Source organism: Prunus dulcis, chromosome 1, assembly GCF_902201215.1.
Source record: "Prunus dulcis chromosome 1, ALMONDv2, whole genome shotgun sequence".
Classification (NCBI taxonomy): Eukaryota; Viridiplantae; Streptophyta; class Magnoliopsida; order Rosales; family Rosaceae; genus Prunus; species Prunus dulcis.
In genome coordinates this window covers 38,006,864-38,125,819 of record NC_047650.1, presented here as the reverse complement: position 1 = coordinate 38,125,819, position 118,956 = coordinate 38,006,864, and the positions used below count along the sequence as shown (strand labels likewise).

At 37.0% G+C, this 118,956-nt stretch overlaps 18 protein-coding genes, 2 long non-coding RNA genes and 1 other non-coding gene across 26 annotated transcripts; 13 read left to right on the top strand and 8 right to left on the bottom strand.

Annotated features, from left to right (window-relative positions):
* The first annotated feature begins 1,148 nt into the window (after positions 1-1,148).
* On the top strand, positions 1,149-2,104 carry LOC117615234 (homeobox protein 10). Its single transcript, XM_034344281.1, has one exon. The coding sequence runs from the start codon at positions 1,300-1,302 to the stop codon at positions 1,957-1,959; it is 660 nt and encodes a 219-aa protein (XP_034200172.1). The 5' UTR covers positions 1,149-1,299; the 3' UTR covers positions 1,960-2,104.
* Positions 2,105-3,515: 1,411 nt separating this feature from the next.
* LOC117635891 (histone acetyltransferase of the MYST family 2-like) lies at positions 3,516-8,404 on the bottom strand. Of its 2 annotated transcripts, XM_034370269.1 has the most exons (9): positions 8,027-8,404; positions 7,221-7,309; positions 6,905-6,964; positions 6,347-6,556; positions 6,103-6,171; positions 5,669-5,830; positions 5,418-5,511; positions 4,416-4,558; positions 3,516-3,956 (listed from the first exon to the last, which is right to left on the bottom strand). In XM_034370269.1, the coding sequence occupies exons 1-9, from the start codon at positions 8,331-8,333 to the stop codon at positions 3,753-3,755; spliced, it is 1,338 nt and encodes a 445-aa protein (XP_034226160.1). In that variant the 5' UTR covers positions 8,334-8,404; the 3' UTR covers positions 3,516-3,752. The 2 variants fall into 2 exon arrangements, with proteins under 2 accessions (XP_034226160.1, XP_034226169.1); XM_034370278.1 differs by lacking the exon at positions 6,103-6,171 and having other exon boundaries at positions 8,027-8,385.
* Positions 8,405-10,360: 1,956 nt separating this feature from the next.
* Positions 10,361-21,097, bottom strand: LOC117622458. Of its 2 annotated transcripts, none has more exons than XM_034353128.1 (19): positions 19,301-21,097; positions 18,167-18,252; positions 17,624-18,013; positions 17,455-17,538; positions 16,966-17,343; positions 16,368-16,428; positions 15,662-15,803; positions 15,454-15,554; positions 15,135-15,383; positions 14,746-14,993; positions 14,429-14,659; positions 14,121-14,339; positions 13,977-14,030; positions 13,765-13,830; positions 13,480-13,620; positions 13,337-13,390; positions 12,473-12,532; positions 11,378-11,782; positions 10,361-11,270 (listed from the first exon to the last, which is right to left on the bottom strand). In XM_034353128.1, the coding sequence occupies exons 1-19, from the start codon at positions 20,733-20,735 to the stop codon at positions 11,103-11,105; spliced, it is 4,572 nt and encodes a 1,523-aa protein (XP_034209019.1). In that variant the 5' UTR covers positions 20,736-21,097; the 3' UTR covers positions 10,361-11,102. The 2 variants fall into 2 exon arrangements, with proteins under 2 accessions (XP_034209019.1, XP_034209027.1); XM_034353136.1 differs by having other exon boundaries at positions 15,463-15,554; positions 19,301-21,096.
* Positions 21,098-22,471: 1,374 nt separating this feature from the next.
* Positions 22,472-24,471, top strand: LOC117616689 (transmembrane protein 50 homolog). Its single transcript, XM_034346078.1, has 4 exons — positions 22,472-22,814; positions 22,909-22,996; positions 23,377-23,529; positions 24,067-24,471. The coding sequence occupies exons 1-4, from the start codon at positions 22,682-22,684 to the stop codon at positions 24,098-24,100; spliced, it is 408 nt and encodes a 135-aa protein (XP_034201969.1). The 5' UTR covers positions 22,472-22,681; the 3' UTR covers positions 24,101-24,471.
* A 1,130-nt stretch (positions 24,472-25,601) lies between these two features.
* LOC117634515 lies at positions 25,602-31,342 on the bottom strand. Of its 2 annotated transcripts, none has more exons than XM_034368669.1 (5): positions 29,882-31,342; positions 28,973-29,721; positions 28,793-28,882; positions 26,555-27,319; positions 25,602-26,180 (listed from the first exon to the last, which is right to left on the bottom strand). In XM_034368669.1, the coding sequence occupies exons 1-5, from the start codon at positions 29,988-29,990 to the stop codon at positions 26,043-26,045; spliced, it is 1,851 nt and encodes a 616-aa protein (XP_034224560.1). In that variant the 5' UTR covers positions 29,991-31,342; the 3' UTR covers positions 25,602-26,042. The 2 variants fall into 2 exon arrangements, with proteins under 2 accessions (XP_034224560.1, XP_034224551.1); XM_034368660.1 differs by having other exon boundaries at positions 28,964-29,721; positions 29,882-31,341.
* Positions 31,343-34,858: 3,516 nt separating this feature from the next.
* Positions 34,859-40,943, top strand: LOC117636164 (mitogen-activated protein kinase kinase kinase 1-like). Its single transcript, XM_034370654.1, has 9 exons — positions 34,859-35,989; positions 36,981-37,065; positions 37,235-37,297; positions 38,004-38,161; positions 38,359-38,431; positions 38,534-38,593; positions 39,830-39,940; positions 40,069-40,318; positions 40,441-40,943. The coding sequence occupies exons 1-8, from the start codon at positions 35,040-35,042 to the stop codon at positions 40,279-40,281; spliced, it is 1,713 nt and encodes a 570-aa protein (XP_034226545.1). The 5' UTR covers positions 34,859-35,039; the 3' UTR covers positions 40,282-40,318; positions 40,441-40,943.
* Positions 40,944-42,087: 1,144 nt separating this feature from the next.
* On the top strand, positions 42,088-45,898 carry LOC117615869. 2 transcript variants are annotated; one of them, XM_034345035.1, is made up of 2 exons: positions 42,088-42,331; positions 44,450-45,898. In XM_034345035.1, exon 2 carries the CDS (start codon positions 44,463-44,465, stop codon positions 45,432-45,434), a length of 972 nt encoding a protein of 323 aa, XP_034200926.1. In that variant the 5' UTR covers positions 42,088-42,331; positions 44,450-44,462; the 3' UTR covers positions 45,435-45,898. The 2 variants fall into 2 exon arrangements, with proteins under 2 accessions (XP_034200926.1, XP_034200925.1); XM_034345034.1 differs by having other exon boundaries at positions 42,088-42,399.
* Positions 45,899-47,018: 1,120 nt separating this feature from the next.
* On the bottom strand, positions 47,019-47,894 carry LOC117619514. The gene is made up of 3 exons (XM_034349492.1): positions 47,577-47,894; positions 47,220-47,381; positions 47,019-47,102 (listed from the first exon to the last, which is right to left on the bottom strand). The coding sequence occupies exons 1-3, from the start codon at positions 47,892-47,894 to the stop codon at positions 47,019-47,021; spliced, it is 564 nt and encodes a 187-aa protein (XP_034205383.1).
* Positions 47,895-53,514: 5,620 nt separating this feature from the next.
* On the top strand, positions 53,515-57,991 carry LOC117637123 (nitrate reductase [NADH]). Its single transcript, XM_034371927.1, has 4 exons — positions 53,515-54,642; positions 54,776-54,916; positions 55,370-55,602; positions 56,376-57,991. The coding sequence occupies exons 1-4, from the start codon at positions 53,649-53,651 to the stop codon at positions 57,726-57,728; spliced, it is 2,721 nt and encodes a 906-aa protein (XP_034227818.1). The 5' UTR covers positions 53,515-53,648; the 3' UTR covers positions 57,729-57,991.
* A 2,517-nt stretch (positions 57,992-60,508) lies between these two features.
* LOC117615496 (probable calcium-binding protein CML29) lies at positions 60,509-61,143 on the top strand. The gene has a single exon (XM_034344589.1). It carries the CDS (start codon positions 60,570-60,572, stop codon positions 61,041-61,043), a length of 474 nt encoding a protein of 157 aa, XP_034200480.1. The 5' UTR covers positions 60,509-60,569; the 3' UTR covers positions 61,044-61,143.
* A 1,659-nt stretch (positions 61,144-62,802) lies between these two features.
* Positions 62,803-65,627, top strand: LOC117613190 (UDP-glycosyltransferase 74E2-like). The gene is made up of 2 exons (XM_034341831.1): positions 62,803-63,785; positions 64,824-65,627. The coding sequence occupies exons 1-2, from the start codon at positions 63,141-63,143 to the stop codon at positions 65,544-65,546; spliced, it is 1,368 nt and encodes a 455-aa protein (XP_034197722.1). The 5' UTR covers positions 62,803-63,140; the 3' UTR covers positions 65,547-65,627.
* A 7,597-nt stretch (positions 65,628-73,224) lies between these two features.
* On the top strand, positions 73,225-76,052 carry LOC117615735 (UDP-glycosyltransferase 74E2-like). The gene is made up of 2 exons (XM_034344875.1): positions 73,225-74,451; positions 75,215-76,052. Exons 1-2 carry the CDS (start codon positions 73,831-73,833, stop codon positions 75,935-75,937), a joined length of 1,344 nt encoding a protein of 447 aa, XP_034200766.1. The 5' UTR covers positions 73,225-73,830; the 3' UTR covers positions 75,938-76,052.
* Positions 76,053-77,394: 1,342 nt separating this feature from the next.
* LOC117616470 (small ribosomal subunit protein S13, mitochondrial-like) lies at positions 77,395-78,892 on the top strand. The gene is made up of 3 exons (XM_034345797.1): positions 77,395-77,632; positions 78,173-78,400; positions 78,507-78,892. Exons 1-3 carry the CDS (start codon positions 77,564-77,566, stop codon positions 78,675-78,677), a joined length of 468 nt encoding a protein of 155 aa, XP_034201688.1. The 5' UTR covers positions 77,395-77,563; the 3' UTR covers positions 78,678-78,892.
* A 445-nt stretch (positions 78,893-79,337) lies between these two features.
* On the top strand, positions 79,338-80,416 carry LOC117616468 (30S ribosomal protein S13, chloroplastic-like). The gene is made up of 3 exons (XM_034345796.1): positions 79,338-79,650; positions 79,728-79,952; positions 80,043-80,416. The coding sequence occupies exons 1-3, from the start codon at positions 79,537-79,539 to the stop codon at positions 80,205-80,207; spliced, it is 504 nt and encodes a 167-aa protein (XP_034201687.1). The 5' UTR covers positions 79,338-79,536; the 3' UTR covers positions 80,208-80,416.
* Positions 80,417-82,477: 2,061 nt separating this feature from the next.
* Positions 82,478-84,121, bottom strand: LOC117619504 (protein MEI2-like 6). The gene is made up of 4 exons (XM_034349481.1): positions 83,625-84,121; positions 83,027-83,140; positions 82,749-82,908; positions 82,478-82,636 (listed from the first exon to the last, which is right to left on the bottom strand). Exons 1-4 carry the CDS (start codon positions 84,119-84,121, stop codon positions 82,478-82,480), a joined length of 930 nt encoding a protein of 309 aa, XP_034205372.1.
* Positions 84,122-92,708: 8,587 nt separating this feature from the next.
* On the top strand, positions 92,709-95,715 carry LOC117614345 (glutamic acid-rich protein-like). 2 transcript variants are annotated; one of them, XM_034343129.1, is made up of 9 exons: positions 92,709-92,887; positions 93,099-93,189; positions 93,409-93,466; positions 94,172-94,291; positions 94,421-94,474; positions 94,584-94,627; positions 94,805-94,912; positions 95,177-95,231; positions 95,332-95,715. In XM_034343129.1, exons 2-9 carry the CDS (start codon positions 93,103-93,105, stop codon positions 95,346-95,348), a joined length of 543 nt encoding a protein of 180 aa, XP_034199020.1. In that variant the 5' UTR covers positions 92,709-92,887; positions 93,099-93,102; the 3' UTR covers positions 95,349-95,715. The 2 variants fall into 2 exon arrangements, with proteins under 2 accessions (XP_034199020.1, XP_034199019.1); XM_034343128.1 differs by having other exon boundaries at positions 92,714-92,887; positions 93,409-93,562.
* A 487-nt stretch (positions 95,716-96,202) lies between these two features.
* Positions 96,203-98,562, top strand: LOC117615260 (profilin-like). Its single transcript, XM_034344313.1, has 3 exons — positions 96,203-96,459; positions 96,936-97,073; positions 98,075-98,562. The coding sequence occupies exons 1-3, from the start codon at positions 96,337-96,339 to the stop codon at positions 98,207-98,209; spliced, it is 396 nt and encodes a 131-aa protein (XP_034200204.1). The 5' UTR covers positions 96,203-96,336; the 3' UTR covers positions 98,210-98,562.
* Positions 98,563-99,396: 834 nt separating this feature from the next.
* On the bottom strand, positions 99,397-100,621 carry LOC117628443. The gene is made up of 5 exons (XR_004585952.1): positions 100,374-100,621; positions 100,057-100,264; positions 99,756-99,949; positions 99,539-99,672; positions 99,397-99,435 (listed from the first exon to the last, which is right to left on the bottom strand). It is a non-coding gene; the product is annotated as an uncharacterized LOC117628443 (long non-coding RNA).
* A 474-nt stretch (positions 100,622-101,095) lies between these two features.
* On the top strand, positions 101,096-101,242 carry LOC117616917. The gene has a single exon (XR_004584259.1). It is a non-coding gene; the product is annotated as a small nucleolar RNA snoR135 (small nucleolar RNA).
* A 4,049-nt stretch (positions 101,243-105,291) lies between these two features.
* On the bottom strand, positions 105,292-105,860 carry LOC117628451. Its single transcript, XR_004585954.1, has 3 exons — positions 105,731-105,860; positions 105,605-105,650; positions 105,292-105,498 (listed from the first exon to the last, which is right to left on the bottom strand). It is a non-coding gene; the product is annotated as an uncharacterized LOC117628451 (long non-coding RNA).
* A 4,433-nt stretch (positions 105,861-110,293) lies between these two features.
* Positions 110,294-114,906, bottom strand: LOC117619495 (phosphatidylinositol 4-phosphate 5-kinase 1). The gene is made up of 8 exons (XM_034349469.1): positions 113,329-114,906; positions 113,054-113,218; positions 112,678-112,858; positions 112,554-112,610; positions 112,253-112,446; positions 112,034-112,167; positions 111,847-111,940; positions 110,294-111,393 (listed from the first exon to the last, which is right to left on the bottom strand). Exons 1-8 carry the CDS (start codon positions 114,504-114,506, stop codon positions 111,084-111,086), a joined length of 2,313 nt encoding a protein of 770 aa, XP_034205360.1. The 5' UTR covers positions 114,507-114,906; the 3' UTR covers positions 110,294-111,083.
* Positions 114,907-118,956: the final 4,050 nt, after the last annotated feature.

Genomic DNA, 118,956 nt, shown 5'->3' with positions numbered 1-118,956 from the left:
AAGAGAAACTAGACCCAGCTTAGTAGGGGGCTTTGGAAGATTACTGTAAAGTGAAAGTCATATACTTTTTAAATGTTTTTTCTTGAAGATAAATACATTTTTTTAATTTAATTTTTTTAGGAAAATACGAAAATCATATAATTGTTGCCACTAAAGGAATGCATGCATTATAATTTATACAAAAAGAGGCTGCGGATTAATTACTTGTGGGCTTTCCTTCTGGGTAAACGTGGTTCCACCTAATAATATGTGTTCAACATTTATTTATGTTGATTTGTTTGACCTTTGACTGCTTCAAGCATGTCCCAATCGATCAAGTATTTCTGCAGCAAAACTAAAGCAGAAGCATTTACAAGAAGAAGCTCAAAAGCAGAAACAGATACAATTATGAACTTATATACAATGATGTGGGAAGAGAGGGGCAGAAAATTTGGAATTGACATAAATAAGTTCAAATTTCAAAAGGTTGTTCTCTTTCAGTTAAACAAGACTGGATGCAGAACTAATCCAACACTAGAACCACAATTGAGTTAATTAGATTCTTGAGTACTTGTTTTTGAGCAAATAGTTTATTGGGTTATTATCTGTTTTGGATTTTTGTCATGTTATACTAGAGTTTTGATACATTTTGTTTGTGTCGTTAGACGGTGAATTTAACCGATTAGATCGAAAGGAGACAAGAGGGAGGTCAGCCTATGATTTACCATGAATAGCGTGTAGACTTGGCATGAACTGGTTGGATTGGATGGAAGATTTATCCTTTTTCATCTTTTAAGCCGGACCCTTAATAATAATAATTAAAGAAAAGGAGCTTTCCTTTCACACCTTCACTTATTAAGCATACTAATACTACTACATATATTACCCCAAAGAAAGGCAACATAATGGTCCTGACATACTTCTGTCTTGGTCTCTCCTTCCCACAAGTCATTGTTAAAGAATGAGTAAACCCTAAAATTGAATCAAATCAAATTATATTAAATTAAAAGGATGGTCTTGTTATATTAAAATACACATCACTTTGTTCATGTTTGACAAACTCAACACCCTCTCTCTCTCTCTCTCTCTCTCTCCTTGCTTTGGAATACCATAAAGACCATGGCAACCTCATAATAAATAACATTGCTCTCTTCTCATTAACCCCCCAACCCTTCTCTCTCTCTCTCTCTCTCTCTCTCTCTCTCTCTGTTCTATGTGCCGAAAACACCAAGAATTTGACTGCACAAAACACAAGCAAATCTTATCTCATTCTCTGTTTCAGAAACTAAAAAAAGTTGAAAGAAGGAGAAGAGAGATCAAATGGGAAATGAATACAATCGCTTCCACCACCATCATCATCAACATCACAATCTGCAAATGCATCACAGAAGCACATTCTTACCCATGTTGTGTTCAAGGCCATCCATCAAAGATGTAAGCCTCCCCAACTGCTCTGCTTCCTTCAAAGAAGACCCTTTGTCCCCAAGAATCAGCTGCATGGGCCAAGTCAAGAGAGGCAACAAAGTTAATGGCTTTCCAACCTCTCACAGGCTCACCATCATCAATTCCAAGCATAACAACAGCCCCAACAACCACCACCACCACAACAACAACAATTTCAAGTATTCAAAGCTCAAAAAACTCTTCTCTAGCAAAAGCCTCACTCCTACCACTACAACAACTATCACCACAACCACCAAAACAAACACCAGATGTAGAATACAACAAGTGGTTGTGAATGCTTCAAGTGGGCCCAGGATCAATGGTCAAGATCATCATCATCTTTGTGTTCCAGATATTAACATAGTGGATTTGGATCCTCCTCTGCCTGTGATCAAGAGGGTGCACAAGAAGCCTGAGGCCCAAGAGGAAGAGGTGGGCAGCCTTTGGAAGAGGAGATCCGGTGGGGCTGCATTGGAAGGTTTGCAGCTTAAACTAACCCACCATCCAAGACATCAAAATCAACCCACTACTGTCTGATGATGGGTAAAAGAAAAGAAAACCAAAAGGGGAGTGAAGAAAGTAGCTGTACATGTTTTGCTTTTGGATCCCAATTTTGGATATTGTTTGATTCACGTTCACTTTGCCAAATGACATAATTGAGACTGGTAGCTTATTGTTGTTATGTGTTTTTGGGATTGTAGTTCATAGATTTTAATGTTTAGTTATTTGAATTAGTGACAAATCCCACCAGGTGCTCTTCTTAATTGGGAAGATCTCATGGGTTTTTCTGTGTCTTTTTTTTCTCTTTTCTTTTTTGCATTCAATTTGCAAATTATATTTTCATTAGCTTTCTGTGAGCTTTAGATTTGCCAATAAATTGGCTTGTTTTTAGAGTTGGAGGCAAGTGGAGAGAAGCTAAATCCCACAAGCATATGATAGGGGAAGTGAATTGGTACATTTCATAGGATGAGTGAGGAGTTGCAGTTTTCGACTACTTCATCAGTGACCAACTAGTTATTGATCTAACCAGTACTTCTTTTATTAATGTTAGAAAAAAAAAATATTTGAAGTCCAAATTATTTCTCCAGTCCATTTTTACTGCTATCAAAATTAGGCAGATGCATAATGTTGTTAGATTATGGATTAGTCAAGATGTAGTTAACCACTAAGATTTAAGATTATACATCAAGTTTTTAGCTTATATAGTCACCGCAAAATATTTTTTAAAATAAAAAGCTAGGATTGGGGTGCTGCTGCCACGTTGCCATGGGTTGCAGTGCCCCCAAGTAATGTGCGTTTGCATAGTTGGCAATGCCATTAGGTTGGGGCTGCTACACCGACAAGCAATGGTCTCCAGATGGAACAATCGCGCGTCTCACAGAATTGACTCTCATATCATATCCTCATCACAAGTTTCTTTTATTTTATACATCATCTTTCTCATACCTTAAAAATTAAAATGCACTTAAAACTACATGGCCAATGGTTAGATAGATGGCCATGTCCATGAGATGAGAAGAAGTTACATGTATAGGAGATGCCGTCATGGTAGTATCCCCAATCTATCACAAATTACCATATCGGAAAATTAAATCACATGGTAATGGGTGATTAGCAACGCCACGTGGTATTCATGGTATGGGTAAATTTTTCTCTCATGAGACAATGAAGAAGAGATAAGAAGAAGGAAGGGAGTAGTCCAAGAAGTCATTTTTTAAATACAAGCGAAATCAAGAAAGGGGGAAATCGAACCTAGCACATTTGGTTGCATTTTGCCATCTTAGTGTCCAGGTGGCACTGCTATAAGTTCCCCCACATGAGGTCGCAATCTCTTAATATATCAAGAAGATTATTTCTCGTTGGTCATAAAATTTAGGCTATCTACGCATCTAACTTAACCTAAACCTAGGCTCCACCCTCCATGTTGAAATTGTTGAGTGAATGCGGGGGCAACCAGCAAAATAGCTTCTTTCAGTCACGACAAAGTCTTGGTAGTTGGTAACCCACCGACAAGACTCAAAAATTACAATTGTTCTTTGCACGTGCAGGAAAGTTAACCACGCAGAAGCTTCGGGAAAAAAAATATTACAATATATAAGAGAAAAAAATATCAGCTCAGGCTGCATCCATTACTATACTAGTGCATTTTGTCAATACAAATTGTTACAAGTGACAATTGGAGAATGTCAAGTTCATCATCTCACATAACATTACCCTATGCGAGTTGCACACGAGCCTAGTGTTCAATTTCGATTCCTGGTTCGATGCCTAGGTCTACATTTATACAAGAAGCAGCAAGTTACAGCATTGAGTGAACTGGACTACTATCATCACCCTTGATCTTTATATGGCGTCCAGATCAATTTGCTAACATCAACATCCAGGCCCCCGCGACCGGCTGCTTTTAGGTGACGATCCAGGACCTTGGGGTCTGCACAAATTACATGCTGCCCTTTCCTGTACTGAATTAATTCTAGACTCTGAAGGGTGGTCAATATATCCTCTGCCTTGATGGCTGTCATGTCACTTAGCTCCTGCAAGACCAAACATCATCAAGCATGATCATATACATCACCTGAATATCCTCTAAGAAACTCAGCAAAAATTATATGGCATTCAGATACTGATCTGATATATATTTTCTCCTTTTACTTTCCAGCCATATGATGATGTTATACTTTTTTTGAGCGGATGGAATAGAACAATAATTTTCAAGAATCAATGCACATGCATGGAGGTGAACACAGGAGCAGCACTATTAGGTATCTAATAGTTGAAAGAACGCTTTACAACGAGGGAGAGGAGTAAATAGAAATGCACACCCCCACTAAAGGGTGATTGTCCTACGACAAATCCAGTATGCAATTCTAATTATTTGAACAACTTCGATAGCATGTGCAAAAACACTTGAAACACGATCAGCAAAAAGTTGAAGCAGCAATTATGTCACGGGTGAGCCACATTGATTTAACTAAAAATTTAGAAAAGCTCACCTTGATTGAAATATTTCCCTTGTGCTTTTTCAAGATGTCTAGAAGCACCCGAGTCCAGTATCCTCTGTAGCTTAGCAATCCTAGGTCAGAGAGGGGTCTTTCAGGCGTTCCAACTTTACCTTCTTTCTTTGAAAGTTCATAAGCTGCTCCATATTTGAAAAGGCATTAGTAACTGCTTCTGGAAAGAGATATAATTAAGGCAAAATGATGCAACCAAAGAATAAAAGGTGACATCAGTCCAACAATTAACTTTGATTAATGACGGAGGGAAAAACTTAGTTTCATAAGCCCTACTGCACAGCAGAGTCAGCACCAGTCCATCAGATTATGCCATTATACTTAGAGCAGTGCAGTTACTGCATGAGCATGTGTCCCCCTATTGGCTCAATTCTATATGACACTAGAAAATTCTTAGGAAGTGAAAAGACAGCTGACCACGTCATGTGGGAATAAGGGCTTATGCCTTAGCATGACCAAAGTGCTCCATGTCATATAGATGAAGAGTTTCAAGATTAAAAATAGGGAACATTTGGATAGCAGGTATTCATAGAGTCCAACATTATAACTAGATCCCTTTGAATTTCTTTGCACAACAAGGCTTAAATGGAAAAGAAACTGCACACATACTAGATAAGAAGGAATTTTAAGATTAGTTCTTCTAGTCAGCCAATTTCCTATTGCCTCAACTGCTGTGTAATCAGAGAGCTTTAAATAATAATAAGCAATGTGTTAAATGAATTTGGCTTAATAGTCTCCCACAATCCGCTAGTGCAACTTATTGGAGGACTATAGAAGGATATTCTAGAAATCTTACTGGACATGTACCCATTAATAAATTTGTGTTTAGAATGGCCCCCCACAAATTACAAATATTGAAAGGACTACCAATATAAAGTTAGAACTCAATCATAGAGAGAGAGAGAGAGAGAGAGAGAGAGAGAGAGAGAGAGAGAGATTTGAAATAAGCCGAAATACAATAAGAAACTAAGTGCCAGGGCTTACAGAAGGCAATCAAAAATTTGCCATAGCCTTTTCTTTGATATGGAGGAAGGGTGAGGATACATGCCAAATTATAGGATTCCTCCGAATGCTTTTCCTGCATTATGAGAAATCACATAATTAGTTATGCTGAAATTTCGCATTAACAAAGAGGTGACCAGGGGAAAATAATCTAACAAAAAACTGGAAATACAGAGAACTCTACAGTCACTTCAATATCTGCAAAGAAATTACCATGGAAGCAAATAAATTACCTTGGAAAAATATCCAACCATGTGGCATCCTCGATCATCGCATTCACATAAAATGTAAAACAGAAAGAGGTCAACATCATAATACAGGGTCTTGTGATCAAGAAACAATTTGGCCAAATAACAAAGATTCTGCCCATAAACCTTGTTCTTTTTGCCATCAACCTGATTCAATACATTTAAGCCAAGAAAATTCACATCAGCCACAAACTTAAGATCTGAAAATACACGGCAAATAGACCCCCAAAACTTGTCAACAACAAAAAAAACACAGCATTTAGAATGTGACGGTGCTTTCAATTTTCAGCGCAGAGTAAATTACAGATTGCAACTTTTGAAACAACATAATACCTTTCCAGATTAACTGAAGGAAACTAACATAAGGGTTTCTTTCAAAACCCATCAATGAGACGTTATGCAGAAACAATGCAACTAACCTCAAACATAGAAAGTGTACCACTTCGGTATATCTCATCACCAGGGGGATGCTTGAGATCACATTTCCTCTACATATGCAGACAGAAAAATATATAAATAAATATGATAATAACAGCATCAGTCAACTACAGTTTTTGAACTTAATCATTAAAGAAATAAACTGCAGGTCCATTACTACATAAACTATCCACAAACAAGCTACTGTAAGCAAGGAAAAATAATAATATTCGAGGCACAGCTCACCATATGCCTTTGAAGTTGTTCTTTGCGCTTCATGAAATTGAGGCAAAACTCACAAAAGTACAGCTTCAAAGAGTCATTATATTCTGGTGGAAATGGGGAGAAGTACCATGTCTCAATTTCGTATCTTCCAAGTTCTATTGTCGCTATATTTTTCACTTTTGTAAATTCTTCATGTTCACGCAAGCTGGCAGCATCAAGTTCCTCATGGCCCTATAAAATTTCAAGAACATCTTCATATCAAAAAGTTTACAAAATCTGAAACACGCAATTCGAGAAGCTCAATAATGCCCTTCCTAGCATAAAATCCATTGTCAGCACATAGTAATGTAAATTACTTTTACACAACCTTCAAAGTAGGTTGTTGTAGTGTATTTTGTGTACGTGTGTTTGTGTGTGTGTGTGTGTGAGAGAGAGAGAGAGAGAGAGAGAGAGAGAGAGAGAAGAGAGACAGACAGACAGAAAGACAGATAGACAGAAGTTGATGACGAGTCAATTTCCCAAACAACAGGAATATTGATCAACAATAATAAGAATGAATCGATTCTAATTAGTGCATACCTCTACATGTGTCTCATCAATCTTCCGTTTCTGATGGCGAGTCATTTTCAAGCTTGTAACCTAAGAACCCACATATGTGAAAAGTTATCAAATGGATATTTTGAAAATAAAAAGGTATAGGAAAAGCAACTGACAAGGGAAAGTAAAGGTTATCTTCATAAACAGCAGGATTTTCTTGGTACAACCCAAACATTATAACAAGTTACACTTTAAGAAAGTTCATCTTTGGCATGCTAAACAAACCGCAATGACACCTATGAACAAGAATCAAGAGGGACATTTGAAGAAGGGTTGATAACAAAGAGGGCAGAGTTACCTTATCCTCCACTTTCTCATCAACTACAGCCTCTACTGAATCAAGATCAAGTTGGTCAAGTTTCACCCACTCATCAAGCCTCCTATTGACTGACAAATTGAACAAACATAAATAGATCAGAATAAGTAAGAATTCATTGGAACTGTAACAGATTTATTTAATTACATCCCACCAGTATAAGATCTTAGCCTATTCTATTAATTATATGATATCAAAAGATAACACTTTTTACGATAATCAAACAAATGAACACCACAGATAATCAAATGAAATGATGTTTATGTGCATACCAGTGAGAGCACGGTTTTATTCATGATTCATCATATCTCATAAAATCCATTCCACAAATAAAATAATCATTCATTCAATCCCAAAACGGGCCTAACACCTCTAGGCTCCAGGAAATACCTTTTCTTTTCCCCATCATATAAAATCTGTATTCATATTACTCCTCAAAAACCTTACGAAACATCTTATATGCTGTCACTGTAACTCACTCTACATTGTAATGTAACGGTTCGTTAAATTCTCTGCTAGACTACTACCCCAATGAGATTTTAAGAGATTACCCCCACAACAGGAGGCAATTTACTAATTTCACCAACACTTCAACTCTACGAAACCTGGGTCCCCAATTAGACTATTGGCCCAGCTGAAAAATCACCAAATTGGCAAATTGAACACATCTGTCCACATACACAGCTGACCAGAAAAACTGGAACCCTAAAAAAACATAGAACAAACTAAAAACTCTAACCCTAACCCTAAATTGCAAAATTGAGCAAGAAATGAGAATTGGATCTTACACTCAGTGTAGTGGACGTAGTACTCGTAGTCGTTGGGCCCACCGCAGTGCGTTCTGCGGCGTTCGATGACCTTGACGGGGTGGTACTTGGAGTCCCTCCAACGACACATGACGCGCGTGCCAACCTCCAGAGGAAGGATCGACGACTTTCGCTTCTTCGATACGTCAGACTCCAGCGTCCTTTCGTTGGACGAAGCATGGTAGCCATCGACGGACTGCGGCTTTCTATCACCGTCGCATGCGGCAGTGGCGGGGTTGGGGTTAGCAGAGCCGTTCTCTGCACTCGGCGGTGTTCCTATCGAACCCATTATCGGTTGACCAGAGGGAGGGCCTTTGAAAATGTGGTACCAGATTATTACAGCGGGGATTAAGCGAGAAGATCTATGGCCCGAGTCCATGGGTTGGGCCATATATCATGGGCAATGATGAAATAAGAACCGTTTACTTAGGCCCGTTTAGGAGTGCTTTATGTAAGGGCTAAAAGCGCTTCTAACATCATTTTGCAAAAAAGCTTAGAAGTGTCTATCTACCATAGAAGCGCTTTCTGAAGAAGCACCTATCATGTGCTTCTTCAGGAAACACTCACAAGTGCTTATTCAGGAAACACTCACAAGTGCTTTTTCAGGAAGCACTTCGATTTCTTATGAAATTTTCAACCTCTTCATAATACAAGCACTTCTAAGAGCTTATAAGCGTTTTCTAGAGAAGCAATTACAAACGAGCCATTCCTGTTAGGGGTGGGCATCGGGACCGAAAAATCGGAACATCGAACCGAACAGGTAAAAAAAACGGTTGACCAAAAAAGTCAACAAACCAGACTGAAATTGGACCGAACCGATTTCGATTTTACACCGCACCACACGAAACCGGACCGATCATATATATATATATTACAAATTTTTAAAATCTAATGCCATATTTTAAATTTTATAATCACTATTTTTCTAAGTTCAACTTCAAAAAATTTATAAATATATGAATTGGATTATTTGTTAATTTTTAAGCCAAAAAAATAAGTTATTTATTATAATTTTTTTTTAATAATTAAAAAATTAATAATTCGATTCAAAATCAGAACTAATCAAAATTGGACCTAAACTAGCCAGTTTTTGAAATTTTTTTTGCCTAAATCGGATCGAATCGAACCAATTAAATAGTACAAATTCCGATTCCGATTTAAGGTAAAAACTAGACCGAATCAGACCGCACCCACCCCTACTTACTGTTTTACCCAAAAACAGACTCTGTCTCAGTTTACTCCTTGAAACTAAAAGTTTCTTACTTAACCCCAGTATCTCTAAAAATTGTTGAAATTTTCTCAAATTTTCTCACTTTATCACTTCAGTACATTTCCGTCCACAAGTGCTCACGCGACATGGGAATTTTAGTAATTTTAACTATTTAAAAACTATAAAATCCAAATTAAATATTGAAAAATACATGTCTTAATTTTTTTAGGGTTAACAGAACCCCACTCTTCCCTATCTTCCCCTCCCGTCAGCTCACTAGCTCTCACCTCCATCCCCTTCTTCCCTTTTCAGTCACCCCATCCCAAAAGCACCCAGCCCCGCCACCCCACTCCCTTTCCCCATCATCGTTGCCCCACTTACCACTTTCCACTTATCTTTCCTTTAATATCATTAAAAACAAACTCACTTGAATCTGGTGGATTGAGGCCATTAAACAAAATTACGGTCGAGGGTTGCGTCTAATGATGACGATGCAGTTGGCCTGAGTAGATTGCTTGGCGAGAGTTGATGAGGGTAGTGGTTTGGGTGGCTAGGTAAGTTGGGTGTGTTGAGTAATTCCATGGAGGGTGGGTCTTTGGTGGGCGCTGGGTCGAGCAGAGGAGAAATGTATAAAGAAAATAGGAGAGAGATGAGAGAAGGGGGCGGGGTGCGATGGGGTTGGGTCGGGGTCGGGGTCGGGGTCGGGAGAGGAGAGAGGCAGAGGGAGTGAGTGAGAGAGGCAAATAAAGATGATAGAGGAGCTAAAATTACTAAATTGCCCATATCACATCAGAACATTTAACATTCATAGAACCAATTTTACCTCTCTTCATAATCTTATTCCTATAGAAGATATTTTTATTTTAAATGTACATTACTTGCCTCTTTTTTGGAAGGAAACATTGATTAGACACATGCAAAAACATAAAAAGAATATGCATGTCAAACTGTAATCGGCACTAAAGTAAAGGCTCATACTTCATGAAAGGGAAGGAGGCAAATATTTTTCCTTTCCAAATTCTACAGATTGCTTTCACTTGTGTTACCCAAGCAAACGACACGAGTAGCTCCTTGTGAGAAGGGAAGACGAGCAAAAAAATGAAAAGGAAAGGAAAAAACTGAGATACATTACTGAACTTAAAATCAGGGATCAGAATACATCCACAAAACATAGCGACTCTTTATTCTTACCAAATGATACAGTACAACATTTCAAACCAAGCAATACGCACCAGCATTGCCCACAAACCCAGCAAATTCAAGTGATAACCATCAACCCAAAAACTTGCGTCAGGCTGAGAAAACTTCAGAGGCATCAAGAACGACGTTGTGGATCGTGGATTGTTCGAATATTAAACAATGGATTAATCTGATGCATTTGAGGGTTGGTATTTGAGGATTGGTATTGTAAGGATATATACAATAACTTTACAGGGCAAGGGCAGTGGGTGATACGCTTTAATTTCTTGTACGCGGTTTACAAGCAGGAGATTCTCTTTACTCTCAGAACCAAAAGGCAGGCATCAAGATATAAAATCCATATGCCTTCTTCTAATACACGTAAAAGGAATAAACCCTCACCCACTGTACAGTCGAACTCTCACAAGAATATACAACAATGACACCAAAACTTCACATCCCTACCCAAAATGTGGCTTCCTTACTATGAATACATCGGCGTGAACCTAGCCTCCATCTTTCACTCGGCCATTTCCCTTTGAAACTGATAAACGTGGCGGTTTCCAGGGGCGGCGGTGATGTCTGGGATGGTGGGCAGAGAATACTCGCATTGTGGTCCTTTTGTGTTCCGAAAGGACAGATCAAACACAAACCAAAAGGTGCGCCACACTACCCATCTCCTTCTGGGGGTTCACCAGAACAAGCATCCTGGTTGATCTGCTTCTCATTTGGGATGCAATCCGCAGGGACATATGCATATCCTTTGGGTAATAGCATATTTTTCATCGACGCTTGATCTGAAGTCATTACCAGTTCTTTCTCAAATGTCTCAGCATGCTGTGAGTTGAAGATTTACAGTTGGCATAAATCTCTCAACCATGGTTGTAATTACCATATATACAAGTATAATAAAGAAGACTAGTCAAGGATGCAATGTAAAATACCTTTCTAGATTTTGACCTCCATCCCCCGTCTTCCGAAATATTACAATTTGCAGCAGTAGGTCTACAAGGAATCTGTTTCTCAGAAAATTGTGCCCTCTCTGTGAGCTTTGGAGTAAAATGATCTTGGGATGTGGAGCTGTCATCATCTGTCCTTTGATCATTGTCGATAGTTATCAGAACTCTGGTCCGTCGCTTTTCGGAAATTGTACTATCCACAGTCACATCATCTGATTTTTGAAATGCCTCACTGCATGATTTGTAACCATCTGTATGTCCTTTAAGAGATGTTGTAGCTGATTCAGAACTAACATCAGGTAGCAAGAAAGGACTATGAACCAGCACAGATCGAGCAACATGATCTCTCCTCACAGCAAGAAGATCATGTGAACAAATGAGAAGTTCCCGCTGCATTTAAAATTAAAACAAAAAACTTACTTAGCATGAATTCCTTCAACAGATAAGTACACCATCACAGAATTACATGAAGATTATGCAACAGAAGACCATCGACATCCAAAACCACAGATTTTTTTTACTCTATATCCATCAGAGTAAGACATAAGGTGACACGTAAACTTATAACCACATACACATCAGCAAAGAATCTGTTGGAGGAAAAGCATGACCACAGACAAAAGGGGAGACCGGATAGATTATATGAAAATACAACTTGGTCCAACATGCATGTATCAATGAGAGGCAACATGAAGCCCTTTCAGAAGAGGCGTTGAACCAACGCTATAAACAGTTCGGGTAGAAATTATGTGCACAAAGGGGAAACACGCAAAAATCATGAACCGAGAGTGGAAAAGGTTGCAAACCCCATTCAGAACACCCGCTAAGCAGAATCATAAACCCCACCCCACATAGAAGAGAAGCAGCACACTTCTATGAGACAACACCATTCCAATTGAGAAACACTCGTACAACAATTTCCTTTATAAAAAGTGAAGTAGGTCCTGAGTTCTTAGCCATGGGCCATAGATTTTAAAGATGCACCATATAACAAATTCATGAGGTAAGCAGGTAATCCTAGCCCATATGCAGCAAAGAGCTAGAAAGGCCAACAAAGCAGCAACCATGAAAATGCCTCACCTTTACTTTTTCTCGTTTGATGATTCTTTCGCAAAGAAGGCGTACCCTCTCTAGTTCAACCTGCACAGGACCATTCATGTAACAACTCAATCACGCAATTCAGTTCTATAAACAATCAAAATATCACGTGTCAAAGACACCATCATGGACAACAGAAAATAGATCACTCAGTACATGATATGAGAATAAGAAGAAAATTGTGTTGATGCCACTGAGGTAAAAATTGCGAACATTGACCACACGCCTAAAGACCATAATTATACATCAAAACTCCTTTCTATTTTAGAAGCATGAAATTGAAAACTCCACATTTTCAATACGTGAACTGTCTGCCTTACTAACAGTTCCAATTCCTAACTATTCATATCTTGAATCATCTTTAGCATTCAGGTATTTGCATCAAGTCAAGCCCCAAAGAAACTTCATATCAAAATCCAGATCAGTAACTTGGAGATCGAAGGGCACTGTAAACCTAATGGCAGGGTAGTTGACTAATTAAAAGATACAAGTTCAATCTCTGATATAAGAATATACCAAGAGTAAACTAACACCTAAGAACTTCTTGTGTCCCTGCTAAGTGAATGTGGAGATACTCCATGTGGATCTCCAAACCAGCTCATCATGAGAATAACTCAGGCCAAAAGGCTGCTGCATTTTTTGAGTAGAAGGAAGTATTTTTGCTTAAGCATAATAGCAAGAAATAAAGACCTTGAACCCACGTTTTCACGTAAGTGCACACAAGCAAAGCTCAATCTATACACTGGTATATGCTTTGCGCTTCAATCTTCTGTTTGATATTTTCATGTAGTTGTGGACATAGAAAAGTATATGAGCAGCAGTAATTACTGTAAGAATAGCTCTTACCCTAATTTTCCTGAGGTTCTCCAAGTCCTCAGTTCCATGTTTTTGTGTTTCAGCCTGTATAAGTTCAACATCCAAAAAAATAAACATAACATATCATAAACCATCAAAAGGATGGAGACTTTTAAGTAAATAAAAATATAGACCTTCGCCCTCTGCTCAACGCTGTGCTTTTCACAATACCCCTTGTGTTGAATCTTTCCGCCCAAAGTTTTCACGTGCATGTAAAAACCAGAACTTCTAGCACATGAAGGGTGAAATGTTGCCTGACAGTTACCATAGTTGCACTGCAAAAAAAAAAAAAAAATTAATAATAATACAGATGCCTAACTGTCAGTGATCCTAATTGTAAGATAATAAAAAGGTGAATATAAAAAACCCTTGCCAGTCAAAGCATAAGATCGCAACCTAAAAAGATGTTAAACTCTTACCTTTATGCAAACACCACATTTGCGTCGGCAGATATAACAAAAATCAATCCCCTTAGAAATCGTCTCCTGGCACCATAACAGATTAACATTAAGCGTTAGCTTGCTGGAATATTAAGTTCAATGCTCATGGCAAAGAAAAGATCTTCAGTGAAAACAAAAGTAATCTAAATTGTTCAAAATTGTGATTGCCACAGCATTTGATATACACATACCATTCCCTCAACGGGAGATACTTGTCCCCTTTTGAATGTTGATTCAAAGATCCACTACCAGATGAAACAGCAAATAACATCAATTTCTTCACTCAAAAAAACCTAATTGACATTGTTCATGTGCACAAGAAGAGAAAATTTTACCTCAGCACAGAAGGCATGCACCCACTGGCCATCAGAAGATTTTCTAAAAGCCCCAGTTTTGCCACCACATAAACCACATTCTGCAGCAAAATGATCTTTCTCCCAAAAATTGACAGGAGCTCCAGAGCTTCTAGATGATGATAGTTCTTCACATAATTCACAGTACCACGGACCTGTAGATTCTCTAACACTACGATAGCAATCCAAGTGAATGGCAACCTGTAAAAAAAAAGGGCTTGGTTATAAGTTATAACCCAAGCAAAGTAGCAAGTTTCATGAAATTAAACCCAAAAGAAAGAGAAGATAACCTTGCAACTGGAACAGACTAAGATCGGGTTTAACAATGTCTCAGAACGTCTGCAGATGTCACAAGATCTAGGATGTTCTTTAGAAAAATCTGCAACAGAATGAACAAAACCAGTGTGTTTTTCCACAGAAATCCTAGGGACAGCCACCCTCGGAAATGTCTCTTTCGCCCGATGCATCAGCTGTGAGGAAAAGCCAGACCTCCCACTAGAAGTATTCAACTTCATCACATTCTGCAGAGAAAAAAATGACCACATACATAAATAAATGACACAATAAAGGGCCAAAGTCTTAATGACAAAATTAAAAAATCATTAACCTCCTGATGGGAAGATTCATCAATGACATCTTTCCTAAATGATGAAATCCTAGAAGAGGCTGCAGCAGCAGCAGTTGCAGCTGCAAGCACAGCCTGTGCTTCTTTATGCCGTCTCTCCTTCCTACCCTGCTTCTTTGCCTCTCTAAGCTCACAAAGATACTGATTAACAAGCACAGCATCCCATTTTTGCTTCCGTACAGCATCAAGTTCCCATGGAAGAGTCTTAACAACATTATACATTAAAATATCTGCAAGAGAATGCATATACAATAGATGTTAATAAGTTATATCAATATCAAACATCAATATACAAACTTTTGAAGGCCCCTACCAGAGGCAGGGAACACTGAAAATAAAAGTAACAGAGGATAGAAGAGCAACACATATACCAGTAAAATGCTTTCTCGCAACTACATTGCTGAGCAACCTATTCTGGTAATAAATGAGTTCTCCTTCCACTTCATCTTCTGGAGACGGTTCTTGAGCTCCCATTTTTCGAGCCTTAACCAACTCTTCTAAATTTACCTCATCAGATTTACAAATATTATCACAGCATTTTGGATGCTTATATTGGTGATTACAGCAAACACTGGCATGGGAAGATGCCTCCAGACGAGAAATTTCTCCCTCGCTTGAACCTGCCAAATAAATTACCTGTCAAAACTCACCCATTGCAACAACAGGGAAACAAATCAAAAAAATCATTACCATCATTACCACATATTGGATTTTCTCCATTCTGCATCTCAAACAATTTCTTTTCAATATACGGATGGACATAACAACTAGGAACTTCTGGCTCAGATTTACTGCAAACGTGCATTTGCAAGATTCAGAGGAGTTCTCATGAAATCACAAAACAAAAACAAAAAAACGATTTGACAATTTCCCCCAAAAAAAAAAAAAAAAAACTTACTTGACTTCAGGATCAACTGATTTTGCAACTGAAAACGACTGATCTTCATTTACGATCACTGAGGTACTCTGCAAAGGAATAGTAGCCAGCTGTTCTTGACCCTTTTGCACAACGCTGCAATTTAAGGGTTTAGCTGAATTACCTGTCCATCAAACCATTTTTGCATGTCACAAGAGACGCCAAGAACTACTTCAATGATGCAAAGGTATCTATGTATGCAACAGTGCAACACAGAATGAACCCAGATACAACAAAAAATTTCTACAAAAGCAGAGCAAATAGAACATAGAACAAAAATTAATGGAAGAAAAACAACTAGCAATAGCAACACAATTCATATCTAATTTCCTGTACAGGAATGCAACTGGTATTTCCTGTACTCAAATCCCAAATAATTCAGCAGTGGAATAACTCTCTTTAGCTATAAGCTGCAACTACAACGATTGTAGGCCTCACCACTTCCCGAGTCCTATTCAAATTCACTCCAAGACTCCACCTATTTACTGAACCTATAAATTTTAAGTTGGAGGTCACTATTATGAAAGAGATTCGCTATATGAACCTAACCTGGAATCTCCACAGAACCAGGAATTTAAAGTCTGACCTAGTCAATCAACATGCATATGGACAACAAAAATCTTCAATTTTTCATTTACTTGATAAGATAATATGAAGGCATCTAACCAGCAGAAACAGAGAAGAGTACCTTCTGATTTAGGTGTAATTGTCGGCAAAGAATGCTGAAACCCAACAGCCTCCGTCAAATTCTGCAAAAACATGAAAATTATTAGAAACAAAGGTCTGAATAACTGAGGCATAACACAGGAGAGAGGAATGAAAGGGCAGAGGAGGGGGGTAGGGAGGGTGGGTGGAAAGAAAGCAAGAAAGAGAGCGCAAGCAGTGTTCATTCAGAGCCACACTCAAGTGTAATCCTTATTACTGCAGCAGGACTATCATAACATTTATAACGTTCAATCCCCATGTAACCTTAAGCATGCTCACACAACAAACATCCCCAGACCATTTCGAAAATAAACTGCACCATGTGTTATAACGGAGAAAGCCCTTCCTCATGGAAGCCTTGAAGGCTGGGCCATTTCCTAACTCATTACAAAATTCTTGAACATTGTAGATGACAAACTAAAACCAAACTGAAGTTGGTGAAACACTTAACCACATCACACCCAATATTTACATATAATGCCCTTCCATCATCCAACCGAACAAGGAATCGGATTACACTAGTAGTCACAAGCAATAGTCAGAAGGCTTGCATAACCAACTTCTCTCAAATAATTAATTACCTTCTCAACGGGATCAGGGATGGAGACTTTACTTGAATTTTCTTGTTCATCAGTAATCATTTGATCTACCTTAATCTTGTTCAACGTGCCATTGTCACAAAAGATCCCCTCAGATGAGCTTATTACTTTGTTGTCCTTCAAAATCCTAAAACTACTTTTGGTTCTTCTCCGTGGGGGTACTGACTTAACAGCTACATCTGTCATATCAGACTCTGATAAAGATGCAGCATCAGAACCATCAGAACCCCCAAATTCAGCCATGGATGAAATTGCTGATCTTAATTTCATTTTCCCATTTTTCTGCCTTAAGTCCAAGTTAGAATGGTCTTTAAGCCATTTAACTATTCTGCATTGCACATCAGGGAACATGCTATCATCCTGCAGGAAAAGGCCACAAAAGAAAATTTTGAGGAAAAAAACATATATCTGCTTAAACTATTTTGGAAACTAATAAAGAAAATAAAAAATTAAATATCTAGTTTGCATTACAGCAAGTGATGCAGCTAAAGAATCAGATGAAAGGCCAATGTCTGATGCCACATCCTTCACATTAACTTTTCCACAATCAATCAGCTGCAGGAGAAAAAATGTAAGAATTAAAACAAGCTGGTGAATTCCAAATGTGTTGAGAAGGGAGTGAACCTCAAGTATACGTTACCTTCTTTAAAATCAGAGAAAAATTATGGGAGCTGGATGCATTAACATCCTCACTGCTCCTCTCAAATGACCCTGCATCAATAATTGGCTGTGCATCACTACAATCCGACTGAAGTCTAGCATTTAATCTTGAACTAGGAAACGCTATCTCCTGTGATTCACAATCACCCGATTTCTCAGAAATAATATCTGGAGCCCCAGTAGCGACTGCAATTTTATCACCATTTCTACGGCCAACCCTTAACTTGTTTAATTTTCTCTCTGACAATGCCACAGGTAAATGGTTGGAGACATTTGCATTCCCGTCAGTAGAGACAGGGGGATCTACTAATTGAATGTTTCTGTTATCAGGTACTTCTGAGTGCTTTGGACAGAAGGCCCTCAATTCAACCTACATGTTTATCAAAAGTTAGATCTTCAGTCAGAAAGCCTGATCACAGTCATAAGATGTCACCTAAGACAAAGAAAACATAGCAATACTAGACACCAGTCACAACAACAATTATAAGATTACGATTCTCAAACACATGCATAGAACTCTTACATTATCACACCCATATTTTCCCCAAATTTCCATTCTTTGTTTTGCCTCCCTCGCACATAATGGATGGAATGAAGTTCTGCAGGTTCCTGAACAACAAGCCAAAAAAAAAAAACATTATCAGAGCGAAAGTAATCCAAAAGTCAATTCAACAATATTTTAATAGTTGAACAGCTAACTGGTTAAAAATAAATGTACAATTTTTTAAGAACTAAACCTTGATCCACCACAATACAAGAAAATATTAAGATTTTTAAGCCCACAAATGATCACTAACCCAAAACCAGAGACAGGACATCTAGCTCGCATAAAAGTAGCATGGCAAAGACCACCCATGTAAGTATCATGCCAAAAAAGTGCATCAATAGAAAGAAACAAAATGTTCCTCAGACACTTCCAGAAAATGAAATTGCCAATTGAAGTTAAGTTCAGTCAAGAGAGAGTTTTACCCAGCAAGTGGGGCGAGGAGAGAGACTACATCTTATAAACAATATGATTCTCCTATGAAGTAACAAAGAAATATTATTGCTAACATTTTCCTTAACACAGATCCAAAAAGGGAAGGGAGCAAAAAATTACTTTGCAACGAAACTTAGAGCAGGCTCACTTATTCAATTCTTTCACTGAACGGAAACTTGTAATTCGAGGACAAGAAAATAGTAATAATATTTTGGTAGAACTGCACATAAATACAAAGTACATCTAAAATCCATACTAATATATAACCGCAAATTTTAGCAATTGGTGCAACATCCTATATTTTCATGATGTTTATTTTTTGCAGAATATTTTAAATAAAACTAACTATAATTCAAATATATTATAAAGTAACAAAAGATAAAATCATTTCCCACTTTACACGCAAAGTTACGAAATCAGTTTGAACATAGATTACTAGCTCCCCACTTCCTGTGGGTTTATCGTATGTGGGGGGCAAACCTTACAGCAGAAAGTACATGTGGGGTGTTAACAGAACAATGCAACACCATATTTGTATCTTCTAAATTTCAGGTCAACTCTCAAGTAAGTCTAATAGATGGAGAACTAAGCACATATACCAAAACGGGAGCATTCCATTGGCATGCCAGCCAAAACAGATATGATAATTGTATAAGACAGTAAAGCAACAAAGAATACCATGACTGCATCGAACACATGCGCCCCACTTCACCTTGCATACATTACATATTAACTTTCTGCGGGTTTCATTCACTCCTCCAACATTTAGTATGGGCTCCATCTTCACTAAGTCCTCTATATAAACTTCAGGCATCCACTGACAACAAAACAAGTGAGCAAACTCCACAGATCCACCATTTTCAATACTCTTAAGAACTGGCTTTAAAGCCCCACCCTGCTTTGGACAAAGCGCACAAGGCTTTACTGAATTACTAGTATCAGTCTTCTGCTTACACCATGAGCATACCCATGATGCATCTACATCCTCTACCACTCCATAGCACTTCCGATGAACTCCAACCTTACAAGAACGACAAACAATCAATCGGTTTGATTCTTTACCTGCATCGCCCATGCAGCAGAAATGGCATAAAGATGAATTCCCATCACAAGGGGAACCAATTAAGACTTTCTCCAACCCTGCATCAACACCCAGAACCTTCCGTTTCTTTGAAGGGCGCTCCGATGTTAAAGCAATCTTATTCCTATATCCTAAAAGCCACTCAAGACCATAAGGAGAATCTGAAACAGAACAACCCTTATCCCCCTCAGGCAACCCAGAAGCACCCACACTATCAATTTCCATGGAATGCTCATCCTTCACCCTCTTGACCTCATCTTCAACAACTCCATTTTCATTTCCACCATTCTCATTCACGTTTCTAACTGCAACAGAAATGGCATTCCCATCATTTGCACTTTCAGCCTTGACGACAACCTCATTAGCATTCCCAACATTTGCATTGTCCTCCTTGACAACAGCATCATTAGCATTCCCACCATTTATACTCTCATCCTTGACAACAACACTATTTGAATTACCGGCATTTGCATTCTCCTCACTTACAAAAACCCCATTTGCTTTGACGTTTTCATTTGCATTCACCCTCGGACCATTTCCCAAAACCGGAATCAAAAAACACTTGCGAGCAGCTAAATTACTAAGCTCAGACACCTGACACAAGGTGTCAATATCAGGCAATTTCAAGGGTCTAAAGTAGTCCTCAGTCTCCGCCCATATGTTGGAACCCCGCGACCTCTCGTTCTGCCGAGAACTCTTCTTTTCAGCACTGGCATGCGACTTCTTGTGCCGTTTCCGATTATCAGACTGCCTCGACAAGAAGCTAGCCAAGCTCCTAGGCAAGGTGGTGGGCACACTCGAAGCTGAACCATCCTCGGTAACATCATACGGAGAGCGCTCACACAAAGCCTTCTTGGCCTGCGAGTAAAAATCAATTCTCAAAGAGCTAGACTTCTCGGGAATTTCCGGTTGGGTCGCCGGAATTTTAGGCGGAACCCTAGAAATTGGGCATGGCCTCTCCTCCGTGCCGCAACCTCCGTCCGCACCCCTACCCATCATCTTCTTCTCCTCGTGACATCGGCCTCCGGTCATCACCGACAACCCCGCAACCCACAACCAACCATATATCCCATCACCGAAATCCTAGCCCTAACCCTAAATCTAAAATTATAAATAAAATTATAAATTTCAATCCTAATCGAACCCTGGTGGACGAAGCCCTGACATGCAGCTAACAGAAAACCGAAACCCTAATTCGAAAACTCGTATTAGAGTGAGCGACGAAGAGAGAGAGAGAGAGAGAGAGAGGGGGTGGGTAAGGTAAGTCGCGGCTGGGCTAGGGCTAGGGTTTACGGTTATATTCTGGTTTGTATTCTTTTGGATCCGTTTTTTTGAGTGGGTTTCCTTCTATTTTTGTTTTTTTTCTTCGCAAATGGGAGAGAGAGACAGCGAGAGAGAGAGAGAGAGAGAGAGAGAGATTCGCGTTTTTTGCAGGCAGTGAGTGAGGACGGTACGTTTTAGGAGATATTTTTTATACGTGGGGGCTTTCTAGCATAGAGTGACGCAACACATTTGAACTCGTGCAGCTCCAAAGCTTTACGCGTGGCATTCATTTATAGGATCGAGTGATGGGAATCGTTCACCGAGTCAATTGTCTAATTTGGCAATTGCTTTTCACTCCCTTTTTTCTCAGTGCTTAAGCACTTTCTGTACTTGTGATTATTCAACTTTATGATATTAAAATTAATTAATTGGAAATTTCGTTCAAATAATGCAATATTTTATTTACACAATTTCATTCACTTATCTCTTTTATCAAGAAAATGGCAATGGTTTGGAGCATACGAGACTCACAAATATTAAAAATTACGTTTATATACTGATATGGTATTGTCTCCACTTAGAGAAGAATGACCTAATGATTTATCCGAAAATATAGGAGAAATTAAAATTAAAAATAATTTTGACTATCATTCTTTTTCAAGAAAATTTAAATAGTCATTAATACAACCATTAAACGAAAAACATACAACAAGCTTTAATATAAACTAATCTAAAACGTTTTAAAGCCTTTACTATATAAGAACTCGAAAATTAAGTTATGATGAAAGGCAAATGTGAACAAATACAATATCTCTAATTAATCTAAAACGTTTTCAAATCCTTACTATATAAGAACTTGAAAATGAACATCAAGTTTTGATAAAAGACAAATGCAAACAAACGCAATATCTCAACTCTTCAACACGTTCTAAAACAAATAAAAGATAATAACAAAAGTAATAATTGCACACACAATAAGAACTTAATTAAAATCACAAAATTACGAGTCAAAATTTGATTGTTAGTGAGTTGAATTTGTTTGAGCACATTTACAATGTGGATTAACTAAATAACGCTACAATAGACTTTATCGATCACGATGTAATTATTAGTATCAATGAGTTTTAGTCCAAGTCACATGAATAAAAGAGATGAAAATTTATGAATTTATATTATCTTTATTTAATTAATAATTTCAATTCTTAATGTTTGAATTAACCAAAGTTATTTTTTAATATTTTAAATGTTTCACAATTCTCTGCAAGTTATGATGACGAGGAGTAATTTCCATTATTCTATATACTTCGCATGTTTTTTTAAAATTTGGTGGCACATGCACGTGCGTGACACTTATGTTTGGTAGAACATGTGCGCGGCCATTCGAGGAATTTAGTGTTTTGCCGAATTTTAGATTTTAATTTATCCAAATTTATTTATACAGTGTAATGAAGTAAAAAAGAATTAATTCCACTAAATACAAGGATTAAAAGCATAATTATTAACATTTCCCCAAGAAAGCAAAAAAGAAAAACAAAAGACAAAACGGAAGCTTCAAGCATCGACTAGAAACAGAGTGGAGAGCAATTCACAGTTGACGAAAAGCAAAAAAGAAAGCAGCCATCGGGTTTTTCGAACAGTCCGGTAGACGACACCCGATCCGGTTTGTCTTCGCGAACCAATAACCACCGAAGCAAGTTCAAGCGGCGTCGTTTCATATGGATGTGTCGGAGCTTTGGGCGATCTTCGGGCCAGGCGTAGCCGGCGCCGTGTTCGGAGCCGGTTGGTGGTTCTGGGTCGACGCCGTCGTTTGCAGCTCCGTCAAGGTCTCCTTCGTCCACTACCTCCCTGGTCCGACCCGACCCGACCCAATTTGATCAATCTTTTTGCATGTTTTCGGTTTCTAGGGTTTTTTATTTGTGTGTGTGATTGGTGGTTTTTGCAGGCATATTTGCATCTTTGGCGGCGTTGATGTTCAATTGCGTTAAAAAGGAAGACATTGATTACTCTCCGTACGAAGAGGGCGAGTGGAGGTGAGCAATTGTAGTTTTGCTCTTTTTGCACAGCTTAAAATTGAACATGGGTCCTTCTTATTTAGTTTCAATGCGACTGTTTTCTGCGATTTTGATTTGTGTATGCAATTCGCTTAATTTAGTTTGCTTAGATGATTTGACCATTGTAAATCAAGCAATAAGATAATGATATGATTAGTTAGATGATTTAATATTTGGCCATTGAATGTAAAGCTGTAAACACATTGTTATGCATATCTGTGAGCTTGATATTGAGCTCAGGATTGTAAGGTCTGTCTCATTTGATCATTTGAAGCTATGGATTATGAGAATTTGATGTTCTTTCTGTTTGATTGTTCCTGAAATTGGTTATAAACTAATCCTTCTCTGAATTGCAACAGGTTGAAGCTTTGGCTGTTCATTGCCTATGTTGTAGCCTTTGTATCTCTAGCGGCATCGGTGGGTTTGCTAATACAGGATTCACTTGTGACAACTGGTCCTCCAGTGTGGACAGGAGTTGCTGGTGTCTTGCAATCAGTTTTTGTGTTGATCAGGTAAAGTTGCTTTTATGGAGCCCCGCCCCCACCCCTTATGTATTTGAGATCTATAAATGGGGCCGCTCTTTGTTGATAAGCATGCTGTTTGTACATTTACTCTATTTGTGTGTATGTGTCTCATGGATATATTTCTAAGTCATTTCTCATTGAATTCCTTTGCTTTCATGCATCTCAATAGCTTTGCTTTCACCTGTTGAATTGTTGGGCTTTCTGGTTTGCTTTATTATAATAAAATAATTTTTCCACTAATATATGTGAGTCTCAAAATATAAGTGATGTGATTTGTTTCTGTCTTGAACATGTAAAATAATGATATTTTCTGGCACCCTACTCTTGGCTGTCAAGGGAGCACCCATATTGATGAACGACATCACTGTAATGGAATGCACATACATGCATGAACATGAATGTGCATAAGTACATGCAGGCAGTACAATGCTTTCAATGCTTTAAAATGTATTTTTATGTAACCCATACCGCGCTGCATATCATACCGTTACCAAGCCAGTTTAATTCATTTTCTGTTTCCTGCAGTGGGCTAATTTATTGGACCGCTCACCCGGAGTAAGTAGGGATGTATGAGCGGTACCTTTTCCTTTGGAACCTGGATTTCACAACTGAGGGAATTGGCTGTGTATGTGTATCATTTAACTTCTTCAAACAGTTGGACCAAGGAGACAGAAAGATGAATGGTAGATAGGGTTCGAATTCCATTTCCATAGTTAATATGGAAGGTATTTTTCACCGTTGTAAATGTTTATATTGTCCCACCAGTCTTGTTTAAATTGCTAAAACTAAGGCAATGCCTTTTTGCCTTGTCAAAATCTGAGTTTGTTTGCCTGTCTTTCTTACGTTATTTCACAACCCCGCATGATGTGAGGGCTTATGATAATACATTGATTATATCAAATTACTTGGTCATGATGATCCATTCAGTTATGTCTTCTCTGCAATCATGGGCCATGCGTTGGAATCAATTCATAAATTTTGTGCTTAATATTTTGAATCGAACTATAGATACAGGGAGCACAACCGTGCATCGGTGCATGCAAGAACATACTTCCATGTTGCAATTTGTACAAAACTGGGCGAGTCAAGAAAAGAACGGATGTCAGATTCCGTTTTGACGGGAATGTGGGCAACAAGAGTCAGGTAAGCAATCGGGTGGTTGTCATCTTGATAGGAAAGAGGAGACATGAGAGAGAGGTGAGAAAGAGAGGAGGAAGACCTAATAGATCTACACTTAAAAACCGTTTTTGATTTGCCTTCATAATATTCTATGTATTTTCTGCTCTCCTTCTCCCCACTTTTTGAATTAAAAAGCAAAAGGAAAATGATGTAGTACCTAACGCTATTTTTTATGATATAATAAGCCTAAAGTGTTGCGTTTCCCGCCAGACCTTGTAGGCCAAAAAAAAAAAAATCAGTCCTATGATTGCATCTTGTTTGTGGTCACTGTTTTTTTTAAAAGCATAAGTGCATCTTAGATAAGGAGTTCCAAACGTGCCCTTAAATTAATTTTGAACTGCTTTTGTATAAAACACTTGTGCTAATAGTATTTTTGTTGAACATAAAACAGAACTCAAGTCATATGGAACAAGTGGAGTTTTAAGGTTCAAGCTTGCTACGAAAACTTTGTTAGAAGCGATGTAATTCTCCCAAAAAGCACTGAAAGTACCTTCTACCTAATTCACCTGTGTAAACACACCCAAATTCTTCTATTTTGAATACCCAATTTCCAAACATTCTTGTTTGTGGTTTTACCAATTGTAGGCTTTGTTTTTTCCCCTCATCCTTCTCTTTTTTGGCAGGCGTTTAGTTTGATTTGTTTTAGTTTTTAAAGTGGATTTGCGTTGGCAAGTGCAAAACTTGTTGATTATATATCTAACCTTGCTCGAGTTTATTTGCTCACTTTTGTAATTACGACCTCAGATTGGAAAATAAAATCTTGAATACATTTCTTCTATTTCCATTATTCATACGTAATTAGGCCATCAAATAATAACATGAACTGATCTAACAAAAATATTAATGAATGACTATGCAAAAACATTCATACCAAGATGAACTAAAACTAAAAATAAACCTTTTTGATTTCTTCTTTTCCGTAAAATTGACCAAAAACATCATAAGCTTTTTTCTTGTAGAATGAAAACCTCCTGAAGAAAAAAAAATAAGAAAAAAAGAGGAAGAAAAAGGACCAAAATACACCAAAATATCAATTTCTCATTCTTCTTCCACTGCAGACAAAATAGCCCCTACTCTACCCCTCCCCCATAAAATTTTAAACCTAAACAAAAACCATTTTAGGCAGACAGGATCGGGGGCACCTGTAACTTATTGCACTATTTGCAGAATGCAGAGTTGTAACCGAAACTCAGTCTCTTCTTTCATACCAAACTCATCAGCTTCTTTTTTTTTTTTTTTCCAAAACAAAAGAGAAAAGAGACTAACCATCTGCCATCAAAAAAATTGAAAATTCTTGGATCTATGTGTGAGGAAAAAGAAAATCAAGCTTCAGACCCAGAGTCAGATGAGCTCAAGTCAGAGCGAGCCCCGCCCAAATTAGTTGCCCGAGATTCAGACAGCGTAGAAAGCTTTGGCTGCATGCCTCGGCAAAGTTTCAGAGATGGCCTTGATTTCAGGACCTGCATACAAAAGAGCACACACAAAGAGTTAATAAAAATGCATTAGCAAATTGTTAAACAGAATATGTTCAACTGCAGAAACCTATTTGGCACATAGCAAATAGTGACATTAATAACCAACTCCAAAAGCACCAACTTATATAGATCTATACTAAGAGTTCAAAACAAGACTAAATAGTAAAAAACATTATATTTTTCTTTTATCAAGGAATTTAATACAGAAATAATAACCAACTACAAAGCATTGCACCTATTTTGTTCCTTGGACACAATTATTTAAATTTAGTTCAGCCCAATTCTATTAGCTTGAGTGGTCCCATTCATGGAGGAAGCTAGATCAAAACCCTTAGTGGAGCGAAGAAAGAGTTCTGTACCTGGTCATAAAATGCACTTATCTCTTCTTCTGTAAGACCGCCATCATCACAAGGGTTATCATCCCATCCAAGAGATCGAAGGAAACGAGCCTCTTCCTCATCAGGATAAACTGCCACACTAGGGCCAGTATCAGAAAACCTCTGAACCTCTTCAGAGCTATCACCATTCACAGTCACCTCACCACCATTTTCAATAGCGTGAGGGCTCGCAGGATCACTGAATACTTCCCCAGTTAGTTCACCTGATTTCTCCATAGTGGGAGATGAAATGATAGGGCCTGAATCTGGGAGAGTAATTGAACTGTTCATTGAGGTTTTCTTCTTCAAGAGATTGAAAAAATCATTCCGGCTCTGGACTTGAGACAGAGAAGGTCTCTTTTCCAATGTGGATCCAGATTTCAGATCCAAGGCAGCTACCTTGCGCTCCACAGGCGAAAGCTTTGGGTTGTTGGGGCTCCTTAGAGGAGCAGATGCAACTGCAGGAGCAACAACAAGTGGGCTATTTGCTACTCTGCTGGCATTATTTGTAGGGCTAGTAACATCCTTCGGGGAAGAGGAGACACCATTTTCCCATACTGGTTTAAGGACCAGGAACTTCCCATGAGATGTCTTTGGAGGATCAGACTTGACAGGACCACCACGAAGAGATTGATTGGCGTGGTGCAATTGAGAGGGTTGCTGCTGTTGTCCACCCTTGGCAGGTACATTCATTTCACCAGTCCTGGCTGCTGTTTTGGGCTTTGATTTGTCAGAAGAATTCAGAACCTGAAAAGATGTTAGAAAATTGTTACCAGAACTCAAAAACGTAAATGCTTTTGGCAAATAAGCAAATCAGAAGTGTTTGATTGTGTATTTCTTTGTCTGTGTATGTATGAATATACATTTCTTGAAAAATGAACGGCATACAAGTCATTTTTCAATCTTGACCATTTATGTATGTACTACTCACCAAACTTGACCAATGAGATTAACTTAAAAAGCAGCATGAAAGAGTCATAACCCAATTACAGTGTAAACAACAAAACTTCAAACAACAATTGCAGAACACTTTTCACTAGTTTCAAACCAATGATGTGAACAATGAGGAAACACGATGTATGCTTCTAACAAAGACAGAAACACAACAATCCTCTTCATTGCATAACTGGCGCAGAAGGGTGTAGGTTTTCCTTATAAAGAAAATTGTTAATCTCCATACGACAGTCCAGAGGGAACACCCAAGTAAATAGGACATTGTTCATGCTGTGTATCTTACAATGAAAATCAAAACAAGTATTCCATCTTTTATCCAGTGCCTAAGAAATAGCATGAAGGAAACAGCAGACTCCTGATCAGAAGACAGCCAGTAAATAACGAGTTTTGCAACAAACTATCTTGTCTATCTACTCCCAAGGATCCCCACCATACATGGACCAATGACAAGAGAGGGAGAGAGGGAGGAAAACATAAGGAGTAAGAGAGGGATGGTTCTCGAGCATCAGAAGAACTTAAATAATCCACACCAATGGCTGTCTCTTATTTATATCACTGAATCATCTATCACCCTAACAATCTATACAGATAATGAGAAAGAGAAAATAGGTCCAAAATCAACTAGGAAACTCATTGCTTACATAGTTTTGAAATCAAATTAGACTGCTCAACAAGTAACTGTCAACTAATCTGAAATATATCAACCCTATTACTTCAGTTGAGTCTAAGAAGAGAAACTAGAGCAAAGCGTTATTCGAATTTGCTAGTACGCCAAACACACACCTCTAAACATGAATGACTTCTAATTTGTAAGGTTGGCTCGATAATCACAAGTTACTTGTCTCAAATGGAGCATCAATAATACAAAATTCAGTTTAAAATCCTCCAAACACCTTTGCACAACAGGTGAGATCATGAAGTTTGATATCAACAAAAGTGAAAGCAAAACTAGTCACAACAAGTAACCTAAATTATTGAAATAAGGGAGATGAAAAACCTATGAGAATTAAAACAATCCACAAATTTACTACAAGCACCTGCTAGCCAAACATCAAAGAAAATGTATAAAAGGGAAAGGATAAAAAACACTATCTAGCTTGCATCATTAACTAAATTCCTTATTTTCTTGATGGTAAACTATACAAACACTTAAAACAAGCATGACCCAAAAAATATTATTGCGAACACCTGTCTGATTAATTAGAAGTCATAAAGTTTAACAGCACTAAAACAAGCTCATGCAAACATCACTGTAAGTTCACTTACTGAAGCTTTGGGCATCGAAGGGGTTACTGGTATTAATTGCCTCGATTGCTTGATAGCCAATTCCTCAAGCCTCTGGGTCTTGATAGATAACTACACAAGAAAATGCATTGTCAGATCAGCCAGAAGTACATACTGTTCAAATAGCATGAGGAAAGTAAAACCTCAGGTTACCTCAGTTACCTGAGGAGCAGTGCGAGCTCGTGCTGGAGCTTGCGCTAATGCTTCAGCCATGTTAAGACCAGCCATTGCAGTTGAAGTACCAGAACCCGAAGTAGCAGCAACCGTTGGTTGAACAGGAAAGGATCCTGAGCTACTGCTTGCAATGATAGTAGAAGGCACCTCTGCCAGAGCTGACGTCCATCCCTCCCCACCAATTAAAGCTGAACTACCAACAGGCAGACTCTGAACCGCTGTGCTAAATCCAGGGGATGGAACTCTTCCAATATCAGGCACAGCTGGCCTTTCTTCAGTTCCGAGTGAGGGAAAATCCTTATCAAACACAACCTTCTGAATACTAACTCCAACCCCAGAAAGCAAACCATTGCCATTGTTATGATTGCTGTTGCTACTTTTTGAGTCAATAACAGCTCTTCGGGGCAGAAGCTCACTTTGTTTCCTGGCCACCATAGACTGAGAACGCCGCAAAGTATCCTTCTCAACTCTACTGGTAAAAATATTTCCCAAAGGGTCAGAGCAGTCACGGTCCCAATGGTCTCCATAGTTTAATCTCTCTTTTTCCTTATCACGGTCCTTATCACGGTGGCTTCTGTTAAAACTACTGTAAGCATGCTTTGCAGAACCATTACTAGAACTCCTCCGTGAATTGGAAGAGGAAGATCGATCCAGCAGAAAAGCAGAACGTGGTGTATCAAAATCACTTATGCTCTTTGAGGTTCTATTTCTCAGGTGATGAGCCAAAGAAGTAACATCTACACATAAGTTAAAAAAATAATCTCAGTCAAAAGATGTTCCCATAAGATTCATCTAAATAGATGCCTCCACAATATGTATGTGTGTGCAAATTGCAGTATATGTGTAAAAAAACAAAGGAAAACATTGGGTCCATGAAACTTAAAAAGCAAAAAATACCTGAGTGAGAAGATGATGATGCAAAATGGTGGGCTGAATTGCCACCCCCAGTAACACTTCCTGTACTTCTCAACCATTCTGGAACTAAAGTGGGTTCACTTCTTTCCATAAGGAGCAGTGAACATGATCAGGTACAACAACAGAAACACTTCTCACCTTCTTCACCGCCTCTTCCCTTTCCCCAAATTTATTATATTTTGGCAAAGATACTAAGTTCCAACTATAATATTTTTTTCTTCTAAACAACCAATATTGCTTCACAATCAACCCGCAAGCAAGTCGCTGCTACTACTCCAAATGCACTCCCCCCTACAATGAGAGTGGTTGATTTATCCTATATATGGCAACTATAATTTGCCTCTGTCAAACTTATCAAAAGAATATCCACACAGTTCTGTACCGCAAAGGTACTCTTCTGTATAGAATAGCAAAGTCCAAGTTTCCTTTTCCCTAAATAACCAATCTTGTTTCAGAATCACTGCAATTAATCAAGTAAACAGGCTCCGATATTGTTACGCACTGAATAGCATATTATCTATATCTACCAACACTAGGGCTCAGAAAAACAAACAGACTTTCACCAAGGTGTGAACCCAGAGCACGAAAACAAAGGCAATGGCAAGGACAAGGTGCATGTCTCGAATTACAACACAATGGGATTGAAAAAATGGAAACAAGGAAGAGAAAAGGAAAAACCTGTCTACGCATCCATCTTCAATCAAAAGATGGATTTGCAGAAGGAAATTGCAAACTCAGAAGACCCTCATCTTCAAGCCCAACAGACAGATAAGCAATAGGTGTGTTAACTATGGCAACAACGAATAACAACCCACGATTCTCGCACGAAAATTCACACCCATCAAACAGTTCAATCTCCAGAGAAAGAGACAAAAAAAAACCCTAGGGCAACGCCAACATCTGGGAGTGAACGCCGAGTAAATGCGCTAAAATAGAAACCCTAGCACATGTATATATTATTATCCCTCTCTGCGTCTATGTAACTCCGAAGACCTAGGATTTCCACAGCCCCAAAATTATTCGACCACAAACGATACGAAAAACTTCAGAGAGAAAAAGAGAGAGAGAGGACTAACCCTAGCCCAGCAGTGATTGACGATTAAGCCAAAACGTAACCGTTTTAATAACCGCCCCCAGTATATTCTCTCTCTATATTGAAAACAATGCGTTTCAGAGAGAAAAAGGAGAGAGGGAGAGAGGGAGTTTCAGAGTGAAAGCGGCGGAGAGCGAAACGCAGAGAAGGAAGAGGGATTTTGGGAACAAAACGCAGAATGGGGCTCAGAGTCTGAGTCTGGAAATAGGGTTTTGTTTGCGCGAAGAGAGAAAGATAGAATTGGGTTTGGGTGAGAGAGAGAGCGAGAGAAAGAGAGAGAGAGGGAGAGGGTGTGTGTAATTTTGTGTGTGTTTTAGCGACACTGGGAACGAAACGTATGAAGAACAGCCTCTTCTTCTTTAGGTAAAAATCAGAAATTAAATTTTTTTATATATTTTATCGAAATTTTATATTTTTGCACACTATTTTTGCTTTAATAAAAAACAAAACCCATGTATTTATTATTGGGATTATTATATACGGTATAACAACTGGGTTCTATATTATGGACTGTCTATAATCTTAACCTATCAGCTGTCTCTGGTATGCTGTGTGGAGGCTACACTGCTACACAGTGCCTATCTTTGTGTTATAGACGAATGTGTGGGTCTATGAGCGTTTTTTATTTGAGATTTATCTTGAGATCATGGGCGGCATAAGCACAAAAATTAGGGTTATAATGACCAAACTGACCTTGGGTTATCCAATTAACGTTTTCATTAAGGAATCAAATTAAAGATTTCCATCAATTAAAAGAATTAATAAAGATAATAAATTGCATTGCTGGCCAAAAGGGACCACTAATTGATTTTCAATACATATGTGGCATCACCCCCGTACATAATATTTGTACAATGCAATGGAAATTGTGATAGGGAGAGACAATAGAAATTATGTAAATGAATCAATAATATGTCCCATTTTTCAAGGATATCTTGTAAAATATCATATAAATTCGAATTTAAGGATTTAAACCGTTTATTTTTATTAAAGTGATATTGAGAGAGTGGGAAATCGAACCTATGACATTGGATGCAGTGATAGTTAAATACTCTTAACTACTTGAACTATAAACCGCTTACCATACCGTTTATTGATCTCCAATCAAAACTCTACATTTTTATCTAATTGAAGTTATGTTCTTGTATACGTGCTTTATCTTCTTGTTTTTTGCTTTTTCATTCCCAAAACTAGTATTTTATTATTATTTTCGTGAAAACAACTAGCAGATTGCCAAAAGAACCAATAACTTTATTTGGAAAGGTTGTCCATCTGGCTTTCTATAATTTAAATTGCTTTTTCTACCACAAATGAAAGAGAGGAAACTTAAGGGTAGGCTTTAGTTAGCCCACCACCTAGAGCCCCATATATATACACAAAAGGGGAAATTATATTCATCATGAAATAGAGGAAAATTATCCTTTTGAGAACTCGTATAGTTTCTTTATGTTTTATTCAAAATGTTTCCAATTATAATAAGATTTGGATGTAGAACCTACTATATTACTATTTTATCCCAATTCCACTAAACATAGTGTTTAGGGTTCCAATCAAGGAAAACTTGTCCAGTTAATGTAGAAGTTACATAGCAAAATTTTATAAACATAAGCATAGGGTTTAGGATATCCCTAAGAAAGAATTTAATTACTTGGTCTACGAACATGTTTTTCACATGTTTTTTCTTGGTCTACGAACAATTATTGATGAACTAAAAGATTTCACATACGTCAAGAGGATTATGCGAACAACTCTACTTATAAAAGGGTTTGATATTTGAATTTGATAGGTCACAAGTGGGGTGCCAATTAAAGCTCAAACCAACATATACTCCATGAATATGGGTTTAACTTTGGTTGCAAACAAACTGAACTTAAATTTTCTTTGACAGACGATGATATTTTTTGCAAAGCTATTTTTACTGGATTGGTAACTCAGGTTGAGAAATTTAGGTGAATTTGGGTTGATTCTAGTGGGTTGTTTCCAACTTCAGTTCAACCTAAATGTGACCAGTTTGTCATGTCAACCAAGCTCAAGATCAACACATTAGGTTAAGGTTTGGGATAAACCCGGCCTAACTAACACACCTAGCTCACACCAGCTCTTATAGCCAAATCTCTAGGTAATCTTATTATCCAATTTAAATTTCGAATTAGTAATTTATCTATTGCTAATATTTCGTATTTTGTTAGTTTATCTCGTAATGTACATCTATCAATTGTCTTTAAAAACTAAATCATAGCAACAACAAAAAAAGAGCGAAATTGCGGGAGGAGAAATTAACCCATCAACCTTTATGAATGAGAAAATCCTCAATTTTGCATATAAAACAGCAGTCCTGATCTCTTGGACTACAGGAGTCCAAAAGATTTGTGGTCACTCATCGTTTGATGTAAATTCAAATGGTTCACTCACTCTTGCACTCCTTTTAAAAAACTTTTTTGAACTATTGGATTTATTTTCTGATTTGGATAATTGAACTTTAAATTCACATAATTTTTCATAAATTGAAATAATTATAATAATCATATCTTAGTGAAAATAGATCACTCGGCCAAGTATCATCTTAATTTGGGCTGCCTTGGGTGCATGATGATGGCGCGCACAATCAAATGGTTTTTTTTTTTTGTCCCTCACTGTCAGTACTGTAATAAATCTTTCTCCAACAACTTATGTACGGCCAGGCACATGGTGACGTGGCAATAGTGATAAGATGATGATGATGATGCATTCTCATCTCCTTGACCTCTGTTTTGTTTTCACATCATATAAATCATCTCTTTATTTTGTATCGGCAGATGCATGCCATATTCTTCAATTTGATAACGGAACCATCCTCATCAGGTTCCTCATTCTCTTTCAGAGGTTTCACGTCCACCAATTTAATCCGACTGAACTAATATTATTCGCTCTTCGTTGCTAGGAAGCTGCTACTGTTAGCCAACCTGAACAAATGTCCAGAGTTCTTCCCAACCAAAGTTTGTTTCTAATTTGACTATACTTGGACGCTATTCACATTCTGTCACTTGGGCAACTGTCCTCTTTCTTTTGTCATGCATTATTTTTGGCGCTACCTTAATTGCCCACACCACATCATGTAGTTGGAAATTTAACTCACTTTACGATCAATTGTTAATAATTGTCTAACCGTTGATGCAATTTCGGGATTTTTTTTCCCGTGACACGCATTTGATATGTTCAAGAAACAAAAATTAATCATTAAATTTTAACATGTGTTACATTTATGCTATTATAATGGCACATGATAGTTTCACTTTAATCATAAAATCTTTATCGGTGCAGTTTGATGCGACACTCTCACTTTGACAAGATAGTCTTTGGTGACGCACTCTAATCACGTCATCTGTGCAACCATTCTCACAAACACATCAATAATGACACTCTTATGAATTGCAAACTCACGATAACATCGATTGTGAGTTGATTTTCAAATTGAATGTTGAGTTTTGCTCAGACGACTTGCTTTTAAAATTACTAAATAATTTATATTAGGAAAAATTTATAACCATGTGTCATCGCAATCATATTTTTCTATAACCATGATCTCTCTGAGAAATTAGAAAAATGGTAGAATTATGCCTAATTAACAATAGTCTTAACGAATGTTGATAAATTTTAATGAACATGAAGACTGAAGTGCCAGCGTCATCTTTACTTCCAGCCGAGCAGCCTCTACTAAGTAAGAAAAATGTCTGATAATATTCGTAAGGATATTTTGCGCGGGGGCGTGGGGCGTACGCTTAAGAATCTGCGCGCCTCTTCAGACAAACCGAAAAGCCCCAGAGATGTCGTTGTCAAGTGGCCCCCAGTCCTCAAACCCACCTAGACACTGTCTACGTGGCACCGCGTTTTCCCATCTCTGTCCTCCTCCGACGGCGTTTACCAGTCTCCAAAATTCCCACCCTCTTTCCTTTGGTCAGCGTCTTTTCCCGAAAACCCTGAACAAACACAACTCTCACAACTTCATCGCTCACTTTTCCGATTGAATTGCTCGCAGAGGTGGCAACATTTAGATGGATTTAGCTCCCTATGCATCACATACCTCGAATTTTCTCTAGCAAGGGAGCGAAAACCATGGATCCGAAGAAGAACCGGAGGAAGCCGAGGCTGGAGCGCCGGAATGCGGTGAAGCACATTGACTACGACGCCGCTTCGACGTCGTCCTCGCTCGACAACTCGTCCTCTTCGCCTTCGCTCTACACGCGCTCCTTCGACTTGGACCGGACGAGCTTCCGGGTCGAGGGAAACGAGGGGGATATGGAGCGGATATACCAGACCTTGGGCCTCGGCCCCGACGATTTCTCCATATCAGAGGAGGACTGGGTGGCGCGGAAGATCCGGTCGTCTTCGGATCTGCTCCCCATGTCCAGATTGTACCAGTTGGATAGTCTGGATAGCCCGAAACCCGACGAATTGAGGGAAGTGGTGGCCGAGTTGTGCGATAGAGTTGGGGATGTTACTGTTAAGGTGACTGAGTTGACTCGGGCTGACTCGGCCGGTCCAAGCGGGTTATGTAATGCTGCTACTGCTTCTACCACAGGCGGTGGTGTTTGTATTGGGATTAAGGGTGTACGGCCGCCGGTGCTTAAGCCTCCGCCGTCGATGAGAGTTCCGGTGGTCGACAATGGATGCTCAACTTGGGACCTTTTGAGGGACTTCGCGCCGGAAGGCGAGGGAGACTCGGTCCAGAAGAGGCTTGAGTCTTCTTCTTCTTCAGCTTCTTCTTGTTGTGGCGATGAAGAAGAAGGAGAGGTTGGAGAGGAGGGTGCTGTGGAGGCTGGGGTCAGAGAGACTCTGCCGCTCTCAGAAGGGTGTTCGTTTACGACGTCGAATGATGACGACTCTTCTAGCACTACCACTGTCTCTCCGAATGAGAGGTTTTCGCCCAATGGGAGGCTTAAGCTTAAAATCACTCACTGGGAAAAGGGTGACCTTCTGGGTAGTGGGTCTTTCGGGTCTGTGTATGAAGCAATTTCTGAGTAAGTGCTTAAAACCCCTTCCATTTCCATATGATTGCTTTTTCTTATAGATATATTAAGATAGGAAACTTCAATATGTGAAAGATAATTTGGTGTTCTTGGGACTTAGTAGAATGATAGAGGTTGAGTTTAAAGAATATAACGGTTAAGTGTCGAGCGGTGATGGCTAAAGAAAGGGTGCCAATTGGTTTCAAAATTCAAGGGATGGAAGAGACATTAGATGACCTCGGTCGACTTGGTGATATTAGTGATGGAAAGACAAGCTTTGCTTGATGTAGTGTTCTACAGATAAGAAGCTTGAAAGACAATAATATCTTGCAGTCCTGGTGGTTGGGTAATGTATGGACAACTGTGAATTATGCCCTGAGCCGTTTTTCAACAGGTTACTTCTAGGTGGTAAATGACAGATGAATTTGCTTTCTTACAATGGGAGGAAGGTGATTCATAGGAGAGAATGTTACTAGATTTAAGAGCAGAGGTTCTCATTGAGTTGCTTCTCCATTTTTCTTTGTGGTTTTTGCAACTTCTTATTCAAAACTTGGAAAGGTTCCTTATGATCCCTTTGGATCCATCCCTTCACTACCTAAGTAAACAAAGCCTGCAGGCAGCACATCGGGCTGCAAATGAGCCAAGCTGGCCCTTGCTTTTGGTTGGTTAGGCTCAGCTGTTGAGATTTTTGCTGAGGTTAAGCCTGACATGAGCTTGAACCTCAGGCTCAGACTTGGCATGTTAGCAAAAGATTGAGGATTTGCGGTATCTTTTAATAGGGGAGTCAGGGGTGCAAACATAAAATGTTTATTCATGAAGTATTTATAACTGTATATTCAAATGAATTAATTCTTTCTTTTGCAGCAAAGCTGTCTAACTAACTGAAATACCTCAATTGACATTCATAAACAAATGTTTATTAAAAGATGGCTCCATGTTTCAACTTTCCATTGATTCTGATATTTTTTACAACTTTGTTGATTATGAGTTTTCTTTCCTGCAGTTGCGGATGCTTCATTGCTGTGAAGGAAGTTTCCTTGCTGGATAAAGGAAGTCAGGGGGTGCAAAGAGTTTATCAACTTGAACAGGTGAGAGGCTTGTGTTGTGTCTGGTCCTATGTCCTGGTTTTGCATCCCTGTACTAATTGATTCAGTAATAGTATGTGAGTAGAGCCTGGCTTTACTGTTGTTTCTGAGATCCTTTTCTTCTCATTCAGTGTTTGCTTGTTTGGTTTTTTTTTTTTTTTTTCTCTTCCAGGAGATTGCCCTTTTGAGTCAGTTTGAACATCAAAACATAGTTCAATACTATGGAACCGCTAAGGTACTACTTTTTATTTTCTTCTTGTTCTTGAGCTTGAATTTATGCCCCTTAAAATTGTTTGTCATGCTATTCCCTTATCTGCCATGATAAGTAATTATGCATGTCAGAGTCATGTATTCATCGTATTAACTTGCTACAGATTCTGGCCATTATACATAGAAACTTCATTTTTATGTTAGTTTGACACTTGGTGATGTGGCAACGAGAATCATTAATGACAATTACAGAAAAGTCCACCTTAATGTAAAAATAAGGGGATGAGATGTTCTCATACATTGGTGTATTTTGTCTATCTCAGGTGGAATTTGTTGTATGCGTTATTGCTATGACTATTTTTGTTTAATTTTCTTATTTTCATTCACATACGAAATCACTGTAAATAAAAGTAAACGGGCTAGCTACAGTGTCATGCATATACTTGAGGGTTACCCTTTCTGCCACTTTGTCCGTACTATTTGATGCTCTAGTTTGACTCCAAATTTATTAAGGACTTGTAGTATCAACACTAGTAGAAATTTTGGTTTTAAAGAAGTTAGGACATTTATGACCCTTTTGGTTTATTCTTTTGTTGATAATGACCTACTGTAGTTTCCGGTTCAACATAGATTTTCCGGTAGCATACATTTACTAATTAAGCATTAAATCTTCGTAGCCTTTGTACTTATCATGTTACCAGTATCTGACATATATATTGCTCAATTTGCAGGATGAATCAAACCTTTATATCTTTCTGGAGCTTGTAGCTAAAGGCTCCCTCCAGAAACTCTATCAGACGTATCGTCTTACAGATTCTCATGTCTCTGAATACACAAGACAGATCCTGCAGGGTCTGAAGTATCTTCATGACCGAAAAGTGATTCACAGGTGATTCATATCACATGATGTATAATTTATACAAAAGTTGAATTCTTGAAATATGTTTTCCTTTGCCACCAATGAGCCACAACAAAAGAGAATGAAAATAAAATTAAAGTGGCTTGTCCATCACAGTATCCATGCTCATGCTTTGCTTCTGTTGTCTTGTCTACATCTATTCTCATATGTTTGTTTCTTGTATTAAGGGACATCAAATGCGCAAATATTTTGGTGCATGCAAATGGTTCTGTGAAGCTTGCAGATTTTGGATTGGCAAAGGTTTGTCTTTGATTCCTTAAAATCTATTCTATTTAATTGTTTTCAATAACTTCAACTAATTGTGAAGTATTTTCCACTCCTAATTTTCGCTCCCTTTTTCAGACTATCCAGATGAACGACATCAAATCTAGCCAGGGGACTGCATACTGGATGGCCCCTGAGGTTTGCCTTTACACTTTTGTTTTAATATCATCAGTTATCAGAAGAAGTTATAAATTTCAGACTATTTTGGATGCTTGTGAGCTCTCTGTTATGGGAGGACATGTCTAAAATACTTCAATTTGATACTGGTGCAGACTTGTTTTACACTGATGGATTTTATATTTTTTGCTTCTTGAACTCTGATAAAGATGTTAATGTATTTTGGTCAGATTGCTGTGTTATATAGTATAGCGTTTATAAGAAAGAGAACATTGGTAATCAAATATTGGACTAATAGCCTCAAGAATCAGTAAAGTGATTTTTTTTAAAATAAAAAAATTATACCTTAATATAAAGAAAAGTGAAAAACAAGAAGATGTGAATTTTTGAAAACTTAAAACTATTTTGAGCTTTTATTTTATAAGCAATTCTATGTATTTGCTCTCCTCTATCCCTCACCTCTATCATGCCTCTTCTCACTTTCATCTTCTTTGTTCTGTATCCTTATTGTCTATTTTTAGAGAAAAACTGTAAACAAATAACGAAAACGTTAACAATGAACCCTATATTTTCTGTTTCTACTGTAATAAATCTTTCTTAACGAACACATCCAGACATATAGCAATATATAATCTTCCGTTGATTAAACTGAATCAACTTGTTCTAAAGAACCTATTGCAAAAAATAAGTTGTAAATAATAAATTCGAAATTTGGAAGTCTGAATTATTTTCAGCGAATTTCTAAATTAATAGTTCCTTTAATTCCTTATTTCATCTAGTGTATGATTGATCAGTAAGCCTTCTTGGGCACTGAATGAGTGATTATTGGTTTCTTAACAGTTGTTCCTATAACATATATGTGAAGTTTTATATTCTCAATGATATTCCACATCTTTTCTCACCCTCAAAAATATCCCGTATCTTGTCTCAAGTCTAGATAATGTTATATGCTGATAAATGTTTATGGTTAATAATGGTTATTGTAGTTTGAGGCATATTACCTCTTGAATGTTTGCCAGCTTCATTTTTCCCTGTATATTACATGGAGTATCATTTTCTACTATGTAGGCAGAATGGATCTAGTTCTGTTCTTTAATAGCATATTTAGCCTTAATAAAAATTTAAAAGTTGCAAGATATCCTATATTTTGCCAATATTTGCTGGGGAGGCTGCATATGTTGCTTCAGTCATGGAGTAAGGTGTGCCTGATTTGTTTTTTCTTTTTGAGTACTTATTCGTCAATCTATGCTTGTGCAGGTTGTTAATCGGAAACACCAGGGATATGGGCTTCCAGCGGATATATGGAGCCTTGGATGCACTGTATTGGAGATGTTAACCAGACGGTTTCCATACCCTAATCTTGAATGGGTGCGTGCCATTTTTGCGAGAAGTTTACTCTTTGTGGTCCATAATGGTGATGACAATGTGTTAGATTATGCATCTCTTTGACCTCTATTTTGTTTTTGACAGCATCATCTCTTCTTGTGTCTCAACAGATGCAGGCATTATTTAAGATTGGAAAGGGAGAGCCCCCTCCGGTTCCCGATTCTCTTTCGAAAGATGCACAAGATTTCATCCATCGATGCCTACAAGTTGATCCAGCGAATCGTCCTACTGCTGCTCAGCTCTTAAATCATCCATTTCTTAATAGACCCCTTACGACATCTTCTGGATCAGGGTCTCCTTACCATCACCATGGGCCGAGTTGAAAACATTTATTCAGCTATAAGTTGTGATGGTAATAAGGTAATGCTTTGTATTCCACAATTTCATATTGCTCTCTCCACCCCATAATTCCATGAAACTGAACTAAAAATAATTCCAAAATCAATACGTTGACTGATTAATATCTTTGCCTTTGAAAACAGCTCTGTCCAACACTACAGTACAGATGCAGGACTATTTATCCCCGCTCTGTAACTTGCTCCTGTATATCCAGTGTTCAGCCATCAAATCTTTGGCTTACGCTTGTAGAGTGCATGTGTGTTATAACTTCATCAATTTTCACAGGATCGGCTAACAGGATCCATGAGTTTCGAAGAACAATCAACGGTCTGCCACCTTCCCAGCTGTAGATCTTGCACCATGGAGCATTCTGGTATTGAATTATTCTAGTGTCAGTTTGTCTGTTGTAGGAATATGATTTTTCGTCCTCACTTTTTTTTCCCCAGTTTGATAGGTGTTTGATATCTCATGTCTTTTCCCCTTGTAGTTTCAAATTAAGTTAATTAGTGGGTTAAAGATTTGTATTGGCAAGTTGTGGTAGGTAGTTTTGTAAGCATTGGAAAGGAATAACGATTTGTATATAATTTGTTATTTGACAGTGTCACATTTGGCATTTTTTTTAATATGCAAAAGTATGAATTTACCATTCTCTGGTATTTTCTGGTATTTTAAATGTTTCACCATTCTCTGTCTTTTATTTTATATATAGACTATGCCTTTTGCTTTATATATATAATATATATATATATATATATATATATATTTCCCATTGTAGTTTCAAATTAAGTTAATTAGTGCCTTTTGCTTTATATATATAGATAAATATTTTATGTTCTCTGTTTTACCGTTGTTGACACTATTAAAAATAGTTGACATTAAATTGAGCGGCACTGATGGTAATGGTATGACAGTACGTACGCGTTTAGAACAATTTCCAAGTAATCAAAGCGAATGAAAAGTCTTTTATGACCAACTTCCAACTTTATTCTGGTAGAGTTGTACGAGTCATTCATAAGAAAATTAAATTACAACAGCAGTCCTTGATGTTAAATGTATTTCGACATAAACCATGCACTTTTGGAAATTACAGTACGACTACTGATCTCAACTAGAAAACATCAAAGTGCACACACAAATTACGCCCGAACAATAACCACCAAGATTAGGATATCCCACAACCCATATAAAATCAAGCATCCTCCAAATAGCAACTAAACATCTCCAGGCACGTTAGTGGAGTATAGCTCTCAGTTAGTTGAGCTATTCTATATCCACTTATGTGAGTAGAAGTTCGAAACCCTAAGATAATCAATATTTGTGTAAACTCCCTTTCCCAATTCTAAAATGCAAGTTTAACTTTGAAGTAAAAAAAAGCACCTTACTTCTATGGTTTTTTTTGTTTTTTAGACAATGTGATATTCTAAATTATATAATGTGTGAAGAGAGAGATCAAACTCGAGTGCAAGGAAGCGGTCAAACTGCTCTTTCCCAACTGCATATGCCACATGAGATACTTATACAAGAGAGAATACTAGTGCCAGTCAATTAGCGAAAGTGTGCGATGATTGTGATGTGGGCATCATAGCAGCACGATCCATAATCATCACTTCTTCTACGCGATTGACCCTAGCACTTCTACTTGTGCAATTTATTCTTTGCATTTGGGTCTGGACTGGGACCAGTACACAAATAAAAATGGGCTCTCTAGAGTTGCAGTTTCTGGTGGCCCAAAGTCAATTTCATTTCAACCCAACCCAACCTTTGGCCTTGCGTCTTCCATTCCCACCGGCTTCATTCATGAGCACCATCATCTGTGATGCAGATGATAACACAATGGCGCCATCCTCCATCGGATAAAATGAGAGAATAAACCGCACCTTTTATAAGCTCCCGCACGCTACGCATCCCTCCCTCCCCACGTGACCGCCAAGATCGGAAACTTACTCTCTCCTCCTCCCTCCAATCACACCCACACCCACACACTCTCTCTCGCTGCAATCGCCGTCGCATAATCTTCTCTCCGGCACTTCCCAGGTACTGGCGATTCTCCCCTTCCCAATCGATCTCAATTTTCGCGCCTTTCTGCGAATCATTTTCCTAGGGTTTGTTCTTCTCGCCTTCCCATTTGCTTTGTGTGATTATTCCTCTGTTTGTTCCTTAGGGATTTTATGATTGATCTCCGATTGCATTTCTGTCTGTTTTTATTTTCAAATTTTCACTGTTCAATCAACATCTGCCCGTACAATTGTATTCGGAAGGATCATTTTTTGCTCAGGATCGTTCCGTATAATTGATCTCGCAGATTGCATAAACTGTGAAGTTCATGTTTCGTCCGGTCAAATTAGGCTTATAGTTTTTGTTTGTCAAAGTAAATATGCATGCTCATTTACTTATGCTTTATAAAAAAATAAAAATAAAAGAATTTCTTTTATGGGTAGATGCATGCATAAGTTTTTTTGTATTTTTTCCCACATTTTTGCTGTAAGGTTGAAATCCTTGAGTGTAGTACTTTTCTCTTTCTAAATCACGGTTGCTCCTTCCAATAATTGACAAAAAGTTTGTTCCTTTGGAAGTCTTTATCAGAATTTAGTGAAAAGATATAATCTATTTAGTTTGTCTACCACTAAGATTTAAATCTGTGTGAGGTGCTCCTTGTTATGCACCAATTCCTTGTTCTTGCATTTCTTGATTGCTAACAATGATATGCTGGTATATATTCACTTTAAACTTAAAAGAAGGCTATAAATTGTAAAACAGAAATCTTAGGAAATGTTTGTAATTTATGTTGTGCCTAATATCTTAATAGGATTTCTTTTTGTAATTAATTTTTTTAATCAGTTACCACTTACAACTATAAACTGGCGCCCATCTGTTAGATTATCTGTAATTTACTGTATCTTACTTTTGGAATTGTTTCATTGTTTTATCGGCCAATGCATGTGATGATCATTCTCCCTTGTACCCCCCTAAAAAAATGATTGTGCTCATATTGGTGACTAGTCCATACCTTTTTATCATATTCTGATATATTTTCTAGAAGGATAAGCACAAGCTATGCATATGCAACTTGATGACGATAGAATAGGAATAGGCTATATGGGATGAGAGTGGGTTGGTTGGAAGAAGGAACAAATTAAACATGGAATATTCTGTAATTAAAGTGCTATCCTTGGCTATCAAATCTATTGTTAAATTGTTTTATATGGAGTAGTGGTTCCTATGCAGAGGCAATTTCGTATGTGTTTTTATTTTTTATTTTTTTTATAATTTCATGTTGAGTGTTCTGTAGTTGGAAGGATCCATATAGAAACCTTACAATTTTTGATTAGATACATTCCAAAATTTCATTTGCTTGAAATACCCTTTGCTTAAATTGGATTTGTTGTGTAGTAATTATCTGGGGCATTTTTCTAGTGTTCCTTGCAGGTAGTATTGTATGCAAACAGAAAATTGTGCTTATTTGATCTCAGAATCCCATGGTGTTGTTCATTTGCACTACTTTTGTAATATGGTTCTTATTGACTGACATGACTTATGTTTCTTTAACTGTTTTCTGTCTTATGTTCTTTTAATTGCTGAATAAATAAACAATTTTTGTTTTTCAAAGTCATGTGAATACATTGTATATCAAAACTGGAAAATTGGTAATGCTTGAATTGTGCAATTTATAAATGTTATATAACAACAGTAAGTGAAAAAAATCATCCCTTGTCGTCACAATGTTCTTTCCTAAGATTTAAAAAAAATAAAAAATCATTTTGCTTGTAAGTCAAAAGATGTTTGATTGGCTACGTTAAATGGACTTGGGTTTCAAATTCGGCATGTAAAGCTTTTTAGTTCCAAATAGTAGTAGAAAATGACACCACTCAGATAGCATGTTGGATGTTCAACTACGTAGGAAATATTCAGAGAACACTGGTGGTGCAAATTTTTTTTCTTTTCTTTTTGTGGGGACACAACTGTTGGATTTGTCCTTTAAAATGAAATCATTAGAGAGATCTTAAGCATTAATTTACATGTTTGTTATGTATGAAATACATTGTTTAGCAACCTAGTTTGTACTGCTCATCTGATTATTGTTACAATCATTTTATATGTGCTCAAGCAAATGGAAGAATAATATTCTCTCTCCTTTGTCTTGATGAATTTCAGGTTCTCTTTGTAGATGGCTAAAGTTAACAAGTTGCGACGTGGATCTGACTCCCAAGCTTTAAGGATGTCCCGGTACCCATTAAAGGTTCTTAAAGGCGTCCATTCAAAAAAGAAATCTCACAAAGCAGTGGAAAAGAAAGATTGGGAAGATGCGACGTGTTCAGTCTGTATGGAGTTCCCTCACAATGCTGTTCTCCTTCTTTGTTCCTCTTATAATAAGGGTTGTCGCCCTTATATGTGTGCTACTGGCCATCGGTATTCCAACTGTCTTGAACAATACAAGAAAGCATACACAAAAGTATGTTCAATTCAAAGTTCGCAACCATGGACTGGATCAATGGATAGTTTAGGTTTGAATTTAACTGAAGGTGAGCGCAATGAAAAGACGGAATTACCGGAGCTTTTGTGCCCGCTTTGTCGGGGGCAAGTGAAGGGTTGGACAGTGGTGGAACGAGCACGGAAATATCTCAATGCCAAGAAGAGAACTTGCATGCAGGATAACTGTTCATTTGCTGGAAGTTATAAAGAGCTCAGGAAACATGTTAAGTCAAAGCACCCATTGGCACGGCCTCGAGCAGTGGATCCGCTACTTCAAGAAAAATGGAAGAGGCTTGAGTGTGAAAGAGAGCGGAGTGATGTTATTAGCACAATAATGTCATCTACACCAAGGGCAGTGATCGTGGGGGATTATGTGCTGGAGCCAAACAACGGTGGCATTTATAGTGATTCTGATTCTGATTCTGATCTAGATGATTACATGGATGATTTAAGGTTAGGTTCATTTGATTTTGGAATCATCCCACGGAGTAGGTATCAAAGGGACTACGACTCATTGGATGAGGATGATTTTTCGCATGCTGCAGCTTCTAATTCTGCTGCTGCACCCCGACGTAATTATCGAAGAGGCTATATAAGGGTTCGAAGGGCTGGAAGGGTTAGGGGGCAGGCGCATCGTGGAAATAGAGAAGCCCGGCGATTTTTATGATTAAAACGGCCTAAAACTAGGGGAAGACTGCATTCTACTTTCACAATTGGTTTTTTTTTTACTGTATTCACCGCATTGCTGCACCTTGTTGTTATGTGTACCGGTCAGAACTATTATCATTTCATTGGAAAGTGAGGCAGTTGACCCCGCTGTTTGGGTTAGTAATAGCATTTGCTTCTGTGGCCTGATTTGCACACTGTGATTAGTGACAGGTTACTGATTAACAGATTGTAGAAAAAGCAAATGGCATCGCATTGCCCCCTGGATATTTTAGGGCATTTTCACACTCAATTTCCCTCGTAGTAGGTTGTACGGATCAGTTATCATAAGCCCTCGTAGTAGGTTGTATGGATCGGTTATCGTTTGGTTATGATTGTTCGTTATTTGAACAGGGACAAAAATTGTGCTTTCATTTTTTGTTAAATTCTAAATTCAGTGCCTTACTGTGTTGATTCTTTTGCCAATTTATAGCTTGTGCCGGGCTTTGTTTATGTTGGCCACCTCTTGCTCTTAAGCTTTGCACTGCGCATATGGTATTTATTTTCAGGGCCCATCCAAATACCTTTGAAGTTCATTTAGGCTCCCTATGTAATTTGAGCAGGTCATCCCACAGATAATTTTTTTTATTTATAATTAAAGTAAATTACTTTTTCTTTTGGTCAAACAATAAAAATATCATTGATAAAAGTCGAAAAGCTCGATTATAATAACCACAAAGACAACCAATCACTTAAACTCATATTCTGACCCAAACAAGGACCCATTGAAGCAAATTACTTGAAGAATTTGGTTCTGATATGCAGCTTCCTCTAGAGTAAATGGATTTGATATGATATTTTCGCATATATGGTATAAATTATGTGCTGTAACTTGCTTGTTTCGAGTCTTTTTGACTTGGCAAGCTGTTTAATGCTATTTCTACACACAGGGGTGGACCTATTAAGGCGTAAGGAGGTGCAGCTGCACCTTTTCTAACCGGAAAAACCATTGTAGGTGCTTCAAATTGCCCATTTGCTCAATTGGTGTACAGATTACCTTATTTCCATTTTCAACATTTAAGTAAATGTCTTTGTCCTTTTACTTTTATTTATTTTTATATTACTCAATTTACTTAAGTTTACAATATAAATAAGGAAGTACTCTTCATTTAGATTCAAATAAAAATACTAAAAAATCAAATTCCCACAAAATCAAAATATGAAAATTCGGTTTTAGTTCAAAATACGATTTAGGCTAAAAATAATGGCTCATTAAGTCAATATATACTTCATACTAAAATCCCATAAAATTAAGTTTTCTTATTTGATGTATAAGGAATATAAGCCGTTAAAAATTATCTTGAGAAAATGATTATTCCGAAAAACCATTTTTCATACTTAGTCAAAATTGCACCTCCGCTAAAAAATTTCTGGGTCCGCCAATATCTACACGTGCCCCTATTTGATGGATCTTAAGTAACAAAAAGAGCAGGATAAATGGGTAAAACTGTAAAAGATAGAAGACCCATTCAAGCAAGTAAATAATATTTTCATCTGAATTAAGTACATGAACATCCCAGATCATAAAGTAATTGAACAACCCAGATCAAACAGCATGATTTTTCTCAGCCACTTTGGACCCTTTGTTGCAGTGCCATGACAATCCTTTCACTACACCCCTTAATTTCCTCTGCTCAAATACACCAAGAAAAATATATTAATTACCATACCCAATTTTGGCATATGAATTTTAAAAAAAGAAGAAAAATGTGAAAGCAACAATTTGATTATTATGCAAGTGATTTACCAAAAAGTTAGAATTGGGTTCTGATCCAGTGGCCTTTTTGTTCCCGCAAATGATGGATTTGGGATTGCACGATATGTCTACTTCTGGGACTAAGCGCTGATATCTCCATTTGTTTTTTGTTCTTCTGAGTCTCACTGGAGTTGTGAACCTTTTGCCACCCACCTGCTATGTACACATACATTTCAGTTTGATAATTTATACATTCATGTGCATTTTTACTATCGGGAGTGATTGTCTGGTACCGGATACCAATCTACACCTATTATATTGTCGTATCAACAAAACATCGATAATGTAACAAGTACTGTAGATGGGTACCGCTACCAAACAATCTTTTTTATATACATGAAAACTTACCCTCAGCTTAGGCTTTGAACCACTCCTAGGCCATTGCACCTGTTGGGAACCACCAGTTGTTCTTAGCTCTTGAGCATAAGCAAGGAGGTGAGCCCGGCGATCATAGCCGCCTGTTTTTGCCATCTGATGAGGCTTCCGGGAGTTCTGGTTGGGCTTAATCTTCTTAAACTGATCAGTTTTCTGATGGGAATGGGAAGCTGATGATGGTGATGGTGCTTCAACATAAACGGTGATGATGACTTCCTTCTTGTTAGGCCTCTCTTTTGTGCCATTCTTCTTCTTCTCCTCCTGCTCTTTCTCCAACTCTTGTTTAGCCATGGTTTTGGGATGTGGTTTTGCTTGTGATTGAATCATAGAATTTGTTCTTGAAAATAGAATTCCAACCTACTCATGGAAACACAGTTAGACAAGTGTAATACACTTGAAAGCAACAAAAACATATATGAAAATAATCAACAGGTAAAAATATAATTCCTCCCTCTTATCATTTACCTACCTTTTTATTTATTTATTTTTTTATACCCGTAAAACATATACTGAAAAAGAATTACGTTACTTAATTCCCAAAAACCATATTCAGGAACTCGAACCTTAATCCTAATTTTTTTTCTCTAAAAAAAATATGACTAACAAATTAATTTGTTTCCATGGCAAACCAAGGCAGCCTCGAGTTTAATAACAAAGAGAGAGGCAAACCACTAGTCTCATTATCAAGCCATGGCGGTCATGGCCTGTTCATTGTTTGTTGTGGCAGCCAAATTCTAGAACTTTTAACAAATCTTTTTGTTAGTTTAGGATAATTTTATAGTAAAATTCAAAATGTGGGTGGAATTGAAAGAACTCTGGTTGCGTTTGGTTATTGGGAATAGGAAATTATTTGTTTTCCTATATTTGGTAAGTTCAGGCTTTTCAAATGATTTTTTAGCTTATGGGAAAATATGGGGAAAATGTAACCCTCCATCTAGCTTGGGAAATCCACAACAAGCATTAATTACAACTTTTTATGACTAATTTACCACTATTAACAATTAAAAATACCATGACAAACATGAATTACACTTTTTAATATGCTTTTTGATTTAGGGATATAACTGGAAAACTAAACAAAAGTATTTCCAATCCCTACACTAACCAAACATAGGAAATGAAATAAAATGATGTTTCATAGCTAATTATTTTCCTAGTATTACCAATCATGGGAAAAGAATCTTTGATTTCCCTTCCCATGAGAAACTATATGGAAATTAATTTCCCATTAGTTCATTTCCATAAACTAAGCAAAACTTGAGAGTGACAATAGCACCACTTTATTTCGATATAAATAATTTTCCCTTATCAAGAAAATAATATAAATCTTCTACAGGGCTAAAAAAAGAAGATTATAAATGTTTTCAATAATGCAGTGGTGCAAATCAATATTGGCCTTTCTATCTTCGCCGAAATTTATGTGCTCCAAGTACAAAACGACCTACCATACAAAAATGAATTCCACATATTTTCTATTTAGCACGCATTTATTTATACTATTTTGCTGTCAAGCTGCTAGCTAGTGCCATCTGACCAGGACAACTTTGGACTGGAAATTGAAATTGAGTTCAGCCAGACTCAAATCATTTGGGCAAAGTGCTCAAACCCATTTGCTGTCAGAAGTTTAGGTCCATTAACATAGAAATTGGGCATTCACAAAAATGAAAATGATATGGGCTTATAACTCATCTGAGTTTAGGGCACAAGAGAACCAGTCTACCACCAAACTGACAATCTATAATGCATGAATGCTTCCTACCCAAATAAAAATAGCATGGGAATTTTGCACTAAAAATTACAAATGAACTGCTAGATAGGAATTAAAATTTTGCTTATAAGATTTCAAGCTGAAACCAACTCTTGAAAAGAGAAGAAGAGGAAACCTCGTACCCTTAACAATGTCACTAAAGTTATCAAATCTCTTCGTTAAATTTGTTCACCAAATGATGTGTCAGTATACGCATTAGTATCTCACTTATTATAATATATCTCTAAAGTCATCAAATTTTGTCAGATATTCTCAAACTGTTGACATTACCGAAATAAATATCTCCGAAATTTTGGAGAAATCCTGGAAATATATTGCTCCCCTTGCCCCCCCATTATCAGCAACCCCAGCTACGGATATTTTGAGAGATGTTTCGGTAATATCGGAGATATTTAAAACCTTACTCATGTTATAGTAAGTCTACGTAGTCCATTCACTCTGGTTCGCCATATATAATATGGGGATAAATACACCTCTTATCCAATTGCCCTGCTCACAACAACAAAGTAAATCCAGCATTGCCTACGCAAGTTTGTGTTCTTTCATTGTTTTCATTTGGATTTTAGTTGATCTCATAAATCTTTGTAGGGTTTTGCAAAATATCTCTAGCCTAGTACAATTCATATTCTAATCCATTGGTTAATGACGTTTTACATTAAGTAGCTAGCTTTATCAAAAAAAATTCCCCAATAAGACGAGAGAATCCTAGGGTTTAGACAAATTAGTACTTATTATGTTTCATAAAAGAAAACAATCAAAATTTTGTTTTTGTTTACCAACTATCCATTTCATCTTTCAAGCCAATGGATACTACACTAAAAATCTCATGCCACAAGAGCAAACTTGTGGCATTCTCTTTTTGAAACGGAAAAAACAAAATCCATTCAAGTTGAGTATTAGTGACATTAATAATTGTGAATAGTAGAATTGTATGTATACAAAACGTATATCAATGATGACGACTGCCATATGGTACAGTCGTTCACGAGCACGTAAATAATTCTTTTAATAATTTTTTAACTAGAAAGGAAATATTTAAAATAACATTCTTTCAAGTATCAATTTATGAACCTTATTTATTTTTAACAATAATTTTGTCCGACACTGAACAGAAATAGAAAGTGTGAGAGAGAGAGAGATCTTCAGGCACCACACACCGAGGTTGCCCCCATGCTTCACCAAAGGGCAGAAGCCAATTTTTTCCTTAACCCCATCAGTCATCTATGAGCCGCCCCCAGTTGTGATGCTGTGGGTTGTGACCCTTCTCATTTTTGTTACTACACCCTTGGAGTCTTGACCCATATATATATCTCTCTCTCTTGGTTTATGCATAAAAACCATTTGCTTCATGCCCCTTGTTTTTGTCTGTTGGCCATTGGGAGCCCCATGCGCCACTTCACATTTCACATTCCTTGCTTACCTTTGAGTGCTTGACCTGTTCCGCCCTTTAACTTTTACCATTATATTGATCGATCTGTCCATTTGGACTATTTTAATGGTACAAGATCCAATCAATCATTTCTAAATTTGTATATTTTATGGGATCTAATCTCTATTAAACAAGTTAATCAAGCAACGAAAACTAGTTTACAACTTTTCTCCACCAACATTGTTTGAATGCTTTAAGCTGCCCTTTCCATATATACTGCTGCAACACCGATTCCCAAAATTCAAAATTCTCCACTACTCATGGTTTTAATTTGTGCACTTGGAAACAGAAAATGATTATTAAAAAAATCATATATGAAACGTAAATTATGTCCTTTCACAATTTTACTTTACTTATAATTTTACTCCAATCAAAGAATTAGTTTCAAAGATTCCAAGAATAATAATAATCCAGGAGATGGATTGAAATTGAAAACTGTTATTTATACTTCTTTCTTGAAATTTTACAAACGAGAAGGAATACATGATGACTTTTTTGAAGTACTAATAACAAGTACTTTGAAATTTTTCAAAATATTAAGTTGTTAACTCATGAATTATCTTGCACAATGCATGAGACGTCCACTCTTAACCTAACATATATTAATTCTTTGGGTAGTTTTCTAATCCCAACTCACCTATACCTAACCAACAACACAAACAAAAAAGAAATGGATATTTTCTTTTAATATCTCAATCAAAGAACTTAATTTTATGAATTGCAATCATGATACAGTACCATTCTGTGATGGTAATTTAGTCATATAGAATAGTTCATATAGGAAACTTGTAATTACGAAACAATAATAATATAATATGATATGAAGGAAAAGAAGCTTTAGAGAATACCGTGAGATATGAGCTTTAGAAATTGTTCATCCAAAACCTCACCCTAAAATTGATACCATCATCAAATTAAAATGCATTGATACAATTGTTGTTTCCTTGCTTGAGCATGGTTCATGAGTAAAATGCATTGAAGTTTTCAACTTATATCATGCTCGAGCACGGTATATGTATATATAGTCACTTTCATCTTCTTAAAACCACATCCCCCCATCCTCTATTTCTTTTATCTATGTAAAACTACTTAAACGAAATTAATAGAATCCTATTATATTGTATGAATAGAGAAAAATTTATGTGTGGTCATGTGTTATCTTTTAACTAAATTATTCTGTCACTCAACACTGATACGTGACAAAAATGATGACTTCACTTGAACTTTTTCGTGTAATGGGAGCTCATGGTTACCTCTCACTATGTGTAATGTAGTGCTCATAGGCCCTTTAGGCCTCCAAAGGGACAAACAGTTTTGTACCCTAGGGCAACTGAGGACATAGTGAGAGAGGAAGCCCCCCACCACCACCCCTTTAGGCCTCCATATTATTGCATTTATGGGTTTTTGACATTGGTTTTAAGTGAAAATAATTATATTCTATCTTCAAAGGAAGTTAATTATTACATGATATAGATACATACGTACAAAAATAAATAGATGTTGACCACACATTACATATATGGTCCCCTTCCTCTCTTCCTCCCTGCTATCTACTGCCCCCTTCCAGTCTATGAGCTTCCTTGATAAGCTTCCTCATCTCTTCAAGGACGTACGGGTACGACTTACTAGACCAACATGTGATCATTCAATTTTTTTTTATTTTTTTTTTGATACAAGGAGTGGGAAGAATCGAACATACAATTTTAGATGCAAGAATAAATACTCTTAACTTGAGCTCCAAGCTTATTGTATCATTCACAAGCTTTCTCAAACATGCTGTTTAAAAAAATAAAATAAAAAAGGGCATTACATTAAGGGACATAGCCCGAAAACAAAACAAAATTAAATTATGCAAGGAAAACCAAAGCATCCATTTTGCAGAAAAATAAAACTAGATGGGTTTTTCACTAGCTAATTGATTTGCGAGATTTGTGAAGTTTTAATACGAAAAATAACAAGAAAAAAAATTTCAAACCATCGAGGTTTTTTCGAGACATTTCCTACAAAAACGACTACCGCAAGACTGTCCACCCTCTTCCAACCACAAATATATAAACAGCTTGCAATTTTCCCTCTACTTATATTTTACGAAACGATGCCGTTTTAAATTTAAGGGTTGAACACTTGGTAGATTTTAGTATTTTTAGCATTTAAAAATTAGATGGAAAATGAATTAAATAAGCATGATACAAACATCAAACCACACAAGAGAACCATGTTTCCTATCAATTCCAAGAAAAAGACTTCATTCCATTTAATGAATGGAATTGTGTCGACTGGGGAACGTAGCATCTAGGCAGTGTTGCAATGAATTTAAATTCATCAAATTAAAAAACAAAAAACCAAAAAACATCTCCCTACAAATCTATGAGTAATGAGTGCATACGCCCACCTAATCAGATTGAATTTTTGGTGCCATTATCCGAACAAACCTCTTCAATTTTTATTTTTGTTTTTTATAAATTATTTTTTATTGGCGGCAGGAGACCGAATTATGTACCTGTGGCTCTCGACATGGCTGGCTCCAGCCATTAACCTCAGCCACAGCAGCAGCCAACTCGCGCCGACACCTCCTTCCCCGTCCTCAACCCAGTCCAACTGGCTCCTCTCGTTCAGGGCCCCACCCGTCCTAGCGTCATACGTGTCCACTGTCCCTCCGCCATCAAACGCCTATATAAACTCCCTCCTCTCTCACTCTTTTTCCTCGGAAAATAAATCCCACAGAAAAAGAAAAAGCACAGAACCCAAAAGAGAAAAAGATTCTGATCGGCCCTTTTATCTTTCTCACTCTCACACTGCACGACACCAAAAAAGAGTGCACGACGCACGACGCACACGACAGTTCGTCATGACGGCCTCCGTCCAGAACCGCCAATTCACCCGTCTCGACGCCCCCATAAACGGCGTCGTCCGCTCCTTCAACTTCTCGGATCTCACTCGCCCGAAAACCACGGCAAACTTCGTCGAAAACGATGAGGCTTCTTACTTTTCTTCTTCCGACGACGATGACGAAAATGACATCCCCGGCGGCGAGTACGGGGATTTAATCCGCAAGGGCAACAGCGAACTAGAGCCGTCGATCTTGGACCCCAGAGATGAGGCCACGTCGGACAGCTGGGTGCACCGAAACCCATCCATGGTCCGCCTCACCGGAAAACACCCCTTCAACTGCGAAGCCCCTTTGGCCCGCCTCATGCACCACGGCTTCATCACACCGGTGCCGCTCCACTACGTCCGCAACCACGGCGTGGTCCCCAAGGGCACGTGGCAGGACTGGACCGTGGAGGTCACCGGCCTGGTCCGCCGCCCAGCCCGGTTCACCATGGAGCAGCTCGTCCGCGAGTTCAAGTCACGTGAGTTCCCCGTGACCCTGGTCTGCGCGGGAAACCGCCGGAAGGAGCAGAACATGGTGAAGCAGACCATCGGCTTCAACTGGGGCCCCGCCGGAGTCTCCAACTCCGTGTGGCGCGGCGTGCCGCTTTGCGACGTGCTCAAGCGGTGCGGGATCTACGGGCGCAAGAGCGGGGCCCTCAACGTGTGCTTCGAGGGAGCCGAGGACCTGCCAGGTGGCGGCGGCAGCAAGTACGGCACGAGCGTGAAGAAAGAGGTGGCGATGGACCCGTCGAGGGATATAATTCTGGCGTACATGCAGAACGGCGAGCAGCTGATGCCGGATCACGGGTTTCCGGTTCGGGTCATCATACCCGGGTTCATCGGAGGCCGGATGGTGAAGTGGCTGAAACGCATCGTCGTAACGACGCGGGAATCGGATAATTATTATCATTATAAGGACAACAGGGTGCTGCCGTCGCATGTCAATGCGGAGCTTGCTAACGCTGAAGGTAACGGTTTTTATCGAACACGTTATCTGTGCCTTAATTCAATTTAAGCGTTTTGATTGGTCCGTGTTGATATGTGTGTGTTTTTTTAACTTTTCACCGGAGCTGATGTTTGTTACTGTGGGTTTGTGTGCAGCGTGGTGGTACAAGCCGGAGTATATAATTAACGAGCTGAATATAAACTCCGTCATAACGACGCCGTGTCATGAGGAGATTCTGCCTATAAACTCGTGGACCAGTCAGAGGCCGTATACCATGAAAGGCTACGCGTACTCAGGTGAGAAGGGTTTGCTTTTCTTTTATTTTTCGGGTACATAATTTGTGTTTATATTATTGGAACTGCAGGCATTTATGTTTATTTTTTCGTTTAGGGGTTTTTTTTTTTTTTTGGTTTTTTGTGTGGGTGTCAAAGGTAGAGAATCTTACACGGAGATGAATGAAACACGTTACATATTTGATAAATATAGTTGACTTGGGTGCATCCAAAACCTCATTAACGTATTTGCTTCATTTTTACTTTATATAAATTACAGTTTGACTTATTTGTGAAAATAATTTATAAAAAATTCAAAAATAAACGTTGGTTTTGTCAAAGCAGGTATTTATCAAGTGTTTTGGAACTACTTGTATATTAGAATTATTGAAACGTCATAACTTTTTATTTTTTTCAAAAATAAAAAAGGGAAAAAAGAGAGTGTTTCCACTTTTCGTAACTGAGTGTGTTTTACAGGGGGCGGGAAGAAAGTGACACGAGTAGAGGTGACAATGGACGGAGGGGACACGTGGCAGGTGTGCACACTAGACCACCAGGAAAAACCAAACAAGTATGGAAAGTACTGGTGCTGGTGCTTTTGGTCACTGGAGGTGGAGGTCCTCAGCCTGCTTGTAGCTAAAGAGATTGCAGTGAGGGCTTGGGACGAGACCCAAAACACCCAGCCTGAGAAACTCATTTGGAATGTCATGGTAAAAGACCTTTTTTTCTTTTTCTTCAATTTATACAGTTTACTTTTTTAACAAAGTAATATTCTAAATTAATATACATAAAGAGAAATCAAAACCGAATGTGAACTTACTTAATCAACTAACTTAATCTACATATTCCAACTTAATAATAAATTTGGTAGGCCAAGTTGGGCATGGCTATTTGGTGTGGTCAAATCAAACTGTCACTATCTGCCTATACCATGATTTGGAATTTAGGCCAGTAATGTGATGCCATGTGGGCCATTGAATTTGTGCTTCAAACCTTGGACCCTTGAGCCTTGGAAGCCCACAACCTTGGATCCCTGCTGTTGTTCGTATAAAGAATATTTTGGACCGTGCACGCACTTCTCTCTAGTGTTGTGTGGGTTGTCTGGTTTTTTTTGTTATTATATTTGGTCTTTGTTTGCACCGGTGCCTCATTGAGAGGTGGACAAAGAGTCTAGGAGTTGAATATTCTAAAGTTCTCATGACTGCAACTGATAACCACAATAAAATATGGGAGCTGGAACTGCTCCACCATTATTGGCCAATTTGATTGAGATTATATGAATTCTTTAAAATCAGTTTATAACTTGTTGATCGATTATAACTGCATTTTTTTATCGAGTAACGTTACATGTATCATATTTATTAATTATGTTTTATTTATTTATAGAGATGTGATTTTTTTCTTCTAATCAATAACTATAGTACAAATAGTTTTAGGGACTAATTGATATGTGCTTATGATTTTTTTTCTTTTCTTTTTCCAGGGAATGATGAACAATTGTTGGTTTCGAGTTAGAAGCAATGTGTGTAAGCGACACAAAGGAGAGATTGGGATCGTGTTCGAGCACCCAACTCAACCTGGAAACCAATCAGGCGGTTGGATGGCCAAAGAAAAACACTTGGATTATGAATCCAACACAACCCTCAAGAAGAGTGTCTCCACACCTTTCATGAACACCACTTCATCCAAAACCTACTCACTGTCCGAAGTCGAGAAGCATAACTCTCCTCAGTCCGCCTGGATCATCATTCAAGGCCACATCTATGACTGCACTCGCTTCCTCAATGACCATCCTGGTGGCGCTGACAGCATCCTCATCAACGCCGGCACAGATTGCACCGAAGAGTTTGATGCCATCCACTCGGACAAGGCCAAGAAAATGCTTGAGGACTATAGAATAGGCGAGTTGGTAACCACAAATTACGCTCCCGACTCCACATCCAATTCCCCTAACATATCTGTGCATGGGCCACATAGAACATCATCAGAAGATATTTCATTTCTCGTAACCCCATTAGCCCCGATCAAAGAAATCACGCCGGTTAGAAGCGTCGCGCTTACTCCACGTGAGAAGATCCCATGCAAGCTCGTGGCCAAGACATCCATTTCTCATGACGTGAGGCTCTTCAGGTTTGCGTTGCCTTTAGAAGACCAAGTTCTGGGATTGCCAGTAGGCAAGCACATTTTTGTGTGTGCCACAATTGAGGGCAAGCTTTGCATGCGGGCTTACACACCAAGTAGCTCAATTGATGAAGTTGGCTACTTTGATTTGGTGGTCAAGATTTACTTCAAAAATGTTCACCCTAAATTCCCCGATGGGGGGCTCATGTCACAGCACTTGGACTCTCTGCCAATAGGTGCAGCCATAGACATAAAGGGTCCATTGGGGCACATAGAGTACACTGGCCGTGGTCACTTTTTGGTCAACGGCAAGCCCAAGTTTGCAAAGAAGCTTGCCATGCTGGCAGGTGGGACCGGGATCACGCCCATTTACCAAGTGGCTCAAGCCATATTGAAGGACCCAGAAGACGAGACTGAAATGTATGTGGTCTATGCGAACCGTACAGAAGACGACATTTTGCTGAGGGAAGAGCTTGATGCTTGGGCTAAGAAGTATGAGAGGTTCAAGGTTTGGTATGTGGTGGAGAATGGCAGGGAAGGGTGGGAATACAGCGTGGGCTTCATCACCGATACTATAATGAGGGAGCACCTTCCAGATGGATCGGACGGTTCTCTTGCATTGGCATGTGGGCCCCCACCGATGATCAAGTTTGCTGTGCAGCCCAATTTGTTGAAGATGAACTATGATACCACAGATTCGTTGCTGGTGTTTTGAAGGGTATTTGTAGTGGTTTAACTTTATATGTGTACATATTTATATCACTGTTCCTCCTCAATTATGTGTATCTGTTCAAATTTTTGTATTATTTTCCTTCTATTTTTCCCACTTTGGAAAAAACAGGGGGACTTTTCTTTTGGTATTTCTCGTGTTGAGAAATATGTCAAGGCCATTCTATATATAGTTTTGTAGCCAAGTCTTTGGCTTCCCTTGCTCTATATAATATAACAAGCAGCTATATGTGGTATGTTTACGCGGATGAGTTTATTTTAAGACGAGTGATACAACTGGTTGCGTATAATTAATTGTTAACCGTAAATTTATTGAACTAATTCACAATGCATCTATGATTAGTAATCATCCACACATTAACACAATGAGTTGGGTACCCTTTGTATATTTTCTTCTTTGGTAAGTTGAAAGGTCAGCTAACCTAGTTTCCACATCCACCCAACATGTATTTTGCATGCCATTTGTTTATGATGGAAAAAACAGCTAAGAGAATCTTCTTGCATATATTGTATAATATATATGTTGTAGTTGTCATGTTTCCCACCTGAGGAGGTTGAGTGATGAAGTTTAGTTTCTTCATTTATCCATGCATGAACCTTGCTCTCCAAACGCTAAACAATTCCTAGTTCTTGCATAAGCGACAAAATTCTTCTATTTTAATATAATATAAATATAAATAGAGAATTAGTCATTTTTGTGTAACCAGCTGTGAGATTAGGCTTGTGGGCAATTTGGCTTGAGCCGTTTTTGTCTCTCTCAAGTAATAATAAAATAGAAAAAACACATGTCATTCTTAATCAACTAGACATAATAAATAATTAGGTGTAACCAATTAAATATTTGGTCGTTGTGCTGTGTTTGTTGGTGGGGTTTCCCACTACACTATGTAAATATAATATTATAGTAAAACTTTGAAACGCCTCCAAAGACATTGGATGGCAATCGATGGCTCGATCAAAATGATGAAATCCTATCATATATATATATATATATATATATATATATATATATATATAAACCACTTGTAAATATGAAAATAGATTTGTCATGTACTTGCAAGAACTAGATTACAAGGATAGAAAGAGAAGTTTTAACTAAAAAAGTCTAAGCAGTCTTTCTCTAATAAGAAAAATTATATATTTTTACCTACATCAATTAGACCCGAAAATCAAACCCAAAACTAATTCAAAATTAATTGGTAATGATTGAACAAGTTTGAGATCTTTTAACGAGTGAGACAAAACTTTTATATCATTCGGTGTGAGATGCTCTCAACAAAATCAAATAATGATCAAGAAGACTAAATTAGAATAAACGAATGGTGTTAAACACAATTGATTGATTAATTTTTTATATTTTTAGCCACATCTAAGATGACGTTGTTGTAGTACAATAATTTGGGCAATTGATTGATTTATAGCATCTATTCTATATATTATATTTGTGTTCAAAATATATACCTCAGTGAATGACGTGCATGTATCCGTCTTTTTTCAATTCATGTGTGAAACGACATGCCGTCCTGTAATTTCTTGGTTTGCTGTTTCTTTCGTTCCAAGTTTCAAGAGAGTATTGGAAAGTTTGGCATGTACTTGCAGAAGCCCTAATTTCAATAATAAGCTTCGAGAATTAAAGAATCATATTGAGATTTGATAGCCATCTATGACGATTGTTTTGTGTACGTCACCGTTTCTTACGTAAGTGTTGTTCTAGATTTGCAGTGATCTCTGCATGCATGCATTGTTGTTTGTGTTGCTGCCTTTTTATATTATATCTGGTTTCTTTGTGACATAATTTTTGGACCAAAGTACATTGTTGGTTTGCATATTTTGTATGAATCCGATCAGGTATGTTCTTTTGATAGGCAGCAAAAAAAAAAGCATTTTAGAGAAGGCCAAAGTCAAGTATTTGTTTACTATACTCGATTCAGATTACTATTCGAATCTTGAGTCTCTTCCAATATTAATAAGGAATAATAAGTAGGTATATTTGTAAGAACATTTTATTTTATTTATGGGGGAGAAGGATTTTGATCATAGAACTTCTTTCAATATTGAAAAGAAAATTACGATTAGAGTAATAATAGTTGGTCCATTGTTTACATTTCTTGTGTTGTGTCTAAAGTAAGAAATTCTCATTTTTGTATATCCTACTGGATCACAGTAGAACGATGGAAGAAACCTTGACTTCATCATGACTTGCAAACCAACTACATAGTCTCGAAACTTTGATGATACCCAGCCCAATGCTTGGAAGTAATAAGGATAAATCTAACCCGATCAGGTCGGTTTGATGGGTTATATTGTCTTATGCAAAGAACATTTATATAGTTTTTTTTGTTTTGTTTTTGTGACAATCAAAGGGGGTTAGTGGACATCACTTTCTAGACAGAATCAAACAGAGCAACTTGTGGAAAACAATTCCATGAGCACTCAAGTTACATTACAGGGGCTGGAATTTATGCAAATGTGAATCATAGATTCTCACACCCTATAATTTTTTAAACTCTTCTAGAATCAAAATTACTGAGGTACACTATTGAACAATTAGCTCAGAATTATGGAAATCAAGTTAACACCAGCAAATATTTTGTGTCACAATCAGCCAGAATAATCTTATCCCAGAAAAAAAAAATGTGATAGCACTAAAATAATTCACAAGCATAAGAATCACCTTTTGTTCCTTTCCAACTTTTTATCAAAACCCCAATAAAAATCATAGGAATCCCTTTTTGCAGCATTTATATATAGTTGGGGATGTGCCAATAAAAATTTCAACAATCTAAATACAATTCACACACACCAACTTGATCATAGACCTAATTCCATGGCTCAGATAAGCTCTCTCTCTGCAGAAACTGAGACACTGAGCCAAGTCCTAGGCCTGGTAGAAGCATTCAAAGCCTTTGATGCAGACAATGATGGGAAGATCAATGCTGCAGAGCTTGGAGGGATTTTGGGGTCACTTGGGTATCAGGCAAGTGAGCAAGATGTGAGGGCAATGATGCAGCAAGGGGACACAAACAGAGATGGGTTTCTGAGCATAGAGGAGTTCTTGGGCATGAACACAAAGAACTTGGAATTTGGGGGGCTTGAAAATGTCCTCAAGAATGCTTTTGAAGCCTTGGATGTTGATGGGGACGAGGTTGTGACTGCTGAGGAGCTTTATGAGGTTGTGGGGGATGATTTGGGTTATGAGTTGTCTCTTGAAGACTGTCAGGGGATTATTGCTTCAATTGATATAGATGGAGATGGGGCTGTTAGCTTTGAGGACTTCAAACTAATAGTCAATTCCCTCTGATGTGTTTGGTCAATATAATTATGCAGCTATACATGTGAACTTTTATACCAGTGAAGTACCTCCAATCCTTCTGAAATAAATTCTACTATTTCTCTACAAATGCTTTTTTTATTTATTTATAATTTTTAAAGCACCTTTCCGTCAATATGTTCCACAGAATGAAAGAAAGCATGAGAATGCATCCACAAACAAAAAAATTTGGATTTTGTGGAGAGAGAAGAATTGATAGAAGAAAAAAAATTGTGATTACTTGAAATAGAGAGCTTAGAGTTGTACCTTCAAAAGTGAGTAAAATGACTTTCTAGCTAAAAATGAGGATGCCCTTTGGAGAGATACTCATGATTTAGTTTAAATTTCCATAGCATCTTTATAATTTGTTTAGCAAAGTAGATGACATCTACATAAAATTCTAGATAAAGTTTTGATAGTTAACAAAAACATGGTTAGAATTAATAATAATAAATTTTCTCAGCCGGTTGTCATATATTTTCAAAAGGTTTTTTTTTAAATCACAAATGGTCCTTTAGGTTTACAAAATTATCACGAATCGTCTTTTAAGGTTTTTTGTGACACTAATAGTCCTTCAGGTTATCCTCTACCCATAAAAATGGTCATTCCAATTAATTTCCATCAAAACTGATGTTAAAAAAGTCACTTGTAGTCACGTAACTGCTTTTTAAAATAATAATCTTGTCATTCCACTCAACCATCACAACCCAACCAACCCTCACAACCCTTTTTGAAATTAATTAATGCTAAAATCCTTCTTTTTAACTTAATTGTCTTTTTTATATCAACATCACAGACCTAAAAAAAAAATTAAGGTAAAAAACAGAACTAACAATTAAGTAAAAATAATACTATTAAACAAAGTAAGTCGTACACGACATATTTGAATAATTCTCAAACCAAATAAAACAAACATGGTCCACAACAAATATAAAGCTAAACTGAAAAGCATAAAGATTTCACTGACAATTAAAAAAAAGTAAAAAGATATTACACAATCAAAATACAACCACATGTTTGATGTTTCACAAAACAAAACCACCACATTTGTAGACAAAGATTAAAAAACTAACCTGTATACTTTGGCTGTTTCCCCTCTATTCGAAACAACTCTTCGGACTCATCCTTCTACTCACTTTTGTAAGAAGAATAATGCGTATTTGGCTTTACGAACTTAGATATTCCTTTTGCAGTCAGCTTCATGAATCAAATACCCAAAAAACCCTAATTGCCCAATTGGAAACCCCAAATAGAGAGAGAGAGAGAGAGACCGAGGACGAAATAGCGGGAAAGGGTTCTGAGGGTTGGGCTTGGGTTTAGTCGAAGGTTGGGTTGGGTTCTGAGGGTTGAGTGGAATGACAAAATCATCATTTCAAAAAGCGGACACGTGACTTTTTTACCGTTAGTTTTGACAGAAACCTATTGAAAGGAAATGAATAGATGATAACCAAAGGACTATTAGTGTCACAAAAAAAATATAAAGAACAATCCGTGATCATTTTGTAAATCTGAAAGACTATTTGTGACTATGAAGCAATTTTATTTTTTTTGGGGTTATCTGCTAGTGATGTCTCTTCACTTTTCACGTGGGCTAAAAAGTTTGACCTATGAAAAGAAAAATGTACCACTCAGGAAATGTTTCTTTCATTGTTGAATAATGGAATAAGGGAGCCATCCAATTTAATTTACAGTAGATCTATTTATGTAGAACTGTAAGTAATGAGCTGATTACATAAGTATAAGCCTAGAATGATAATAGTGAATGCATTAGTCTCTTAGAATGGTAGGTGTAAGGCTCCAAAATGGAAAACGTATAGTGATCCCAGAATAGCTAGATGTGGCGCTGAGATTCATTTTGTTGTGTGTGAATCCAGCTAAGGTTAACAGGTATGTAGTACATGCTTTTTGTGCTCATTCTGATAGAAGAAAAATACAATCCTCTCTGCAATTTCAGCAAGAGAGAAGAAGAGCATTTCATCACTCTGTCTTTCTTCATTCTTCTATTTCTTCTCTTCAACATTTCATAACCCAGCAAGAATACAAAAACACTAACAAATACAGGTAGATCGAGTTCTGTGTACAACGAAAATGGAGAAAGCAAAACAAAGGGCAAATGGAACCCATATACTTGTGGTTCCTCTTCCTGCCCCAGGCCACATAAACCCAATGCTCCAATTCTCAAAACGCTTAGCATCCAAAGGTTTAAGGGTGACACTAGTCACCATCTCCTCTAAGACTCATGATCCCATAGAAACCCAGTTGAGTATGGTAAATATTGAGCCAATTTATGCCACATATGAAGAAGCAGGCAAGATTGATTTAGAGAGCATGCTGCAGTGGCTCCTAACCATCTTGTCACAAAACTTACCAGATCTGATTTCAAAGCAAGAGAGGAATGGCTACCCAATTTGCTGCCTTGTCTATGACGCAAGCTTGACATGGGCTCTAGACATAGCCAAAGGGCTAGGCATTACTGGGGCTTCATTTTTCACTCAGGCTTGTGCTGTTGGAACTGTGTACTATAATGTGCAGCAAAAGTTGCTTAGGGTCCCTCTAGAAGAGGATCGAGTTTTGCTACCTGGGTTGCCTCTGCTTGAGCCTCATGATCTGCCCTCTTTGATCAATCATCCAGGGTCCTACCCATCTGTGTTTAAGATGGTAATTGGCAGGTTTTCAAATATCACTGATGCTGATTGGATCTTCTGCAACACTTTTGATTGCTTGGAACCAGAGGTACTTATATATATTCACGAACATTTCTTCATCATATATACGGCTATAATCATATCTTTGCAATGGTCTTCCTAGAGAAGAGCCGCTACTAGCAACATCAATATTGTCCCAAACTTAACTATCTATAAAACCCAGTAAACGTGAGATTTTATCATAAAAGTTTCGGTAATATTAGTAGTAGATCGATTCATTATATGTTGTATTTTATTTAGTCAAGTTTTCAATGTGGGACTTATATTCTTCAACATAACCAACTTCTCTTAAAGTAACCATTTCAAAAAGACTGATTAAAGATGTTTGGGAAATTATAAGAAGTGAGAACTTTAATTTTTACCTAATTCATCTAGGTCAAAAGACATTTTTGATAATGTAGTTTGAATTGTTACTTCACCTTTCTTTTTAAGTATAGAGACGAAATTGGAAATTCAAAACTAACTACATGGATTACAATTGTCTTTTGGCCTAATTCACATAACATATGGAGCTTGAAGCTTGCTGCAATTCCCATTTAGCATTTAGTACTCTTTAAATTGAACTAGATGAACCATTGGTTTCCCCTATGTGAACAATGGATGCCTCGGCGCTTTGCTCAATACTGTAAATAATTTTTTTTTTCTGTGCATTATTGGTAGAGAGTAGGATCTATTAAGGGGACTACTACTATTACCTATCTAGATCTTTATGCTATAGCCCTACACCACATGTTAGCTTGAGGGACAACTAATGCCCCTTCGCAACAGCCCTAGAAATTGGAGGACACATACTGCCCATATGATATCTCTCACCTCATGGAAACTGAAAGAAACCAACCATTCTTCTTGTGTTGCTAGATCTTTTTTTAAAATGTTGTAAGCCTACAGTACATGTTAGCTTGAGTGAAAATGCCCCTTTGGCAACTATTGCCATATAGAATTTGAGGACAGATATTGCCCACTTATTTTATTAATGTGAGACCTATTTAGTGAAAAATAGTCTATAAATGCGATGCAAACAATTTTATTTAAATGTTGTATACGTGACACCCTATAATTTCATTAGGTGGTGAGTTGGATGAGAACAAAATGGCCAATCAAGACAATAGGGCCAACCCTTCCATCAATGTACCTAGACAAAAGGTTGGAAGATGACAGAGACTATGGCATCAACTTTTTCAAACCCAACAATGACACTTGCATCAAGTGGCTAGATTCGAAGGAAGCATGTACAGTTGTGTATGTATCATTTGGAAGCATTGCTAATCTAGGAGAAAAGCAGATGGAGGAGCTAGCACTGGGCCTAAAAAGGAGCAAAACCAGTTTCCTGTGGGTAGTAAGAGAATCAGAAATTCAAAAGCTTCCAAGCAATTTTGAGGAGCAAACATCAGAGAAAGGTTTGGTTGTGAATTGGTGCCCTCAATTGCAAGTTTTGGCTCACAGGGCCATTGGTTGTTTCATGACACATTGTGGGTGGAACTCTACACTTGAGGCATTGAGCTTAGGGGTCCCAATGGTGGCAATGCCACAGTGGACTGACCAATTGACAAATGCCAAGTTTGTGGAAGATGAATGGAAAGTTGGAGTGAGGGTCAAGGTTGATCACATGGGAATTGTCACTAAAGAAGAAATAGAAAGATGCATAGCACAAGTCATGGAAGGAGAGAGGGGGAATGAGTTTAAAAGGAATTCAATGAGATGGAGAGAATTGGCTAAGGAGGCTGTAGATGAAGGTGGAAGCTCTGATAAGAATATTGAGGAATTTGTAGCAGCTCTCTTATGCAAATAGAAATAGGTTTGTGTGAGTAATTAATGTTTATGTTTGTCAAACTAACTGCACATTTAAATAAGAGTCTACTATTTTACCTCACGATTAAGTTTTGTGCAAGTAATTAATGCTTATGTTCCACAAACTATCAATTTAAACTACACATTCACTCAAGAATCTTACTATTTCACGTCACCATTAAGTCGAACACTATCATCATTTTATCACAAAATAAATAAATAGTAAATTTGGCTTTTCTCCTTCAAACTAGTTTTTTCTTACCTGCAATCCATAACCTTATTTTTATGAATAATAATTTACTTGTTACTGTATTTATTAATTTTCATGAATAAAAATCTACATATTATCGAATATGAATAAGAATTTACCTACATAAAAAATTATTTTTATTTGAGTGGAAAAGTTGTAAGTACATATAGTATATAAAAAAGAGATAGGTCAATTATTTTTATGAGAGATTCACTATTATACCTAATATAGGGGTCCAAATTATAAATAAAAAAATTTACATGAAATCGACTTTAGAAACATACCCAAAATTCATCTATAATATAACAAAGAGGCTTCAAACTTTATATAAATTACAAAATTGCCATCGATTTCTTAAAACAAGCCAAACCCCAAAACCTCGTAAAAAAAATCTAGAACACTAAATATAGCTTAAAAGTAATTTAATAATCAAAATTAAATCCAATAAGGCCAACTGTCATTTTTTGAGTTTGTTTATAGAAATTAAATGGTGTATGGTTTATCTATATCATTAATGCTAAAAATGGGTATATAACTAAATACATGGTGAAAAATTGTAGATAAATTGTAGAAATTTTATAGAAAATGCTAGAGAGACCATCTTTAGAGACCAATTTGTATATCATCTCTCTAATAGAGGGTGAGACCCATTATATTGGTGGACACCACCTCTATTAGAGAGATGGTACACAAGTTGGTCTCTAAAAATGGTCTCCCTAGCATGACTCAAATTTATACATGAACCGTGGGTGTATATTTATCAATATTGATAATCATTCCCTATAATTGCATTAATGTTTGAATTGAGATGGTGGGTTATTAATGCGGGAGTGAAATGCACATCTACAGTTGAAAACTTTGAGGTCCCGTTTGGTTCACGGAAAGTATTTGATGGGAAATCATTTCCTAAGTCATTTCCAAAAGGATGGGAAATGGAGATTTATTTCCCAATAGGAATTGGAAGATTCATTTCCCATGTTTGATAATGTTGGGAAAATAACGGGAAAATACCACTTTATTTCCTTTTCCATATTTGGTTAGTGTAGGAATGTAAAACAAAGTTTGTTTAATTTTCCAATTATACCCATATGAAATCAAATAAGAAAAGAATGCATTTAATGATATATTGTAATTCTAAATTGTTAATGTGGACAAAATAGTTATGAAAAATGTGCATTTAATGTTGGGCTGTTTTCCCAAACTTTCGTGTGGGAATGGAAAATGAAACCGAAAAATGGAGGGTTACATTTCCCCCCTACTTTCTCATGTGCCAGACAATCATTTCTCATGCCTAGACTTACCAAATATAAATATATAAAAAATACTAGATAAAATTTGGGAAGTATTTCACAAGGGAAAACAAAAAAACTGAAATTATATTAAATGTCCGGCAAATATGGGGTTGGTGGCATGGTTTATAATTTAGTTATAATAAATGGACAACTATAGTCTTACATGGCATTCGATTCAAAAGTGGAAAATGAGGTTTTACCTAAAAGTGGAAAATGAGGTTTTACCTAATATTGTTTCAATTGAAAGGGCCCATCACTTAATGACCCTGACCAGCATTTGGACCATGTCCGTGTAAGCAACATCACCCTAATGTGAGAAAAACTTTTTATGGTTGCCTTTGTTCATTGGCATAGGACATGGGTAGGTCTTGACTATCAAGTACCACTTATTCTATAATTTCATGGATGTTGTAAAATGATGAAAGTGAAGCTCACATGTCGGTAGGAATATTTCCCTGCACCTTCAGATGCTTTCCTTTTTCTAGCCAAGACCTTTACCTATATTAGAAGGCTTCCTTCTCATTTTGTAATGTAGATCAAAATATTGAACAGATTGAATAAGACTGAAGCCATAGGAACATATCCTATATTTTCTGCTTCTAAATTCTCTCCTCAATCCCTTTGATTTACAACACGTTATCAGCATGATAGTCTCTCCCCTTTACTTCTAAATTTTCTCAGCTCAACACTATGTGGTTATTTCTTTTTCTCCTCTATGTCATATATTATATGTATTTAATCTTGTATTACTATCCACTAATAAAAATGGACCTTGGTAATACTAAACATATTATCAGTGGAAGGCCGTTAATAATACCAACACTTTTCTTATTTTATTCAGTGGTGGTTTTATCCCCACATTTACTTTATTTAATGTATGGTGTATGTTTATTACCCATACAATTTATTTATTGTATGGTGTGATGTTTATTACTCATACAATTTATTTACTGTATGGTGTAGTTTTATTACCCATACAACAGTATTTATTTAAAAGTGTGGTGCGGGTTTATCGTTTACACTATTGCCTTTATTCTTATTTAAAAGTATGAAGCAAAATTAGTGCCCATATAAGCACACTTACTTTATCGCACATTTATTTATTTATTTTTTTGAGGACCTTTCCTATTGAAAGTATGGTGTGGAATTAACATTCATACATGAGGCAATTTAATTTATGAACTTACTTTATCACACATTTACTTTTACTTAAAATATGATGTGGAATTAACCCTCATACTTTATGAATTTACTTTATCGTACATTTACTTTCATTTAAAGTATGATGCGGGATTAACGTCCATATAGCAAACAATTTACTTTATGAATTTACTTTACGACATATTTACATTTATTTAAAGTATGGTGTAGGATTATCGTCCATACCAACAATTTAATTTATGAATCTATTTTACCGCACATTTACATTTATTTAAAGTATGGTACGGGTTAATCGTCCATACAAGCAATTTATTTTATGGATTAATTGTGCGGTATGATGAGTTTTTACAGTATACAGATCAGGGCCAGAAGCTCATTGATCCTCATCATACAACTACATCAAGACTTGAAGATCCTTGATAATAATATTGATATGAGAGCTGGCAGTCTCTCCGGTACTATATTTGTAAATAGGTGATCGGACTTGAAGATCCTTGATCCTTGACATGTAAATAAGGACTTTGATGATGTAATAGTACCGTACACATGAATAGTAACTATACTGGCAAATGTACTATATGCATGAATAAACACAAATTTCTTGACTTGATGAATAGTACTGTATACATGAATAGTGACGTATGCATAAATATTAACCATTTTGGGTAAACCGTCACTACATACAAAAGGGAACATGCAATTCCTTAAACTCATGGATGAGCAATTAAATGAGATGTTAGAAGTTCCTCAAAACATGGACAATTATGTAAGGCCCTGAAGTTCCGAAATATATACAAGAAATTATAAAAATGTCCATACCATGAGAATATGTGATTTTGGCCCGAAGTTCAAAATCTGACAATATTGGAAACATGAAAGTTCCAACAGTTAAATGGACAACTCTTAAGGTATTATTGCAAATTGTGGTACACCGCATATTTCTTTGGCATAAGAAAATGATGAATTTATTAAAGTTTGATTTTGTTACAATCGACACCTCAAGAAAGAAATATATTTTGTGAATTCCAGTTGTTAAGAATACACCGTGAAATAGATAATATCAGGATAAACCTCAAATGATAAATTGAGGCTCCCCATATATTTTGTATATGATCTGGGCCGGAAGCTCATGAATCCAAATATATGAGAAAATCCAGAATTTGAAATTTTGGGTATATAGTAGTTAATGCTCTTCACTACTACATTGCAATATTATCATGACTTTCCTCAATTCATATTTTGTGCTTATCTAAAAAGGGCAGATAAATTCTGAGGTCATGTTTGGCCCAGGTCAGAAGTTCTGGACTCACATGCATTGAAATATGTAATTTGAGAGATTTGATGTGGTTATTTGAACCTATAAAGTACAAGGTTCCAAACCGTCATTTTGAAAAGACGTAAAAACAACGGGTGCAAGTTTAAGAATTTGCGCAATTATTATAAATAGGAAAGAAGGCATACAACAGATAGATTTTTCCACCTGCAAGGAAAGGCAGACTCTGCAAAATTTATAAAATTCCACTATGTTCTGGAAACCTTCGAAGGAAGAGGACGACGCCCCTAAAGCTTAGCCATGAGCCTCTTGTGGTTTCCTAGAATCTTTTCATTGGAAATATATAGCATGTCAACCCTTATCTGTGTATCAAAAGAAGACGAAAATATGGCACTGTTTTCAGGATCCCAATATTATCTCGGATCCCCATATTCTCTTTTTCTTTCCCAGATTCCAAAACTTCACGCAGCCTCCATTAATGTTTGTTGGCACTTTCGGCGTTTTCAAGATTATTTTCGTCAAAACCGATCTTGCTTTGCGGATTTCACGGAGCTACTTTTTCAAAAGCACCCCGAGAATCTTGCAAATTTCCTATGGTTAATTTGAAATTTACCGATTCTACCTATTCCTCTTATTTGTGTATAAATGTGTTACTAACGAAATTTTCTTTGCAGAATACATCCAGTTTTCTCCATATCTAGTGATGCAATATCCACCTGTTTTTCCTATCAGTGAGCACTCAATATGCTTGAGAAGCGAGACTATCTCTGATCATCCATTCAAGAAGCGAGACTATCCCTGATCATGTTTCTGCTACATCGGGGAACTGTAATGATGACCACATGCTCTAATCTCCTGAAGTTCTTCTAGACTAGGAGAAATGAAAGTTTGTTGTCTACTCTCACCAGCTTCCTTCCTTGATTGCTTACCTTATCCTGCAATTAATAACACAATTTTTTGCATTTTTTCTCTTTTTATAACTCTCTGTTCATAAGGAATTTTATTTCTTTAGAACGAACATCTGTAGAAAGAATCCATGAAGTGATCCTAACTCTAAGGGTGATTTGTTTTGACAGAGATAAAAGAATTGTGATTTTTGCTCTTGCGTGATATAACTAGATCATCAAGCATTACACTGTATTTGCTGAGCCGATAGGAGCTTGAATGATATTTGAGCAAAGTTTCTCCCACCTAAAGATGTAAGCGATACTTATGTTATTTCATACTTGTACTCTTATTTTGATATTTTGTACAACATCCTTGAGTAACCAAATGAGGAGATAAGGCCGTTCCAGAAGAACGCCATGCAAATGACCATTCCAGAAGAATGACTTGCATTATAGATAGTTCCAGAAGAACGACTTGTATTATGACCATTCCGAAAGAATGACTTGTATCATTCTGATATGTATTCATGAATTATTAATGCAAATTTCATAGATTGCAAGATGAATACATTAATGATACACTGCATAGATTAAAATCCCATTAGAACAAAACATGGGTATAGCAGTGATTAATATGATGCACGCCTGTTGCGTAGCAAATGATATGGATTGAAGTCCCGAAAGGACAATCCTTAAAAATGTCAATATTGATACAGTGCACGCCTAATGCGTAGCATACATGTATGTATTAATCTGTGGCATGCTTACAGCATGACAGATATATGGGTTCTAAATGTTCCAACTCTCAAAATGGAGATTATTCACGCCATACTGTAAAATAACGCTCCATTGGAGGTTATGATCCACATTCTCACATAATTCATCTTATAAGAGATGTATGTCTGGAAAGAGACAATAAAAGCCCCCTGAAGTGGCTTGGGTACCCAAAAGCAAAGAAATGCTTATAATAGATGCATGCGCATGCACATGAGAATTGTGGGATCATGAATTGATGAATGACAATTTTTGGTTTTGGAGTAGCTACTCAAATCATCAATGGGCTGTGTTGATTGGAGCCATGTTCAATTATTAAATGTCAATAATATCATTGGCCAAAATGGAAAAAGGCAATTTCATTATCAATGAGAATGAACGTGAAAAAACAAACCCATAGTACGAACCCCAAAAAGATGTTAATACTGAAAGTTATACTTGGGCGTTCGGAATAAAATGGAATATACCCACTTTGTATGACACAATGTTTCTAGCAAAAACAAGAAATGTTAGGTTTCTCCATATTTACAGATGCAATTGTGCCCTCTTATTGCACATTTACGGAGACCAACATATTGTCTTTAAGGGTTATTAAATGAACAAAGCATATCACCATAAGTTCCCTAAAGATGTATAAATAGCTGGGTTAAAGCTATAAAATGTGTCATAAAGTTTAATCCCTTAAACAAAATCCCTGAAATGATTGCAATTGTATGAAGCAAGTCCCTGAAGGGCATATGCCTGAAGCACAAAATCTGTACTCAATACTAATATGCATAAATTGCGTCAGTGAGTACATTGATTATAATATGTCAAAACTCCTGAAGAGTTCAAGAAATATTTGTCTCGACCTAAAGATAGAGCGGTATGCCAACGAGATTTTTGCTTATACTAAGAAAGTATTGAAGCATTTTTATGTGGGTTAACCGTTTGGCACTTAAATATTTTTTCAGAAGTATACTAGATTGGACATTGTATTTACCAGATAGATTTCAACTCCATCACCATCATTTTGAGATGATGTGAGGCATATTTGATGCTATCTCCGCATAACACCATATACAGGCATATTCTTTTCAAGTAAACTTACAAATAGCCCTGATTTTGTGGAATACGCAGACTCTGAAAATTTTCTATGATTTACATAGAAATAGCTCATTGGAAATATATTTACTCAACTACACGAATTGTTGATAGCTACATCATTCACTCAATCTGGAAGATCTTACCTCTAGAAAGATAGTCATGAAGATATCAGGGGAAGATACGTTTCAGGGGGAACATCCAACAATATTACAAGATTGACTCACATAAGCAGTGTCAACAGATGATCAACAGTATAGCGTAAAGATATTTTGCCAAGCATCAGAGGGAGCGTGCTGTCAATAAAAATCTTCACACACTGTACTCTTTTTCCTTCGTCCAGGTTTTTATCTCACTGGATTTTTCCTGACAATGTTTTAAGAGGCAGTGTCGCACACGTGTCGACCAGTTTTTGTCCCACTGGGTTTTACAGGTAAGGTTTTTAACAAGGCATATTCCATATATGATGGTCTCCAAGGGGGTATGTTGTAAAATTATGAAAGTGGAGCCCACATGTCGGAAGAATATTTCCCTGCACCTTCAAATGCTTTCCTTTCTCTAGCCAAAGCCTTTGCCTATATTAGAAGGCTTCCTTCTCATTTTGTAACGTATGTCAAAATATTGAACAGATTGAATAAGACTGAAACCATAGGAACATATCCTATATTTTCTGCTTCTAAATTCTCTCCTTAATCCCTTTGATTTACAACAATGGATAGAAATTTGAAAGTCATTTTGCTTAACAAAAACAGTGTTACAAAATCACCCAGAAAAGCGAAGTCAATAATAGCAAGAGTCTCACCCATGAAAGAGAAAATGGACCAAATTCATAGGAGGAAACAGTCTATTGTCATTTATGACAACTTTGGCTGATCCGAAAAGCCATCCAATTTAATTTCCAGCACTATTTAAACTGAAATAATTGAAGGAAAGGAAAAAAAAAAAAAAAGTAGAGACACATTACGCTGTACAAAGAAAATTGAGAAAAGACAAAAAAAAGAGCCAATGAAAGAAAATCCACATAAGGCTTGGTGATGCTGCTGTTTTCTTGAAATATGGCATCAATCAATGAAAGGTTCGGATTACCCATATTGCCCTCCTTCAAAACAGAACAGAAGCTGCTCTGTACTCTCTCAATTACAGGTATCTTCTCATGCCTCTTTGGTTGAAGCTGTTCTGCACTCTCCTGCTCGCATGTCATGTCAAGTTAGGGTTCCTGTGTAAAACTTTCCCCTCTATTGCATCATTTAGGGATTTGGGTATTTTCATAATTGGAAAAAAAGTTTCGGGTTAGGATGATTTTTTCCATTCTCTATTTTCATGGTCTAGGGCTTTAAGAAATAGTGGGGTGTTGGTTTGGCTCAGAAATAAGTCTTGAATTAGGTACTAGTTGTAGAAATTGTTGCAATTTGATGATGAGAGAAATTGAGAAACAAGTCTGGATCTTGACTTCGAGGGAAAACAAGTTTGAGAAAGAAAAATAAAAGATAAATTTTGAGTCAAGTCTGGAAGTTCCCTTCAATTATTCACTTCTTATCCTCACAGCAAAAAGTACAACAATACCAATGCTCCATATACTTGTGGTTCCTCTTCCTCTCCAAGGCCACATAAACCCAATGTTCCAATTCTCAAAACGCTTAGCATCCAAAGGTTTAAGGGTGACACTTGTCACCATCTCCTCTGACACTCATCATGAGCCCATAGAAACCCAATTGAGCTTGGTCAAGATTGAGTCAATTTATGCTGCATCTGAAGAAGCAGACAAGATTAATGCAGAGAACAAGATGCAGTGGCTCCAAAACATTTTGTCAAAAAGATTACCTGAGCTGATTTCAAAGCAAGAGAGCATTGGGTACCCAATTAGCTGCATTGTCTATGACTCAGCCATGACATGGGCTCTGGACATGGCCAAAGGGCTAGGCATTGCTGGGGCTTCATTTTTCACTCACTCTTGTGCTGTTGGAACTGTGTACTATAATGTGCACCAAGGGGTGCTTAGTGTTCCTCTTGAAGAGGGTCCAATTTTACTACCTGGGTTGCCACTACTTGAGCCTCATGACCTGCCCTCTTTCATCAATGATCCAGGCTCCTACCCCTCCTTTTTAAAGTTGGTGGTTGGCAGGTTTTCAAATATCACTGATGCTGATTGGATCTTCTGGAACAGTTTCGATTGCTTGGAACAAGAGGTACATATGTGTGTGTGTGTGTATCCACAAACATTTCTTGATCATATATCAGTCTATCAACATATCTTTGAAATGCCTTGAAGGAACAAGTTTAGGTAAAGTTTCAAAAAGACTGATTAAAGATGTTTGGGAAATTATAAGAGAAGAAAACTTGAATTGGATTCATAGGCTAAAATACATTTTTGGTCCATGTAGTTTGCAACTTAGTGTAAACTACAAGGGTATATCTTTACGTTTCTTTTAACGGTAGAACGAAATTGGAAATTCTAGCAAACTACATGGATTAAAAGACATAACATATGGGGCTTGAGGCTTGTGTTAATTCCGAATTGAAATTTAGGGAGTACATTTTGAACTGAAGTATGAATATTATTTTCCCCCATTATTTGAACAATGGATGGCTTTACGCTTTGCTCAATATTGTAAACAATGTTTCTGTGTATTATTGGGAGAGGCTAGGATCTATATTTGAAGGGACTAATATTACCTAGCTATGATTGAACTGACAGAAAACAACAGTTCTTCTTGTGTTGATTATATGTTAGATTCTTTTTTGTTTTTGTTTTTTAAATGCTGTATGCCTAGAGTACATGCTAGCTTGAGTTAAAATGCCCCTTTGGCAACTATAACCATAGAATTTGAGGACACATATTGCCCACTTCTGTTATTAAAGTGAGACCTACTCAATGAAAAATAGTCGATAAATATGGTACAAATAATTTTATTTGAATCTTGAATAGACGACACCTTATAATTTCATCAGGTGGTGAGCTGGATGAGAACAAGATGGCCAATCAAGACAATAGGGCCAACCCTTCCATCAATGTACCTAGACAAAAGGTTAGAAGATGACAGAGACTATGGTTTCAACCTTTTCACGCCCAACATTGACACTTGCATCAAGTGGTTAGAATCAAAAGATACAGGCACAGTGGTGTATGTATCGTTTGGAAGCATGGCTAACCTAGAAGAAAAGCAGATGGAGGAGCTAGCATTGGGCCTAAAAAGGAGCAAAACCAACTTCTTGTGGGTAGTCAGAGAATCAGAAATTCAAAAGCTTCCTAGCAATTTCGAAGAGCAAACATCAGAGAAGGGTTTGGTTGTGAATTGGTGCCCTCAACTGCAAGTTTTGGCTCACAAGGCCGTTGGTTGCTTCATGACACATTGTGGGTGGAACTCTACACTTGAGGCATTGAGCTCAGGGGTGCCAATGGTGGCAATGCCACAGTGGACTGACCAATTGACAAATGCTAAGTTTGTGGAAGATGAATGGAAAGTTGGAGTGAGGGTCAAGGTTGACCAAATGGGAATTGTCACTAAAGAAGAAATAGAAAGATGCATAGCACAAGTCATGGAAGGAGAGAGAGGGAATGAGATTAAAAGGAATTCAATGAGATGGAGAGAATTGGCTGAGGAGGCTGTGGCGGAAGGTGGAAGCTCTGATAAGAACATTGAGGAATTTGTAGCAGCTCTCTTATGTAAATAAACTTAGGTTTGTGGGAGGAAGGATTAATGTTTATGTTGTGAAACTATCGACTTGAACTACACATTTAAATAAGAATCTACTATTTGATTCCATATTAACAATTTATCTCAAAGTAGATATATTGGCCAACATTTAGACCGCATCCATGTAAGCAACATCACTCTAAAGCAAGCAAGACTCTATATTGATCGAGCAACTGGCCTCATTACCAAGTGAAATTTGTATGCATCAATAGTCAGTAGAGAAAATTGTGAGATGTGATAAATATGCACGTCTTTCTCTCGTAGTTCCATCACATCAATCACATGCTACTATTTATTAGTTGATTGCAAAAGGAAGACTTTCTGGGTTGCCAGCAAGAGAGCCAAAGCAATTTGTCAAGATTGCCAAAATTTTCAACAACCAAGCCCATGTCAAATGTGTGGGTTTGTATATGCAATTAATAAGCCAATCCCCGCAGGAAATGTCACTTTTCATTTCATCAATCACATTGACAAAGAAAATGATCACAACAAGGAGAAGCAAATGGGTGGTGGCACTCATGTTAGTGCTCACAATAACTACCCTTCTCTCACTCTCACCCTCTCTACTTCTAGCTCAAAAGACAAACCCCAAAAGCGCAGACCCATGGCAAACCAACACCCTCAAGGATGTGGGCCAAGTGGGTGGACCTTCCAGTGCGGGTGTGGATCGTCCCCTACCGGACATTGGAATTGGGGTGTGGGTGATCTTGGAGGCGCCACTTTCAGTTTTGAATCGGGTGCAGGTCAGAGCCCCGATGGTGGCGGCAGGGTGGGGCAGCTCATCTTCAACTGGGGGTGGAAGCTCTTGAGCTAGTGGAAGTGGTTTTGGATAGGGGGGTGGTGGGTTTGGTAATTCACATGGTTCCAATGGCTATGGAGGCAATAGCAATTACAACAACAACAATCAGGCTGTGCATGGACCTCCCGGAGGTCACTAGCTAGTAACTAATGTCATGTTACGTATACGACTTAAAAGTCAAATATAAAAAATCTATCATGTATTGTGTTACAGTCAATGTAGTATGTGAGAGTTGCTGGTAAATAAATAACAATCATCATATTGAATTTACCCTTCCTTAGCTGAATCGATCAAGAAATTGACCACACAAAAAAAGAGAAGAAAATCCAAGCCCTTAAAGCTTTGTCCAAGTAGTGAGGATGGGTGGGTGGAGAAATATGTTATTAGTATTAGGTTAAGTTAAGAGTTCAATTCTTTTTCATGATAACAAATGAAATTTACTAGACTTAGACAACGAGACGGAGCATGATTTGATTTTTAAAATTTTTTTAGAAGATCTTTAATTTAGGTGAGGTCCTATCTTTTAACTCTTAGATTAGACTAACTAATTTAATTCAACAGTTAATATATAACTTCTCACTTAAAGATCATATATATGAATCTCAGAATATAATTCCTGATTCATATGACCTCCAAGTTCCAACCCATATGGAACTGGGCCAAGCCCGTATGAGTAATAGGCCGACTTAGTATTTTGCCAGACAGAAAATCAAAATCCCTAGTCTTTGCTTGATTGGAAGTTTTGCCTTTGGAACTTAGCAACTTGGCAACTTTCTTTAGCATATCCAACAATCCACTGATCCAATGTTTGGTTTACGTGGTACAGTCGCAATCGCTTCCGATGCGAGTCGTCGACTCCTTCAATCTGTATCGGTGAGTTCATAACCACAAAGCCCCCTTCTTTTTTTATCAAGCTAATTGCTTTTGTAATTGATTTCAAACACATTGGGTTTAGGGTTTAAGGATTTGGGGTTTATGACTGTAAGTTTGTTCTAAAATTTTCAAATTCAGTGCTTGCAGAAAGATGGGTGCTATAGGGCTTTTTCTGGGTTTTGCATGAATTGTTGGCTTTTCAATTGCTTGTCCGTTGTTCGGTTGCTGTGAAAAATTGTTGTTGTAAATAAAACATAGCATATGCAACCAATGTAGCTTGCTCGTAGGCATTGGTTGAAATGATTGACAATAATGACTTATATGAAATGGAAAATGCAAATACATAGTTTTGATTTTGAATTCTCTGCTTTCCATTGTACATTTCAATGAAACATCCTATGATCTAAAAATTGTGCAGAAAAAAAAGAGTAAGAAAAATTTATCATTCCCCATATCCTAAGCTTTGAAATTTGAAAGGTTACAGATTTTATATGTTGGCATTTATCATGATCATCTTTTGGCCTCCTGTGTTGTGTGCAGTTTCATGGGGTGGGTGCCCGATGCCTCAATATAAGAGCAGGGATGGAGATTCCAGACAATAAGCCCCTCAAGTTTGCGCTTCAGTACGTACATGGTATTGGCAGAGCCAGGGCTGCCCAAATCCTGTCTGAGCTCAACATGAGCAACAAACTTGCCATGGATTTGACCAGAAGAGAAGTTGTTGCTTTGGATGATGTACTCAGCAAGTACGTCATTGGAAGGGATTTGGTATAACTCTTGTCTTCCTCTCCCATCCTCCTCCCTCTCTTGAAGTACTGCTTGTAATGCTTACATATCTGGTTTTTGTTTTTTCTTTCTTTTTGGGTTTTTTCAGGCGGGTCTTGTTGATAGAGACATAAAGAGAATGAAAGACATTCAGTGCTACAGGGGGATAAGACATGTTGATAACTTGCCTTGCCGAGGGCAGCGCACCAGCACCAATGCCAGGACCAGGAAAGGCAGTCAGCGGGTTGATGTTGCTGCATCAAAGAAGTTGAAGAAGTAGTCACCATACTACGGTTTTTTCTTAAAGGAACTCGGTTTGCATATAGAATTCATCTGCTTTTACATTTTGTGGGGTTTTGAAGTCATGATTGTTGGTGGTTTTACTAATTAAGTTCAAGGAGAAAGCCTCCTGTTGCTGTTTCTTTTCTACAATCTCGGTTCTCGATGTCACATTTGATCTCCCAATAACCACTAGAATTTTTGCTTCTGCTTAAATTTCATGTGCTTCAAAGATGGGTAGCATTGGGCCTTATGAAATTTCATAGGAATTCGATCGCTTGTGAATAAGTAATTACTTTAACTAAGATGAAATTTGCAGTACACTTGAAACAGTATATAATGAAACATATTAAACTTGTCAACATATCTCGATCGGTGAGTTAATCACCAACCAAACCCATTAACCCAGTAATCTACAACCCAAATCACAAAATGTCCATTAAAATATCAGCAAATAGATCTTCAAAACATGTTTAAACCAAGGCAACCAATGCCTTCCTTGGATTAAAAAGTATTAGAAGCAAAGCTGTGAAGACAGTTGAACATGGAACAATCAAAGACAAGGTGACAAGAGTCTGCCTTATCTTCCACATAGCTTGAAATGAATAATCACAGATGCAGTATTTTGAATTCTAAAAATGAGCATTGTGAAAAAAAAAACAAAAAAGAGTTTTTTTTGGAGACACAAATGATATTTTGGGCTTTGAGTGAAAGTTAGGATCTGACCCCAAAAAAAACATCCAAGTTGGGCTTTTATAGGAAATAGCTATGCATCAGAAAGGATAAGCCAGAGCTCGACCCCATCGTCTTCATCCACACACAAACTCATCACTCTCACTAGTCACGCAGTGTTGACAAAAATGGCGCAAACACTGGCAATGCCTCTGGCACCCTCGCTCTCTGTAATCTGCAATGGAAGAAACCCTAACCCCCTCTCCAACAGTCTCTCCTTCCCACTCAGAAACCCCAATAAGGTAAATTTCACTTCAAACCCACATTTTAAATTCTGGGTCGAGCTCAAAAATTCATGGGTCTCATCGATTTTGCACAGGTTGGTGGCCTCAGCATCAAATGCGTGCGTGTTGGCGGAGTCGAAATTCCAAACAACAAAAGGGTCGAGTTCTCTCTTCAGTACGTTCATGGAATTGGGCGTACCAGAGCGCGCACAATCCTAATCGACCTCAACATGGAGAACAAAATCACCAAAGACTTGTCCGAAGAAGAACTCACCATTATCAGAGACGAAGTCTCCAAGTACATGATTGAAGGAGACTTGGTAAAGACTCGAACTTGATTTCTTTATAGTCTTTCTTTTCATATTGGGAATATTGGGTTCTTATGGTTTTGGGGTTTTTGGGTGTTGCAGAGGAGGTTCAATGCGTTGAATATCAGGAGACTGAAGGAGATTCAGTGCTACAGAGGTATCCGCCATATCCAGGGCTTGCCTTGCAGAGGACAGCGCACCAAGAACAACACTAGGACTTTGAAGGGTAAGAGGGTCACTGTTGCTGGAAAGAAAAAGGCCCGTTAAGTAATCATATGGGTTTTCAATTCTTTGTGTAATTGGTGATCAATTTCCATTGTCTGGATTTGTGTCTTTGATTAGCATCTAGTACAATTGTTCTCAGTGCTTTTTGTTGATGAAATTGGGTTCTCATCTTTGGTAATGCATTTGGGATCAGTGTATATTAAGCATTTGGATCATGCCTTGTTCTATCTATCTGCACTGATTTGAGCTCATTTTTGTTCGAAGGATTGTTAAAAGTTGAGAAGTAAATATCGTCTAAGAACTCGGTCACACCATGTTTTTGAGATTCTTAACTATTTTGGAGTGCTATGAAATTGAATCAAAAGTGATGGCTTGTTGAAATTGTTCTCAAAATTCAGAGGCCTAATATCACTTTTATACAATTGAGAAGGGTTTCGCAAATCATCTGATGTAGGGATCCTTCTGACTTTGTTTTTATCATCTTTGTCTTCTTACTACTACATTCATTATGTTCCATCTTTGTTTCTATCATCCCAGAATTTAGCAAAGCATCCGTTAGATAGCTGCTACAAATTTGCGAAATCGCCGCTCGCATTTGCCATTTGGCATTTGGCAATCACGACTCTGTTACAATCTTCTTTCTTAGTTCTCTGTACTCTTTGACATCTCAGTTCTTCTCACAGCTAGATAACAATTATATCTCACCCATTTGATATCCGTTCTCATAATGCATATCAGTTTTAACTATAGTTGGATAAAGATTCAACTCGAAACCTATGCATATGAGTATTTTGCTCTGCTTATTAATTCTTTTCATTGTTTGTTTGGTCTTTCCGCTTGGAGATGTGTTAGTATTTGTTAACCTAGAACTATTTTACCAAATTCTATGCTTAAGCTACGTTGAGATTTTCTCCAAAATCTGTGCTTTAGCTAAATCAAAGTCCGTAGGAGAAAACTAAATGTTTAAAATATATGAAGTTCATGAGCCAAATGGTTTCAGACAAGGATAGTGAATGCTAAAACCATGTGTTCCTTTTTATTTTTTCGCCTTAAGTTACTTTTTCTATTTTAGAATAAGTGATAATTGTATTCAAGTTGCACTTTTATTTTTTGCCTTGAGTTACATTTTTTTAGCTTGTGCTTTGGTCCATTTTTCATTTTGTTCATGCATAACAGTTTTTCTATTTTAGTGATGTAGTTTTGCTTAGTTAACAATGAAGACGTGTACAAAGTGCATAATTGTTAAGAAAAAGGCACGAAATTCTTGCAGTTTAAATTTTGATTGCAAAAGTTTTTGAGAGATAAAAGCGGCCTCACATGTTGTTGTTGCATATTGCCGCATTGAATTTTATTTATTAGTTTGACTAAATTGAGCTTGATTGCACACCGAATAAATTAAATAACTAAAATTGCCAAAATTAAAATAAGGGAACTTAAATGGAAAATGAATCACTTTCTCAATCTCTATCTTTTCAACAAAAAAAGCAAAACAAAATCACAAACCTTTTTGGTTCTCAAATTACATGACTTATTTTATGCATGGACTCCCTTTATTTTTAGTGAATTGAGTGAATTTTACAGGAAATCAATGAGATTAGGGAAACAAAGCTAAGCCGCAAGGAGAATAAGGATTAGGTCCAGCCCACTTGACAAAGCGCAGAGCAAGTGGCAAAAGCCCAGAATGCTTAAAAATCACACCTTGGGGCTTGGCCACAAATAATGGAAAAGTGAAGAAACCTTTTAGTATGATGGTGAATTTGTAACGTGGTATTATGAATAACGGGTTATAATATAAGTGAATGTGACACGAAAAAATACTCAAGTTGGAAGTTTTGAACAATTATCGTGTTGCAAGGATAATTGCCAGAGCATTACATGAACTCCGAAATTAGGGTAGAGACACAAATATGAATTCGTTCTTGCCTCAAGTCTGATGGGCATGATAACACAAAATAATCGACTAAGACTCATATGATCAATAAATAATTGAACAAGGTTAATTTGTAAGTAACTATATCTCTCAAGAAATAAAATAAACCAAAAGAACAAACCATGAAAATTACCAACTTAACCAAGAGGCAGAAACCCATATTTTCCATTTCACGCCAAATTTTCGACTTACAAAACACAGTTCATACATCTGTCATATATGTAGTATATATACTTCATGTTCCATATATATATATATATATATATATATATATATGCATGGTGATCCATGGATCACCATAAGCTAAAGCCATATAACTCCTTAAGACTTTTTTTTTTTTTTTTTAATTTTTAACGTCAAAAAGAAAATTACAACGAGAACCCTAAGACTTGTAACGTGGCACACCAGTAAGATTTCCAACAGGGAATACTTGATACCAATTGGAACCGTCGCATGCAGGTTCCACAGCCACCGGCAAGCACTCTGCAGATTCACACCAAAACATCTTGTTCTTGAACTTTTCCAAAAGAGCTGCCTTGCCCTGCATTTCAAAACCAAAAAACAATCATCTTAAAAATAACATTTGGGCAAGGCTAACAAAACCCAGGTAATTAATTTTTCAAAGCTAATTATAAGAAATCAATTTATTTAACCTGGAATTTGGCGCTTTTAACATCACAAGTCTTTTTGGAATTGTTTTCTCTCAACTCCCGGTTTTGAAAATGCACCCTAAATCTGTGAGCTGCAGCTGGAGTTGTAAAATTCACAAATGCGTAACCCAGATTTGAAATAGTCTTCTTCTTCCAGATTTTCCTAAATGAAAAAAAGTAAAAAGTAAAAAATTATATGTATAGCTGTTTATAACACCCAAGAAAAACACAGAAACAAAGGTTTTGGGAAGATTGGCAGTCTAAAATAAGAAGTAACTCACTCGAAATCTATGGGTAGATAAACAAAATCGAACTTGGACTTGTTTGGATCAGAGTGGAGGCCTCGGTTCACTTCAAAACAATGCCAGCTCAGTATTTCCAGTAAATTATTCCTCCTGAATAAATATTAGAATAATAGGGCTGAGCAGATCAGTAAGCATGTTAACATAACAGTGAAAATAATAAATAAATAAATTGCATATGGATGAACAATTTTTCAGGCAAATGGTGGACGATCATATTTCATGTATTCAATTTTCCAATAGTTTACATATGCGTTGTTGATGAATATCAAACACATGGGCAAAAACAAAACACATGTACTTGTTTCAGTTCACGTTATTGACAGAAAAAGGTTTTTTTGGGACAAAAGGTAGAAACTTTGAAGGAAGAGAAACCCAAAAAAAGGTGCTAATTTCCTCTTACTCGCTATGAGCTTTGAGAAGTCAAAAGTTGCAGAAAACCCAGAACATAAATTTAACCAGCTAAAATATTTGATATCTGGACCAAAATATTTAACGAAGTTTGTAAATTTATCCTTTGAAGTTTAAACGCCAAACCACCCAAATGCTGCACACACAGAGAGAGAGAGGGTTTTACCCAAACTGATAAGGGATGTTCTTGACCATGACAGTGGTTGTAGACTGGTCAAAGGTTGGAGGAAAAGGAATAACAGGACCGCCATTTTTGTGCTCTGAACTCGAAGCCTCCATATTCTTCTCTTCTGCTTGCAGCTTCTGTTTGTTTTTCGGCACCCATTTTCCACGTCCACCATCAAGATCAAGCTTCTTCCTTGGTCCGCAAGCCCTCCCATTTTTGCCCTTATACTTGTTATGCTGCAACCTTTTCCCTCTTAAAGCTGGACCTGATGACCTTGGAAAATGGAGATTTGTAGAAGAAGAAGGGCCAGCTGGCTGTGGCTCACAAGGAACCAAGGAAGAAATTGGCACTGGCTCACAAGGAACCAAGGAAGAAACTGGCAGTGGCAGTGGCAGTGGCTCAAAATGAACACCGGGTACCAGCCAAACAGGATTGTAGGTATAATAATAGTAGTTCTGTCTGGTTTGGTATTGCGGTGCATAAGGGTTCAGAGGCATTTTAGGGCGTTGTTGAGATTTTGGATTAGAACAAGAAGCCGCTGGGTGGAGATCAAAAGCTTCCAACAATGCTTTTTGACTGAATAAAAATCAGAGAGATTTGTAGTTGTTTTGTACGCAAAGGCAGTTACACTATCACTCCTACTGGTTTGGTGACCTGATTGACTGCCAAAACTGAGGCCTTGGAGCTTCTTTATAAGCATATCTCAGCATGTGAAATGGACGGTAGGGATTTAAATTTGGAGAGCCTAGCTAGGGCTAATCTTTATGAGCATATCTCACTCAGTATGTGAAATGGACGGCAGGGATTTAATGTTGCTTTTCAGAAATTCACAATTCTGGAATATAGACCATATCAGTGAAATTATGAAAATTGGCAGCGAATATTACTCATGATGTCTATTCATTAAATGCCATCATGCCAAGGTTTCCATACAAGACAAACCAACCACCCCCAGCTTTACATATGTGGCGGCTTCAGCAGGAGAGAGAGAGACAGAGAGAGATACAGATACAGACAGAGAGAAATGCAGAGAGAGAGAGAGATACAGAGATGAGAGTCTTTTATGGTTTAGTGCTTGCACTTCGTGACTTTGGTTCTCTTTTTCTCTGTATTTGCAGAACATCAGAAGTGGAAATTTGTTCGAAAATGAACGTTAAATAACACAAAACAATGAGGTTTTTTCTTCTTCGAAATTTAGGAAAACAAAGAGATAATCGTAGAGTGATGATATGGTTATGGTTAGGTTTTACTACTTATACACGGTGAGAAAAAGTACGGGAAATTCTCTAGGAACTAGGATCATATCAACATGCCCAAAAAATTAAAAAACTAGGATCATATCAATTATTGTGGAACTAATAAAATTAATTTCATTACATTTTAAACTCATCTGATTCTGATGTGACAATACAGTGTATACATCAAGTTTTAAATAAATGGAGAAAAAATCATGTCTATTCATTCTAGAGGACTGTTTGCTAGTCTAGCTACATATACGCATTTATTATATTAAAAGAAGATAATTGTTAAGGAGACCATATTTATAAACCACTTTATAAACAACCTCTTTAATATAGACGGACCCATTGTATTAGTGGGCTCCACCTCTATTAGAGAGGTGGTTTTCAAGGTGGTCTAATAATGTGGTCTCTCTAACATGACTCTTAAAAGAAAAGTGTAGGCTTTTAAAACTTTTAATATAAGTTTTGTTCTTCCAAGGCAAAATTAAATGTTTTGAAGAGTCAAAATCAACTTATCATGGTCTTTTTTTATTTGTCAGAAGATCAACTTATCAATTATGAAAGAGAAAAAAATAGTTTGAAAAGTTTGTTAAAGAGAAGTTTGCTAATGTCACACACCTATATTAGCATTTCAAAATTATTTGGTTCCTCTAACATTAGTCGTATTCCAAAGCAAAATAAAACATGTCACGTAGATATATAGGTTTTTGAAACCGTTTTTCTATACCACCTTTGTAATTAAGTTGACATAAATAAATAAATAAATAAAACACCATGGCTTATGTGGAATGTGATGGAAAAACAAAACCAAAAAAGGAAGCCTGGCAGCTTATATTCTGGAAACATTATAGTTTCTCAAAATGTTAAGGACATGAATGGCAGTTTCTTCAATCTGCTGTTTGGTTACTAACCTAATATGCATTTATGATTAAGTTGGTGTAGGTTTTGGTTCATTAATTTCTCCAATGATTGATGCAAAAAGGGGCTAAGTACGATAATTATGACCTTCAAGGTCGGAAAAATCGTATGTTAGCTTTAATTCCAACTTAACATATTAGTTTAAAAAAAAGATGGTTTATTTTCAAAGTTCAATTCTCATCGCTAACCTTAATCAATATTTACCATATGATTATGATTAACGATTTTAGCGGCCAAGCTATTGCTAGGTCTTGGATCATATTATTATAAATATTTGTGCAGTTAATAAGTTTGAACTCTCCTCCTCGTAGTTTAGATTAGATTTAAATAGAATATCATTTATATAAAATAAATATATATTTTGGGCATCAAAACTTGTCGTGCTAGTGTTCTTGTTTAAGTTTTGATCCCCGAACATTAAATTCCGGCTCTTGATGATCATGTGACAATCATCAAACAAATCAAAATAATTAATGTAAGTTGTAACATTTAGATGAACCTATTATAACCTATTATGTGTTCTGTTAATGTGGTTTTTTATCCACTGGTTAAAAAAAGTGAAGGAACACAACACATGAGGTGGTGGTGGTATTGAGGTTGTAAATGGAGAGAAGGTGGGTTTGGTTACTATAACCTAGTTTTGTAAATCTGGTTGGAAGAAAAGAAAAAGGAGCTTTGAAACCCAGAAATAATCACTTTATTAGTTTAGAATAGAGACAGAGAGAGAGAGAGAGAGGCTCATTTGGTTTATTATTATAAATAGCAGAGAGAGAGAGAGAGAGAGAGAGAGTGATTGAAAGAGATGGAGTTGGTTTCGCACTTAATGCATGTGTACTGGAGAGGAAGGAGGTTTCGTATATGCATGGCTTTTTGACCAACTTCGATACTCGAAAGCAAAGCAAGCTTTAGGTTTCGGTTTCAGTTTCAGTTTCCCCAGTGAATAATGCAAGAATATCGAAACGGACGATTTGGCCTATCAGTTTTTCTATTTCTTAGCTCACAAACAAGTCCTGCTTTAAGATCTCCAAAACCCCAAAAATCTTTAAGCCTGCAACATTTCTTTTGTAAACCCAAAGCCATTCTCTATTTCATTTTAATTCCTTTTGTTTTGTTTCCATTTCTTTCTTTCGTTTTTCTGGCAGCTAATTCTCCTTTATGTCTCTATCCCTCGGTTCCTTTTGTTGTAAAAAAAATTAAAATTTTATAAATAAATAAATTAAATTAAATTTACTTGGTAGCAGATTTCACTCTTTTAAATGAAAGTGAAGTATACTTAAAGGAATTGGACCGAAAAAAATACAATTAAAAGAGTGAAAAATTCTCAAGTAACGTTTCACCAAAGACGATTTGAACTAAACTGACTAAGTGACGACGATTGGTAGATAATTGAGAAGCAGAGGTGAGCCGAACAAAACCTTGGCCATCCTTACATAATATAAAAAATACATATGTGAAAGTTTCACTAAGAAATTTAAAATGAGGCTGATAGCGAATATATTGAATAATTTTTATTCTTTATTAACGGAGAAAAATCACTAAAGTAACATCTAGTTAATAAATAAATAAGAGAAACTAGAAAAATAGAACCATTGACACCATTTGTTTGCCATATGAATTTCAAGAAAGTTGAATGAAAAATGAAAGAAGGAATATTCTCCTTCAAGAAAGTAGAGTACATTCGGTTAAAAAAGTAACAAAAATCCCCTCTAATGTAACAAATAAGTATAGCCATTTGTAAACTCCTTTAATTTTTTCTCAAACTCAAATTTGAAATTCATATAGGAAGGGGTTTTCCAAGATTTGCCTGCTGCGTCACTGCGTCAGGACAATCTGTGGCAGGGTAAACTATGCCCATCACTCACGATTATGACTATGAATATTGGATAAGACGTCCCGTAAATTTTATATTATATTACAAATCCTCAGTCCCTATTGCCTAACCCTAGTAGGTCACTAGAGAGAGAGAGAGAGAGAGAGAGCTATGTGCAGGTTTTGGTCAGCACAAAAGTCTTATATCAATTCATGTCTCGCTGTTGTATTTTTCTTTTGCAGCTTTTTTTACACTCAAATTTGCAACAAGCTCAAGGCGTGTTTACCCAAATTTGCTCCACTGCAGTTTGGAGCGCGCTATGTTTCAGACACTTTCTTTGCTTCCCATTGCTGAGGAATCATATAACCAAATATGCATATGGAAGAAGGCTCAAATTTCAACCTGATCTCTTTTTTCCATTTAACTAATTATATCATCTCGATTTTACCACCTTAATTAAAAGACAAAAAAAATAGAGAAAATAAAAACTTCCAAACTTCATCCTCTCAACAGTCAACACACCAAGGTTCCCATGGCTGGCACATAAACTACACTAAGCATAGTACAAATTATAACCATGTTTCCAATTCACCCCAGAGACTATGGCAAAACACATCACCCAGGGAGACAATGAAAACACAGCCAAAAAACCCAGACTGATATATTTATACATCATATGCGAAAACCCTAAAAACTAGTTGAAAAAACAAACACAAAACAGTAAACAGAAGTAGCCAATAATACAACAGCACAGAGTTGATGCAGTCATGGCACTATCACCTCACTGTCCTCCTCACTTCACCTTCTGTCGGCTTCTCAGCATGCATGGTGGTGATCACTGAGGATATTATAGGCCATGCCCCTAAGAGTTTAAGGCATATGTGTAGGAGAATTCCCAAAGGCAGAGGGTACCCCTACGCATTTCCCCACAGTTTTGAGATTGGGCAGCTCAACCCCACCATCGCATGGAGGCTCTAAGATTACAGGCAAATACTCCTCAGTGTCACACCAAAACGCTTTCTTCTTGAAATGGCCCCTCAGAGCTTCCAAACCCTACATGACAAAACTGTCAGTCAAATCTGAAAGCTCACATCCAACAGCGTACTTTAAAAAGTCGAGAGCAGTTCAAATGAAAAAAATTGAAAGCCAAAAACTTTGAAGTGTAAGAATTAGAAACTTAACCTGAAGTTTGGCACAGGTTACTTCACGGGTCTTGTTGTTGCTGCTGACCTCTTCCCACATTTTCTCGTGGAATTTCTTGTAAAATCTCGAGGCCGCAACAGTACTGGTGAAATTCACAAAGGCATAGCCCAGATTGGCTGCCCTCCTGCCATACCAAAATTGCATGGAAGAAAACCTTTTAACATACAAGATTTTGGATCCAATCATCCAAGAAAGTGACACAAATTAACAATAAGGTTTTGGAAAATAAAAACTCAGTCTCTGTTTATAAAAACGTTACTCACTGAAAGTCCATGGGAAGATACACGAAATCAAACTCGGATTTAATGGGATCATCAGAGTTCATGCAGGCCTTGATGTTCTCTGCGCAGCAGTGCTTACTGAGGAAGCTCAGCAGATCACCCCTCCTGCTTGGATAAATAAATTATTATTATTATTTCAAGAATTCACATGTATTTTCTATGAAAATTTATTATTAATCAATTCTGTGCCCTCAGACCAAACATGTTTATCCTCTTTAGCACAAAAGTAGAATAGAGACAAAAGGGCACAAAGAAAGAGCGACAAAACAGAGACTAAATTCCCTCTTACACGCCATGAACAAACAAATAACAGGAATGAAAAGTCAAAATTGAAAATGGTTGAACCAGACATGAACCAGGTAACATTTGAACAAATTGTTGATGCATGTACTTTAAATAAATAAACAAAATTAAGGGAAACAAAAACAAGAAAACCCAAAATAGTAACAGAGAGAGAGAGAGAGAGAGAGAGAGAGTTTACTGAAATTGGTTGGGGATGTTTTTGATCATGATGGTGGTAGTGCTTGATCCATTTTGCACATCAGGACTTGAAGGGAAAGGAATTACATCACCACAACCAGCATTCACAAGTCGGGCTTTGGTTCCCCTTATAATCCTCTGACGCCACGCCTTTTTACCCTTCTCGGCCTCCAGGACTTCCTTCTTGGGCAACCATTTGACAACCCGACAAGCACCTACCACTTGGTGATCATCCCCAAGCTCTTTCAATGACTTCCTCAGCCTCGCAGATACAAATCCCCTCTTCCCCTTGTAAACATTCTCTCTCGGTACCCTTTTCGTAGTTTTGGCTGCTGCTGCTGCTTCCATGTTCTGTTTGAGACTCACAATTGTTTTTGGGTTCGGAAAGTTGGGTTGTCTCCAGTGACAAAAATAGTAAATGGGTTGATGAAGATTTTGAAAAGCATAAGGAGGTTGAAGAGGATAGAAATATCTTTTGGACACATAGGTTTCAGTTTTGTTCAAGAAAAATGGAGGAGCTTTAGGGTTCAGAGCTTTGGAGGACATCTTTTGAGTTTGTGGTGTCTGGAAATACAAAGAACCGAAGAGGAGAGAGAGAGAGAGAGAGAGAGAGAGAGAGAGAGAGAGAGAGAGAGAGATCTCAAAAACAGAGGAAGAAGAGGGAGAGAGTTTGGAACTGAGCTTAAAATGGAAGAAGGGCAGGATAGTGTTTATAAAGAAAAGGAGAGGAGATATCAAAGGTTGATCGGACGGTGGGTATTGAAGCAGAGAGTAGGTTTTCAGAATGGGATTTGCTTTCACGTTTCTGGATATGGGATCCCTGAAATGATGAAAATCGGGACTCGAGTTTACTCAGCATGGCTTTAACATTTAATGCTCTCAACCAAGGCTTAGCATTGGCGGCGTATAATAACATGAGATGCAGAGAGAGCAGAGAGAAGAGAGAGGGAAGAGAGTTTCATGGTTTTGTGCTTGGACAGGTCGACAGGGGTGACAACTTTTTCTCTGAGTTTTCAGAGCACGAAAACGGCAAATTGTATGAAGATGAAAAATATATTAACAAAACGAATAGTTATCTGGAATTCCTTGGACGGAGAGCAGCTATGCTTAGGTTTATAGGGGGTGGTCGGATGTCAACCGATTGCTTCCCTCGGACTAGTTTTTTGCTTCCCTCGAACTAGTTTAATTAACCACACTTTTTTACCATTGGACTAAATTGTGCTAGGTTAATACAATATGATGATGTCATTCTAGCTTGCAAAATAAACTTTGGTTTGTGCGAGAATATTAAAAAATATATTTTGTTAAATTTTGCAAATTTGAGAAATATTAGATATTTTTCCTCTTGACTTTATATTCTTGATTTTCTCATTCAGTTTGTGTCACTTGTATTTCACTCACACATAAATCTTATGCAATTACTTCAACAGCAATTCGCCTGCGTTTTTGAAATTTGTTCATCATCCGGAACTCAGCCCATGCATTGCTGAGTACCAATTCTATATTAATAATCCCAAATTTTTGTTTGGCTAATTGTTAATAACTTTTTATGTCTCTCATTATCTGGGAAACATAATATTGTGCTGAAAATGTCGAGGAAGTGAATAGCAGGTTTTTTCGCATGCTTTGTTTGATCGATTTAAAACGCATTTACTTTCTCAATGATTGATTCATCGGGGGAAAAAGTTGGTAAAGTTTTTATGACCTTCAAGTGGAATAAAATGTTAACATATTTGGGCGAATTTGGTGGCCAAATTGCCACTCCAGATTGATTTCACCTTCTTATTGGCGCCATCTCTTTTAGAGTTTGCCACGTGTTTATATTAAAATAACCATAATTTAACATGTACATTCAGACCAGACGCAATAAATTATGACAAATATCTTGCAGTTTTGTCTATAGTTGTTAGATTTATTTAGGGTTTACGTGGAAAAATAGAATTTGGGTGTTTAGTACATAACTTCAGAGTAAGCTTGCTGATGCCTCAATTACTTGTTACTTTCTTGATTTTATGTCTCGGGGATTCACATCACAAGATTCTTCATTCTTATTAATCTATAATGCGTTCATCTATGGATATTACTTACTCAACATATAGCTCCATAAACGTAGACACATTGCGAAATCACATTAATTTCTTGCCATTTTTACATTGTTTTCTTTCTCTTGATTGAGTTTGTGATTTCCGTTATTGTATTATTAACCGATTCTAACATTATATCATAATATTGAAAATTTCACATATTTTATTTGTATTTTATTTTAGAGGATTGTTATTTCACGTAAGAAAGGAAAAATTAAAACTTATTTGACTCAATATTTCAAAATTCAAAAGGAACATCTTATTTGATAATATGATTCAAATAAGAAAATTACACAAATTAGTAATTAATTAGTAGTCAAATCAAGGGTTTAGATTAAATTTGCAAAGCCTCTTTCTTGTCCCTTGTATATTAGGGTTTAGACTGAATCGAGGCTTTCCTTATTTTTGCAAAGCATTGACCATTTGCGAAACTTTTGCTGAGATATAAAATAGCATGTGTTTCAGCATTGCACAATTTGAGGCAAAAAGTTGGTATGAGAATCCCAACATCAGAAAGGCCAGGGTGGCATTGTAACTTCCACGTTGAATTCTTCCACTTCGTTTTAAAAATGTCATATTCTCACTTAACTTCGTGCATGGAGTCTGGAGATCCAGTAAAAAGTTTTTTTTAATCCTCCTCTCACTTTTTACATGCAGTAACTTTGTTTAAAAGTGCGTGCGAAGGGATTTGACTTCTTCTAGGAAACATTTAAAATAATATTATTTTAAACATAATTACAAGATTTTTTTAATTTTCAAAAAAGAATTATCCAAATCCTCACTGACAGGGGTATGAAATGATTGATTAGATGAGGTGAAGCAAATATCTGACTCAATTCTTCTCACAAAGAAAGCAAGAGGGGTACAGTTACAGTATGCAGCAAGATTCATTGGCGTTATTTTATAAAGGCCCTCTATGTTGGACCGGGTACAGTATGCAGTAAGATCCATTGGCGAATTTGGGCTTCAAATACAACAAAAACAACCCAATAGGCAATTTGCTGATCTTGCCCATCGTCATCACCTGACCCGAATCCTCTATAGGCCAGCCCATAGCTCCCGAGTGCCTCTCCTCGCTCAACCGCTCCAAGGACCAGCGTGCGTGCGTCCCAGTCTTCCTCCTCAGTCCATCTTCTCCATCTGTAACTCCTCTTCTTTCTCTTCTTCTTCTTCTTCTTCCTTTTTTCTTTCTTCTCAAGTCCTATTCTTCGTCCTATTGCAGTTTCTCAGCAACCAAACTATAAAAGTAAGCTTTCTCTCCCCCCCCCCCCCTTTTTCTCAATAAAATGTCTCTGCAACAGTTTGTGAGTTGGTTGAGTTTCAATTAAAAGGTTATCTTCAATCAGAAATGGGAAATTAAAACAAAGTTGTTCACAAGTTTCTCTCTATTTTGCAATTTTTTTCTTCTCAAATTTAATGTTTGTTGAGAAATTCTTGTTTTCAATTTGTATGTGAAGGTCAATGGCGTATAGAGGTCGTGGACGCGGTGGATTTGGAGGAGGTGGCGGTTTTGGCTATGCCACTCAAGTTCCCTTTGAGCTTTTTCCTGTGAGTTTCTGTTTGCTGCAGTTTTTGCCCAGGACTAATTTACCAAGCTACAATTTCAGTCTTGATCTTGAATTTTGTTGATTTTGAACTAGTAATGGCCAAATTTTAAGTAATATGTTTCTGCAATTGGTTCTATTTTTGTTGCAGTTATTGACAAGTTTTGCTATGATATTGGCAGTTTGCTACTTTTCATATTTAATATCAAACTTTTCTTTGCAGGATGTTGATTTGCCTAATGTCAAAGGTATACTTGATCCAGATAAAAAGATAAACCAGGGTAAGAGTGAGGAAGAAAACTTAGTCAATCAAAGTCGCAAGTTTCAAAAAATTTGGAAAGGCTCTCCTTTTTATCTTGAGCAGACCACTTCAAAGGGTTAGCATGATCTACTTTAGAACTCGTTGCTTATGTTTTTTTTTGTCTATCAGTACATGTATTCAAGGAATTAAGCAATTTGTGAAGCATGTTTGATTTGTTTTTCCCTTCCTCTTCTAGTTAAGATATTAATCATGGTCTATTGTGGAGAGAATTCATTATTTTGGTATGTTTGAAATCATGTTTGTTTTTTTTATTTATAAGAAGACTATCAACCTTGTAGTGATGCTTCTATGCTGTGTAAAAGTACAGTTCTGTTGTGAAATTCAGTATGATTCATATATGTTGATCCCTTTAATATTTTTATGGTTGAAGATAAAAGTACATATTTACTGTGAATCTGAAATTGATGTCACCAAGATTTTATAGTTAGATGTAAGGAGAAGTTCAAACATCCCTTCCAAAACCAACACCCAATCTTATGTTTGCGAACATTATGCAAAGTGGCAAACTATCTTAAAAAGTTCAATATGAGTTTCTAAGGTGATTTGTTCTATAGTTGCATTTTATTTAATACCATATTGCTTTTGTTCTCATTGAAAATCATTCATTTGGCTTCTTTTGAATTTATACCAGATAGTAATACACTTATTGAACTTGTGGTTTCAGAGAGGCAAAACACAGAAGTAGAAAGATATTCTGACAGGTTGAAGCCAAAAACCACGATAAGACGCGGTGCTCTTTTTGATATATTGGAGCTCAAGGGATTTCCCCAAGAACTGACTGGAGGTTTGTAATCTGAAAATCATGTGAAAGAAAAAGAAAAGAAAAGAAAAGGGAATGATATCCAATGTTCTGCTTTGGTTTTGTGGTTTTCTTTTTGCGTTTTACATACTTCTTGTTGCAATGGTGTTTCAGGTTCAAGGGCGCAGCAACCAGGCCGAAAGAGAGTTCGATGGAATCCTGACTCAGGTTCCATGAGACTGGATACTTTGTTATTCTGTTGTCTTGTTTAATTTGTCTTTTTTTAAGTCATTGGGAATTTTGACTCAAACTGATTAAAAGATCATCACTCTTACAGAGCTGCAGAAGTTAGATTTATTTGAAAAGCTTGAACAGCGTCAGGTATGAAAAAGTCTTCATAGTCTCCCTAACTATAACATGTTGTGTCAAAGATCACTGTACCAACATCTATCTATGAAAAGGATCCAAATGAAAGTTTGAAGATGCTTGGTCTTAAAATTTATTTTCATAAAAGGTTTAATTTTTGTATGCATTGTTGATAATTCTTCTCATTTGTAGGGTAATAATGATGGAAAAGAAAAGAAAGAAGGTGAAGGTGAGGATGAAGATGAAGAAGAAGAGGAGGAGGAGCCAGAAGAAGACTTCAGTGATGATGATTATCAGAAGGTTCGTATAGGAAATCTTGGCTCTTATATATCTATTTGTTTCTTTACCTTATTTATTGGTAATCACTTCAAAATGGTGATAGGTTGTACTTTGTTTATGTTCACTGTTGGGATTTTCTTTTCTTATACGTGCCACCTGATTCCTCACTTATTCGTTAGAAGTTCTGTTCACGAAAATTCAAGTTTGGAACTGGGAGGTGTGTGGTTGTTTGGCTGTCCATGTGTGGGAAAGTAATATGTTTTTAATACAACTTTGATCTTGCAGAACCAAGATTTCGATGATGATGATGATGATTTTAATATGGAAGATGATGGTGATGGTAGGAACCTTCATTTGATACACTACATTTTTCTCATACTATTTTAACATGGAATAATTGAGCTTGTGGTGAGCTTACGCTGATGGTTTCAATGTTGCAGATGAACCTCTTTTGTAGTGAGACGGTGTCGCATACGAGGCTGCTCAAAACATACACAAACCTCCCTCATTTCCCTTCCATCAAATGGAGTATACGGCTATTGTTTGTTTTCTTGTAGGATTGTACATTCAATTACTAGTTTTTTTTTGTTACAAAGCTCTTGCTCTTACAGGAAAAGATATCGGTCTAATGTGACGATGATCACAAATAGAAAGTAGGTTGTGTGGAATCAAAATGTGTAGGTTAGGCAATGGATTCGATTCCCCGGCTTTTTGGTTTTTAATTTTGGTAATTAGGGCTTGTAGTTTACTTAAGCTTGCATTTGACCCTAAATCTGTTAAATTTGTTAAATGGGTGTATGAAAAGTTGACATGCTTAGCACATTGCTCTATCCTCCCAACCAAAACGTTTATGTTACTGCAGTAAGTTCGAATCATGGACGGCAATTGTTGAATTTTTTTTTTAAAAAAAAAAAATTGTAAAATGTTGAAGACTTTGGTTTTAGAAAGAGAATGAAACCTTGTAATTCCTTTCGTACAAAACATGCTGCTAGAGTTGATCTTTCTTTGTTACACAAAAAATTGTGTGTAATTTTTCTTCATATACATGAATAAGTTTCGAAACACAGCCCATACTTCCACTATGGTGGGGTGGGCAAGTTAACTCACGTGGGTCCCACGTGACCAAACATGAGCAGGCTGAACGTGAAGGGCACTCATTCAATCATGTTGGCGAATCCAACGGCTGACAAGAGATCACCGACGCAACAACGACATAACGGTTCACTAGGCCCACCGAATTCCCCCACACTCTTCTCCTCTTCCAGGCCTACGACATGTATTGTGTAATATAATATTATTATATAAACCTTCCGCCTTTGAACAAGCAAACATATAACTTCAGAATCAGACCGTGGAAGAAGAAGAAGAAGAAGAAAATTAGAACTTGCAAATCTATCGATCAAAGTTAGACAAGGAGATTCGACGGTCAGGATTCAATCAAGAAAATGTCGTGGCAGACGTACGTCGATGATCACTTGATGTGCGACATCGAAGGCCAACATCTCACGGCCGCGGCCATCGTCGGTCACGACGGAAGTGTGTGGGCTCAGAGCTCCAGCTTCCCTAAGGTTCCTTCTTCAACTTCCTCTGTGATTCTTATTTTTTTAATTTTTTGCTTTTTTGCTTTTATTTTTGTATGATTTATCTCATTAGATCTGTGCAAATTGGCTCTGTTTGTTTGCTCGGAAAATCTTTTCACGGTAGAGGAATTGAATTGAAAATGCGAGGTTGTGTAACAGATTAATACTGATTAAAGAGTTGTGCTCGGAATTGAAAAAGGATTCGTGATTCTAACAGATTGAGATTGATCGATATGATTTGTGATTGATATTTTTTTAAAGGATTTGTACTCCGCTTGTTGAGATTTCTGCATTTGAGTTTTGTTTCGATGCCGAGAAAATGTTTTCTGTTTGTTTGCCAATGGCCTTTTAATGCTAATGCGATAGGAATTCAGATGCAGGACATTTTGGATGTTTTTTCTTGATTTTAATTGAAAATGTGGTAGTGAGTGAGTGCGAGATTGATTTTGGTTATTTATAAGCAGTTTAAGCCTGAAGAAATTGCGGCGATAATGAAAGATTTCGATGAGCCAGGGTCTCTTGCCCCTACTGGATTGCACCTTGCTGGCACAAAGTATATGGTTATTCAAGGGGAGGGAGGAGCTGTAATTCGTGGAAAGAAGGTTTGTTTGTTTTGTTTTTCTGCTGTATATGCTTTACACAAGCACCTGAATTTCATATCGTCAAACCACAGGTTTTAAGTTTGGACATTTGGATTTGATTTCACCTGACCATGTGGTATAAATTCTCAGTGCATACTTAAGAGCATACAACGACATTTCCGTTGAACTACTTTCTTAAGTTTGCCTCTGAATTTCACAATAAAAGTAGAGGAGTTTACATGAAGAATGCTATGTTTTCATGAAATTACGTCCATAAGCTTACTTTTTGCGTATGACAAGTAAGCATGAAATGTGACCATTCTATGAACAAGCATGTGAACAAATTGATCCGCTCATCAACTGGTTTGATTTGAGAATTGTACCCTAGTGTTGAATTGTAATCCTATAGTGGAAATCCTTTATTCAAAATGTGGACATTAACTGAATATGCATACATTTTTCATTTCTGTAATTTCATAAAAGAAATTAAGAGAAAACACAGGTTTACTAACGTGATTTGCACTATAAAGTGTTCAATGAAGACTGTAAAAGTCATCCTTCTCTCACCTTCTTACTTTTTAAAATTGTTAACCATCAATTCAATTGGTTGATGTTCCTTCTTGTTGCAGTCAACATTCTGCCTGTGATTGATTTGATATTATTGTAGGGCTTTAGGAGATGGTATGTCCTTAAAGGAATAATCCACCTCAAAAGTTCCTCTAAAGTGTTATTTAATTTTTCTGTTGGGTTGCTCATTTATAGTCGCACATACTGACTAAAGTGCAAAAACACATGGATGCCAAATTGTGTAGTGCACTTTATTTTTTTGAAATTTTAGTACAATTATCACTTTATGAGGTCCGTCACCTTTTTTTTTTTCCTTTAGATAGAGCTGTATATACTTGCAACCACCTGATAATTGCACGGATTTGCCTTTTCTGATGTTCTGCTTGCTGTATTTTTAGTGCAGATTGGGTCATTCCATGTGTAATGAGGTTTATTTTGATTTGATTTTCCTGCAGGGTTCTGGTGGCATTACCGTGAAGAAAACTGGCCAGGCTATGATTTTCGGTATATACGAGGAGCCCTTGACACCAGGGCAGTGTAATATGATCGTGGAGAGGTTGGGAGACTACCTGATTGATCAAGGCCTGTAGATCATCTCAACATAATGGTTTTCATGTTTTTCGATTTTTTTGTTTTTTTTGTGGGCTTTGCATCTACTTTCCTACTATGGATTTGAAGTGGCACTGGCGTTGTTGCTCAAAATAACCATGTGCGGATGGTGAGACGGAAGCAGGGGACTATTTGGTGTTCTAAGATTGTTTATTTTTTTGGGGTTTCTTCGTTTCTTGATTTGTGTATTTATTCACCCCGCCGTTCGCTCCTACTGAGCCTGCTGCCTTTTCTTTTTTTTTATGGTTTTGCATATCTTTGGATTCCATCTTTGTTATGATATGATAAAAACAAATGTTTCTGCTATAAATGAAATGGTTTTGGATTTAAGTCTTCCCCTTTTGTTATAATCATTGTTTATCAACGATAATTCTAAGCCAACGCATTTGGTTCATGGACATTTTGAACTGTGGCGGCTCAAGTTTTAAATCTCACAATTTGAGACCAATCGACTTAGGCTTCAAGCGAGTTCACTTTTTATCCATCTTTTCAGCTTCGGTTAGACCCCAAGTTTTAAATAAATATATATATATATATATAATATATATAAAAACCGAGTCTAGCGGCATGGCTATGCTACTATTTCTTTAAAAGGAAATTACAAAAGACTGAGTATAGCCCGGCAGGAAAGAAGTATAACCATGCGGCCATACTCGTTTTTTCTAATTTCGTACAGCCGGGCGGCTATACGCGGCTTTTCCCAATTTTTTTTTAAATAGTTAGCCGGGCGGCTATAGGTTCCCTTTTTAAAAGAAATAGTATAGCCGCACGGCTATACTCGGGTTTTCTAATTTTTAAAAAATAAATAGTATGGCCGATCGGTTTCCCTTTTTTAAAGAAATAGTATAGCCGCACGGCTATAATTTGGTTTTTTCCATTTTTTTATATAAGGAACAGTATGGCCGGGAGGCTATTCTCGGTTTTTATTTTTTTAAAAGAAATAGTAAAGCACCCCCCCCCCCCGGGGGGCAACTCTTTTTTATTAATCGCGGTTTTTTCATTTTTTAAAAGAAATAGTATAGCCGAGCGGCGATACTTAATTTTTCTAATTTTTTTTAAAGAAATAGTACAGCCTCGCGGCTATACTCTGTTTTTAATAATACTCTTTTTTATTTTTTTCAAAGAAATAGTTAGCCCACCGGCTATACTCCTTTTTTTATTAAAGAAATACGCATAAACTTTTCATTCTGATATGAATCCTTTTGGCCTGCAAGGTACACACACACACACACACTCAATTCAGCCTTCTCATATACCCACGAAATAATTAACCTACAAATCACTGATGGGAGGAGGATATTGTCAATTACCAGATCGCACAATAAATGGTGACAGCCCCATTTTGTCATATGTATTGCTGCCATCATAAAAATGAACACCAACCAAAAGACTATAATCCATGATTCTCTCTGCTTCCAGATATTGACAATCTAGATCAATTTGCCTGCCAATGTTCATACTAATTAATAACAAGTCAGAGATAGAATTCAATAAAAGGGGATAAAATTGCTTCTTCTAGGGCCTTACTTCATAAGGTCTTGGAACCATTTTCCTTGGAGGCGAAACACAAAATTAAGATCCAAGTCCTTGAGAGTTGTGATTTCATCGATTTCCCCCTCAGGCTTATCAGTTGTTCGACCATGGGATGATCCTTTTAGGTCAAATCGTCTATGTATTCTGTAATCCGAGAAGAACAAATTGCCCATCACGATAAACCTCGTCTGATTTCCAATCAAAGAACAACTAGTTAGATACAAAACACATCCCATCATTCAACATAGGAATTGATTGACTCTAAACCAGGCAAACTGGTCTCCCCAACACGTACCTTCTGGCCGCCGACAGGTTTGACACAATGCACACCATAGAATTTTGTCACAAGAGAATTTTCATTCCGAGAAACTCAAACGACTGATGGGGCGGCGTTTTGTTCGATCCTTCCGGTGAAAACCTGGCCCAGAACTTCTCTTTGGGATCGAAATCACTGGGCTTAATTTCCCTCACTATCGAAGCATGCTTCCCAATAGATAGAGTATCTAAAAACCAAAAACACCACAACATCAAACACCAGCCTCCATTAATAAAGAAAACCCATAAGCAAAAAATACTCCACGACTTGTAAAATCGAAAAATCAGAAAAAGTACCTAATACCCAGTTGAAGATTGAGCATCAAACCCATCTCGATCGAAACCTGTGCCGTTTCTGTAGAACATCGAAGCCTCCACATTATCGATAATATCACAAGTAATATCCCCAGATTCCCCATCAGACAGACTCCCAGGTACAAATCCTGAGAAATGTCCTCTCCGCCAAGCTCCCTCTAGCCCCGTCCACCGACGAAACGGAGCGTTTTCCCATCGTAATCGTCAGATTCTCAGCCCCAAAAGCCCCAATGTCGGTCTATACTCGGTTTTTTCGATTTTTACAAAAAAATAAAGTAGTTTTTAAAAGTATAGCCGGTCGGCTATACTGGGTTTTCCGTTTTTTCTTAGCCGGGCGGCTATACTCGGGTTTTTGAATTTTTTAAAAAGAAATAGTATAGCCGCGCGGCTATACCCGAAATATAAGAATTAATATTGGGCTAGAATTGGGTTACTCAAAATTGAAGCCCACATAAAGCATTTCATACGACCCAAATCCATTTTGAAGGGGTATTTTCGTAATCAACTTGGCCGGCCACAAAAACCCTAGTGTATATTTGTTCTCCTATATATACACGGTGCACGCAGTTCTCTTCTCATGTTCATGGCCCTAGCGGTGTATACCTTTGTGTCCCTGGCTCTGCGTATCTATTTATGTTGTTGCAACTTGCGTGTATGATTTTGATTTTGGTTTAGGGTTTTGATTGATGTTGACTGGGTTTGGATGAGCAGGGATTGTGTGTATCGGCGTAGTGCTAGAATCAATGCACTCTGATCCGAAAGAGTTCCCTGCAATATCAAATTCGGGGAAGGTGGGCAGTTGTTTTTCATGTTTACCCATTGAAATTTTAACAATCATCTTCCCCATATCTCCTCTCTCTGTATTTCTTCTTTGCTTTGTTCTCTATAATTTCTGATCGAAAGGTCTGGTTCAAAAATACATGAAATAGCTAGAATTTAATGGTAGGCCTTGCACGAATTGCTTAAAAATATTTTTTGGATTTGCGTCCTCTCATTTAGTCATATGGGTAAACTAATGGCTGCCTAAGCAGTTTGATCTACTCATCAAAAATGACCTAATGTAAAATAAATTTGCAGAAACCCCTGTTTGAGGACCAAAAATAAATCCCAACTTGAGCAGAGCTCACAGAGAGACCAATTACTATCTATGGAGTAATTAGAGGTCTATTTGGGCTGACTTGGGATTTGGGTCTTAAAATATTTCGCTCTACCTTGAGTGTATGGGCAGGCCTTTGATTTTAGAAGGTGTTGTATTCTGGTTTCCATGTTTATGGGCTTTGGGCCTAGTAAACTGAAAATTAAACAATCCGGATAGCGACGAATTTAGCAAAATCCTTAACAATTATTCAACCTCATCAGCATAGTAAACAATTAACATTCATGGTTGTTTGTTTTCGGGATTTTGTTGATGATGACTGTAATAGGGTGAAAATTCACATGCCCAACACGGGAAAGTCACAGAGATTCAAATTTCGCAAGGAAATGGCACAGAATTTGGTTCAAAATTAACAAGAACCAGGGCTGCGTTACCAAAAGATTCATCCAACATTTTGTTCCAATTTCCTCTGCTTTCTCAGCAACCAAAGACAGAGAGTTAAACATTTGATTGGATGTTGCAGAAGTGTGGACAGGCCCACAGGGCTAGACACTGGCACTGGCAGGCTAAAGGCCTATTCTGGATTTTTCTTAGCTGCTGTGCCAAGGTTTTGCTTGCCCAAGGGCCCATGGAATCTCAATCTAATGTTTGATTCAAATTTTAAAATAATGGAAGTCTGTCCCTCATCACTCAGAGATTTAGGTGAAGTGCTATATATATCCCTGCCTAATCAAGTGGTCCAAATCCAATTAGGGTTTGCTAGCATGGTTGTAAACCAAAACTGTTCATGTTTATCATCTTCTTACAAGGGTTCCATTTTTATTTTCTATTCTGAAAGAGACAAAATCTAACTAATTATGGTGATTTAACTTTCGTCAATTTGTTTTCTATTATAAAATCTATGGTCAATTTTGACCATTACTTGATAGATCGCTTGAGTATGATGCATGGTGGCTTGCTTCCCCATATCCACACTCTATAGATCTCCTCTCTTGGTTCTTCTTGACCTCGCTTTCTTGTGGCAGCGACGGCGTATCTGATGGTGATGATTGCTAGCTTAGTTTAGGGTTAGATTTTACGATTTTGGTAATTTGTGGGCTTTTTTTGTTTTGGGCCTGCTGTTTTAGTATTTTAGGCTGGATTTTTATTTTGTTATGGAGTCCCTATTTTTCTATTTTTTGACTTTTGTATTTTGGGTTTCTTTGTAAGTTGTATCTTTATTTGACAATGAAATCTTATTCTCTTCGACCAAAAAAAATAAAAATCTTTCGTATCAATGATTTTTTTCTTCAATTTAAGTTTTGCACTCAAAATCTCATGACCGACCCTGAAATGCTTAATGAATCAGTAAACAAATTTGATGGTAAATAATGTTTGAAGTAGTGACATGAAAATGGTAAATGTGAAGTAGTTACATGAGAACGGAAAATGTTTGAATTCAGAATCCCCTACTCCAAAACAAAATGACTCTGCTAACTCTCTTGTTGTCTTGTGTTGTCGCATTTTCAAATTTGAAGGATTCATTTCATGCATGCTTCAACATTACCATCATAGCAATTTCTATTATTGTTCTACGACCTCTTTGTACCTCATTGATATATTATGGGAATAAAGATCAAGAAATATTTGATGACTTGTAGAACATGATCCTTGAAGCATCATTTTCCAAAAATCTTCAAGGGGACCTCACTCAAGGTGCTGCCTCCTTCAATGTCCCCAAAAACCCACTTTTAGAATATGCAACACCACCTCATGCCACATCGATGTGTAATTCAATTAGGATCATGCACATTGGGGCAAGTTGATTTTATATCTCACCTTAGAATAATTGGAGCAACCACCAATAATCCCATGAGAAAAAATGATTGCATTTTGAAGCTATCTTTTCAAGTTAGGCGGTGGGTTGATGTGGGGTTCTTTTGTACTCAACTTGAGAAACCTCATACCATGTGGCATTCTTGTGGTGTCTCTAGACTCTCTACCATTCTCCTTTCAATTATATGGTGCAAAGTGTTTTTGATTGATTGCCATATTCAATATCCAGGCTGGCTGTGAGCATTTCTCATGGTTCAAGCAAGTCATTTATGGAAGGCAAATATTGTTGGACTTCTTCTCCTGTGGCAACTGCAAAAAAGATAAAAGAAAAAACGGCTTATCTCAATTATCCCTTGACATGGTAAGTGTTCTATCGTTGAAAGCTATATATACGTAAAAAGGTAGAATAATATTATGACCAACAAAAAAAGCAAGCTGAAGAAGTTGTATTCTAACTTGTTATCTTGATGATTGTATGAAAATTAGTGAAAGAACACAACCATTTCTAGGTTTGATTACTTTGCTCTAAAGTAGATGAAAAAGGAAAATAGTAAAGTACTTAAGTAACTAATCAGCTATCTAGCATGACATTATATAAAGTGAGTGAAACAAACACAAGAACAAGTTGAGAAACTTTTTGGAATTAATTCTTTAGTCCTTTTTTTTAATGGAAAAACTCTAGTATTGTTAGTTGACTAAGTCAAAGATAGTAAATTAAAAATAATAATTTGCTGGTTTTATGTGAAAAAAATATATGTAAAGTAAGATCCCAGGTTTACAGCCTGTGTCTGGAAAATCTTAGTAGATAATATAATACAAGTTAACCCATCCCTTTTAAGTTTTAAACCATACTTTAACTAACATTAGGTAAAATAAAGCAAGCAAGTTATCAAGCCTACCTTTGCCCAACTAGATAATCAGTACCTCTCTCTCTCTCTCTCTCTCGCAAAGTTGCAAGTATACAACTTTTTTACATCAAAGTTGGTGTCTCTATCTTTCTTTGAGAAAGAAATAATAACAAATACAAAAGAGTTCAGCTGAAAAATACTAATCAAGCCTGGAAGTATATTCCTGAGCCTATAAACTCATGGTCCCATATCTGCAGAAAAATGAGCTTGCAGATGGAGAAGGGAACATAATGGAATGAGATGCCAAATCAAAGTAGGGCCTTACATTAGGCGACAAAATAATATGAAGGAGGCCCAGAGTACATCGACAACCTCATATATAATTGATTGATAATAACTGCGACTTAGACATAGAGAGGTCCCATAAAACTGAACAGTAATTCATTTATCAACCGGGATTCTTCGATTCAAGTCCAAAATTTCTACCCGTCATTGGATTTAGTCTACACCTTTTTTGTTGTAGATTTGGGTCCATCGATTTTTATTAATTTTTTATTGTGTCAATTTTAACCTTTGAGGTAAATAAGAAAAGAACATTAATTGAAAATCCAAATTAATGTATCGATTCTTTCTTTCTAAATGGATTTCATATTTTGAATTTTGAATCCTTCTATTGCCGCCATGACACATCCGTACCACCAAAAAAAAAAAAAAATTCATCAAGTAAAATACTTTAACAATTAACTATTGCAATATTTACCTAATATATAGATAAAATACAATTTAAGTCATGAAAGTAATGACCTACATATTTTATCTTACAATGAAAATTAAGACCCATAGGCAAGCACCAACATAAAACTGTACCTATCCATAAGGTTGATTTGTGAGGTTTCAAGCATAAGAACAAATAAAAAAAGTTCATATAAAACAATGAAAGTAGGAGTATTATTGATGATGTCTTCCCAACAAGTATTTACCTGATTACTAGGTAAATATCAGATAATATACTTAATTATTAGGTAAATATCAGATAATATACTTAATTATTAGGTAAATATAAGATAATGTACCTCATTACTAGGTAAATATAAGATAATAAACCTAATTATTAGATAAATATAAGATAATGTACCTCATTACTAGGTAAATATAAGATAATAAACCTAATTATTAGATAAATATAAGATAATGTAACTACTTACTAGATAAATATAAGATAATATACCTAAATACTAGGTACATAAAGACATATCACAAACAACCAACATATATTTATCTGGTGTAAGCCTTTTCAGACATCCCACTCAACCTTATTGCTTTTTGTTGATCGAATAGAAGCCCCGACCTACAAGCCATTCAACCCAAAAGAATTACAACCACAAAGACCCAATATGAATCTCAAAACGCATCCAAGAAACTATGCAAAAAGAAATTTTTTTGTTTTCATTTACCTTGTTGCAGCGATTTGTAAGCAAATCACAGCTTTGCATACCTCACCTTGCAAATTATAAGCAACCTGATAAATACCCAGTTAGAAAATCAATCAAACAAGGATTTTGGTTTCGAATGAAACTCACGATGTCGATTATAGAAGAGTCATAGGGTATGTGACAGCTGACTTCTTGGAGAAGTTGGAGAGCTTAATGGGAATATAATTTGGCTCCACTGACTTATTGGTGAAAGATGCAGAGATTGTGGCTGAGAGAGAGTCCGGATTGGTTTAGGGTAGACAATATCATAATAATTATCATAAAAATTAATTTCTTACCTTATTTAATTTTTAGGGGCATGATGGGAATAACTAAGTAATTTAAAAATAAAAAAAATAATATGTAAATATCAAAAAATTAAAAGAGGAATGTAATCATACATGGCACAAAAGTCAAAGGACTTGTATCAACAATAACAACTACGAGGATGGCATCCAAATTCCGTTTTCGGTTTTGGACTTATACCAAATTTTTTATGAGTGCTGCTAAACGAACCCTAAAATTAACTGAGTACACCATACTATAAAAGTATATATTGAATTACTGATTTACCCTAATATAAAATGACCAAAAGGATATATGGAATTGTGAAACAAATATAATTTTAGTAAGTATACCCTATTAACCATATTCAACCCTAATCAAGAGATTGCTTGTCCTATTGTGTTTTTAACAAAAGAGGTGGTGATTGCAAGAACTTGGAATTACAAAAAAAGTGTCAACAGTTTTAGTAGAAGCACAAATCCATATGAAAAGTCAAAGATTTATAAACACTATTAAAAAAATGAAGCTGAAAATCAACTATAAAATAATGCTACAAATATTAGGATGTACCAGGAGCATTTTTGGTAATTTTATAGGGTGTACTTAGTTAATTTTACATTTTAATTAAAATATTAGGGTGTACTTAGATCATAGGGTGTACTCAGTTAATTTTAAGGTTCGTTTAGCAGCACTCTTTTTTATTTAGATTATCACTTATACTAAAAAAAAGAAAAAAAAGGAACCAAAAAAGTTGTAGCCTTGAATATTTGAACAAAACAATGAAAAGGATATTGCTTTAGGGAGGAAGAATCAATGAACAAGCCGCAATGGAATTAGGCAAAATTGTCATAAAGTAAAACATTTTATTGATTCATTAGCACAAACTGTCTAAAAATGTTCTCTGATTCAGATACAAATTTGTTTTGTTTTTTGGGTTTACATGGGAATAATGTGTTTTACGGTCTGTGGAGATTTATTTTCATCCTGAAAATGATATATAGGGAATGACAAACGGCAAAAATAATTAAAAGTGAACAATATGAAAAGAAAGAAAATAGAGAAAAATAAATAAAATAAAATAAAAGGAAGATGGAAGTAGAGAGAGAGTGTCCCCCCGAAGAGGAACCTTATGTTGGGAATGAAATGGACCTTTCCTAGACCACATTAAGCAGCTTCTTAAATATCATTTCAAACTTGTACACCTACTTCCCTAATTAAAACACTTAAGAGGCCACGTGTCACCTTTTTATATATTTATTTTTTAAACAAATTAATTGATTTTTCCAAAATATTAGGATAAGCTTCTCAAATTCTCAACTTTTTCAATGGATTGTATTAATAGTAATTAATTAAAATTAGGCCTACGTGGGGCTAATTAAACTTAATAAAATGTTGCAAGTCATTGCATGACTTTTCATGATCTGATTGTGCTAATCACGTTTTTTTTTTCTGTGTGTTTAATTAACTTTTTGTTCAATTATTATCATCGCAAGTAAGTGGCTGGATTTAATGGTGCAAACCACGTCGAGAGGGTGTTGGTGTGTGACATTATTATTTCAATTTGATATACATACTTCAGTCATAATCTAAATCAAACTTTTCTGCCGTCCACAAGTAAATATGATTAATTTGACATTTTTGAATAGATATGACATAATTAGGCCGGATAATGTTTTCAATCACTCGCAAACCACATGTTTAAAGTAAATCGTGATCATTCTTACAAATAATGCAAATTGAGACTTAATACTCGAATTAACAATTCGTCTCTTACTCATTCTTCTACCATCCTACCTTCGATGTTGTGAAATAATTGTGAGAAAAATAATGCCACCAACCAAGCCATTAACTGTGTAGAGCCAAGCCACCCTACAAGGATTATAAAACGTCTGGAAAACCAACCTTAAGACAGACACCATGATGAAAAGGTCAACTTGCTTTTCAATTTTTGCATATAATGGCACAATATCTTCGTGGGGGTGGATGAAACAATAATTACATCACAAAAAGTATTTAATTATGGAGATATGGTATGGAGATGGAGCTGTCTCCCTCCGAAATAGGCCTCACCCTAATGTTGGGTAATGACTGTGGCCTTTCCCCGACAAATGGCCGCACCCATCACCATTTTGGAAATTAAGAATTAGAGGCCACGACCAAGTCTTTGGGGCTCACTGTTTATTATGTTTATGTTTTTGCTTATCAAGGACAGGGTGTCCAAACAACAATTAAATGAATTAAATTGTATAAAAATATGCTATTGGAATTGGAACTGCATGAGGGCCTGCTCTCATAACTCCCAGTTGCAAGGAGATGAGAGAAATTAAAGTTAATCTTCATCATATTTGAATAGTGTAAACTCTCAAACTCCAGAAACTTGACAAAATAAAATAAACGTTGCGTAAGTAAGTGGTGCCGCCACAAGTAAAGATGATCATTATATTAAGTCTTCTCATTGTACAAAATGCCTAAAATTTAAACATTCAATCACGTGATGAGAGATATAGAAACAATAAATTATTGCACCTGCAACAAGGAAGTTTTTCGGACCTCTAGAAAAGAAACCCTCAAATGGTCAAATTGTTTACCACTTTTGTCGATGTATTTACATCTCCAATATGTCGTATTTGTAGTTAGAAGTTAGAACTTTTGTGTTTGAATGGAAATCCTGCAGCATATATATTTATATATATGAGGTCTATGTACTGTAGACTGTAGAATGAGGCTAGTTAACATAAATATATGTCTGCTCCTGTGGGCGGTGACTTTGTCTGAATTACCCACAACACAACACAACACAAGAGTACAATTCTAATAAATTATCTTTTATTCCAAGCCTTTATTGGTCGCAACATAATAAACCCACGAAAAACAGATCAAGTGTAGAAGAACAGATCTCCATTTGACAGATGAAATCTCTCCGTACCCTCTTTGAACAAAAATAAAACGTTTTTTTTTTCTTTTCTCTTATGCTTTTTAGGCATGCAAATTGCAATGCCGACCTTAGCCCATGTAGCTAGCCACTCAGCTCTCTCAAGTCTCAGCCACACGTCAGTCTTTGATAACTGTGCATGCAACTTATTTGGTTTCTTTTCTGTTCTCTCCTCCTCTCTGCCTCTTTTTCTGTTTCAAATACTGTTTGGATGTCAAGAAAACTGGTGAGAAAATAGAATAGTGTTTCTTTTCAACTACAGAGAGAGAGAGAGAAACTAAACCAAGTTGCAGCACTCCTTCTTGGTTAATTACCCATTTGATTTGATTCTAGATGCACACCAGTCAACTTGACCTTTATTATATATAAGTTGACTGAAAAAGAAGAAGGGGTTCAAATGCTTTCTAATAATGTGTCATTTTGTTGAGCTAATACAAGAACGTAATGTCAATGTGGTTGGTGGAATTTTGACAAAATAAAAAGGATGTCTTTTTATTTTATGCAAATGACCCGCCAATATAGCAGTTCGAAGCAAATTCGCACACTAAACATGCTCTATTAATATTATGTAGCCTCTCAATAACCTTTGTGTTTGTCTATCTTTTGTGCATGTTATTAGTCCCTTTCTGTTTTGATTATTAGGTCTAGGTCTAGGGAAGGTTGTGTTTGGTTTTTCATGTCTCTAGCTAGCACCTTTTATAAGTTTGTTAAGATTTTGTATGGATTTAAAATGATGTAAACAAACAAGCATTACAATACAATTAAAAAGGTGGATATGATTGCTTCAACCGTATGGGTTGTTGGTTTCATGCTAATTTCTTGAAGTTTGAAACATATATCAAAGCTCATCACTCTGACTTTCCCACCACAACCCACAAAACCAAATGGTTAAAAAATCACGTCACACCCAAAACACAGCAAAAGGCAAAGAAAGAAGTTTCAATTTTAAATAGGATATGCAGGCAGATCATCATTCATCATAGCCATGGACCATGGCGGCCAAGGCATGGCCATTGCTAGCAGCAGTAGACCCTGCTTTGGGTCTGAGCTATAAGACTCTAGCTGGTCCCAAAAAGGGCATGGTCAAAAAGAAGACATAAACCCTACTATATATGAGGGCTCGACTCGACGCTTTCTATCTCTCTCTTCTTCTCTATCTGCACCAAAACTTTGACCTATTTCTCTGCAAAGTGAAAAAACAATTGCACAACTGTCAATGACCTAATTTTGTAATTTGCATTTGTATCTGCCTCCTCTTAAATTTTATGCATTTACCATTTCGTTTGGTCAAATGCCTTCAAATGGGTCGTTGTTTTTGTTCCCACTTCCCATATTTGCTTTCACATGTGAATAATTTGAGGTTTTGAATTAAATTCCAAAAAAGTGAAAATAACCATTTCTTGAGGAAACAGTGGTAAATAAAAGGCAAGGAAAGGCAGTAAACAAAGTAGGCAAAAACAAGAAGAGCCAGCGCATCTTTCTCTTGCTTTCTCTGCTTTTCATGCATTCTTAATACCTCCTGCCCAATGCTCTCCCTTTCACTGAAAAAGCAAAGCAGTGACCCCATTTCTACTCCACATTGCAACCCCATTTTTTATACATCTCTCAGAGAGAGAGAGAGAGAGAGAGAGAGAGAGAGAGAGAGATTGAGATTGAGATTCCTGTGGGGCCTATTGTGGCATAGATGATTCAAACATTTTCAAAATATCACAATAAAAATTCATTCAATTGCATAAGCTATGATCCATCCTTTTTTTTTTCTCTATAAACCCTGTACACTTTTTGTTATTCCAAGTCCCCTCCCCCTTTTTTTTTTTTTTTGAATCTTCTCTCTGGGAAACATTTTAACTCTGTTCCCTAGACCTATCTTTCAAATCTTCACATTCCTTGATTACCACAAAAATTTCACCTAAAGGGAAAAAAAAGGAAAGAATAAGGAAGAAAGACATCAGAACCCAAACCTCCCTCTCCCTTGAATGTACAAGCACCCAAACCACCCCCAACACCAAAACACCTTTGGCTGTGTTTTCAAAATTCAGCCATAGGGCAGGCACCTGACAACAAACCACAGAGCTTCTGTCGTTCCGCCACAGTTGCGGTCGTGCCATCTCTGAATTTACCCCAAGTCTTTTTGCTCCATACCCCCATTGGAGCTGCGTGAGCCCTCCCTCAGAAGAGGATCAAATGTTGAATCTTCTTAATCCAACAGTACCGGTTTCCACTCAGAAATTTCTCTTTTGAAGACTACCTATCTTCTATGAAAATTCTTCCAATGAAATCCCTGAACCTCTTCGAGTAAAGCTTTGGATCAACAGCTGAGATCGAACTTGGGTCAGCTTGCAAGGATTTATATGCGTGCTCTAACTTCTTGCTGATATCGTAGTCTTGTAAAATGTCGATTATCCCAAAATAGAGGACTACGTCGTAGATTTCACCACTTCGTGAAGGGGTCAAATGACTGAACCCACCAGGGGTGTACTGATCAAAGTCACTCTTTCGAGTCATCCGCTCTGCCCTAGCAGGCATATTGGCTCCTAAACAGATCAATGGTTTCCTGATAGAGGACATGTTTTCATATCAGTTTAGAACATATAATTCATACACTAAAAGATGTAAAATCCATTTCCCACTAAACTAGACACAATTCACAACTGTATTGTGTCAATCTTCCTATGCCTCAATTTTCGTATTAAAAGTAATCTTATTTTTTCCCATTGAGAGAATTGGCTAGAGATACTGATTTCATTTGGGAAATCAGCCAATTATTGGGTCAAAACAATCCAGGCACCCTTATTCTTATCTAGGAACCCACAGGCAATTGTTACCTAATGGATACCCTACGAATTCAATGGAAGAATTATTAGACAACCCATTGCCATCAAAACAGCATTGACAAAGCTCAACCACATTATCTTTTCCAGAAATCTTTGTTAAATCAATTGCTTGGAAAGATTTGGTTGTATAGGTTAAACTAGAAGAAAACAAGAAATGATGAATCAAAACATACCGGCCAGACAAAACTCGATCCATCTCTTGTAACTCCGCTTCAAGAAATCGACACCCACGCATAAACTTTTCATTCTGATATGAATCCTTTTGGCCTGCAAGGGGCACAAACACTTAATTCAGCATTCATATACCCACAAAATAATTAACCTACAAATCACTGATGGGAGGAGGACATTGTCAATTACCAGATCGCAAAATAAATGGTGACAGCCCCATTTTGTCATATGTATTGCTGCCATCATAAAAATGAACACCAACCAAAAGACTATAATCCATTATTCTCTCTGCTTCCAGAAATTGACAATCTAGATCAATTTGCCTGCCAATGTTCATACTAATTAATAACAAGTCAAAGAGATAGAATTCAATAAAAGGGGATAAAATTGCTTCTTCTAGGGCCTTACTTCATAAGGTCTTGGAACCATTTTCCTTGGAGGCGAAACACAAAATTAAGATCCAAGTCCTTGAGAGTTGTGATTTCATCGATTTCCCCCTCAGGCTTATCAGTTGTTCGACCATGGGATGATCCTTTTAGGTCAAATCGTCTATGTATTCTGTAATCCGAGCAGAACAAATTGCCCATCACGATAAACCTCGTCTGATTTCCAATCAAAGAACAACTAGTTAGATACAAAAAACATCCCATCATTCAACACAGGAATTGATTGACTCTAAACCAGGCAAACTGGTCTCCCCAACACGTACCTTCTGGCCGCCAACAGGTTTGACACAATGCACCGGAACAAAAAAATTGGCAAAGCGCTGATTATGCCACAGAAATGTCCTTTTGTCTCCAAAAAAGTAAATACTGATAATAAATAAGTCAAACAGGTGGGCAACTAACCTTGACTTCCGATTTCTTGACTGTCTTTATCATAAATCTATCATCCTGAGTCAGGTAAAAGAAACTTCCGCTCTTCCCTGGAGAAGAAAGCTCCCTAAGGGCATCATTTCCACAAATAGCCAGCATATAATCTGCAGGATCTACTTGGAATAGCTCCCTCAAATGTCTGAAATAACCAATTGAGTTTTTAGTAACAACACTCACAATCAAAGAAGAAGACGCAAACAGTTGTGGCTTGTTTAGCAGAGCTTCTAATTATAGTATTTTAATTACATTAACCTCTAATAAGAGAAAAAATGGTCATCCAACAATAAATAATCAACCAAAAGATAGAACTAGAAGTTGAATAGCATCAAGATACCTGAACACCATAGGACAATAGTCCTTCCACCGAAACTCAAACGACTGATGGGGCGGCGTTTTGTTCGATCCTTCCGGTGGAAACCTGGTCCAGAACTTCTCTTTGGGATCGAAATCACTGGGCTTAAGATCCCTCACTATCGAAGCATGCTTCCCAATAGAGTATCTAAAAACCAAAAACACCACAACATCAAACACCAGCCTCCATTGATAAAGAAAACCCATAAGCAAAAAATCACTCCACGACATGTAAAATCGAAAAATCAGAATAAGTACCTAATACCCAGTTGAAGATTGAGCATCAAATCGTAGTTCTTATGCCCTTTTGATATGGTCTGGCCAGGCTTCTTGGGCTCGCCAGAAAAACAACAGGGACTTCGCCGGAACTTGCCAAACCCATCTCGATCGAAACCTGTGCCGTTTCTGTAGAACATCGAAGCCTCCACATTATCGATAATATCACAAGTAATATCCCCAGCTTCCCCATCAGACTCCCAGATACAAATCCTGGGAAAAGTCCTCTCCGCCAAGCTCCCTCTAGCCCCATCCACCGACGAAACGGAGCGTTTTCGCATCGTAATCGTCAGATTCTCAGCCCCAAAAGCCCCAATGTCGGTCAAGCTCTGCTCCTTCCCGCCATTAGCAGGATAAAAAGTACCGTTGAGCTGATGAACCTTCAGGTCCTTGTTCCACGTACCCACATAGCAGCTCCCGTCCGGCCAAGTGAAGATTCCGTTACCTTTCGGAACGCCGTTTTCCCATTGCCCGTCGTATTTGTTCCCGTTTGCCCAAATCAACACCCCGCGACCCGAAATGACGCCGTTTCGCCACTCCCCTACATACTCATTCCCGTTTCCCCAAACGTACCGTCCTTGCCCGTCTTGGACGTTTCGTTTCCAAGAGCCCTCGTAGAAGTCGCCATTCGCGTACCGTTTCTGCCCGAACCCGTGCTTCCGATCCGACGACCAGGAACCCCGATACGTGTCGCCGTCGGATCCGATGAAGGTCCCGGACCCCTCCATCCGACCCGACTTGAACTCGCCCTCGTACGTCGCGCCCGACGGCCACGAGAACTTGCCTTTGCCGGAGGCCTTCCCTCGCCGCCACTCGCCTTCATACATGCACCCGTCGGTCCAGAGGTACTTGCCCGATCCGTTTGGGACCGACCCGGAGAAGCTCCCGATGTAGAGATCTCCGTTCGGCAGATGCCTCTCGATGCTGGACGACGTCGTCGCGGGAAAGGCCGCGACGGTCGTTATCGTCGTCGTAGTCGTCGGCGTCACTCGGCGCGTCGTGGCCTGGGATCGGCTGCGCCCGATTCCAGCAACTGCCGCCGGCGCCAGCACCAGCTGTGGTGTTTCTCTGTCCCCCTTGTGGTCCTCCTCCCCCGACTTCTTCTTCTTCGTGTGGGAAACGACGTCGCTCGGCGATTCACATAGCAGTGCTTCACGCATTTTCGTCTCACATATATACACACCCCAGCCCACAGCACAAACTGTCACAGAGCTCACAGGCACAGCACACAGCTTTGAACTCTCTGGTCTCGCTCTTGGGTCAGTCCGGCAGCATTAGGTTTGTCTCGGAGGAGAGGAACTCGCCGGAAAATGAAATCCGGTGAGCATTTTCAGCGGAAGCTATCTCTGTGTGTCGCTTTTGCTTTTTGTGTGTTTTTGGTATTTGGGTTTCTCTTTTGTCTTTGTTGGGGGTCTTTGGTTTTCTCTTTACTATCTACCTCTCTCTCTTTTGAGTGCTTTGTGTTTGGGAAAATAGGTGGGAATGGGAATCCCTACAAACCAACACAAGGCGCACAGCAGAGAAAAGGATAGAGAGAGAGAGAGAGAGAGAGAGAGAGTGAGTGAGAGAGATGGTAAAGAGAGAGACCCAAAAACAAAAACAAAACCCAAAAAATAAATTTAAAAATGAAAATGAAAAATAAAAAAGTGGAAGACTGAAGAAGAAGAGTATTGATGAGCCGGCTTTTGCCTTGGGAACGTTGCTGCAATGCAAGTAGAAAATTTAAAAATAAATAAATAATATATATATGTATACCTATTTGCCATACTTCCAGCTCAGCTGCTTTTTTTTAAAATGACTAATTTGCCCTTGACTGTTCCTTTCCCTCTCCCCCCTACCTCCGTCGTTACGCCGTTTCGTCGTGACGTGACATGACGGAATTGCCTAGGAATGGGAAGATTCATAACGCTGTAAGCCCTGCCGATAAGGCTGTTGTACATTTACGCAATTTAATTAAACCCTCGTTTGCCCTTGTCTTTATCTCGGGTTGGAATTTCAAAATGACGATTCTACCACTAAGTTTTTCATTTTATTACGGTTTTTGCCTCTGTGCGGGTGGTCCCCAAACTCCTGATTTCTGTGACACGTCCAATGTTTGACGATCCTATTTGTACCTTCCAAGGTTAAATAAAATAAAAAATTTATACTTCCAAAAACCACACGTCTTTCTTTTTTATTTCCTTCCCCATTGTCAAAGGCCTAAAAAAATGCTTCTAACCATAATATACTGTTCTTTTTAGGAGAATTATTTTTTTTCTTTTTTTTTTGGTTGGGTTGGGTTAAATATTAATTATTAATTAATTTGATTAATAATAATAATAATAATGTAGGTAGTAGATGAATGGTATATAATTTTATTTCTATTAATGCGATTGGAAGTTTCGCTTTCAATAAAATAAGAATCGAAAACGATATTTGATGATGATGAGAGACATGCGGAAATTAGTATTTATGGTTTGTTGTTTTGTAAGCCCAAATCCAGGTGGGATTGGAGAGAATGTTATTTCTTTTTTCAGAAATATTATTCAATAATTTGGGGTAATAGTAAATTAGTCTTTCCTATTTACATATCCTTTTTTTTAGATAGTTCTAATCTATAATAGGAAATTACTTGTTTGCTAATTTTCTATGATAGAAAATGGAATATATTATTTTTGTGTCTCTAGGATCTCTTTTTTTCTTTTTTTGCTTTGTGAATTATTATGTGCCTTTGACCTAGTTTTGTGGGTTGGCTTTTTTTTTCCTTTTTATATGGTGGTCCAAATTAATATAGACCTACTAATAACTTTGAAAACCTTTTTTATTGGGTTGGTCCAATTTTTAACGATTATATTAGGTTCGATTATTAGTCGTTCTTTAAAATGTCCAAATTTTTTGAGTAGTTAAAAGCGTCAATGAATTTTGATTTATTGAGTACCAGTCAACTATGACTCGACATGTTTGATTCATTTTATGATATGTTAATCGATTGAGTCATTTGATATACATCTCGTTAAACTCAAGATAAATACATTTTAAGATATAACGTATTAGTATTTTTCATTTCAAAATTAAAAGAGGTTCAAAAATGCAAGCAAAACCAACCAATTAGTTATTCTAAATAAATAAAAACTCCATACAATAACATATTAATAAATGAAAACAATACTATGCATTCTTTTTAATATAGTGCCAATTTTACAAAACTCATTTGTGTCACAATGTGTTTACTACTAATCTAACAAGTTTATTACATGATAGCATATTAATAAAGTAATAATTATTTATAACTCCTTATCCATATTGGGTTTTTTTTTTTTTTCCTGCCCTTTTTTGAAAAGGGTTTATATGAGGTTTGAATTTAGCCAAGCCCCTGGTCAAAAGGGAAAAAGAATGAATCCCCATGTAAGCTTTGGAAATGGTGATGTGGTGCACAATGAATCATAAAAGGCATAAAAGGCATGGACCTCTGTTTACCATATGTGTGGCCCATTTCAATTAGTGGGTTGTCCAATTAGGCATCTTAAGATCATGACCCAAATTTGGAACAAGGTGTAATATAATTGTTAACTTATATGAGATTGCATTATTTATGTATAGATATATGTTTTTCTCATATGCAATCAAATGTTGTATAAATTAACATTTCTTTTTTCCAAATATATCCAAATTCAATTATGGAAGCTCAGCTACTGTTTTATTGTCCTAAACTTACAAGTCACTTGTGTTCAATTTTTTATTTCTTATTAATTGGGTTTGATTTTGATTTTTGATTTTTTTGTCAGAGTTAGAAAAGGGAAGAAAGAGTTTTCTTGCACACATTGCCAATGTACTATAAAGGTTCGAATCTTAGACCATTAATATGTAAGTCAATAACCTTTTTAACTAGATTAGGCCCGTTGACATTGACTTTCAATTTAATGACGTTCCATTAATCTTGAATAGACCTCACTTCACGAGCCTTTTTGCAAATTAGTGGTTATCCCTCTTTCATGAATCTTATTGTTCCACCACATCCTTCCCTTGCTCATTCACTATGTCTGGCCTCCTCTTTGTTATCTTTCATTATATATAGACCCACATGTGCTCTACATTAATATGCTAAATTATAATTAGAATAATTTATTGACTCACACTTTCATCTAATACAAGTTTAGTTTAAAAGTAAATCAAAAACAAATTTTCTTGCAACAAGATTTCGTCAAGGCTCAAACTTAGAACGTTGAGTTTACAACTTGTTTCATCCTTATCGTTTTATCATCACTACTTTCTCCTTTCAAAATGTTTCGATTATTTAAAAGCGTTTATTATTAGAGTGACTATAGTTTTTAAAGAACTCATAAAGAAGAACAGACGCAATAAAAATAACAGCAAACAATTGTCCTTTTTTTCATTTGCTCTTTCGGTATCGCAAAGCATTTGTGAATCATAAATTCGAAATCAATTAATTTTCCTTTACTCATTTCCGTGACCCATCGAATTAATAAGGTCCCGCGCCTTTGATGAACATGGGGAGCCAACAATGGAGTTAGCCCCATGCATACTTAATATATCAACCAACCCCTAAAGCTGCACTGCATAAATTAATTATTTGGTACAAATGTCTTTCTTCTGTTATGGGCTGCAAATTTTGTACAAATTTTTTTTAAAAAAATGTAGCAATTATATGTAGGAAAAATGTAGCAATTATATGTTTTAGGAAAAATGTAGCAATTATATGTATATAATCAAGCGCCATACATAGCGATTAGGTAAAAAGAAAACGATTAATCAAGCGCGCCATATATTAGTTGGAATTCTAAATTGTGGGATTTGTTCGAATAAACCAATATCCCACACAATGCATAGACGACTTTCTACACAATTTGTGCATGCCTATCTATATCTTTCAATGCAATTAGTTAGTGTTTGGTAATGATCTACTTATAGACTTTAATATTTGAATACAAGAAAGACACTTGGAGGATTTTGAATGCTCAATCAATTACTTAATTGAAAATTTTGTCTGCCAATGAATTAATTCGCCAATAATATGACTAATAATTAGTAGAACAACTAAATCATTCTCTCCTTCTATTAGCCAATGAGATATCTACATCGACCAATAATGCACAATTCTAGTAATCCTTCCCTTATATGTGGGATCTATATATATATATATATGTATATAAAATCAATAAGTTTTTTCTTCTTGGTTTGTTTCATTGAGTCATCTAAATAAATATGTTTTAATATTAAATTGAATATAATTAAAAATCTCCAAATCATATAGCTAGTATAGATGTGATGTGATACATTTATAAATTAAAATGATTGTAGAGCTAAATAGTTATACAATCAATTTTACTCTACAGTAGTGAAAAGGATAAAAAGATTTTAATAAACATAGGTCACATTATTGATGTCGTTTAAGATTTCGTTTAGGGGTGTCTCGAACCCATTTGATTTGTTTTGAGTTTGTTTAGTTTACTTTTGGTGTATTAACCCCCTTTTTTCACCACCAAAAAAAAAAAAAAAAAACACTTCCCTTATTAAACATCCTAATCAAGAAAACAACAGTCAATTGAATTTGATGGTTATTTATGAATGTCTATAAATGTTAGCACATGCATAAAGTTGTGGATAATGATT

Bases quoted from the DNA above. Each gene is read 5' to 3' on its own strand.
- LOC117613190 (XM_034341831.1), top strand. From the start codon at position 63,141: ATGGAGAAAGCAAAACAAAGGGCAAATGGAACCCATATACTTGTGGTT. The intron at 63,786-64,823 runs GTACTTATATAT...TAATTTCATTAG, and splicing joins TTGATTGCTTGGAACCAGAG to GTGGTGAGTTGGATGAGAAC.
- LOC117637123 (XM_034371927.1), top strand. From the start codon at position 53,649: ATGACGGCCTCCGTCCAGAACCGCCAATTCACCCGTCTCGACGCCCCC. The intron at 54,917-55,369 runs GTGAGAAGGGTT...TGTGTTTTACAG, and splicing joins GAAAGGCTACGCGTACTCAG to GGGGCGGGAAGAAAGTGACA. The intron at 55,603-56,375 runs GTAAAAGACCTT...TTCTTTTTCCAG, and splicing joins AACTCATTTGGAATGTCATG to GGAATGATGAACAATTGTTG.
- LOC117619514 (XM_034349492.1), bottom strand. From the start codon at position 47,894: ATGGCTAAACAAGAGTTGGAGAAAGAGCAGGAGGAGAAGAAGAAGAAT. The intron at 47,382-47,576 runs GTAAGTTTTCAT...TGTACATAGCAG, and splicing joins GTTCAAAGCCTAAGCTGAGG to GTGGGTGGCAAAAGGTTCAC. The intron at 47,103-47,219 runs GTAAATCACTTG...GTATTTGAGCAG, and splicing joins AACCCAATTCTAACTTTTTG to AGGAAATTAAGGGGTGTAGT.
- LOC117616470 (XM_034345797.1), top strand. From the start codon at position 77,564: ATGTTTGGTTTACGTGGTACAGTCGCAATCGCTTCCGATGCGAGTCGT. The intron at 77,633-78,172 runs GTGAGTTCATAA...TGTTGTGTGCAG, and splicing joins GACTCCTTCAATCTGTATCG to TTTCATGGGGTGGGTGCCCG. The intron at 78,401-78,506 runs GTATAACTCTTG...GGGTTTTTTCAG, and splicing joins ACGTCATTGGAAGGGATTTG to GCGGGTCTTGTTGATAGAGA.
- LOC117634515 (XM_034368660.1), bottom strand. From the start codon at position 29,990: ATGGAAAGAAGTGAACCCACTTTAGTTCCAGAATGGTTGAGAAGTACA. The intron at 29,722-29,881 runs GTATTTTTTGCT...ACTTATGTGTAG, and splicing joins ATCATCATCTTCTCACTCAG to ATGTTACTTCTTTGGCTCAT. The intron at 28,883-28,963 runs GTAACCTGAGGT...TTTCTTGTGTAG, and splicing joins CTGCTCCTCAGGTAACTGAG to TTATCTATCAAGACCCAGAG.
- LOC117619495 (XM_034349469.1), bottom strand. From the start codon at position 114,506: ATGCGTGAAGCACTGCTATGTGAATCGCCGAGCGACGTCGTTTCCCAC. The intron at 112,611-112,677 runs GTTTGACTTATT...TGGCATAATCAG, and splicing joins TCAAGGTTAGTTGCCCACCT to CGCTTTGCCAATTTTTTTGT. The intron at 111,394-111,846 runs GTATGTTTTGAT...GTCCTCTATCAG, and splicing joins GATCGAGTTTTGTCTGGCCG to GAAACCATTGATCTGTTTAG.
- LOC117616689 (XM_034346078.1), top strand. From the start codon at position 22,682: ATGGATGTGTCGGAGCTTTGGGCGATCTTCGGGCCAGGCGTAGCCGGC. The intron at 22,815-22,908 runs GTCCGACCCGAC...TGGTTTTTGCAG, and splicing joins CTTCGTCCACTACCTCCCTG to GCATATTTGCATCTTTGGCG. The intron at 23,530-24,066 runs GTAAAGTTGCTT...TGTTTCCTGCAG, and splicing joins TCAGTTTTTGTGTTGATCAG to TGGGCTAATTTATTGGACCG.
- LOC117622458 (XM_034353128.1), bottom strand. From the start codon at position 20,735: ATGACCGGAGGCCGATGTCACGAGGAGAAGAAGATGATGGGTAGGGGT. The intron at 18,014-18,166 runs GTAAGAGTTCTA...ATAAACATGTAG, and splicing joins GAAAATATGGGTGTGATAAT to GTTGAATTGAGGGCCTTCTG. The intron at 17,539-17,623 runs GTAACGTATACT...TTTCTCCTGCAG, and splicing joins TTTCTCTGATTTTAAAGAAG to CTGATTGATTGTGGAAAAGT.
- LOC117619504 (XM_034349481.1), bottom strand. From the start codon at position 84,121: ATGCCTCTGAACCCTTATGCACCGCAATACCAAACCAGACAGAACTAC. The intron at 82,909-83,026 runs GTGAGTTACTTC...TTTTTCATTTAG, and splicing joins TATCTACCCATAGATTTCGA to GAAAATCTGGAAGAAGAAGA. The intron at 82,637-82,748 runs GTTAAATAAATT...TTTGAAATGCAG, and splicing joins TTAAAAGCGCCAAATTCCAG to GGCAAGGCAGCTCTTTTGGA.
- LOC117615869 (XM_034345035.1), top strand. From the start codon at position 44,463: ATGGCTAAAGTTAACAAGTTGCGACGTGGATCTGACTCCCAAGCTTTA.
- LOC117635891 (XM_034370269.1), bottom strand. From the start codon at position 8,333: ATGGGTTCGATAGGAACACCGCCGAGTGCAGAGAACGGCTCTGCTAAC. The intron at 7,310-8,026 runs GTAAGATCCAAT...TCAATTTGTCAG, and splicing joins CTACGTCCACTACACTGAGT to TCAATAGGAGGCTTGATGAG. The intron at 5,512-5,668 runs GTAATTTATTTG...CTCATAATGCAG, and splicing joins TGGTTGGATATTTTTCCAAG to GAAAAGCATTCGGAGGAATC.
- LOC117614345 (XM_034343128.1), top strand. From the start codon at position 93,103: ATGGCGTATAGAGGTCGTGGACGCGGTGGATTTGGAGGAGGTGGCGGT. The intron at 93,563-94,171 runs GTTAGCATGATC...TTGTGGTTTCAG, and splicing joins TGAGCAGACCACTTCAAAGG to AGAGGCAAAACACAGAAGTA. The intron at 94,292-94,420 runs GTTTGTAATCTG...ATGGTGTTTCAG, and splicing joins TCCCCAAGAACTGACTGGAG to GTTCAAGGGCGCAGCAACCA.
- LOC117615234 (XM_034344281.1), top strand. From the start codon at position 1,300: ATGGGAAATGAATACAATCGCTTCCACCACCATCATCATCAACATCAC.
- LOC117615735 (XM_034344875.1), top strand. From the start codon at position 73,831: ATGCTCCATATACTTGTGGTTCCTCTTCCTCTCCAAGGCCACATAAAC. The intron at 74,452-75,214 runs GTACATATGTGT...TAATTTCATCAG, and splicing joins TCGATTGCTTGGAACAAGAG to GTGGTGAGCTGGATGAGAAC.
- LOC117615496 (XM_034344589.1), top strand. From the start codon at position 60,570: ATGGCTCAGATAAGCTCTCTCTCTGCAGAAACTGAGACACTGAGCCAA.
- LOC117616468 (XM_034345796.1), top strand. From the start codon at position 79,537: ATGGCGCAAACACTGGCAATGCCTCTGGCACCCTCGCTCTCTGTAATC. The intron at 79,651-79,727 runs GTAAATTTCACT...GATTTTGCACAG, and splicing joins CACTCAGAAACCCCAATAAG to GTTGGTGGCCTCAGCATCAA. The intron at 79,953-80,042 runs GTAAAGACTCGA...TGGGTGTTGCAG, and splicing joins ACATGATTGAAGGAGACTTG to AGGAGGTTCAATGCGTTGAA.
- LOC117636164 (XM_034370654.1), top strand. From the start codon at position 35,040: ATGCATCACATACCTCGAATTTTCTCTAGCAAGGGAGCGAAAACCATG. The intron at 37,066-37,234 runs GTGAGAGGCTTG...TTTCTCTTCCAG, and splicing joins GAGTTTATCAACTTGAACAG to GAGATTGCCCTTTTGAGTCA. The intron at 38,432-38,533 runs GTTTGTCTTTGA...TCCCTTTTTCAG, and splicing joins CAGATTTTGGATTGGCAAAG to ACTATCCAGATGAACGACAT.
- LOC117615260 (XM_034344313.1), top strand. From the start codon at position 96,337: ATGTCGTGGCAGACGTACGTCGATGATCACTTGATGTGCGACATCGAA. The intron at 96,460-96,935 runs GTTCCTTCTTCA...ATTTATAAGCAG, and splicing joins AGAGCTCCAGCTTCCCTAAG to TTTAAGCCTGAAGAAATTGC. The intron at 97,074-98,074 runs GTTTGTTTGTTT...ATTTTCCTGCAG, and splicing joins CTGTAATTCGTGGAAAGAAG to GGTTCTGGTGGCATTACCGT.